Below are 124,400 nucleotides of genomic sequence, written 5' to 3'. Positions count from 1 at the left end.
GTTTACTGCCTTAGATTTTATACTGGTAATTTGTGTTAACTCTAGATTATTCTGAAAAGAGATCAGATGAATTGCCCAAAATTGCAAACTCAGTTCTTACTATGCAAAATTAAATTAATCGCAAAAAACTCATTTCAAATAAATTTCAGTTTCCCAAAAATGACCTGCTTGTATGATTTCCGTGGTCTCATCAGCACAGCAGAAGGTGTTTATGAGGACAAGGCAGCTGATAACACTCTGTTCTTATCTTTAAACCTATTTTTTACTTTTAAGCAAACAATTGTCCATGTTTTGCATTAATGACATAAAATTGATACCAAAAAGCCATGCAAACATTTCATCAAACTATGGATGGACTGGAGAATGCTTGCACCAAAGTTGCATTTTTTAAAGTTATAGTTGACAAATCAGCCAAAAATATCTAGAAACTCCAAATCCCGACATTAGAGATCATCAAGAAATATCTTGCAATCACATAAAATAAGAATTTTAGAAAGGTTCAAATTCAAGAAAGAATATGGTCTACTGAAAACAGGTAACAGAACACCAAACACTAGACCAAAAATATGCAAAAATATCTGTTATCCATTGGGTCAATGAGCCTTCAGTGGCTGAATTGCATAGTTCAATTTTAAATATAACATCTAATTTGCTCTAAACGTTATTAACATTTTTCGTCTTTTCAAGATCAACCGAAATAAAGTATTGATGTCTCAAAATACGACTCTGGTGCGCCAAAGAACCACAAGCCTTTTTGTTAAAGTAGGTGTTTTGTCAAATCTAGACAATATTTTCCTGATGATTAAATAACAGAAAGATTCCTGTTTTCTTTGTAACTTTGCTTTCGCCTTCTTATATGTAAAAGTAAAAATGGTTAGCAGGAAAATACCTATGTTGTAGAAAAGAAAGATCTATTTTATATTAAAACTCCTTACATGCACTTTTTAGTCTTACATGCCAGCAGTTCATTTTAAATTACTAACAAAGGTACCTGTTGGTAAAGTGTCACATAGAAATTCATGCAAGATAACAAAAGGGGTAGCTTTTGTTGGTTTCCAAATCTCAAGCTTTGATCTTTTTCACTTTCTACAGATTCAATGCAGTAGCCACTGACCCTCAGGAACTTAAGCTGAGAAAAACGGATTGGAACATTAGTTTCGTTGTACGCTAATGGGCCACTTGTTTGGTAAGGAAATTAGTCAAAACAAAAGAAATAATTTTATCCATGTGAAAAAACTATCAGAGAAGATTTGTTTTAGTCCAAATAAATGCTGGGAAATTTCCTGGAGTCTCCTACTAGATATCCTGATTTTAGCAGTCAGCTATACTTTTCTTTAGATGATTTTCCATTATTCATTTTTTCCTTTTGCAGTTTTTCTAAGAATATCTAGGACTGTACAATAGTGGTGAAAAGTTTTCAGACTGATACCAAATTTGGCTTTCACAGTTTACTGCCTTAGATTTTATACTGGTAATTTGTGTTAACTCTAGATTATTCTGAAAAGAGATCAGATGAATTGCCCAAAATTGCAAACTCAGTTCTTACCATGAAAATTAAATTAATCGCAAAAAACTCATTTCCACTAAATTTCAGTTTCCCAAAAATGACCTGCTTGTATGATTTCCGTGGTCTCATCAGCACAGCAGAAGGTGTTTATGAGGACAAGGCAGCTGATAACACTCTGTTCTTATCTTTAAACCTATTTTTTACTTTTAAGCAAACAATTGTCCATGTTTTGCATTAATGACATAAAATTGATACCAAAAAGCCATGCAAACATTTCATCAAACTATGGATGGACTGGAGAATGCTTGCACCAAAGTTGCATTTTTTAAAGTTATAGTTGACAAATCAGCCAAAAATATCTAGAAACTCCAAATCCCGACATTAGAGATCATCAAGAAATATCTTGCAATCACATACAAATAAGAATTTTAGAAAGGTTCAAATTCAAGAAAGAATATGGTCTACTGAAAACAGGTAACAGAACACCAAACACTAGACCAAAAATATGCAATAATGAATTGTGCCCTATCTGTTATCCATTGGGTCAATAAGCCTTCAGTGGCTGAATTGCATAGTTCAATTTTAAATATAACATCTAATTTGCTCTAAACGTTATTAACATTTTTCATCTTTTCAAGATCAACCGAGTTAAAGAATTAATGTCTCAAAATACGACTCTGGTGGAACTCGAACCCACAACCTTTGAATCACATCAGCTCCCTAGAAGCTGATGATGAAGTAGGTGTTTTGTCAAATCTAGACAATATTTTCCTGATGATTAAATAACAGAAAGATTCCTGTTTTCTTTGTAACTTTGTTTTCGCCTTCTTATATGTAAAAGTAAAACTGGTCAGCAGGAAAATGCCTATGTTGTAGAAAAGAAAGATCTATTTTATATTAAAACTCCTTACATGCACTTTTTAGTCTTACATGCCAGCAGTTCATTTTAAATTACTAACAAAGGTACCTGTTGGTAAAGTGTCACATAGAAATTCATGCAAGATAACACAAGGGGTAGCTTTTGTTGGTTTCTAAATCTCAAGCTTTGATCTTTTTCACTTTCTACAGATTCAATGCAGTAGCCACTGACCCTCAGGAACTTAAGCTGAGAAAAACGGATTGGAACATTAGTTTCGTTGTACGCTAATGGGCCACTGGTTTGGTAAGGAAATTAGTCAAAACAAAATAAATAATTTTATCCATGTGAAAAAACTATCAGAGAAGATTTGTTTTAGTCCAAATAAATGCTGGGAAATTTCCTGGAGTCTCCTACTAGATATCCTGATTTTAGCAGTCAGCTATACTTTTCTTTAGATGTTTTTCCATTCCTCATTTTTTCCTTTTGCAGTTTTTCTAAGAATATCTAGGACTGTACAATAGTGGTGAAAAGTTTTCAGACTGATACCAAATTTGGCTTTCACAGTTTACTGCCTTAGATTTTATACTGGTAATTTGTGTTAACTCTAGATTATTCTGAAAAGAGATCAGATGAATTGCCCAAAATTGCAAACTCAGTTCTCACCATGAAAATTAAATTAATCGCAAAAAACTCATTTCCACTAAATTTCAGTTTCCCAAAAATGACCTGCTTTTATGATTTCCGTGGTCTCATCAGCACAGCAGAAGGTGTTTATGAGGACAAGGCAGCTGATAACACTCTGTTCTTATCTTTAAACCTATTTTTTACTTTTAAGCAAACAATTGTCCATGTTTTGCATTAATGACATAAAATTGATACCAAAAAGCCATGCAAACATTTCATCAAACTATGGATGGACTGGAGAATGCTTGCACCAAAGTTGCATTTTTTAAAGTTATAGTTGACAAATCAGCCAAAAATATCTAGAAACTCCAAATCCCGACATTAGAGATCATCAAGAAATATCTTGCAATCACATACAAATAAGAATTTTAGAAAGGTTCAAATTCAAGAAAGAATATGGTCTACTGAAAACAGGTAACAGAACACCAAACACTAGACAAAAAATATGCAAAAATATCTGTTATCCATTTGGTCAATGAGCCTTCAGTGGCTGAATTGCATAGTTCAATTTTAAATATAACATCTAATTTGCTCTAAACGTTATTAACATTTTTCATCTTTTCAAGATCAACCGATATAAAGTATTGATGTCTCAAAATACGACTCTGGTGCGCCACAGAGCCACAAGCCTTCTTGTTGAAGTAGGTGTTTTGTCAAATCTAGACAATATTTTCCTGATGATTAAATAACAGAAAGATTCCTGTTTTCTTTGTAACTTTGTTTTCGCCTTCTTATATGTAAAAGTAAAACTGGTCAGCAGGAAAATGCCTATGTTGTAGAAAAGAAAGATCTATTTTATATTAAAACTCCTTACATGCACTTTTTAGTCTTACATGCCAGCAGTTCATTTTAAATTACTAACAAAGGTCCCTGTTGGTAAAGTGTCACATAGAAATTCATGCAAGATAACAAAAGGGGTAGCTTTTGTTGGTTTCTAAATCTCAAGCTTTGATCTTTTTCACTTTCTACAGATTCAATGCAGTAGCCACTGACCCTCAGGAACTTAAGCTGAGAAAAACGGATTGGAACATCAGTTTCGTTGTACGCTAATGGGCCACTGGTTTGGGAAGGAAATTAGTCAAAACAAAATAAATAATTTTATCCATGTGAAAAAACTATCAGATAAGATTTGTTTTAGTCCAAATAAATGCTGGGAAATTTCCTGGAGTCTCCTACTAGATATCCTGATTTTAGCAGTCAGCTATACTTTTCTTTAGATGTTTTTCCATTCCTCATTTTTTCCTTTTGCAGTTTTTCTAAGAATATCTAGGACTGTACAATAGTGGTGAAAAGTTTTCAGACTGATACCAAATTTGGCTTTCACAGTTTACTGCCTTAGATTTTATACTGGTAATTTGTGTTAACTCTAGATTATTCTGAAAAGAGATCAGATGAATTGCCCAAAATTGCAAACTCAGTTCTTACCATGAAAATTAAATTAATCGCAAAAAACTCATTTCCACTAAATTTCAGTTTCCCAAAAATGACCTGCTTGTATGATTTCCGTGGTCTAATCAGCACAGCAGAAGGTGTTTATGAGGACAAGGCAGCTGATAACACTCTGTTCTTATCTTTAAACCTATTTTTTACTTTTAAGCAAACAATTGTCCATGTTTTGCATTAATGACATAAAATTGATACCAAAAAGCCATGCAAACATTTCATCAAACTATGGATGGACTGGAGAATGCTTGCACCAAAGTTGCATTTTTTAAAGTTATAGTTGACAAATCAGCCAAAAATATCTAGAAACTCCAAATCCCGACATTAGAGATCATCAAGAAATATCTTGCAATCACATACAAATAAGAATTTTAGAAAGGTTCAAATTCAAGAAAGAATATGGTCTACTGAAAACAGGTAACAGAACACCAAACACTAGACCAAAAGTATGCAAAAATATCTGTTATCCATTGGGTCAATAAGCCTTCAGTGGCTGAATTGCATAGTTCAATTTTAAATATAACATCTAATTTGCTCTAAACGTTATTAACATTTTTCATCTTTTCAAGATCAACTGAGATAAAGTATTGATGTCTCAAAATACGACTCTGGTGCGCCACAGAACCACAAGCCTTCTTGTTGAAGTAGGTGTTTTGTCAAATCTAGACAATATTTTCCTGATGATTAAATAACAGAAAGATTCCTGTTTTCTTTGTAACTTTGTTTTCGCCTTCTTATATGTAAAAGTAAAACTGGTCAGCAGGAAAATGCCTATGTTGTAGAAAAGAAAGATCTATTTTATATTAAAACTCCTTACATGCACTTTTTAGTCTTACATGCCTGCAGTTCATTTTAAATTACTAACAAAGGTACCTGTTGGTAAAGTGTCACATAGAAATTCATGCAAGATAACACAAGGGGTAGCTTTTGTTGGTTTCTAAATCTCAAGCTTTGATCTTTTTCACTTTCTACAGATTCAATGCAGTAGCCACTGACCCTCAGGAACTTAAGCTGAGAAAAACGGATTGGAACATTAGTTTCGTTGTACGCTAATGGGCCACTGGTTTGGTAAGGAAATTAGTCAAAACAAAATAAATAATTTTATCCATGTGAAAAAACTATCAGAGAAGATTTGTTTTAGTCCAAATAAATGCTGGGAAATTTCCTGGAGTCTCCTACTAGATATCCTGATTTTAGCAGTCAGCTATACTTTTCTTTAGATGTTTTTCCATTCCTCATTTTTTCCTTTTGCAGTTTTTCTAAGAATATCTAGGACTGTACAATAGTGGTGAAAAGTTTTCAGACTGATACCAAATTTGGCTTTCACAGTTTACTGCCTTAGATTTTATACTGGTAATTTGTGTTAACTCTAGATTATTCTGAAAAGAGATCAGATGAATTGCCCAAAATTGCAAACTCAGTTCTCACCATGAAAATTAAATTAATCGCAAAAAACTCATTTCCACTAAATTTCAGTTTCCCAAAAATGACCTGCTTTTATGATTTCCGTGGTCTCATCAGCACAGCAGAAGGTGTTTATGAGGACAAGGCAGCTGATAACACTCTGTTCTTATCTTTAAACCTATTTTTTACTTTTAAGCAAACAATTGTCCATGTTTTGCATTAATGACATAAAATTGATACCAAAAAGCCATGCAAACATTTCATCAAACTATGGATGGACTGGAGAATGCTTGCACCAAAGTTGCATTTTTTAAAGTTATAGTTGACAAATCAGCCAAAAATATCTAGAAACTCCAAATCCCGACATTAGAGATCATCAAGAAATATCTTGCAATCACATACAAATAAGAATTTTAGAAAGGTTCAAATTCAAGAAAGAATATGGTCTACTGAAAACAGGTAACAGAAGACCAAACACTAGACCAAAAATATGCAAAAATATCTGTTATCCATTGGGTCAATGAGCCTTCAGTGGCTGAATTGCATAGTTCAATTTTAAATATAACATCTAATTTGCTCTAAACGTTATTAACATTTTTCATCTTTTCAAGATCAACCGATATAAAGTATTGATGTCTCAAAATACGACTCTGGTGCGCCACAGAGCCACAAGCCTTCTTGTTGAAGTAGGTGTTTTGTCAAATCTAGACAATATTTTTCTGATGATTAAATAACAGAAAGATTCCTGTTTTCTTTGTAACTTTGTTTTCGCCTTCTTATATGTAAAAGTAAAACTGGTCAGCAGGAAAATGCCTATGTTGTAGAAAAGAAAGATCTATTTTATATTAAAACTCCTTACATGCACTTTTTAGTCTTACATGCCAGCAGTTCATTTTAAATTACTAACAAAGGTACCTGTTGGTAAAGTGTCACATAGAAATTCATGCAAGATAACAAAAGGGGTAGCTTTTGTTGGTTTCTAAATCTCAAGCTTTGATCTTTTTCACTTTCTACAGATTCAATGCAGTAGCCACTGACCCTCAGGAACTTAAGCTGAGAAAAACGGATTGGAACATTAGTTTCGTTGTACGCTAATGGGCCACTGGTTTGGGAAGGAAATTAGTCAAAACAAAATAAATAATTTTATCCATGTGAAAAAACTATCAGAGAAGATTTGTTTTAGTCCAAATAAATGCTGGGAAATTTCCTGGAGTCTCCTACTAGATATCCTGATTTTAGCAGTCAGCTATACTTTTCTTTAGATGTTTTTCCATTCCTCATTTTTTCCTTTTGCAGTTTTTCTAAGAATATCTAGGACTGTACAATAGTGGTGAAAAGTTTTCAGACTGATACCAAATTTGGCTTTCACAGTTTACTGCCTTAGATTTTATACTGGTAATTTGTGTTAACTCTAGATTATTCTGAAAAGAGATCAGTTGAATTGCCCAAAATTGCAAACTCAGTTCTTACCATGAAAATTAAATTAATCGCAAAAAACTCATTTCCACTAAATTTCAGTTTCCCAAAAATGACCTGCTTGTATGATTTCCGTGGTCTCATCAGCACAGCAGAAGGTGTTTATGAGGACAAGGCAGCTGATAACACTCTGTTCTTATCTTTAAACCTATTTTTTACTTTTAAGCAAACAATTGTCCATGTTTTGCATTAATGACATAAAATTGATACCAAAAAGCCATGCAAACATTTCATCAAACTATGGATGGACTGGAGAATGCTTGCACCAAAGTTGCATTTTTTAAAGTTATAGTTGACAAATCAGCCAAAAATATCTAGAAACTCCAAATCCCGACATTAGAGATCATCAAGAAATATCTTGCAATCACATAAAATAAGAATTTTAGAAAGGTTCAAATTCAAGAAAGAATATGGTCTACTGAAAACAGGTAACAGAACACCAAACACTAGACCAAAAATATGCAAAAATATCTGTTATCCATTGGGTCAATGAGCCTTCAGTGGCTGAATTGCATAGTTCAATTTTAAATATAACATCTAATTTGCTCTAAACGTTATTAACATTTTTCGTCTTTTCAAGATCAACCGAAATAAAGTATTGATGTCTCAAAATACGACTCTGGTGCGCCACAGAACCACAAGCCTTCTTGTTGAAGTAGGTGTTTTGTCAAATCTAGACAATATTTTCCTGCTGATTAAATAACAGAAAGATTCCTGTTTTCTTTGTAACTTTGTTTTCGCCTTCTTATATGTAAAAGTAAAACTGGTCAGCAGGAAAATGCCTATGTTGTAGAAAAGAAAGATCTATTTTATATTAAAACTGCTTACATGCACTTTTTAGTCTTGCATGCCAGCAGTTCATTTTAAATTACTAACAAAGGTACCTGTTGGTAAAGTGTCACATAGAAATTCATGCAAGATAACAAAAGGGGTAGCTTTTGTTGGTTTCTAAATCTCAAGCTTTGATCTTTTTCACTTTCTACAGATTCAATGCAGTAGCCACTGACCCTCAGGAACTTAAGCTGAGAAAAACAAATTGGAACATCAGTTTCGTTGTACGCTAATGGGCCACTGGTTTGGGAAGGAAATTAGTCAAAACAAAAGAAATAATTTTATCCATGTGAAAAAACTATCAGAGAAGATTTGTTTTAGTCCAAGTAAATGCTGGGAAATTTCCTGGAGTCTCCTACTAGATATCCTGATTTTAGCAGTCAGCTATACTTTTCTTTAGATGTTTTTCCATTCCTCATTTTTTCCTTTTGCAGTTTTTTCTAAGAATATCTAGGACTGTACAATAGTGGTGAAAAGTTTTCAGACTGATACCAAATTTGGCTTTCACAGTTTACTGCCTTAGATTTTATACTGGTAATTTGTGTTAACTCTAGATTATTCTGAAAAGAGATCAGATGAATTGCCCAAAATTACAAACTCAGTTCTTACCATGAAAATTAAATTAATAGCAAAAAACTCATTTCCACTAAATTTCAGTTTCCCAAAAATGACCTGCTTGTATGATTTCCGTGGTCTCATCAGCACAGCAGAAGGTGTTTATGAGGACAAGGCAGCTGATAACACTCTGTTCTTATCTTTAAACCTATTTTTTACTTTTAAGCAAACAATTGTCCATGTTTTGCATTAATGACATAAAATTGATACCAAAAAGCCATGCAAACATTTCATCAAACTATGGATGGACTGGAGAATGCTTGCACCAAAGTTGCATTTTTTAAAGTTATAGTTGACATATCAGCCAAAAATATCTAGAAACTCCAAATCCCGACATTAGAGATCATCAAGAAATATCTTGCAATCACATAAAATAAGAATTTTAGAAAGGTTCAAATTCAAGAAAGAATATGGTCTACTGAATACAGGTAACAGAACACCAAACACTAGACCAAAAATATGCAATAATGAATTGTGCCCTATCTGTTATCCATTGGGTCAGTGAGCCTTCAGTGGCTGAATTGCATAGTTCAATTTTAAATGTAACATCTAATTTGCTCTAAACGTTATTAACATTTTTCATCTTTTCAAGATCAACCGAGTTAAAGAATTAATGTCTCAAAATACGACTCTGGTGGAACTCGAACCCACAACCTTTGAATCACATCAGCTCCCTAGAAGCTGATGATGAAGTAGGTGTTTTGTCAAATCTTGACAATATTTTCCTGATGATTAAATAACAGAAAGATTCCTGTTTTCTTTGTAACTTTGTTTTCGCCTTCTCATATGTAAAAGTAAAACTGGTCAGCAGGAAAATGCCTATGTTGTAGAAAAGAAAGATCTATTTTATATTAAAACTCCTTACATGCACTTTTTAGTCTTACATGCCAGCAGTTCATTTTAAATTACTAACAAAGGTACCTGTTGGTAAAGTGTCACATAGAAATTCATGCAAGATAACAAAAGGGCTAGCTTTTGTTGGTTTCTAAATCTCAAGCTTTGATTTTTTTCACTTTCTACAGATTCAATGCAGTAGCCACTAACCCTCAGGAACTTAAGCTGAGAAAAACGGATTGGAACATCAGTTTCGTTTTACGCTAATGGGCCACTGGTTTGGGAAGGAAATTAGTCAAAACAAAAGAAATAATTTTATCCATGTGAAAAACTATCAGAGAAGATTTGTTTTAGTCCAAGTAAATGCTGGGAAATTTCCTGGAGTCTCCTACTAGATATCCTGATTTTAGCAGTCAGCTATACTTTTCTTTAGATGTTTTTCCATTCCTCATTTTTTCCTTTTGCAGTTTTTTCTAAGAATATCTAGGACTGTACAATAGTGGTGAAAAGTTTTCAGACTGATACCAAATTTGGCTTTCACAGTTTACTGCCTTAGATTTTATACTGGTAATTTGTGTTAACTCTAGATTATTCTGAAAAGACATCAGATGAATTGCCCAAAATTGCAAACTCAGTTCTTACCATGAAAACTAAATTAATCGCAAAAAACTCATTTCAAATAAATTTCAGTTTCCCAAAAATGACCTGCTTGTATGATTTCCGTGGTCTCATCAGCACAGCAGAAGGTGTTTATGAGGACAAGGCAGCTGATAACACTCTGTTCTTATCTTTAAACCTATTTTTTACTTTTAAGCAAACAATTGTCCATGTTTTGCATTAATGACATAAAATTGATACCAAAAAGCCATGCAAACATTTCATCAAACTATGGATGGACTGGAGAATGCTTGCACCAAAGTTGCATTTTTTAAAGTTATAGTTGACAAATCAGCCAAAAATATCTAGAAACTCCAAATCCCGACATTAGAGATCATCAAGAAATATCTTGCAATCACATAAAATAAGAATTTTAGAAAGGTTCAAATTCAAGAAAGAATATGGTCTACTGAAAACAGGTAACAGAACACCAAACACTAGACCAAAAATATGCAAAAATATCTGTTATCCATTGGGTCAATGAGCCTTCAGTGGCTGAATTGCATAGTTCAATTTTAAATATAACATCTAATTTGCTCTAAACGTTATTAACATTTTTCGTCTTTTCAAGATCAACCGAAATAAAGTATTGATGTCTCAAAATACGACTCTGGTGCGCCACAGAACCACAAGCCTTTTTGTTAAAGTAGGTGTTTTGTCAAATCTAGACAATATTTTCCTGATGATTAAATAACAGAAAGATTCCTGTTTTCTTTGTAACTTTGCTTTCGCCTTCTTATATGTAAAAGTAAAAATGGTCAGCAGGAAAATACCTATGTTGTAGAAAAGAAAGATCTATTTTATATTAAAACTCCTTACATGCACTTTTTAGTCTTACATGCCAGCAGTTCATTTTAAATTACTAACAAAGGTACCTGTTGGTAAAGTGTCACATAGAAATTCATGCAAGATAACAAAAGGGGTAGCTTTTGTTGGTTTCCAAATCTCAAGCTTTGATCTTTTTCACTTTCTACAGATTCAATGCAGTAGCCACTGACCCTCAGGAACTTAAGCTGAGAAAAACGGATTGGAACATTAGTTTCGTTGTACGCTAATGGGCCACTTGTTTGGTAAGGAAATTAGTCAAAACAAAAGAAATAATTTTATCCATGTGAAAAAACTATCAGAGAAGATTTGTTTTAGTCCAAATAAATGCTGGGAAATTTCCTGGAGTCTCCTACTAGATATCCTGATTTTAGCAGTCAGCTATACTTTTCTTTAGATGATTTTCCATTCCTCATTTTTTCCTTTTGCAGTTTTTCTAAGAATATCTAGGACTGTACAATAGTGGTGAAAAGTTTTCAGACTGATACCAAATTTGGCTTTCACAGTTTACTGCCTTAGATTTTATACTGGTAATTTGTGTTAACTCTAGATTATTCTGAAAAGAGATCAGATGAATTGCCCAAAATTGCAAACTCAGTTCTTACTATGCAAAATTAAATTAATCGCAAAAAACTCATTTCCACTAAATTTCAGTTTCCCAAAAATGACCTGCTTGTATGATTTCTGTGGTCTCATCAGCACAGCAGAAGGTGTTTATGAGGACAAGGCAGCTGATAACACTCTGTTCTTATCTTTAAACCTATTTTTTACTTTTAAGCAAACAATTGTCCATGTTTTGCATTAATGACATAAAATTGATACCAAAAAGCCATGCAAACATTTCATCAAACTATGGATGGACTGGAGAATGCTTGCACCAAAGTTGCATTTTTTAAAGTTATAGTTGACAAATCAGCCAAAAATATCTAGAAACTCCAAATCCCGACATTAGAGATCATCAAGAAATATCTTGCAATCACATAAAATAAGAATTTTAGAAAGGTTCAAATTCAAGAAAGAATATGGTCTACTGAAAAGAGGTAACAGAACACCAAACACTAGACCAAAAATATGCAATAATGAATTGTGCCCTATCTGTTATGCATTGTGTCAATGAGCCTTCAGTGGCTGAATTGCATAGTTCAATTTTAAATGTAACATGTAATTTGCTCTAAAAGTTATTAACATTTTTCATCTTTTCAAGATGAACCGAGTTAAAGTATTAATTTCTCAAAATACGACTCTGGTGGGACTCGAACCCACAACCTTTGAATCACATCAGTTCCCTAGAAGTCCAATGCGCTATCCATTGCACCACAGAGTCACAAGCCTTTTTGTTGAAGTAGGTGTTTTGTCAAATCTAGACAATATTTTCCTGATGATTAAATAACAGAAAGATTCCTGTTTTCTTTGTAACTTTGTTTTCGCCTTCTTATATGTAAAAGTAAAACTGGTCAGCAGGAAAATGCCTATGTTGTAGAAAAGAAAGATCTATTTTATATTAAAACTCCTTACATGCACTTTTTAGTCTTACATGCCAGCAGTTCATTTTAAATTACTAACAAAGGTACCTGTTGGTAAAGTGTCACATAGAAATTCATGCAAGATAACAAAAGGGGTAGCTTTTGTTGGTTTCTAAATCTCAAGCTTTGATCTTTTTCACTTTCTACAGATTCAATGCAGTAGCCACTGACCCTCAGGAACTTAAGCTGAGAAAAACAAATTGGAACATCAGTTTTGTTGTACGCTAATGGGCCACTGGTTTGGGAAGGAAATTAGTCAAAACAAAAGAAATAATTTTATCCATGTGAAAAAACTATCAGAGAAGATTTGTTTTAGTCCAAGTAAATGCTGGGAAATTTCCTGGAGTCTCCTACTAGATATCCTGATTTTAGCAGTCAGCTATACTTTTCTTTAGATGTTTTTCCATTCCTCATTTTTTCCTTTTGCAGTTTTTTCTAAGAATATCTAGGACTGTACAATAGTGGTGAAAAGTTTTCAGACTGATACCAAATTTGGCTTTCACAGTTTACTGCCTTAGATTTTATACTGGTAATTTGTGTTAACTCTAGATTATTCTGAAAAGAGATCAGATGAATTGCCCAAAATTACAAACTCAGTTCTTACCATGAAAATTAAATTAATAGCAAAAAACTCATTTCCACTAAATTTCAGTTTCCAAAAATGACCTGCTTGTATGATTTCCGTGGTCTCATCAGCACAGCAGAAGGTGTTTATGAGGACAAGGCAGCTGATAACACTCTGTTCTTATCTTTAAACCTATTTTTTACTTTTAAGCAAACAATTGTCCATGTTTTGCATTAATGACATAAAATTGATACCAAAAAGCCATGCAAACATTTCATCAAACTATGGATGGACTGGAGAATGCTTGCACCAAAGTTGCATTTTTTAAAGTTATAGTTGACATATCAGCCAAAAATATCTAGAAACTCCAAATCCCGACATTAGAGATCATCAAGAAATATCTTGCAATCACATAAAATAAGAATTTTAGAAAGGTTCAAATTCAAGAAAGAATATGGTCTACTGAATACAGGTAACAGAACACCAAACACTAGACCAAAAATATGCAATAATGAATTGTGCCCTATCTGTTATCCATTGGGTCAGTGAGCCTTCAGTGGCTGAATTGCATAGTTCAATTTTAAATGTAACATCTAATTTGCTCTAAACGTTATTAACATTTTTCATCTTTTCAAGATCAACCGAGTTAAAGAATTAATGTCTCAAAATACGACTCTGGTGGAACTCGAACCCACAACCTTTGAATCACATCAGCTCCCTAGAAGCTGATGATGAAGTAGGTGTTTTGTCAAATCTTGACAATATTTTCCTGATGATTAAATAACAGAAAGATTCCTGTTTTCTTTGTAACTTTGTTTTCGCCTTCTTATATGTAAAAGTAAAACTGGTCAGCAGGAAAATGCCTATGTTGTAGAAAAGAAAGATCTATTTTATATTAAAACTCCTTACATGCACTTTTTAGTCTTACATGCCAGCAGTTCATTTTAAATTACTAACAAAGGTACCTGTTGGTAAAGTGTCACATAGAAATTCATGCAAGATAACAAAAGGGGTAGCTTTTGTTGGTTTCTAAATCTCAAGCTTTGATCTTTTTCACTTTCTACAGATTCAATGCAGTAGCCACTGACCCTCAGGAACTTAAGCTGAGAAAAACAAATTGGAACATCAGTTTTGTTGTATGCTAATGGGCCACTGGTTTGGGAAGGAAATTAGTCAAAACAAAAGAAATAATTTTATCCATGTGAAAAAACTATCAGAGAAGATTTGTTTTAGTCCAAGTAAATGCTGGGAAATTTCCTGGAGTCTCCTACTAGATATCCTGATTTTAGCAGTCAGCTATACTTTTCTTTAGATGTTTTTCCATTCCTCATTTTTTCCTTTTGCAGTTTTTTCTAAGAATATCTAGGACTGTACAATAGTGGTGAAAAGTTTTCAGACTGATACCAAATTTGGCTTTCACAGTTTACTGCCTTAGATTTTATACTGGTAATTTGTGTTAACTCTAGATTATTCTGAAAAGAGATCAGATGAATTGCCCAAAATTACAAACTCAGTTCTTACCATGAAAATTAAATTAATAGCAAAAAACTCATTTCCACTAAATTTCAGTTTCCCAAAAATGACCTGCTTGTATGATTTCCGTGGTCTCATCAGCACAGCAGAAGGTGTTTATGAGGACAAGGCAGCTGATAACACTCTGTTCTTATCTTTAAACCTATTTTTTACTTTTAAGCAAACAATTGTCCATGTTTTGCATTAATGACATAAAATTGATACCAAAAAGCCATGCAAACATTTCATCAAACTATGGATGGACTGGAGAATGCTTGCACCAAAGTTGCATTTTTTAAAGTTATAGTTGACATATCAGCCAAAAATATCTAGAAACTCCAAATCCCGACATTAGAGATCATCAAGAAATATCTTGCAATCACATACAAATAAGAATTTTAGAAAGGTTCAAATTCAAGAAAGAATATGGTCTACTGAATACAGGTAACAGAACACCAAACACTAGACCAAAAATATGCAATAATGAATTGTGCCCTATCTGTTATCCATTGGGTCAGTGAGCCTTCAGTGGCTGAATTGTATAGTTCAATTTTAAATGTAACATCTAATTTGCTCTAAACGTTATTAACATTTCTCATCTTTTCAAGATCAACCGAGTTAAAGTATTAATGTCTCAAAATACGACTCTGGTGGGACTCGAACCCACAACCTTTGAATCACATCAGCTCCCCAATGCGCTATCCATTGCGCCACAGAGTCACAAGGATTTTTGTTGAAGTAGGTGTTTTGTCAAATCTAGACAATATTTTCCTGATGATTAAATAACAGAAAGATTCCTGTTTTCTTTGTAACTTTGTTTTCGCCTTCTTATATGTAAAAGTAAAACTGGTCAGCAGGAAAATGCCTATGTTGTAGAAAAGAAAGATCTATTTTATATTAAAACTCCTTACATGCACTTTTTAGTCTTACATGCCAGCAGTTCATTTTAAATTACTAACAAAGGTCCCTGTTGGTAAAGTGTCACATAGAAATTCATGCAAGATAACAAAAGGGGTAGCTTTTGTTGGTTTCTAAATCTCAAGCTTTGATCTTTTTCACTTTCTACAGATTCAATGCAGTAGCCACTGACCCTCAGGAACTTAAGCTGAGAAAAACGGATTGGAACATTAGTTTCGTTGTACGCTAATGGGCCACTGGTTTGGGAAGGAAAGTAGTCAAAACAAAATAAATAATTTTATCCATGTGAAAAAACTATCAGAGAAGATTTGTTTTAGTCCAAGTAAATGCTGGGAAATTTCCTGGAGTCTCCTACTAGATATCCTGATTTTAGCAGTCAGCTATACTTTTCTTTAGATGTTTTTCCATTCCTCATTTTTTCCTTTTGCAGTTTTTTCTAAGAATATCTAGGACTGTACAATAGTGGTGAAAAGTTTTCAGACTGATACCAAATTTGGCTTTCACAGTTTACTGCCTTAGATTTTATACTGGTAATTTGTGTTAACTCTAGATTATTCTGAAAAGACATCAGATGAATTGCCCAAAATTGCAAACTCAGTTCTTACCATGAAAACTAAATTAATCGCAAAAAACTCATTTCAAATAAATTTCAGTTTCCCAAAAATGACCTGCTTGTATGATTTCCGTGGTCTCATCAGCACAGCAGAAGGTGTTTATGAGGACAAGGCAGCTGATAACACTCTGTTCTTATCTTTAAACCTATTTTTTACTTTTAAGCAAACAATTGTCCATGTTTTGCATTAATGACATAAAATTGATACCAAAAAGCCATGCAAACATTTCATCAAACTATGGATGGACTGGAGAATGCTTGCACCAAAGTTGCATTTTTTAAAGTTATAGTTGACAAATCAGCCAAAAATATCTAGAAACTCCAAATCCCGACATTAGAGATCATCAAGAAATATCTTGCAATCACATAAAATAAGAATTTTAGAAAGGTTCAAATTCAAGAAAGAATATGGTCTACTGAAAACAGGTAACAGAACACCAAACACTAGACCAAAAATATGCAAAAATATCTGTTATCCATTGGGTCAATGAGCCTTCAGTGGCTGAATTGCATAGTTCAATTTTAAATATAACATCTAATTTGCTCTAAACGTTATTAACATTTTTCGTCTTTTCAAGATCAACCGAAATAAAGTATTGATGTCTCAAAATACGACTCTGGTGCGCCACAGAACCACAAGCCTTCTTGTTGAAGTAGGTGTTTTGTCAAATCTAGACAATATTTTCCTGATGATTAAATAACAGAAAGATTCCTGTTTTCTTTGTAACTTTGTTTTCGCCTTCTTATATGTAAAAGTAAAACTGGTCAGCAGGAAAATGCCTATGTTGTAGAAAAGAAAGATCTATTTTATATTAAAACTCCTTACATGCACTTTTTAGTCTTACATGCCAGCAGTTCATTTTAAATTACTAACAAAGGTACCTGTTGGTAAAGTGTCACATAGAAATTCATGTAAGATAACAAAAGGGGTAGCTTTTGTTGGTTTCTAAATCTCAAGCTTTGATCTTTTTCACTTTCTACAGATTCAATGCAGTAGCCACTGACCCTCAGGAACTTAAGCTGAGAAAAACAAATTGGAACATCAGTTTCGTTGTACGCTAATGGGCCACTGGTTTGGGAAGGAAAGTAGTCAAAACAAAATAAATAATTTTATCCATGTGAAAAAACTATGAGAGAAGATTTGTTTTAGTCCAAATAAATGCTGGGAAAATTCCTGGAGTCTCCTACTAGATATCCTGATTTTAGCAGTCAGCTATACTTTTCTTTAGATGATTTTCCATTCCTCATTTTTTCCTTTTGCAGTTTTTCTAAGAATATCTAGGACTGTACAATAGTGGTGAAAAGTTTTCAGACTGATACCAAATTTGGCTTTCACAGTTTACTGCCTTAGATTTTATACTGGTAATTTGTGTTAACTCTAGATTATTCTGAAAAGAGATCAGATGAATTGCCCAAAATTGCAAACTCAGTTCTGACCATGAAAATTAAATTAATCGCAAAAAACTCATTTCCACTAAATTTCAGTTTCCCAAAAATGACCTGCTTGTATGATTTCCGTGGTCTCATCAGCACAGCAGAAGGTGTTTATGAGGACAAGGCAGCTGATAACACTCTGTTCTTATCTTTAAACCTATTTTTTACTTTTAAGCAAACAATTGTCCATGTTTTGCATTAATGACATAAAATTGATACCAAAAAGCCATGCAAACATTTCATCAAACTATGGATGGACTGGAGAATGCTTGCACCAAAGTTGCATTTTTTAAAGTTATAGTTGACAAATCAGCCAAAAATATCTAGAAACTCCAAATCCCGACATTAGAGATCATCAAGAAATATCTTGCAATCACATAAAATAAGAATTTTAGAAAGGTTCAAATTCAAGAAAGAATATGGTCTACTGAAAACAGGTAACAGAACACCAAACACTAGACCAAAAATATGCAAAAATATCTGTTATCCATTGGGTCAATGAGCCTTCAGTGGCTGAATTGCATAGTTCAATTTTAAATATAACATCTAATTTGCTCTAAACGTTATTAACATTTTTCGTCTTTTCAAGATCAACCGAAATAAAGTATTGATGTCTCAAAATACGACTCTGGTGCGCCACAGAACCACAAGCCTTCTTGTTGAAGTAGGTGTCTTGTCAAATCTAGACAATATTTTCCTGATGATTAAATAACAGAAAGATTCCTGTTTTCTTTGTAACTTTGTTTTCGCCTTCTTATATGTAAAAGTAAAACTGGTCAGCAGGAAAATGCCTATGTTGTAGAAAAGAAAGATCTATTTTATATTAAAACTCCTTACATGCACTTTTTAGTCTTACATGCCAGCAGTTCATTTTAAATTACTAACAAAGGTACCTGTTGGTAAAGTGTCACATAGAAATTCATGCAAGATAACAAAAGAGGTAGCTTTTGTTGGTTTCTAAATCTCAAGCTTTGATCTTTTTCACTTTCTACAGATTCAATGCAGTAGCCACTGACCCTCAGGAACTTAAGCTGAGAAAAACAAATTGGAACATCAGTTTCGTTGTACGCTAATGGGCCACTGGTTTGGGAAGGAAATTAGTCAAAACAAAAGAAATAATTTTATCCATGTGAAAAAACTATCAGAGAAGATTTGTTTTAGTCCAAGTAAATGCTGGGAAATTTCCTGGAGTCTCCTACTAGATATCCTGATTTTAGCAGTCAGCTATACTTTTCTTTAGATGTTTTTCCATTCCTCATTTTTTCCTTTTGCAGTTTTTTCTAAGAATATCTAGGACTGTACAATAGTGGTGAAAAGTTTTCAGACTGATACCAAATTTGGCTTTCACAGTTTACTGCCTTAGATTTTATACTGGTAATTTGTGTTAACTCTAGATTATTCTGAAAAGAGATCAGATGAATTGCCCAAAATTACAAACTCAGTTCTTACCATGAAAATTAAATTAATAGCAAAAAACTCATTTACACTAAATTTCAGTTTCCCAAAAATGACCTGCTTGTATGATTTCCGTGGTCTCATCAGCACAGCAGAAGGTGTTTATGAGGACAAGGCAGCTGATAACACTCTGTTCTTATCTTTAAACCTATTTTTTACTTTTAAGCAAACAATTGTCCATGTTTTGCATTAATGACATAAAATTGATACCAAAAAGCCATGCAAACATTTCATCAAACTATGGATGGACTGGAGAATGCTTGCACCAAAGTTGCATTTTTTAAAGTTATAGTTGACATATCAGCCAAAAATATCTAGAAACTCCAAATCCCGACATTAGAGATCATCAAGAAATATCTTGCAATCACATACAAATAAGAATTTTAGAAAGGTTCAAATTCAAGAAAGAATATGGTCTACTGAATACAGGTAACAGAACACCAAACACTAGACCAAAAATATGCAATAATGAATTGTGCCCTATCTGTTATCCATTGGGTCAGTGAGCCTTGAGTGGCTGAATTGCATAGTTCAATTTTAAATGTAACATCTAATTTGCTCTAAACGTTATTAACATTTTTCATCTTTTCAAGATGAACCGAGTTAAAGTATTAATGTCTCAAAATACGACTCTGGTGGGACTTGAACCCACAACCTTTGAATCACATCAGCTCCCTAGAAGTCCAATGCGCTATCCATTGCGCCACAGAGTCAAAAGCCTTTTTGTTGAAGTAGGTGTTTTGTCAAATCTAGACAATATTTTCCTGATGATTAAATAACAGAAAGATTCCTGTTTTCTTTGTAACTTTGTTTTCGCCTTCTTATATGTAAAAGTAAAACTGGTCAGCAGGAAAATGCCTATGTTGTAGAAAAGAAAGATCTATTTTATATTAAAACTCCTTACATGCACTTTTTAGTCTTACATGCCAGCAGTTCATTTTAAATTACTAACAAAGGTACCTGTTGGTAAAGTGTCACATAGAAATTCATGCAAGATAAGAAAAGGGGTAGCTTTTGTTGGTTTCTAAATCTCAAGCTTTGATCTTTTTCACTTTCTACAGATTCAATGCAGTAGCCACTGACCCTCAGGAACTTAAGCTGAGAAAAACAAATTGGAACATCAGTTTCGTTGTACGCTAATGGGCCACTGGTTTGGGAAGGAAATTAGTCAAAACAAAAGAAATAATTTTATCCATGTGAAAAAACTATCAGAGAAGATTTGTTTTAGTCCAAGTAAATGCTGGGAAATTTCCTGGAGACTCCTACTAGATATCCTGATTTTAGCAGTCAGCTATACTTTTCTTTAGATGTTTTTCCATTCCTCATTTTTTCCTTTTGCAGTTTTTTCTAAGAATATCTAGGACTGTACAATAGTGGTGAAAAGTTTTCAGACTGATACCAAATTTGGCTTTCACAGTTTACTGCCTTAGATTTTATACTGGTAATTTGTGTTAACTCTAAATTATTCTGAAAAGAGATCAGATGAATTGCCCAAAATTACAAACTCAGTTCTTACCATGAAAATTAAATTAATAGCAAAAAACTCATTTACACTAAATTTTAGTTTCCCAAAAATGACCTGCTTGTATGATTTCCGTGGTCTCATCAGCACAGCAGAAGGTGTTTATGAGGACAAGGCAGCTGATAACACTCTGTTCTTATCTTTAAACCTATTTTTTACTTTTAAGCAAACAATTGTCCATGTTTTGCATTAATGACATAAAATTGATACCAAAAAGCCATGCAAACATTTCATCAAACTATGGATGGACTGGAGAATGCTTGCACCAAAGTTGCATTTTTTAAAGTTATAGTTGACATATCAGCCAAAAATATCTAGAAACTCCAAATCCCGATATTACAGATCATCAAGAAATATCTTGCAATCACATACAAATAAGAATTTTAGAAAGGTTCAAATTCAAGAAAGAATATGGTCTACTGAATACAGGTAACAGAACACCAAACACTAGACCAAAAATATGCAATAATGAATTGTGCCCTATCTGTTTTCCATTGGGTCAGTGAGCCTTGAGTGGCTGAATTGCATAGTTCAATTTTAAATGTAACATCTAATTTGCTCTAAACGTTATTAACATTTTTCATCTTTTCAAGATGAACCGAGTTAAAGTATTAATGTCTCAAAATACGACTCTGGCGGGACTCGAACCCACAACCTTTGAATCACATCAGCTCCCTAGAAGTCCAATGCGCTATCCATTGCGCCACAGAGTCACAAGCCTTTTTGTTGAAGTAGGTGTTTTGTCAAATCTAGACAATATTTTCCTGATGATTAAATAACAGAAAGATTCCTGTTTTCTTTGTAACTTTGTTTTCGCCTTCTTATATGTAAAAGTAAAACTGGTCAGCAGGAAAATGCCTATGTTGTAGAAAAGAAAGATCTATTTTATATTAAAACTCCTTACATGCACTTTTTAGTCTTACATGCCAGCAGTTCATTTTAAATTACTAACAAAGGTACCTGTTGGTAAAGTGTCACATAGAAATTCATGCAAGATAACAAAAGGGGTAGCTTTTGTTGGTTTCTAAATCTCAAGCTTTGATCTTTTTCACTTTCTACAGATTCAATGCAGTAGCCACTGACCCTCAGGAACTTAAGCTGAGAAAAACAAATTGGAACATCAGTTTCGTTGTACGCTAATGGGCCACTGGTTTGGGAAGGAAAGTAGTCAAAACAAAATAAATAATTTTATCCATGTGAAAAAACTATGAGAGAAGATTTGTTTTAGTCCAAATAAATGCTGGGAAATTTCCTGGAGTCTCCTACTAGATATCCTGATTTTAGCAGTCAGCTATACTTTTCTTTAGATGATTTTCCATTCCTCATTTTTTCCTTTTGCAGTTTTTCTAAGAATATCTAGGACTGTACAATAGTGGTGAAAAGTTTTCAGACTGATACCAAATTTGGCTTTCACAGTTTACTGCCTTAGATTTTATACTGGTAATTTGTGTTAACTCTAGATTATTCTGAAAAGAGATCAGATGAATTGCCCAAAATTGCAAACTCAGTTCTTACCATGAAAATTAAATTAATCGCAAAAAACTCATTTCCACTAAATTTCAGTTTCCCAAAAATGACCTGCTTGTATGATTTCCGTGGTCTCATCAGCACAGCAGAAGGTGTTTATGAGGACAAGGCAGCTGATAACACTCTGTTCTTATCTTTAAACCTATTTTTTACTTTTAAGCAAACAATTGTCCATGTTTTGCATTAATGACATAAAATTGATACCAAAAAGCCATGCAAACATTTCATCAAACTATGGATGGACTGGAGAATGCTTGCACCAAAGTTGCATTTTTTAAAGTTATAGTTGACAAATCAGCCAAAAATATCTAGAAACTCCAAATCCCGACATTAGAGATCATCAAGAAATATCTTGCAATCACATAAAATAAGAATTTTAGAAAGGTTCAAATTCAAGAAAGAATATGGTCTACTGAAAACAGGTAACAGAACACCAAACACTAGACCAAAAATATGCAAAAATATCTGTTATCCATTGGGTCAATGAGCCTTCAGTGGCTGAATTGCATAGTTCAATTTTAAATATAACATCTAATTTGCTCTAAACGTTATTAACATTTTTCGTCTTTTCAAGATCAACCGAAATAAAGTATTGATGTCTCAAAATACGACTCTGGTGCGCCACAGAACCACAAGCCTTCTTGTTGAAGTAGGTGTTTTGTCAAATCTAGACAATATTTTCCTGATGATTAAATAACAGAAAGATTCCTGTTTTCTTTGTAACTTTGTTTTCGCCTTCTTATATGTAAAAGTAAAACTGGTCAGCAGGAAAATGCCTATGTTGCAGAAAAGAAAGATCTATTTTATATTAAAACTCCTTACATGCACTTTTTAGTCTTACATGCCAGCAGTTCATTTTAAATTACTAACAAAGGTACCTGTTGGTAAAGTGTCACATAGAAATTCATGCAAGATAACAAAAGGGGTAGCTTTTGTTGGTTTCTAAATCTCAAGCTTTGATCTTTTTCACTTTCTACAGATTCAATGCAGTAGCCACTGACCCTCAGGAACTTAAGCTGAGAAAAACAAATTGGAACATCAGTTTCGTTGTACGCTAATGGGCCACTGGTTTGGGAAGGAAAGTAGTCAAAACAAAATAAATAATTTTATCCATGTGAAAAAACTATGAGAGAAGATTTGTTTTAGTCCAAATAAATGCTGGGAAATTTCCTGGAGTCTCCTACTAGATATCCTGATTTTAGCAGTCAGCTATACTTTTCTTTAGATGATTTTCCATTCCTCATTTTTTCCTTTTGCAGTTTTTCTAAGAATATCTAGGACTGTACAATAGTGGTGAAAAGTTTTCAGACTGATACCAAATTTGGCTTTCACAGTTTACTGCCTTAGATTTTATACTGGTAATTTGTGTTAACTCTAGATTATTCTGAAAAGAGATCAGATGAATTGCCCAAAATTGCAAACTCAGTTCTTACCATGAAAATTAAATTAATCGCAAAAAACTCATTTCCACTAAATTTCAGTTTCCCAAAAATGACCTGCTTGTATGATTTCCGTGGTCTCATCAGCTCAGCAGAAGGTGTTTATGAGGACAAGGCAGCTGATAACACTCTGTTCTTATCTTTAAACCTATTTTTTACTTTTAAGCAAACAATTGTCCATGTTTTGCATTAATGACATAAAATTGATACCAAAAAGCCATGCAAACATTTCATCAAACTATGGATGGACTGGAGAATGCTTGCACCAAAGTTGCATTTTTTAAAGTTATAGTTGACAAATCAGCCAAAAATATCTAGAAACTCCAAATCCCGACATTAGAGATCATCAAGAAATATCTTGCAATCACATAAAATAAGAATTTTAGAAAGGTTCAAATTCAAGAAAGAATATGGTCTACTGAAAACAGGTAACAGAACACCAAACACTAGACCAAAAATATGCAAAAATATCTGTTATCCATTGGGTCAATGAGCCTTCAGTGGCTGAATTGCATAGTTCAATTTTAAATATAACATCTAATTTGCTCTAAACGTTATTAACATTTTTCGTCTTTTCAAGATCAACCGAAATAAAGTATTGATGTCTCAAAATACGACTCTGGTGCGCCACAGAACCACAAGCCTTCTTGTTGAAGTAGGTGTTTTGTCAAATCTAGACAATATTTTCCTGATGATTAAATAACAGAAAGATTCCTGTTTTCTTTGTAACTTTGTTTTCGCCTTCTTATATGTAAAAGTAAAACTGGTCAGCAGGAAAATGCCTATGTTGTAGAAAAGAAAGATCTATTTTATATTAAAACTCCTTACATGCACTTTTTAGTCTTACATGCCAGCAGTTCATTTTAAATTACTAACAAAGGTACCTGTTGGTAAAGTGTCACATAGAAATTCATGCAAGATAACAAAAGGGGTAGCTTTTGTTGGTTTCTAAATCTCAAGCTTTGATCTTTTTCACTTTCTACAGATTCAATGCAGTAGCCACTGACCCTCAGGAACTTAAGCTGAGAAAAACAAATTGGAACATCAGTTTCGTTGTACGCTAATGGGCCACTGGTTTGGGAAGGAAATTAGTCAAAACAAAAGAAATAATTTTATCCATGTGAAAAAACTATCAGAGAAGATTTGTTTTAGTCCAAGTAAATGCTGGGAAATTTCCTGGAGTCTCCTACTAGATATCCTGATTTTAGCAGTCAGCTATACTTTTCTTTAGATGTTTTTCCATTCCTCATTTTTTCCTTTTGCAGTTTTTTCTAAGAATATCTAGGACTGTACAATAGTGGTGAAAAGTTTTCAGACTGATACCAAATTTGGCTTTCACAGTTTACTGCCTTAGATTTTATACTGGTAATTTGTGTTAACTCTAGATTATTCTGAAAAGAGATCAGATGAATTGCCCAAAATTACAAACTCAGTTCTTACCATGAAAATTAAATTAATCGCAAAAAACTCATTTCCACTAAATTTCAGTTTCCCAAAAATGACCTGCTTGTATGATTTCCGTGGTCTCATCAGCACAGCAGAAGGTGTTTATGAGGACAAGGCAGCTGATAACACTCTGTTCTTATCTTTAAACCTATTTTTTACTTTTAAGCAAACAATTGTCCATGTTTTGCATTAATGACATAAAATTGATACCAAAAAGCCATGCAAACATTTCATCAAACTATGGATGGACTGGAGAATGCTTGCACCAAAGATGCATTTTTTAAAGTTATAGTTGACATATCAGCCAAAAATATCTAGAAACTCCAAATCCCGACATTAGAGATCATCAAGAAATATCTTGCAATCACATACAAATAAGAATTTTAGAAAGGTTCAAATTCAAGAAAGAATATGGTCTACTGAATACAGGTAACAGAACACCAAACACTAGACCAAAAATATGCAATAATGAATTGTGCCCTATCTGTTATCCATTGGGTCAGTGAGCCTTGAGTGGCTGAATTGCATAGTTCAATTTTAAATGTAACATGTAATTTGCTCTAAACGTTATTAACATTTTTCATCTTTTCAAGATGAACCGAGTTAAAGTATTAATGTCTCAAAATACGACTCTGGTGGGACTCGAACCCACAACCTTTGAATCACATCAGCTCCCTAGAAGTCCAATGGGCTATCCATTGCGCCACAGAGTCACACGCCTTTTTGTTGAAGTAGGTGTTTTGTCAAATCTAGACAATATTTTCCTGATGATTAAATAACAGAAAGATTCCTGTTTTCTTTGTAACTTTGTTTTCGCCTTCTTATATGTAAAAGTAAAACTGGTCAGCAGGAAAATGCCTATGTTGTAGAAAAGAAAGATCTATTTTATATTAAAACTCCTTACATGCACTTTTTAGTCTTACATGCCAGCAGTTCATTTTAAATTACTAACAAAGGTACCTGTTGGTAAAGTGTCACATAGAAATTCATGCAAGATAACAAAAGGGGTAGCTTTTGTTGGTTTCTAAATCTCAAGCTTTGATCTTTTTCACTTTCTACAGATTCAATGCAGTAGCCACTGACCCTCAGGAACTTAAGCTGAGAAAAACAAATTGGAACATCAGTTTCGTTGTACGCTAATGGGCCACTGGTTTGGGAAGGAAAGTAGTCAAAACAAAAGAAATAATTTTATCCATGTGAAAAAACTATGAGAGAAGATTTGTTTTAGTCCAAATAAATGCTGGGAAATTTCCTGGAGTCTCCTACTAGATATCCTGATTTTAGCAGTCAGCTATACTTTTCTTTAGATGATTTTCCATTCCTCATTTTTTCCTTTTGCAGTTTTTCTAAGAATATCTAGGACTGTACAATAGTGGTGAAAAGTTTTCAGACTGATACCAAATTTGGCTTTCACAGTTTACTGCCTTAGATTTTATACTGGTAATTTGTGTTAACTCTAGATTATTCTGAAAAGAGATCAGATGAATTGCCCAAAATTGCAAACTCAGTTCTTACCATGAAAATTAAATTAATCGCAAAAAACTCATTTCCACTAAATTTCAGTTTCCCAAAAATGACCTGCTTGTATGATTTCCGTGGTCTCATCAGCTCAGCAGAAGGTGTTTATGAGGACAAGGCAGCTGATAACACTCTGTTCTTATCTTTAAACCTATTTTTTACTTTTAAGCAAACAATTGTCCATGTTTTGCATTAATGACATAAAATTGATACCAAAAAGCCATGCAAACATTTCATCAAACTATGGATGGACTGGAGAATGCTTGCACCAAAGTTGCATTTTTTAAAGTTATAGTTGACAAATCAGCCAAAAATATCTAGAAACTCCAAATCCCGACATTAGAGATCATCAAGAAATATCTTGCAATCACATAAAATAAGAATTTTAGAAAGGTTCAAATTCAAGAAAGAATATGGTCTACTGAAAACAGGTAACAGAACACCAAACACTAGACCAAAAATATGCAAAAATATCTGTTATCCATTGGGTCAATGAGCCTTCAGTGGCTGAATTGCATAGTTCAATTTTAAATATAACATCTAATTTGCTCTAAACGTTATTAACATTTTTCGTCTTTTCAAGATCAACCGAAATAAAGTATTGATGTCTCAAAATACGACTCTGGTGCGCCACAGAACCACAAGCCTTCTTGTTGAAGTAGGTGTTTTGTCAAATCTAGACAATATTTTCCTGATGATTAAATAACAGAAAGATTCCTGTTTTCTTTGTAACTTTGTTTTCGCCTTCTTATATGTAAAAGTAAAACTGGTCAGCAGGAAAATGCCTATGTTGTAGAAAAGAAAGATCTATTTTATATTAAAACTCCTTACATGCACTTTTTAGTCTTACATGCCAGCAGTTCATTTTAAATTACTAACAAAGGTACCTGTTGGTAAAGTGTCACATAGAAATTCATGCAAGATAACAAAAGGGGTAGCTTTTGTTGGTTTCTAAATCTCAAGCTTTGATCTTTTTCACTTTCTACAGATTCAATGCAGTAGCCACTGACCCTCAGGAACTTAAGCTGAGAAAAACAAATTGGAACATCAGTTTCGTTGTACGCTAATGGGCCACTGGTTTGGGAAGGAAATTAGTCAAAACAAAAGAAATAATTTTATCCATGTGAAAAAACTATCAGAGAAGATTTGTTTTAGTCCAAGTAAATGCTGGGAAATTTCCTGGAGTCTCCTACTAGATATCCTGATTTTAGCAGTCAGCTATACTTTTCTTTAGATGTTTTTCCATTCCTCATTTTTTCCTTTTGCAGTTTTTTCTAAGAATATCTAGGACTGTACAATAGTGGTGAAAAGTTTTCAGACTGATACCAAATTTGGCTTTCACAGTTTACTGCCTTAGATTTTATACTGGTAATTTGTGTTAACTCTAGATTATTCTGAAAAGAGATCAGATGAATTGCCCAAAATTACAAACTCAGTTCTTACCATGAAAATTAAATTAATAGCAAAAAACTCATTTCCACTAAATTTCAGTTTCCCAAAAATGACCTGCTTGTATGATTTCCGTGGTCTCATCAGCACAGCAGAAGGTGTTTATGAGGACAAGGCAGCTGATAACACTCTGTTCTTATCTTTAAACCTATTTTTTACTTTTAAGCAAACAATTGTCCATGTTTTGCATTAATGACATAAAATTGATACCAAAAAGCCATGCAAACATTTCATCAAACTATGGATGGACTGGAGAATGCTTGCACCAAAGTTGCATTTTTTAAAGTTATAGTTGACATATCAGCCAAAAATATCTAGAAACTCCAAATCCCGACATTAGAGATCATCAAGAAATATCTTGCAATCACATACAAATAAGAATTTTAGAAAGGTTCAAATTCAAGAAAGAATATGGTCTACTGAATACAGGTAACAGAACACCAAACACTAGACCAAAAATATGCAATAATGAATTGTGCCCTATCTGTTATCCATTGGGTCAGTGAGCCTTGAGTGGCTGAATTGCATAGTTCAATTTTAAATGTAACATGTAATTTGCTCTAAACGTTATTAACATTTTTCATCTTTTCAAGATGAACCGAGTTAAAGTATTAATGTCTCAAAATACGACTCTGGTGGGACTCGAACCCACAACCTTTGAATCACATCAGCTCCCTAGAAGTCCAATGCGCTATCCATTGCGCCACAGAGTCACACGCCTTTTTGTTGAAGTAGGTGTTTTGTCAAATCTAGACAATATTTTCCTGATGATTAAATAACAGAAAGATTCCTGTTTTCTTTGTAACTTTGTTTTCGCCTTCTTATATGTAAAAGTAAAACTGGTCAGCAGGAAAATGCCTATGTTGTAGAAAAGAAAGATCTATTTTATATTAAAACTCCTTACATGCACTTTTTAGTCTTACATGCCAGCAGTTCATTTTAAATTACTAACAAAGGTACCTGTTGGTAAAGTGTCACATAGAAATTCATGCAAGATAACAAAAGGGGTAGCTTTTGTTGGTTTCTAAATCTCAAGCTTTGATCTTTTTCACTTTCTACAGATTCAATGCAGTAGCCACTGACCCTCAGGAACTTAAGCTGAGAAAAACAAATTGGAACATCAGTTTCGTTGTACGCTAATGGGCCACTGGTTTGGGAAGGAAAGTAGTCAAAACAAAAGAAATAATTTTATCCATGTGAAAAAACTATGAGAGAAGATTTGTTTTAGTCCAAATAAATGCTGGGAAATTTCCTGGAGTCTCCTACTAGATATCCTGATTTTAGCAGTCAGCTATACTTTTCTTTAGATGATTTTCCATTCCTCATTTTTTCCTTTTGCAGTTTTTCTAAGAATATCTAGGACTGTACAATAGTGGTGAAAAGTTTTCAGACTGATACCAAATTTGGCTTTCACAGTTTACTGCCTTAGATTTTATACTGGTAATTTGTGTTAACTCTAGATTATTCTGAAAAGAGATCAGATGAATTGCCCAAAATTGCAAACTCAGTTCTTACCATGAAAATTAAATTAATCGCAAAAAACTCATTTCCACTAAATTTCAGTTTCCCAAAAATGACCTGCTTGTATGATTTCCGTGGTCTCATCAGCACAGCAGAAGGTGTTTATGAGGACAAGGCAGCTGATAACACTCTGTTCTTATCTTTAAACCTATTTTTTACTTTTAAGCAAACAATTGTCCATGTTTTGCATTAATGACATAAAATTGATACCAAAAAGCCATGCAAACATTTCATCAAACTATGGATGGACTGGAGAATGCTTGCACCAAAGTTGCATTTTTTAAAGTTATAGTTGACAAATCAGCCAAAAATATCTAGAAACTCCAAATCCCGACATTAGAGATCATCAAGAAATATCTTGCAATCACATAAAATAAGAATTTTAGAAAGGTTCAAATTCAAGAAAGAATATGGTCTACTGAAAACAGGTAACAGAACACCAAACACTAGACCAAAAATATGCAATAATGAATTGTGCCCTATCTGTTATCCATTGTGTCAATGAGCCTTGAGTGGCTGAATTGCATAGTTCAATTTTAAAATAAACATCTAATTTGCTCTAAACGTTATTAACATTTTTCATCTTTTCAAGATCAACCGAGTTAAAGTATTAATGTCTCAAAATTCGACTCTGGTGGGACTTGAACCCACAACCTTTGAATCACATCAGCTCCCTAGAAGTCCAATGCGCTATCCATTGCGCCACAGAGTCACAAGCCTTTTTGTTGAAGTATGTGTTTTGTCAAATCTAGACAATATTTTCCTGATGATTAAATAACAGAAAGATTCCTGTTTTCTTTGTAACTTTGTTTTCGCCTTCTTATATGTAAAAGTAAAACTGGTCAGCAGGAAAATGCCTATGTTGTAGAAAAGAAAGATCTATTTTATATTAAAACTCCTTACATGCACTTTTTAGTCTTACATGCCAGCAGTTCATTTTAAATTACTAACAAAGGTACCTGTTGGTAAAGTGTCACATAGAAATTCATGCAAGATAAGAAAAGGGGTAGCTTTTGTTGGTTTCTCAATCTCAAGCTTTGATATTTTTCACTTTCTACAGATTCAATGCAGTAGCCACTGACCCTCAGGAACTTAAGCTGAGAAAAACAAATAGGAACATCAGTTTCGTTGTACGCTAATGGGCCACTGGTTTGGGAAGGAAATTAGTCAAAACAAAAGAAATAATTTTATCCATGTGAAAAAACTATCAGAGAATATTTGTTTTAGTCCAAGTAAATGCTGGGAAATTTCCTGGAGTCTCCTACTAGATATCCTGATTTTAGCAGTCAGCTATACTTTTCTTTAGATGTTTTTCCATTCCTCATTTTTTCCTTTTGCAGTTTTTTCTAAGAATATCTAGGACTGTACAATAGTGGTGAAAAGTTTTCAGACTGATACCAAATTTGGCTTTCACAGTTTACTGCCTTAGATTTTATACTGGTAATTTGTGTTAACTCTAGATTATTCTGAAAAGAGATCAGATGAATTGCCCAAAATTACAAACTCAGTTCTTACCATGAAAATTAAATTAATAGCAAAAAACTCATTTCCACTAAATTTCAGTTTCCCAAAAATGACCTGCTTGTATGATTTCCGTGGTCTCATCAGCACAGCAGAAGGTGTTTATGAGGACAAGGCAGCTGATAACACTCTGTTCTTATCTTTAAACCTATTTTTTACTTTTAAGCAAACAATTGTCCATGTTTTGCATTAATGACATAAAATTGATACCAAAAAGCCATGCAAACATTTCATCAAACTATGGATGGACTGGAGAATGCTTGCACCAAAGTTGCATTTTTTAAAGTTATAGTTGACATATCAGCCAAAAATATCTAGAAACTCCAAATCCCGACATTAGAGATCATCAAGAAATATCTTGCAATCACATACAAATAAGAATTTTAGAAAGGTTCAAATTCAAGAAAGAATATGGTCTACTGAATACAGGTAACAGAACACCAAACACTAGACCAAAAATATGCAATAATGAATTGTGCCCTATCTGTTATCCATTGGGTCAGTGAGCCTTGAGTGGCTGAATTGCATAGTTCAATTTTAAATGTAACATCTAATTTGCTCTAAACGTTATTAACATTTTTCATCTTTTCAAGATGAACCGAGTTAAAGTATTAATGTCTCAAAATACGACTCTGGTGGGACTCGAACCCACAACCTTTGAATCACATCAGCTCCCTAGAAGTCCAATGCGCTATCCATTGCGCCACAGAGTCACAAGCCTTTTTGTTGAAGTAGGTGTTTTGTCAAATCTAGACAATATTTTCCTGATGATTAAATAACAGAAAGATTCCTGTTTTCTTTGTAACTTTGTTTTCGCCTTCTTATATGTAAAAGTAAAACTGGTCAGCAGGAAAATGCCTATGTTGTAGAAAAGAAAGATCTATTTTATATTAAAACTCCTTACATGCACTTTTTAGTCTTACATGCCAGCAGTTCATTTTAAATTACTAACAAAGGTACCTGTTGGTAAAGTGTCACATAGAAATTCATGCAAGATAACAAAAGGGGTAGCTTTTGTTGGTTTCTAAATCTCAAGCTTTGATCTTTTTCACTTTCTACAGATTCAATGCAGTAGCCACTGACCCTCAGGAACTTAAGCTGAGAAAAACAAATTGGAACATCAGTTTCGTTGTACGCTAATGGGCCACTGGTTTGGGAAGGAAAGTAGTCAAAACAAAATAAATAATTTTATCCATGTGAAAAAACTATGAGAGAAGATTTGTTTTAGTCCAAATAAATGCTGGGAAATTTCCTGGAGTCTCCTACTAGATATCCTGATTTTAGCAGTCAGCTATACTTTTCTTTAGATGATTTTCCATTCCTCATTTTTTCCTTTTGCAGTTTTTCTAAGAATATCTAGGACTGTACAATAGTGGTGAAAAGTTTTCAGACTGATACCAAATTTGGCTTTCACAGTTTACTGCCTTAGATTTTATACTGGTAATTTGTGTTAACTCTAGATTATTCTGAAAAGAGATCAGATGAATTGCCCAAAATTGCAAACTCAGTTCTTACCATGAAAATTAAATTAATCGCAAAAAACTCATTTCCACTAAATTTCAGTTTCCCAAAAATGACCTGCTTGTATGATTTCCGTGGTCTCATCAGCACAGCAGAAGGTGTTTATGAGGACAAGGCAGCTGATAACACTCTGTTCTTATCTTTAAACCTATTTTTTACTTTTAAGCAAACAATTGTCCATGTTTTGCATTAATGACATAAAATTGATACCAAAAAGCCATGCAAACATTTCATCAAACTATGGATGGACTGGAGAATGCTTGCACCAAAGTTGCATTTTTTAAAGTTATAGTTGACAAATCAGCCAAAAATATCTAGAAACTCCAAATCCCGACATTAGAGATCATCAAGAAATATCTTGCAATCACATAAAATAAGAATTTTAGAAAGGTTCAAATTCAAGAAAGAATATGGTCTACTGAAAACAGGTAACAGAACACCAAACATTAGACCAAAAATATGCAATAATGAATTGTGCCCTATCTGTTATCCATTGTGTCAATGAGCCTTGAGTGGCTGAATTGCATAGTTCAATTTTAAAATAAACATCTAATTTGCTCTAAACGTTATTAACATTTTTCATCTTTTCAAGATCAACCGAGTTAAAGTATTAATGTCTCAAAATTCGACTCTGGTGGGACTTGAACCCACAACCTTTGAATCACATCAGCTCCCTAGAAGTCCAATGCGCTATCCATTGCGCCACAGAGTCACAAGCCTTTTTGTTGAAGTATGTGTTTTGTCAAATCTAGACAATATTTTCCTGATGATTAAATAACAGAAAGATTCCTGTTTTCTTTGTAACTTTGTTTTCGCCTTCTTATATGTAAAAGTAAAACTGGTCAGCAGGAAAATGCCTATGTTGTAGAAAAGAAAGATCTATTTTATATTAAAACTCCTTACATGCACTTTTTAGTCTTACATGCCAGCAGTTCATTTTAAATTACTAACAAAGGTACCTGTTGGTAAAGTGTCACATAGAAATTCATGCAAGATAAGAAAAGGGGTAGCTTTTGTTGGTTTCTCAATCTCAAGCTTTGATATTTTTCACTTTCTACAGATTCAATGCAGTAGCCACTGACCCTCAGGAACTTAAGCTGAGAAAAACAAATAGGAACATCAGTTTCGTTGTACGCTAATGGGCCACTGGTTTGGGAAGGAAATTAGTCAAAACAAAAGAAATAATTTTATCCATGTGAAAAAACTATCAGAGAAGATTTGTTTTAGTCCAAGTAAATGCTGGGAAATTTCCTGGAGTCTCCTACTAGATATCCTGATTTTAGCAGTCAGCTATACTTTTCTTTAGATGTTTTTCCATTCCTCATTTTTTCCTTTTGCAGTTTTTCTAAGAATATCTAGGACTGTACAATAGTGGTGAAAAGTTTTCAGACTGATACCAAATTTGGCTTTCACAGTTTACTGCCTTAGATTTTATACTGGTAATTTGTGTTAACTCTAGATTATTCTGAAAAGAGATCAGATGAATTGCCCAAAATTGCAAACTCAGTTCTTACCATGAAAATTAAATTAATAGCAAAAAACTCATTTCCACTAAGTTTCAGTTTCCCAAAAATGACCTGCTTGTATGATTTCCGTGGTCTCATCAGCACAGCAGAAGGTGTTTATGAGGACAAGGCAGCTGATAACACTCTGTTCTTATCTTTAAACCTATTTTTTACTTTTAAGCAAACAATTGTCCATGTTTTGCATTAATGACATAAAATTGATACCAAAAAGCCATGCAAACATTTCATCAAACTATGGATGGACTGGAGAATGCTTGCACCAAAGTTGCATTTTTTAAAGTTATAGTTGACAAATCAGCCAAAAATATCTAGAAACTCCAAATCCCGACATTAGAGATCATCAAGAAATATCTTGCAATCACATAAAATAAGAATTTTAGAAAGGTTCAAATTCAAGAAAGAATATGGTCTACTGAAAACAGGTAACAGAACACCAAACACTAGACCAAAAATATGCAATAATGAATTGTGCCCTATCTGTTATCCATTGGGTCAGTGAGCCTTCAGTGGCTGAATTGCATAGTTCAATTTTAAATGTAACATCTAATTTGCTCTAAACGTTATTAACATTTTTCATGATCAACCGAGTTAAAGTATTAATGTCTCAAAATATGACTCAGGTGGGACTCGAACCCACAACCTTTGAATCACATCAGCTCCCTAGAAGTCCAATGCGCTATCCATTGCGCCACAGAGTCACAAGCCTTTTTGTGGAAGTAGGTGTTTTGTCAAATCTAGACAATATTTTCCTGATGATTAAATAACAGAAAGATTCCTGTTTTCTTTGTAACTTTGTTTTCGCCTTCTTATATGTAAAAGTAAAACTGGTCAGCAGGAAAATGCCTATGTTGTAGAAAAGAAAGATCTATTTTATATTAAAACTCCTTACATGCACTTTTTAGTCTTACATGCCAGCAGTTCATTTTAAATTACTAACAAAGGTACCTGTTGGTAAAGTGTCTCATAGAAATTCATGCAAGATAAGAAAAGGGGTAGCTTTTGTTGGTTTCTAAATCTCAAGCTTTGATCTTTTTCACTTTCTACAGATTCAATGCTGTAGCCACTGACCCTCAGGAACTTAAGCTGAGAAAAACGGATTGGAACATTAGTTTCGTTGTACGCTAATGGGCCACTGGTTTGGGAAGGAAAGTAGTCAAAACAAAATAAATAATTTTATCCATGTGAAAAAACTATCAGAGAAGATTTGTTTTAGTCCAAGTAAATGCTGGGAAATTTCCTGGAGTCTCCTACTAGATATCCTGATTTTAGCAGTCAGCTATACTTTTCTTTAGATGTTTTTCCATTCCTCATTTTTTCCTTTTGCAGTTTTTTCTAAGAATATCTAGGACTGTACAATAGTGGTGAAAAGTTTCCAGACTGATACCAAATTTGGCTTTCACAGTTTACTGCCTTAGATTTTATACTGGTAATTTGTGTTAACTCTAGATTATTCTGAAAAGAGATCAGATGAATTGCCCAAAATTACAAACTCAGTTCTTACCATGAAAATTAAATTAATAGCAAAAAACTCATTTCCACTAAATTTCAGTTTCCCAAAAATGACCTGCTTGTATGATTTCCGTGGTCTCATCAGCACAGCAGAAGGTGTTTATGAGGACAAGGCAGCTGATAACACTCTGTTCTTATCTTTAAACCTATTTTTTACTTTTAAGCAAACAATTGTCCATGTTTTGCATTAATGACATAAAATTGATACCAAAAAGCCATGCAAACATTTCATCAAACTATGGATGGACTGGAGAATGCTTGCACCAAAGTTGCATTTTTTAAAGTTATAGTTGACATATCAGCCAAAAATATCTAGAAACTCCAAATCCCGACATTAGAGATCATCAAGAAATATCTTGCAATCACATACAAATAAGAATTTTAGAAAGGTTCAAATTCAAGAAAGAATATGGTCTACTGAATACAGGTAACAGAACACCAAACACTAGACCAAAAATATGCAATAATGAATTGTGCCCTATCTGTTATCCATTGGGTCAGTGAGCCTTCAGTGGCTGAATTGCATAGTTCAATTTTAAATGTAACATCTAATTTGCTCTAAACGTTATTAACATTTTTCATCTTTTCAAGATCAACCGAGTTAAAGTATTAATGTCTCAAAATACGACTCTGGTGGGACTCGAACCCACAACCTTTGAATCACATCAGCTCCCTAGAAGTCCAATGCGCTATCCACAAGCCTTTTTGTGGAAGTAGGTGTTTTGTCAAATCTAGACAATATTTTCCTGATGATTAAATAACAGAAAGATTCCTGTTTTCTTTGTAACTTTGTTTTCGCCTTCTTATATGTAAAAGTAAAACTGGTCAGCAGGAAAATGCCTATGTTGTAGAAAAGAAAGATCTATTTTATATTAAAACTCCTTACATGCACTTTTTAGTCTTACATGCCAGCAGTTCATTTTAAATTACTAACAAAGGTACCTGTTGGTAAAGTGTCTCATAGAAATTCATGCAAGATAAGAAAAGGGGTAGCTTTTGTTGGTTTCTAAATCTCAAGCTTTGATCTTTTTCACTTTCTACAGATTCAATGCTGTAGCCACTGACCCTCAGGAACTTAAGCTGAGAAAAACGGATTGGAACATTAGTTTCGTTGTACGCTAATGGGCCACTGGTTTGGGAAGGAAAGTAGTCAAAACAAAATAAATAATTTTATCCATGTGAAAAAACTATCAGAGAAGATTTGTTTTAGTCCAAGTAAATGCTGGGAAATTTCCTGGAGTCTCCTACTAGATATCCTGATTTTAGCAGTCAGCTATACTTTTCTTTAGATGTTTTTCCATTCCTCATTTTTTCCTTTTGCAGTTTTTTCTAAGAATATCTAGGACTGTACAATAGTGGTGAAAAGTTTCCAGACTGATACCAAATTTGGCTTTCACAGTTTACTGCCTTAGATTTTATACTGGTAATTTGTGTTAACTCTAGATTATTCTGAAAAGAGATCAGATGAATTGCCCAAAATTACAAACTCAGTTCTTACCATGAAAATTAAATTAATAGCAAAAAACTCATTTCCACTAAATTTCAGTTTCCCAAAAATGACCTGCTTGTATGATTTCCGTGGTCTCATCAGCACAGCAGAAGGTGTTTATGAGGACAAGGCAGCTGATAACACTCTGTTCTTATCTTTAAACCTATTTTTTACTTTTAAGCAAACAATTGTCCATGTTTTGCATTAATGACATAAAATTGATACCAAAAAGCCATGCAAACATTTCATCAAACTATGGATGGACTGGAGAATGCTTGCACCAAAGTTGCATTTTTTAAAGTTATAGTTGACATATCAGCCAAAAATATCTAGAAACTCCAAATCCCGACATTAGAGATCATCAAGAAATATCTTGCAATCACATACAAATAAGAATTTTAGAAAGGTTCAAATTCAAGAAAGAATATGGTCTACTGAATACAGGTAACAGAACACCAAACACTAGATATTTTTATATGCAATAATGAATTGTGCCCTATCTGTTATCCATTGGGTCAGTGAGCCTTGAGTGGCTGAATTGCATAGTTAAATTTTAAATGTAACATCTAATTTGCTCTAAACGTTATTAACATTTTTCGTCTTTTCAAGATCAACCGAGTTAAAGTATTAATGTCTCAAAATACGACTCTGGTGGGACTCGAACCCTCAACCTTTGAATCACATCAGCTCCCTATAAGTCCAATGCGCTATCCATTGCACCACAGAGTCACAAGCCTTTTTGTTGAAGTAGGTGTTTTGTCAAATCTAGACAATATTTTCCTGATGATTAAATAACAGAAAGATTCCTGTTTTCTTTGTAACTTTGTTTTCGCCTTCTTATATGTAAAAGTAAAACTGGTCAGCAGGAAAATGCCTATGTTGTAGAAAAGAAAGATCTATTTTATATTAAAACTCCTTACATGCACTTTTTAGTCTTACATGCCAGCAGTTCATTTTAAATTACTAACAAAGGTACCTGTTGGTAAAGTGTCACATAGAAATTCATGCAAGATAAGAAAAGGGGTAGCTTTTGTTGGTTTCTAAATCTCAAGCTTTGATATTTTTCACTTTCTACAGATTCAATGCAGTAGCCACTGACCCTCAGGAACTTAAGCTGAGAAAAACAAATAGGAACATCAGTTTCGTTGTACGCTAATGGGCCACTGGTTTGGGAAGGAAATTAGTCAAAACAAAAGAAATAATTTTATCCATGTGAAAAAACTATCAGAGAAGATTTGTTTTAGTCCAAGTAAATGCTGGGAAATTTCCTGGAGTCTCCTACTAGATATCCTGATTTTAGCAGTCAGCTATACTTTTCTTTAGATGTTTTTCCATTCCTCATTTTTTCCTTTTGCAGTTTTTCTAAGAATATCTAGGACTGTACAATAGTGGTGAAAAGTTTTCAGACTGATACCAAATTTGGCTTTCACAGTTTACTGCCTTAGATTTTATACTGGTAATTTGTGTTAACTCTAGATTATTCTGAAAAGAGATCAGATGAATTGCCCAAAATTGCAAACTCAGTTCTTACCATGAAAATTAAATTAATAGCAAAAAACTCATTTCCACTAAATTTCAGTTTCCCAAAAATGACCTGCTTGTATGATTTCCGTGGTCTCATCAGCACAGCAGAAGGTGTTTATGAGGACAAGGCAGCTGATAACACTCTGTTCTTATCTTTAAACCTATTTTTTACTTTTAAGCAAACAATTGTCCATGTTTTGCATTAATGACATAAAATTGATACCAAAAAGCCATGCAAACATTTCATCAAACTATGGATGGACTGGAGAATGCTTGCACCAAAGTTGCATTTTTTAAAGTTATAGTTGACAAATCAGCCAAAAATATCTAGAAACTCCAAATCCCGACATTAGAGATCATCAAGAAATATCTTGCAATCACATAAAATAAGAATTTTAGAAAGGTTCAAATTCAAGAAAGAATATGGTCTACTGAAAACAGGTAACAGAACACCAAACACTAGACCAAAAATATGCAATAATGAATTGTGCCCTATCTGTTATCCATTGTGTCATTGAGCCTTGAGTGGCTGAATTGCATAGTTCAATTTTAAAAGTAACATCTAATTTGCTCTAAATGTTATTAACATTTTTCATCTTTTCAAGATCAACCGAGTTAAAGTATTAATGTCTCAAAATAAGACTGTGGTGGGACTCGAACCCACAACCTTTGAATCTCATCAGCTCCCTAGAAGTCCAATGCGCTATCCATTGCGCCATCCATTGCGCCACAGAGTCACAAGCCTTTTTGTTGATGAAGGTGTTTTGTCAAATCTAGACAATATTTTCCTGATGATTAAATAACAGAAAGATTCCTGTTTTCTTTGTAACTTTGTTTTCGCCTTCTTATATGTAAAAGTAAAACTGGTCAGCAGGAAAATGCCTATGTTGTAGAAAAGAAAGATCTATTTTATATTAAAACTCCTTACATGCACTTTTTAGTCTTACATGCCAGCAGTTCATTTTAAATTACTAACAAAGGTCCCTGTTGGTAAAGTGTCACATAGAAATTCATGCAAGATAACAAAAGGGGTAGCTTTTGTTGGTTTCTAAATCTCAAGCTTTGATCTTTTTCACTTTCTACAGATTTAATGCAGTAGCCACTGACCCTCAGGAACTTAAGCTGAGAAAAACGGATTGGAACATTAGTTTCGTTGTACGCTAATGGGCCACTGGTTTGGGAAGGAAAGTAGACAAAACAAAATAAATAATTTTATCCATGTGAAAAAACTATCAGAGAAGATTTGTTTTAGTCCAAATAAATGCTGGGAAATTTCCTGGAGTCTCCTACTAGATATCCTGATTTAAGCAGTCAGCTATACTTTTCTTTAGATGTTTTTCCATTCCTCATTTTTTCCTTTTGCAGTTTTTCTAAGAATATCTAGGACTGTACAATAGTGGTGAAAAGTTTTCAGACTGATACCAAATTTGGCTTTCACAGTTTACTGCCTTAGATTTTATACTGGTAATTTGTGTTAACTCTAGATTATTCTGAAAAGAGATCAGATGAATTGCCCAAAATTGCAAACTCAGTTCTTACCATGAAAATTAAATTAATAGCAAAAAACTCATTTCCACTAAATTTCAGTTTCCCAAAAATGACCTGCTTGTATGATTTCCGTGGTCTCATCATCACAGCAGAAGGTGTTTATGAGGACAAGGCAGCTGATAACACTCTGTTCTTATCTTTAAACCTATTTTTTACTTTTAAGCAAACAATTGTCCATGTTTTGCATTAATGACATAAAATTGATACCAAAAAGCCATGCAAACATTTCATCAAACTATGGATGGACTGGAGAATGCTTGCACCAAAGTTGCATTTTTTAAAGTTATAGTTGACATATCAGCCAAAAATATCTAGAAACTCCAAATCCCGACATTAGAGATCATCAAGAAATATCTTGCAATCACACACAAATAAGAATTTTAGAAAGGTTCAAATTCAAGAAAGAATATGGTCTACTGAATACAGGTAACAGAACACCAAACACTAGACCAAAAATATGCAATAATGAATTGTGCCCTATCTGTTATCCATTGGGTCAGTGAGCCTTCAGTGGCTGAATTGCATAGTTCAATTTTAAATGTAACATCTAATTTGCTCTAAACGTTATTAACATTTTTCCTCTTTTCAAGATCAACCGAGTTAAAGTATTAATGTCTCAAAATACGACTCTGGTGGGACTCGAACCCACAACCTAGAAGTCCAATGCGCTATCCATTGCGCCACAGAGCCACAAGCCTTTTTGTTGAAGTAGGTGTTTTGTCAAATCTAGACAATATTTTCCTGATGATTAAATAACAGAAAGATTCCTGTTTTCTTTGTAACTTTGTTTTCGCCTTCTTATATGTAAAAGTAAAACTGGTCAGCAGGAAAATGCCTATGTTGTAGAAAAGAAAGATCTATTTTATATTAAAACTCCTTACATGCACTTTTTAGTCTTACATGCCAGCAGTTCATTTTAAATTACTAACAAAGGTACCTGTTGGTAAAGTGTCACATAGAAATTCATGCAAGATAAGAAAAGGGGTAGCTTTTGTTGGTTTCTCAATCTCAAGCTTTGATATTTTTCACTTTCTACAGATTCAATGCAGTAGCCACTGACCCTCAGGAACTTAAGCTGAGAAAAACAAATAGGAACATCAGTTTCGTTGTACGCTAATGGGCCACTGGTTTGGGAAGGAAATTAGTCAAAACAAAAGAAATAATTTTATCCATGTGAAAAAACTATCAGAGAATATTTGTTTTAGTCCAAGTAAATGCTGGGAAATTTCCTGGAGTCTCCTACTAGATATCCTGATTTTAGCAGTCAGCTATACTTTTCTTTAGATGTTTTTCCATTCCTCATTTTTTCCTTTTGCAGTTTTTCTAAGAATATCTAGGACTGTACAATAGTGGTGAAAAGTTTTCAGACTGATACCAAATTTGGCTTTCACAGTTTACTGCCTTAGATTTTATACTGGTAATTTGTGTTAACTCTAGATTATTCTGAAAAGAGATCAGATGAATTGCCCAAAATTGCAAACTCAGTTCTTACCATGAAAATTAAATTAATAGCAAAAAACTCATTTCCACTAAATTTCAGTTTCCCAAAAATGACCTGCTTGTATGATTTCCGTGGTCTCATCAGCACAGCAGAAGGTGTTTATGAGGACAAGGCAGCTGATAACACTCTGTTCTTATCTTTAAACCTATTTTTTACTTTTAAGCAAACAATTGTCCATGTTTTGCATTAATGACATAAAATTGATACCAAAAAGCCATGCAAACATTTCATCAAACTATGGATGGACTGGAGAATGCTTGCACCAAAGTTGCATTTTTTAAAGTTATAGTTGACAAATCAGCCAAAAATATCTAGAAACTCCAAATCCCGACATTAGAGATCATCAAGAAATATCTTGCAATCACATAAAATAAGAATTTTAGAAAGGTTCAAATTCAAGAAAGAATATGGTCTACTGAAAACAGGTAACAGAACACCAAACACTAGACCAAAAATATGCAATAATGAATTGTGCCCTATCTGTTATCCATTGTGTCAATGAGCCTTGAGTGGCTGAATTGCATAGTTCAATTTTAAAAGAAACATCTAATTTGCTCTAAACGTTATTAACATTTTTCATCTTTTCAAGATCAACCGAGTTAAAGTATTAATGTCTCAAAATACGACTCTGGTGGGACTCGAACCCACAACCTTTGAATCACATCAGCTCCCTAGAAGTCCAATGCGCTATCCATTGCGCCACAGAGTCACAAGCTTTTTTGTGGAAGTAGGTGTTTTGTCAAATCTAGACAATATTTTCCTGATGATTAAATAACAGAAAGATTCCTGTTTTCTTTGTAACTTTGTTTTCGCCTTCTTATATGTAAAAGTAAAACTGGTCAGCAGGAAAATGCCTATGTTGTAGAAAAGAAAGATCTATTTTATATTAAAACTCCTTACATGCACTTTTTAGTCTTACATGCCAGCAGTTCATTTTAAATTACTAACAAAGGTACCTGTTGGTAAAGTGTCTCATAGAAATTCATGCAAGATAAGAAAAGGGGTAGCTTTTGTTGGTTTCTAAATCTCAAGCTTTGATCTTTTTCACTTTCTACAGATTCAATGCTGTAGCCACTGACCCTCAGGAACTTAAGCTGAGAAAAACGGATTGGAACATTAGTTTCGTTGTACGCTAATGGGCCACTGGTTTGGGAAGGAAAGTAGTCAAAACAAAATAAATAATTTTATCCATGTGAAAAAACTATCAGAGAAGATTTGTTTTAGTCCAAGTAAATGCTGGGAAATTTCCTGGAGTCTCCTACTAGATATCCTGATTTTAGCAGTCAGCTATACTTTTCTTTAGATGTTTTTCCATTCCTCATTTTTTCCTTTTGCAGTTTTTTCTAAGAATATCTAGGACTGTACAATAGTGGTGAAAAGTTTCCAGACTGATACCAAATTTGGATTTCACAGTTTACTGCCTTAGATTTTATACTGGTAATTTGTGTTAACTCTAGATTATTCTGAAAAGAGATCAGATGAATTGCCCAAAATTACAAACTCAGTTCTTACCATGAAAATTAAATTAATAGCAAAAAACTCATTTCCACTAAATTTCAGTTTCCCAAAAATGACCTGCTTGTATGATTTCCGTGGTCTCATCAGCACAGCAGAAGGTGTTTATGAGGACAAGGCAGCTGATAACACTCTGTTCTTATCTTTAAACCTATTTTTTACTTTTAAGCAAACAATTGTCCATGTTTTGCATTAATGACATAAAATTGATACCAAAAAGCCATGCAAACATTTCATCAAACTATGGATGGACTGGAGAATGCTTGCACCAAAGTTGCATTTTTTAAAGTTATAGTTGACATATCAGCCAAAAATATCTAGAAACTCCAAATCCCGACATTAGAGATCATCAAGAAATATCTTGCAATCACATACAAATAAGAATTTTAGAAAGGTTCAAATTCAAGAAAGAATATGGTCTACTGAATACAGGTAACAGAACACCAAACACTAGATATTTTTATATGCAATAATGAATTGTGCCCTATCTGTTATCCATTGGGTCAGTGAGCCTTGAGTGGCTGAATTGCATAGTTAAATTTTAAATGTAACATCTAATTTGCTCTAAACGTTATTAACATTTTTCGTCTTTTCAAGATCAACCGAGTTAAAGTATTAATGTCTCAAAATACGACTCTGGTGGGACTCGAACCCTCAACCTTTGAATCACATCAGCTCCCTATAAGTCCAATGCGCTATCCATTGCACCACAGAGTCACAAGCCTTTTTGTTGAAGTAGGTGTTTTGTCAAATCTAGACAATATTTTCCTGATGATTAAATAACAGAAAGATTCCTGTTTTCTTTGTAACTTTGTTTTCGCCTTCTTATATGTAAAAGTAAAACTGGTCAGCAGGAAAATGCCTATGTTGTAGAAAAGAAAGATCTATTTTATATTAAAACTCCTTACATGCACTTTTTAGTCTTACATGCCAGCAGTTCATTTTAAATTACTAACAAAGGTACCTGTTGGTAAAGTGTCACATAGAAATTCATGCAAGATAAGAAAAGGGGTAGCTTTTGTTGGTTTCTAAATCTCAAGCTTTGATATTTTTCACTTTCTACAGATTCAATGCAGTAGCCACTGACCCTCAGGAACTTAAGCTGAGAAAAACAAATAGGAACATCAGTTTCGTTGTACGCTAATGGGCCACTGGTTTGGGAAGGAAATTAGTCAAAACAAAAGAAATAATTTTATCCATGTGAAAAAACTATCAGAGAAGATTTGTTTTAGTCCAAGTAAATGCTGGGAAATTTCCTGGAGTCTCCTACTAGATATCCTGATTTTAGCAGTCAGCTATACTTTTCTTTAGATGTTTTTCCATTCCTCATTTTTTCCTTTTGCAGTTTTTCTAAGAATATCTAGGACTGTACAATAGTGGTGAAAAGTTTTCAGACTGATACCAAATTTGGCTTTCACAGTTTACTGCCTTAGATTTTATACTGGTAATTTGTGTTAACTCTAGATTATTCTGAAAAGAGATCAGATGAATTGCCCAAAATTGCAAACTCAGTTCTTACCATGAAAATTAAATTAATAGCAAAAAACTCATTTCCACTAAATTTCAGTTTCCCAAAAATGACCTGCTTGTATGATTTCCGTGGTCTCATCAGCACAGCAGAAGGTGTTTATGAGGACAAGGCAGCTGATAACACTCTGTTCTTATCTTTAAACCTATTTTTTACTTTTAAGCAAACAATTGTCCATGTTTTGCATTAATGACATAAAATTGATACCAAAAAGCCATGCAAACATTTCATCAAACTATGGATGGACTGGAGAATGCTTGCACCAAAGTTGCATTTTTTAAAGTTATAGTTGACAAATCAGCCAAAAATATCTAGAAACTCCAAATCCCGACATTAGAGATCATCAAGAAATATCTTGCAATCACATAAAATAAGAATTTTAGAAAGGTTCAAATTCAAGAAAGAATATGGTCTACTGAAAACAGGTAACAGAACACCAAACACTAGACCAAAAATATGCAATAATGAATTGTGCCCTATCTGTTATCCATTGTGTCATTGAGCCTTGAGTGGCTGAATTGCATAGTTCAATTTTAAAAGTAACATCTAATTTGCTCTAAATGTTATTAACATTTTTCATCTTTTCAAGATCAACCGAGTTAAAGTATTAATGTCTCAAAATAAGACTGTGGTGGGACTCGAACCCACAACCTTTGAATCTCATCAGCTCCCTAGAAGTCCAATGCGCTATCCATTGCGCCACAGAGTCACAAGCCTTTATGTTGATGAAGGTGTTTTGTCAAATCTAGACAATATTTTCCTGATGATTAAATAACAGAAAGATTCCTGTTTTCTTTGTAACTTTGTTTTCGCCTTCTTATATGTAAAAGTAAAACTGGTCAGCAGGAAAATGCCTATGTTGTAGAAAAGAAAGATCTATTTTATATTAAAACTCCTTACATGCACTTTTTAGTCTTACATGCCAGCAGTTCATTTTAAATTACTAACAAAGGTCCCTGTTGGTAAAGTGTCACATAGAAATTCATGCAAGATAACAAAAGGGGTAGCTTTTGTTGGTTTCTAAATCTCAAGCTTTGATCTTTTTCACTTTCTACAGATTTAATGCAGTAGCCACTGACCCTCAGGAACTTAAGCTGAGAAAAACGGATTGGAACATTAGTTTCGTTGTACGCTAATGGGCCACTGGTTTGGGAAGGAAAGTAGACAAAACAAAATAAATAATTTTATCCATGTGAAAAAACTATCAGAGAAGATTTGTTTTAGTCCAAATAAATGCTGGGAAATTTCCTGGAGTCTCCTACTAGATATCCTGATTTTAGCAGTCAGCTATACTTTTCTTTAGATGTTTTTCCATTCCTCATTTTTTCCTTTTGCAGTTTTTCTAAGAATATCTAGGACTGTACAATAGTGGTGAAAAGTTTTCAGACTGATACCAAATTTGGCTTTCACAGTTTACTGCCTTAGATTTTATACTGGTAATTTGTGTTAACTCTAGATTATTCTGAAAAGAGATCAGATGAATTGCCCAAAATTGCAAACTCAGTTCTTACCATGAAAATTAAATTAATAGCAAAAAACTCATTTCCACTAAATTTCAGTTTCCCAAAAATGACCTGCTTGTATGATTTCCGTGGTCTCATCATCACAGCAGAAGGTGTTTATGAGGACAAGGCAGCTGATAACACTCTGTTCTTATCTTTAAACCTATTTTTTACTTTTAAGCAAACAATTGTCCATGTTTTGCATTAATGACATAAAATTGATACCAAAAAGCCATGCAAACATTTCATCAAACTATGGATGGACTGGAGAATGCTTGCACCAAAGTTGCATTTTTTAAAGTTATAGTTGACATATCAGCCAAAAATATCTAGAAACTCCAAATCCCGACATTAGAGATCATCAAGAAATATCTTGCAATCACACACAAATAAGAATTTTAGAAAGGTTCAAATTCAAGAAAGAATATGGTCTACTGAATACAGGTAACAGAACACCAAACACTAGACCAAAAATATGCAATAATGAATTGTGCCCTATCTGTTATCCATTGGGTCAGTGAGCCTTCAGTGGCTGAATTGCATAGTTCAATTTTAAATGTAACATCTAATTTGCTCTAAACGTTATTAACATTTTTCCTCTTTTCAAGATCAACCGAGTTAAAGTATTAATGTCTCAAAATACGACTCTGGTGGGACTCGAACCCACAACCTAGAAGTCCAATGCGCTATCCATTGCGCCACAGAGCCACAAGCCTTTTTGTTGAAGTAGGTGTTTTGTCAAATCTAGACAATATTTTCCTGATGATTAAATAACAGAAAGATTCCTGTTTTCTTTGTAACTTTGTTTTCGCCTTCTTATATGTAAAAGTAAAACTGGTCAGCAGGAAAATGCCTATGTTGTAGAAAAGAAAGATCTATTTTATATTAAAACTCCTTACATGCACTTTTTAGTCTTACATGCCAGCAGTTCATTTTAAATTACTAACAAAGGTCCCTGTTGGTAAAGTGTCACATAGAAATTCATGCAAGATAACAAAAGGGGTAGCTTTTGTTGGTTTCTAAATCTCAAGCTTTGATCTTTTTCACTTTCTCCAGATTCAATGCAGTAGCCACTGACCCTCAGGAACTTAAGCTGAGAAAAACGGATTGGAACATTAGTTTCGTTGTACGCTAATGGGCCACTGGTTTGGGAAGGAAATTAGTCAAAACAAAATAAATAATTTTATCCATGTGAAAAAACTATCAGAGAAGATTTGTTTTAGTCCAAATAAATGCTGGGAAATTTCCTGGAGTCTCCTACTAGATTTCCTGATTTTAGCAGTCAGCTATACTTTTCTTTAGATGTTTTTCCATTCCTCATTTTTTCCTTTTGCAGTTTTTCTAAGAATATCTAGGACTGTACAATAGTGGTGAAAAGTTTTCAGACTGATACCAAATTTGGCTTTCACAGTTTACTGCCTTAGATTTTATACTGGTAATTTGTGTTAACTCTAGATTATTCTGAAAAGAGATCAGATGAATTGCCCAAAATTGCAAACTCAGTTCTTACCATGAAAATTAAATTAATCGCAAAAAACTCATTTCCACTAAATTTCAGTTTCCCAAAAATGACCTGCTTGTATGATTTCCGTGGTCTCATCAGCACAGCAGAAGGTGTTTATGAGGACAAGGCAGCTGATAACACTCTGTTCTTATCTTTAAACCTATTTTTTACTTTTAAGCAAACAATTGTCCATGTTTTGCATTAATGATATAAAATTGATACCAAAAAGCCATGCAAACATTTCATCAAACTATGGATGGACTGGAGAATGCTTGCACCAAAGTTGCATTTTTTAAAGTTATAGTTGACAAATCAGCCAAAAATATCTAGAAACTCCAAATCCCGACATTAGAGATCATCAAGAAATATCTTGCAATCACATACAAATAAGAATTTTAGAAAGGTTCAAATTCAAGAAAGAATATGGTCTACTGAATACAGGTAACAGAACACCAAACACTAGACCAAAAACATCTAATTTGCTCTAAACGTTATTAACATTTTTCATCTTTTCAAGATGAACCGAGTTAAAGTATTAATGTCTCAAAATACGACTCTGGTGGGACTCGAACCCACAACCTAGAAGTCCAATGCGCTATCCATTGCGCCACAGAGCCACAAGCCTTTTTGTTGAAGTAGGTGTTTTGTCAAATCTAGACAATATTTTCCTGATGATTAAATAACAGAAAGATTCCTGTTTTCTTTGTAACTTTGTTTTCGCCTTCTTATATGTAAAAGTAAAACTGGTCAGCAGGAAAATGCCTATGTTGTAGAAAAGAAAGATCTATTTTATATTAAAACTCCTTACATGCACTTTTTAGTCTTACATGCCAGCAGTTCATTTTAAATTACTAACAAAGGTCCCTGTTGGTAAAGTGTCACATAGAAATTCATGCAAGATAACAAAAGGGGTAGCTTTTGTTGGTTTCTAAATCTCAAGCTTTGATCTTTTTCACTTTCTCCAGATTCAATGCAGTAGCCACTGACCCTCAGGAACTTAAGCTGAGAAAAACGGATTGGAACATTAGTTTCGTTGTACGCTAATGGGCCACTGGTTTGGGAAGGAAATTAGTCAAAACAAAATAAATAATTTTATCCATGTGAAAAAACTATCAGAGAAGCTTTGTTTTAGTCCAAATAAATGCTGGGAAATTTCCTGGAGTCTCCTACTAGATATCCTGATTTTAGCAGTCAGCTATACTTTTCTTTAGATGTTTTTCCATTCCTCATTTTTTCCTTTTGCAGTTTTTCTAAGAATATCTAGGACTGTACAATAGTGGTGAAAAGTTTTCAGACTGATACCAAATTTGGCTTTCACAGTTTACTGCCTTAGATTTTATACTGGTAATTTGTGTTAACTCTAGATTATTCTGAAAAGAGATCAGATGAATTGCCCAAAATTGCAAACTCAGTTCTTACCATGAAAATTAAATTAATCGCAAAAAACTCATTTCCACTAAATTTCAGTTTCCCAAAAATGACCTGCTTGTATGATTTCCGTGGTCTCATCAGCACAGCAGAAGGTGTTTATGAGGACAAGGCAGCTGATAACACTCTGTTCTTATCTTTAAACCTATTTTTTACTTTTAAGCAAACAATTGTCCATGTTTTGCATTAATGACATAAAATGGATACCAAAAAGCCATGCAAACATTTCATCAAACTATGGATGGACTGGAGAATGCTTGCACCAAAGTTGCATTTTTTAAAGTTATAGTTGACATATCAGCCAAAAATATCTAGAAACTCCAAATCCCGACATTAGAGATCATCAAGAAATATCTTGCAATCACATACAAATAAGAATTTTAGAAAGGTTCAAATTCAAGAAAGAATATGGTCTACTGAATACAGGTAACAGAACACCAAACACTAGACACTAGACCAAAAATATGCAATAATGAATTGTGCCCTATCTGTTATCCATTGGGTCAGTGAGCCTTCAGTGGCTGAATTGCATAGTTCAATTTTAAATGTAACATCTAATTTGCTCTAAACGTTATTAACATTTTTCCTCTTTTCAAGATCAACCGAGTTAAAGTATTAATGTCTCAAAATACGACTCTGGTGGGACTCGAACCCACAACCTAGAAGTCCAATGCGCTATCCATTGCGCCACAGAGCCACAAGCCTTTTTGTTGAAGTAGGTGTTTTGTCAAATCTAGACAATATTTTCCTGATGATTAAATAACAGAAAGATTCCTGTTTTCTTTGTAACTTTGTTTTCGCCTTCTTATATGTAAAAGTAAAACTGGTCAGCAGGAAAATGCCTATGTTGTAGAAAAGAAAGATCTATTTTATATTAAAACTCCTTACATGCACTTTTTAGTCTTACATGCCAGCAGTTCATTTTAAATTACTAACAAAGGTCCCTGTTGGTAAAGTGTCACATAGAAATTCATGCAAGATAACAAAAGGGGTAGCTTTTGTTGGTTTCTAAATCTCAAGCTTTGATCTTTTTCACTTTCTCCAGATTCAATGCAGTAGCCACTGACCCTCAGGAACTTAAGCTGAGAAAAACGGATTGGAACATTAGTTTCGTTGTACGCTAATGGGCCACTGGTTTGGGAAGGAAATTAGTCAAAACAAAATAAATAATTTTATCCATGTGAAAAAACTATCAGAGAAGCTTTGTTTTAGTCCAAATAAATGCTGGGAAATTTCCTGGAGTCTCCTACTAGATATCCTGATTTTAGCAGTCAGCTATACTTTTCTTTAGATGTTTTTCCATTCCTCATTTTTTCCTTTTGCAGTTTTTCTAAGAATATCTAGGACTGTACAATAGTGGTGAAAAGTTTTCAGACTGATACCAAATTTGGCTTTCACAGTTTACTGCCTTAGATTTTATACTGGTAATTTGTGTTAACTCTAGATTATTCTGAAAAGAGATCAGATGAATTGCCCAAAATTGCAAACTCAGTTCTTACCATGAAAATTAAATTAATCGCAAAAAACTCATTTCCACTAAATTTCAGTTTCCCAAAAATGACCTGCTTGTATGATTTCCGTGGTCTCATCAGCACAGCAGAAGGTGTTTATGAGGACAAGGCAGCTGATAACACTCTGTTCTTATCTTTAAACCTATTTTTTACTTTTAAGCAAACAATTGTCCATGTTTTGCATTAATGACATAAAATGGATACCAAAAAGCCATGCAAACATTTCATCAAACTATGGATGGACTGGAGAATGCTTGCACCAAAGTTGCATTTTTTAAAGTTATAGTTGACATATCAGCCAAAAATATCTAGAAACTCCAAATCCCGACATTAGAGATCATCAAGAAATATCTTGCAATCACATACAAATAAGAATTTTAGAAAGGTTCAAATTCAAGAAAGAATATGGTCTACTGAATACAGGTAACAGAACACCAAACACTAGACACTAGACCAAAAATATGCAATAATGAATTGTGCCCTATCTGTTATCCATTGGGTCAGTGAGCCTTCAGTGGCTGAATTGCATAGTTCAATTTTAAATGTAACATCTAATTTGCTCTAAACGTTATTAACATTTTTCCTCTTTTCAAGATCAACCGAGTTAAAGTATTAATGTCTCAAAATACAACTCTGGTGGGACTCGAACCCACAACCTAGAAGTCCAATGCGCTATCCATTGCGCCACAGAGCCACAAGCCTTTTTGTTTAAGTAGGTGTTTTGTCAAATCTAGACAATATTTTCCTGATGATTAAATAACAGAAAGATTCCTGTTTTCTTTGTAACTTTGTTTTCGCCTTCTTATATGTAAAAGTAAAACTGGTCAGCAGGAAAATGCCTATGTTGTAGAAAAGAAAGATCTATTTTATATTAAAACTCCTTACATGCACTTTTTAGTCTTACATGCCAGCAGTTCATTTTAAATTACTAACAAAGGTCCCTGTTGGTAAAGTGTCACATAGAAATTCATGCAAGATAACAAAAGGGGTAGCTTTTGTTGGTTTCTAAATCTCAAGCTTTGATCTTTTTCACTTTCTCCAGATTCAATGCAGTAGCCACTGACCCTCAGGAACTTAAGCTGAGAAAAACGGATTGGAACATTAGTTTCGTTGTACGCTAATGGGCCACTGGTTTGGGAAGGAAATTAGTCAAAACAAAATAAATAATTTTATCCATGTGAAAAAACTATCAGAGAAGCTTTGTTTTAGTCCAAATAAATGCTGGGAAATTTCCTGGAGTCTCCTACTAGATATCCTGATTTTAGCAGTCAGCTAAACTTTTCTTTAGATGTTTTTCCATTCCTCATTTTTTCCTTTTGCAGTTTTTCTAAGAATATCTAGGACTGTACAATAGTGGTGAAAAGTTTTCAGACTGATACCAAATTTGGCTTTCACAGTTTACTGCCTTAGATTTTATACTGGTAATTTGTGTTAACTCTAGATTATTCTGAAAAGAGATCAGATGAATTGCCCAAAATTGCAAACTCAGTTCTTACCATGAAAATTAAATTAATCGCAAAAAACTCATTTCCACTAAATTTCAGTTTCCCAAAAATGACCTGCTTGTATGATTTCCGTGGTCTCATCAGCACAGCAGAAGGTGTTTATGAGGACAAGGCAGCTGATAACACTCTGTTCTTATCTTTAAACCTATTTTTTACTTTTAAGCAAACAATTGTCCATGTTTTGCATTAATGACATAAAATTGATACCAAAAAGCCATGCAAACATTTCATCAAACTATGGATGGACTGGAGAATGCTTGCACCAAAGTTGCATTTTTTAAAGTTATAGTTGACATATCAGCCAAAAATATCTAGAAACTCCAAATCCCGACATTAGAGATCATCAAGAAATATCTTGCAATCACATACAAATAAGAATTTTAGAAAGGTTCAAATTCAAGAAAGAATATGGTCTACTGAATACAGGTAACAGAACACCAAACACTAGACACTAGACCAAAAATATGCAATAATGAATTGTGCCCTATCTGTTATCCATTGGGTCAGTGAGCCTTCAGTGGCTGAATTGCATAGTTCAATTTTAAATGTAACATCTAATTTGCTCTAAACGTTATTAACATTTTTCCTCTTTTCAAGATCAACCGAGTTAAAGTATTAATGTCTCGAAATACGACTCTGGTGGGATTCGAACCCACAACCTAGAAGTCCAATGCGCTATCCATTGCGCCACAGAGCCACAAGCCTTTTTGTTGAAGTAGGTGTTTTGTCAAATCTAGACAATATTTTCCTGATGATTAAATAACAGAAAGATTCCTGTTTTCTTTGTAACTTTGTTTTCGCCTTCTTATATGTAAAAGTAAAACTGGTCAGCAGGAAAATGCCTATGTTGTAGAAAGGAAAGATCTATTTTATATTAAAACTCCTTACATGCACTTTTTAGTCTTACATGCCAGCAGTTCATTTTAAATTACTAACAAAGGTCCCTGTTGGTAAAGTGTCACATAGAAATTCATGCAAGATAACAAAAGGGGTAGCTTTTGTTGGTTTCTAAATCTAAAGCTTTGATCTTTTTCACTTTCTCCAGATTCAATGCAGTAGCCACTGACCCTCAGGAACTTAAGCTGAGAAAAACGGATTGGAACATTAGTTTCGTTGTACGCTAATGGGCCACTGGTTTGGGAAGGAAATTAGTCAAAACAAAATAAATAATTTTATCCATGTGAAAAAACTATCAGAGAAGATTTGTTTTAGTCCAAATAAATGCTGGGAAATTTCCTGGAGTCTCCTACTAGATATCCTGATTTTAGCAGTCAGCTATACTTTTCTTTAGATGTTTTTCCATTCCTCATTTTTTCCTTTTGCAGTTTTTCTAAGAATATCTAGGACTGTACAATAGTGGTGAAAAGTTTTCAGACTGATACCAAATTTGGCTTTCACAGTTTACTGCCTTAGATTTTATACTGGTAATTTGTGTTAACTCTAGATTATTCTGAAAAGAGATCAGATGAATTGCCCAAAATTGCAAACTCAGTTCTTACCATGAAAATTAAATTAATCGCAAAAAACTCATTTCCACTAAATTTCAGTTTCCCAAAAATGACCTGCTTGTATGATTTCCATGGTCTCATCAGCACAGCAGAAGGTGTTTATGAGGACAAGGCAGCTGATAACACTCTGTTCTTATCTTTAAACCTATTTTTTACTTTTAAGCAAACAATTGTCCATGTTTTGCATTAATGACATAAAATGGATACCAAAAAGCCATGCAAACATTTCATCAAACTATGGATGGACTGGAGAATGCTTGCACCAAAGTTGCATTTTTTAAAGTTATAGTTGACATATCAGCCAAAAATATCTAGAAACTCCAAATCCCGACATTAGAGATCATCAAGAAATATCTTGCAATCACATACAAATAAGAATTTTAGAAAGGTTCAAATTCAAGAAAGAATATGGTCTACTGAATACAGGTAACAGAACACCAAACACTAGACACTAGACCAAAAATATGCAATAATGAATTGTGCCCTATCTGTTATCCATTGGGTCAGTGAGCCTTCAGTGGCTGAATTGCATAGTTCAATTTTAAATGTAACATCTAATTTGCTCTAAACGTTATTAACATTTTTCCTCTTTTCAAGATCAACCGAGTTAAAGTATTAATGTCTCAAAATACGACTCTGGTGGGACTCGAACCCACAACCTAGAAGTCCAATGCGCTATCCATTGCGCCACAGAGCCACAAGCCTTTTTGTTGAAGTAGGTGTTTTGTCAAATCTAGACAATATTTTCCTGATGATTAAATAACAGAAAGATTCCTGTTTTCTTTGTAACTTTGTTTTCGCCTTCTTATATGTAAAAGTAAAACTGGTCAGCAGGAAAATGCCTATGTTGTAGAAAAGAAAGATCTATTTTATATTAAAACTCCTTACATGCACTTTTTAGTCTTACATGCCAGCAGTTCATTTTAAATTACTAACAAAGGTCCCTGTTGGTAAAGTGTCACATAGAAATTCATGCAAGATAACAAAAGGGGTAGCTTTTGTTGGTTTCTAAATCTCAAGCTTTGATCTTTTTCACTTTCTACAGATTCAATGCAGTAGCCACTGACCCTCAGGAACTTAAGCTGAGAAAAACGGATTGGAACATTAGTTTCGTTGTACGCTAATGGGCCACTGGTTTGGGAAGGAAATTAGTCAAAACAAAATAAATAATTTTATCCATGTGAAAAAACTATCAGAGAAGCTTTGTTTTAGTCCAAATAAATGCTGGGAAATTTCCTGGAGTCTCCTACTAGATATCCTGATTTTAGCAGTCAGCTATACTTTTCTTTAGATGTTTTTCCATTCCTCATTTTTTCCTTTTGCAGTTTTTCTAAGAATATCTAGGACTGTACAATAGTGGTGAAAAGTTTTCAGACTGATACCAAATTTGGCTTTCACAGTTTACTGCCTTAGATTTTATACTGGTAATTTGTGTTAACTCTAGATTATTCTGAAAAGAGATCAGATGAATTGCCCAAAATTGCAAACTCAGTTCTTACCATGAAAATTAAATTAATCGCAAAAAACTCATTTCCACTAAATTTCAGTTTCCCAAAAATGACCTGCTTGTATGATTTCCGTGGTCTCATCAGCACAGCAGAAGGTGTTTATGAGGACAAGGCAGCTGATAACACTCTGTTCTTATCTTTAAACCTATTTTTTACTTTTAAGCAAACAATTGTCCATGTTTTGCATTAATGACATAAAATGGATACCAAAAAGCCATGCAAACATTTCATCAAACTATGGATGGACTGGAGAATGCTTGCACCAAAGTTGCATTTTTTAAAGTTATAGTTGACATATCAGCCAAAAATATCTAGAAACTCCAAATCCCGACATTAGAGATCATCAAGAAATATCTTGCAATCACATACAAATAAGAATTTTAGAAAGGTTCAAATTCAAGAAAGAATATGGTCTACTGAATACAGGTAACAGAACACCAAACACTAGACACTAGACCAAAAATATGCAATAATGAATTGTGCCCTATCTGTTATCCATTGGGTCAGTGAGCCTTCAGTGGCTGAATTGCATAGTTCAATTTTAAATGTAACATCTAATTTGCTCTAAACGTTATTAACATTTTTCCTCTTTTCAAGATCAACCGAGTTAAAGTATTAATGTCTCAAAATACGACTCTGGTGGGACTCGAACCCACAACCTAGAAGTCCAATGCGCTATCCATTGCGCCACAGAGCCACAAGCCTTTTTGTTGAAGTAGGTGTTTTGTCAAATCTAGACAATATTTTCCTGATGATTAAATAACAGAAAGATTCCTGTTTTCTTTGTAACTTTGTTTTCGCCTTCTTATATGTAAAAGTAAAACTGGTCAGCAGGAAAATGCCTATGTTGTAGAAAAGAAAGATCTATTTTATATTAAAACTCCTTACATGCACTTTTTAGTCTTACATGCCAGCAGTTCATTTTAAATTACTAACAAAGGTCCCTGTTGGTAAAGTGTCACATAGAAATTCATGCAAGATAACAAAAGGGGTAGCTTTTGTTGGTTTCTAAATCTCAAGCTTTGATCTTTTTCACTTTCTCCAGATTCAATGCAGTAGCCACTGACCCTCAGGAACTTAAGCTGAGAAAAACGGATTGGAACATTAGTTTCGTTGTACGCTAATGGGCCACTGGTTTGGGAAGGAAATTAGTCAAAACAAAATAAATAATTTTATGCATGTGAAAAAACTATCAGAGAAGCTTTGTTTTAGTCCAAATAAATGCTGGGAAATTTCCTGGAGTCTCCTACTAGATATCCTGATTTTAGCAGTCAGCTATACTTTTCTTTAGATGTTTTTCCATTCCTCATTTTTTCCTTTTGCAGTTTTTCTAAGAATATCTAGGACTGTACAATAGTGGTGAAAAGTTTTCAGACTGATACCAAATTTGGCTTTCACAGTTTACTGCCTTAGATTTTATACTGGTAATTTGTGTTAACTCTAGATTATTCTGAAAAGAGATCAGATGAATTGCCCAAAATTGCAAACTCAGTTCTTACCATGAAAATTAAATTAATCGCAAAAAACTCATTTCCACTAAATTTCAGTTTCCCAAAAATGACCTGCTTGTATGATTTCCGTGGTCTCATCAGCACAGCAGAAGGTGTTTATGAGGACAAGGCAGCTGATAACACTCTGTTCTTATCTTTAAACCTATTTTTTACTTTTAAGCAAACAATTGTCCATGTTTTGCATTAATGACATAAAATTGATACCAAAAAGCCATGCAAACATTTCATCAAACTATGGATGGACTGGAGAATGCTTGCACCAAAGTTGCATTTTTTAAAGTTATAGTTGACATATCAGCCAAAAATATCTAGAAACTCCAAATCCCGACATTAGAGATCATCAAGAAATATCTTGCAATCACATACAAATAAGAATTTTAGAAAGGTTCAAATTCAAGAAAGAATATGGTCTACTGAATACAGGTAACAGAACACCAAACACTAGACACTAGACCAAAAATATGCAATAATGAATTGTGCCCTATCTGTTATCCATTGGGTCAGTGAGCCTTCAGTGGCTGAATTGCATAGTTCAATTTTAAATGTAACATCTAATTTGCTCTAAACGTTATTAACATTTTTCCTCTTTTCAAGATCAACCGAGTTAAAGTATTAATGTCTCAAAATACGACTCTGGTGGGACTCGAACCCACAACCTAGAAGTCCAATGCGCTATCCATTGCGCCACAGAGCCACAAGCCTTTTTGTTTAAGTAGGTGTTTTGTCAAATCTAGACAATATTTTCCTGATGATTAAATAACAGAAAGATTCCTGTTTTCTTTGTAACTTTGTTTTCGCCTTCTTATATGTAAAAGTAAAACTGGTCAGCAGGAAAATGCCTATGTTGTAGAAAAGAAAGATCTATTTTATATTAAAACTCCTTACATGCACTTTTTAGTCTTACATGCCAGCAGTTCATTTTAAATTACTAACAAAGGTCCCTGTTGGTAAAGTGTCACATAGAAATTCATGCAAGATAACAAAAGGGGTAGCTTTTGTTGGTTTCTAAATCTCAAGCTTTGATCTTTTTCACTTTCTCCAGATTCAATGCAGTAGCCACTGACCCTCAGGAACTTAAGCTGAGAAAAACGGATTGGAACATTAGTTTCGTTGTACGCTAATGGGCCACTGGTTTGGGAAGGAAATTAGTCAAAACAAAATAAATAATTTTATCCATGTGAAAAAACTATCAGAGAAGCTTTGTTTTAGTCCAAATAAATGCTGGGAAATTTCCTGGAGTCTCCTACTAGATATCCTGATTTTAGCAGTCAGCTATACTTTTCTTTAGATGTTTTTCCATTCCTCATTTTTTCCTTTTGCAGTTTTTCTAAGAATATCTAGGACTGTACAATAGTGGTGAAAAGTTTTCAGACTGATACCAAATTTGGCTTTCACAGTTTACTGCCTTAGATTTTATACTGGTAATTTGTGTTAACTCTAGATTATTCTGAAAAGAGATCAGATGAATTGCCCAAAATTGCAAACTCAGTTCTTACCATGAAAATTAAATTAATCGCAAAAAACTCATTTCCACTAAATTTCAGTTTCCCAAAAATGACCTGCTTGTATGATTTCCGTGGTCTCATCAGCACAGCAGAAGGTGTTTATGAGGACAAGGCAGCTGATAACACTCTGTTCTTATCTTTAAACCTATTTTTTACTTTTAAGCAAACAATTGTCCATGTTTTGCATTAATGACATAAAATTGATACCAAAAAGCCATGCAAACATTTCATCAAACTATGGATGGACTGGAGAATGCTTGCACCAAAGTTGCATTTTTTAAAGTTATAGTTGACATATCAGCCAAAAATATCTAGAAACTCCAAATCCCGACATTAGAGATCATCAAGAAATATCTTGCAATCACATACAAATAAGAATTTTAGAAAGGTTCAAATTCAAGAAAGAATATGGTCTACTGAATACAGGTAACAGAACACCAAACACTAGACACTAGACCAAAAATATGCAATAATGAATTGTGCCCTATCTGTTATCCATTGGGTCAGTGAGCCTTCAGTGGCTGAATTGCATAGTTCAATTTTAAATGTAACATCTAATTTGCTCTAAACGTAATTAACATTTTTCCTCTTTTCAAGATCAACCGAGTTAAAGTATTAATGTCTCAAAATACGACTGTGGTGGGACTCGAACCCACAACCTAGAAGTCCAATGCGCTATCCATTGCGCCACAGAGCCACAAGCCTTTTTGTTGAAGTAGGTGTTTTGTCAAATCTAGACAATATTTTCCTGATGATTAAATAACAGAAAGATTCCTGTTTTCTTTGTAACTTTGTTTTCGCCTTCTTATATGTAAAAGTAAAACTGGTCAGCAGGAAAATGCCTATGTTGTAGAAAAGAAAGATCTATTTTATATTAAAACTCCTTACATGCACTTTTTAGTCTTACATGCCAGCAGTTCATTTTAAATTACTAACAAAGGTCCCTGTTGGTAAAGTGTCACATAGAAATTCATGCAAGATAACAAAAGGGGTAGCTTTTGTTGGTTTCTAAATCTCAAGCTTTGATCTTTTTCACTTTCTCCAGATTCAATGCAGTAGCCACTGACCCTCAGGAACTTAAGCTGAGAAAAACGGATTGGAACATTAGTTTCGTTGTACGCTAATGGGCCACTGGTTTGGGAAGGAAATTAGTCAAAACAAAATAAATAATTTTATGCATGTGAAAAAAATATCAGAGAAGCTTTGTTTTAGTCCAAATAAATGCTGGGAAATTTCCTGGAGTCTCCTACTAGATATCCTGATTTTAGCAGTCAGCTATACTTTTCTTTAGATGTTTTTCCATTCCTCATTTTTTCCTTTTGCAGTTTTTCTAAGAATATCTAGGACTGTACAATAGTGGTGAAAAGTTTTCAGACTGATACCAAATTTGGCTTTCACAGTTTACTGCCTTAGATTTTATACTGGTAATTTGTGTTAACTCTAGATTATTCTGAAAAGAGATCAGATGAATTGCCCAAAATTGCAAACTCAGTTCTTACCATGAAAATTAAATTAATCGCAAAAAACTCATTTCCACTAAATTTCAGTTTCCCAAAAATGACCTGCTTGTATGATTTCCGTGGTCTCATCAGCACAGCAGAAGGTGTTTATGAGGACAAGGCAGCTGATAACACTCTGTTCTTATCTTTAAACCTATTTTTTACTTTTAAGCAAACAATTGTCCATGTTTTGCATTAATGACATAAAATTGATACCAAAAAGCCATGCAAACATTTCATCAAACTATGGATGGACTGGAGAATGCTTGCACCAAAGTTGCATTTTTTAAAGTTATAGTTGACATATCAGCCAAAAATATCTAGAAACTCCAAATCCCGACATTAGAGATCATCAAGAAATATCTTGCAATCACATACAAATAAGAATTTTAGAAAGGTTCAAATTCAAGAAAGAATATGGTCTACTGAATACAGGTAACAGAACACCAAACACTAGACACTAGACCAAAAATATGCAATAATGAATTGTGCCCTATCTGTTATCCATTGGGTCAGTGAGCCTTCAGTGGCTGAATTGCATAGTTCAATTTTAAATGTAACATCTAATTTGCTCTAAACGTTATTAACATTTTTCCTCTTTTCAAGATCAACCGAGTTAAAGTATTAATGTCTCAAAATACGACTCTGGTGGGACTCGAACCCACAACCTAGAAGTCCAATGCGCTATCCATTGCGCCACAGAGCCACAAGCCTTTTTGTTGAAGTAGGTGTTTTGTCAAATCTAGACAATATTTTCCTGATGATTAAATAACAGAAAGATTCCTGTTTTCTTTGTAACTTTGTTTTCGCCTTCTTATATGTAAAAGTAAAACTGGTCAGCAGGAAAATGCCTATGTTGTAGAAAAGAAAGATCTATTTTATATTAAAACTCCTTACATGCACTTTTTAGTCTTACATGCCAGCAGTTCATTTTAAATTACTAACAAAGGTCCCTGTTGGTAAAGTGTCACATAGAAATTCATGCAAGATAACAAAAGGGGTAGCTTTTGTTGGTTTCTAAATCTCAAGCTTTGATCTTTTTCACTTTCTCCAGATTCAATGCAGTAGCCACTGACCCTCAGGAACTTAAGCTGAGAAAAACGGATTGGAACATTAGTTTCGTTGTACGCTAATGGGCCACTGGTTTGGGAAGGAAATTAGTCAAAACAAAATAAATAATTTTATCCATGTGAAAAAACTATCAGAGAAGATTTGTTTTAGTCCAAATAAATGCTGGGAAATTTCCTGGAGTCTCCTACTAGATATCCTGATTTTAGCAGTCAGCTATACTTTTCTTTAGATGTTTTTCCATTCCTCATTTTTTCCTTTTGCAGTTTTTCTAAGAATATCTAGGACTGTACAATAGTGGTGAAAAGTTTTCAGACTGATACCAAATTTGGCTTTCACAGTTTACTGCCTTAGATTTTATACTGGTAATTTGTGTTAACTCTAGATTATTCTGAAAAGAGATCAGATGAATTGCCCAAAATTGCAAACTCAGTTCTTACCATGAAAATTAAATTAATCGCAAAAAACTCATTTCCACTAAATTTCAGTTTCCCAAAAATGACCTGCTTGTATGATTTCCGTGGTCTCATCAGCACAGCAGAAGGTGTTTATGAGGACAAGGCAGCTGATAACACTCTGTTCTTATCTTTAAACCTATTTTTTACTTTTAAGCAAACAATTGTCCATGTTTTGCATTAATGACATAAAATTGATACCAAAAAGCCATGCAAACATTTCATCAAACTATGGATGGACTGGAGAATGCTTGCACCAAAGTTGCATTTTTTAAAGTTATAGTTGACATATCAGCCAAAAATATCTAGAAACTCCAAATCCCGACATTAGAGATCATCAAGAAATATCTTGCAATCACATACAAATAAGAATTTTAGAAAGGTTCAAATTCAAGAAAGAATATGGTCTACTGAATACAGGTAACAGAACACCAAACACTAGACCAAAAATATGCAATAATGAATTGTGCCCTATCTGTTATCCATTGGGTCAGTGAGCCTTCAGTGGCTGAATTGCATAGTTCAATTTTAAATGTAACATCTAATTTGCTCTAAACGTTATTAACATTTTTCCTCTTTTCAAGATCAACCGAGTTAAAGTATTAATGTCTCAAAATACGACTGTGGTGGGACTCGAACCCACAACCTAGAAGTCCAATGCGCTATCCATTGCGCCACAGAGCCACAAGCCTTTTTGTTGAAGTAGGTGTTTTGTCAAATCTAGACAATATTTTCCTGATGATTAAATAACAGAAAGATTCCTGTTTTCTTTGTAACTTTGTTTTCGCCTTCTTATATGTAAAAGTAAAACTGGTCAGCAGGAAAATGCCTATGTTGTAGAAAAGAAAGATCTATTTTATATTAAAACTCCTTACATGCACTTTTTAGTCTTACATGCCAGCAGTTCATTTTAAATTACTAACAAAGGTCCCTGTTGGTAAAGTGTCACATAGAAATTCATGCAAGATAACAAAAGGGGTAGCTTTTGTTGGTTTCTAAATCTCAAGCTTTGATCTTTTTCACTTTCTCCAGATTCAATGCAGTAGCCACTGACCCTCAGGAACTTAAGCTGAGAAAAACGGATTGGAACATTAGTTTCGTTGTACGCTAATGGGCCACTGGTTTGGGAAGGAAATTAGTCAAAACAAAATAAATAATTTTATGCATGTGAAAAAACTATCAGAGAAGCTTTGTTTTAGTCCAAATAAATGCTGGGAAATTTCCTGGAGTCTCCTACTAGATATCCTGATTTTAGCAGTCAGCTATACTTTTCTTTAGATGTTTTTCCATTCCTCATTTTTTCCTTTTGCAGTTTTTCTAAGAATATCTAGGACTGTACAATAGTGGTGAAAAGTTTTCAGACTGATACCAAATTTGGCTTTCACAGTTTACTGCCTTAGATTTTATACTGGTAATTTGTGTTAACTCTAGATTATTCTGAAAAGAGATCAGATGAATTGCCCAAAATTGCAAACTCAGTTCTTACCATGAAAATTAAATTAATCGCAAAAAACTCATTTCCACTAAATTTCAGTTTCCCAAAAATGACCTGCTTGTATGATTTCCGTGGTCTCATCAGCACAGCAGAAGGTGTTTATGAGGACAAGGCAGCTGATAACACTCTGTTCTTATCTTTAAACCTATTTTTTACTTTTAAGCAAACAATTGTCCATGTTTTGCATTAATGACATAAAATTGATACCAAAAAGCCATGCAAACATTTCATCAAACTATGGATGGACTGGAGAATGCTTGCACCAAAGTTGCATTTTTTAAAGTTATAGTTGACATATCAGCCAAAAATATCTAGAAACTCCAAATCCCGACATTAGAGATCATCAAGAAATATCTTGCAATCACATACAAATAAGAATTTTAGAAAGGTTCAAATTCAAGAAAGAATATGGTCTACTGAATACAGGTAACAGAACACCAAACACTAGACACTAGACCAAAAATATGCAATAATGAATTGTGCCCTATCTGTTATCCATTGGGTCAGTGAGCCTTCAGTGGCTGAATTGCATAGTTCAATTTTAAATGTAACATCTAATTTGCTCTAAACGTTATTAACATTTTTCCTCTTTTCAAGATCAACCGAGTTAAAGTATTAATGTCTCAAAATACGACTCTGGTGGGACTCGAACCCACAACCTAGAAGTCCAATGCGCTATCCATTGCGCCACAGAGCCACAAGCCTTTTTGTTGAAGTAGGTGTTTTGTCAAATCTAGACAATATTTTCCTGATGATTAAATAACAGAAAGATTCCTGTTTTCTTTGTAACTTTGTTTTCGCCTTCTTATATGTAAAAGTAAAACTGGTCAGCAGGAAAATGCCTATGTTGTAGAAAAGAAAGATCTATTTTATATTAAAACTCCTTACATGCACTTTTTAGTCTTACATGCCAGCAGTTCATTTTAAATTACTAACAAAGGTCCCTGTTGGTAAAGTGTCACATAGAAATTCATGCAAGATAACAAAAGGGGTAGCTTTTGTTGGTTTCTAAATCTCAAGCTTTGATCTTTTTCACTTTCTCCAGATTCAATGCAGTAGCCACTGACCCTCAGGAACTTAAGCTGAGAAAAACGGATTGGAACATTAGTTTCGTTGTACGCTAATGGGCCACTGGTTTGGGAAGGAAATTAGTCAAAACAAAATAAATAATTTTATGCATGTGAAAAAACTATCAGAGAAGCTTTGTTTTAGTCCAAATAAATGCTGGGAAATTTCCTGGAGTCTCCTACTAGATATCCTGATTTTAGCAGTCAGCTATACTTTTCTTTAGATGTTTTTCCATTCCTCATTTTTTCCTTTTGCAGTTTTTCTAAGAATATCTAGGACTGTACAATAGTGGTGAAAAGTTTTCAGACTGATACCAAATTTGGCTTTCACAGTTTACTGCCTTAGATTTTATACTGGTAATTTGTGTTAACTCTAGATTATTCTGAAAAGAGATCAGATGAATTGCCCAAAATTGCAAACTCAGTTCTTACCATGAAAATTAAATTAATCGCAAAAAACTCATTTCCACTAAATTTCAGTTTCCCAAAAATGACCTGCTTGTATGATTTCCGTGGTCTCATCAGCACAGCAGAAGGTGTTTATGAGGACAAGGCAGCTGATAACACTCTGTTCTTATCTTTAAACCTATTTTTTACTTTTAAGCAAACAATTGTCCATGTTTTGCATTAATGACATAAAATTGATACCAAAAAGCCATGCAAACATTTCATCAAACTATGGATGGACTGGAGAATGCTTGCACCAAAGTTGCATTTTTTAAAGTTATAGTTGACATATCAGCCAAAAATATCTAGAAACTCCAAATCCCGACATTAGTGATCATCAAGAAATATCTTGCAATCACATACAAATAAGAATTTTAGAAAGGTTCAAATTCAAGAAAGAATATGGTCTACTGAATACAGGTAACAGAACACCAAACACTAGACACTAGACCAAAAATATGCAATAATGAATTGTGCCCTATCTGTTATCCATTGGGTCAGTGAGCCTTCAGTGGCTGAATTGCATAGTTCAATTTTAAATGTAACATCTAATTTGCTCTAAACGTTATTAACATTTTTCCTCTTTTCAAGATCAACCGAGTTAAAGTATTAATGTCTCAAAATACGACTCTGGTGGGACTCGAACCCACAACCTAGAAGTCCAATGCGCTATCCATTGCGCCACAGAGCCACAAGCCTTTTTGTTGAAGTAGGTGTTTTGTCAAATCTAGACAATATTTTCCTGATGATTAAATAACAGAAAGATTCCTGTTTTCTTTGTAACTTTGTTTTCGCCTTCTTATATGTAAAAGTAAAACTGGTCAGCAGGAAAATGCCTATGTTGTAGAAAAGAAAGATCTATTTTATATTAAAACTCCTTACATGCACTTTTTAGTCTTACATGCCAGCAGTTCATTTTAAATTACTAACAAAGGTCCCTGTTGGTAAAGTGTCACATAGAAATTCATGCAAGATAACAAAAGGGGTAGCTTTTGTTGGTTTCTAAATCTCAAGCTTTGATCTTTTTCACTTTCTCCAGATTCAATGCAGTAGCCACTGACCCTCAGGAACTTAAGCTGAGAAAAACGGATTGGAACATTAGTTTCGTTGTACGCTAATGGGCCACTGGTTTGGGAAGGAAATTAGTCAAAACAAAATAAATAATTTTATGCATGTGAAAAAAATATCAGAGAAGCTTTGTTTTAGTCCAAATAAATGCTGGGAAATTTCCTGGAGTCTCCTACTAGATATCCTGATTTTAGCAGTCAGCTATACTTTTCTTTAGATGTTTTTCCATTCCTCATTTTTTCCTTTTGCAGTTTTTCTAAGAATATCTAGGACTGTACAATAGTGGTGAAAAGTTTTCAGACTGATACCAAATTTGGCTTTCACAGTTTACTGCCTTAGATTTTATACTGGTAATTTGTGTTAACTCTAGATTATTCTGAAAAGAGATCAGATGAATTGCCCAAAATTGCAAACTCAGTTCTTACCATGAAAATTAAATTAATCGCAAAAAACTCATTTCCACTAAATTTCAGTTTCCCAAAAATGACCTGCTTGTATGATTTCCGTGGTCTCATCAGCACAGCAGAAGGTGTTTATGAGGACAAGGCAGCTGATAACACTCTGTTCTTATCTTTAAACCTATTTTTTACTTTTAAGCAAACAATTGTCCATGTTTTGCATTAATGACATAAAATTGATACCAAAAAGCCATGCAAACATTTCATCAAACTATGGATGGACTGGAGAATGCTTGCACCAAAGTTGCATTTTTTAAAGTTATAGTTGACATATCAGCCAAAAATATCTAGAAACTCCAAATCCCGACATTAGAGATCATCAAGAAATATCTTGCAATCACATACAAATAAGAATTTTAGAAAGGTTCAAATTCAAGAAAGAATATGGTCTACTGAATACAGGTAACAGAACACCAAACACTAGACACTAGACCAAAAATATGCAATAATGAATTGTGCCCTATCTGTTATCCATTGGGTCAGTGAGCCTTCAGTGGCTGAATTGCATAGTTCAATTTTAAATGTAACATCTAATTTGCTCTAAACGTTATTAACATTTTTCCTCTTTTCAAGATCAACCGAGTTAAAGTATTAATGTCTCAAAATACGACTCTGGTGGGACTCGAACCCACAACCTAGAAGTCCAATGCGCTATCCATTGCGCCACAGAGCCACAAGCCTTTTTGTTGAAGTAGGTGTTTTGTCAAATCTAGACAATATTTTCCTGATGATTAAATAACAGAAAGATTCCTGTTTTCTTTGTAACTTTGTTTTCGCCTTCTTATATGTAAAAGTAAAACTGGTCAGCAGGAAAATGCCTATGTTGTAGAAAAGAAAGATCTATTTTATATTAAAACTCCTTACATGCACTTTTTAGTCTTACATGCCAGCAGTTCATTTTAAATTACTAACAAAGGTCCCTGTTGGTAAAGTGTCACATAGAAATTCATGCAAGATAACAAAAGGGGTAGCTTTTGTTGGTTTCTAAATCTCAAGCTTTGATCTTTTTCACTTTCTCCAGATTCAATGCAGTAGCCACTGACCCTCAGGAACTTAAGCTGAGAAAAACGGATTGGAACATTAGTTTCGTTGTACGCTAATGGGCCACTGGTTTGGGAAGGAAATTAGTCAAAACAAAATAAATAATTTTATCCATGTGAAAAAACTATCAGAGAAGATTTGTTTTAGTCCAAATAAATGCTGGGAAATTTCCTGGAGTCTCCTACTAGATATCCTGATTTTAGCAGTCAGCTATACTTTTCTTTAGATGTTTTTCCATTCCTCATTTTTTCCTTTTGCAGTTTTTCTAAGAATATCTAGGACTGTACAATAGTGGTGAAAAGTTTTCAGACTGATACCAAATTTGGCTTTCACAGTTTACTGCCTTAGATTTTATACTGGTAATTTGTGTTAACTCTAGATTATTCTGAAAAGAGATCAGATGAATTGCCCAAAATTGCAAACTCAGTTCTTACCATGAAAATTAAATTAATCGCAAAAAACTCATTTCCACTAAATTTCAGTTTCCCAAAAATGACCTGCTTGTATGATTTCCGTGGTCTCATCAGCACAGCAGAAGGTGTTTATGAGGACAAGGCAGCTGATAACACTCTGTTCTTATCTTTAAACCTATTTTTTACTTTTAAGCAAACAATTGTCCATGTTTTGCATTAATGACATAAAATTGATACCAAAAAGCCATGCAAACATTTCATCAAACTATGGATGGACTGGAGAATGCTTGCACCAAAGTTGCATTTTTTAAAGTTATAGTTGACAAATCAGCCAAAAATATCTAGAAACTCCAAATCCCGACATTAGAGATCATCAAGAAATATCTTGCAATCACATACAAATAAGAATTTTAGAAAGGTTCAAATTCAAGAAAGAATATGGTCTACTGAATACAGGTAACAGAACACCAAACACTAGACCAAAAATATGCAATAATGAATTGTGCCCTATCTGTTATCCATTGTGTCAATGAGCCTTCAGTGGCTGAATTGCATAGTTCAATTTTAAATGTAACATCTAATTTGCTCTAAACGTTATTAACATTTTTCATCTTTTCAAGATGAACCGAGTTAAAGTATTAATGTCTCAAAATACGACTCTGGTGGGACTCGCTATCCATTGCGCCACAGAGCCACAAGCCTTTTTGTTGAAGTAGGTGTTTTGTCAAATCTAGACAATATTTTCCTGATGATTAAATAACAGAAAGATTCCTGTTTTCTTTGTAACTTTGTTTTCGCCTTCTTATATGTAAAAGTAAAACTGGTCAGCAGGAAAATGCCTATGTTGTAGAAAAGAAAGATCTATTTTATATTAAAACTCCTTACATGCACTTTTTAGTCTTACATGCCAGCAGTTCATTTTAAATTACTAACAAAGGTCCCTGTTGGTAAAATGTCACATAGAAATTCATGCAAGATAACAAAAGGGGTAGCTTTTGTTGGTTTCTAAATCTCAAGCTTTGATCTTTTTCACTTTCTCCAGATTCAATGCAGTAGCCACTGACCCTCAGGAACTTAAGCTGAGAAAAACGGATTGGAATATTAGTTTCGTTGTACGCTAATGGGCCACTGGTTTGGGAAGGAAATTAGTCAAAACAAAATAAATAATTTTATCCATGTGAAAAAACTATCAGAGAAGATTTGTTTTAGTCCAAATAAATGCTGGGAAATTTCCTGGAGTCTCCTACTAGATATCCTGATTTTAGCAGTCAGCTATACTTTTCTTTAGATGTTTTTCCATTCCTCATTTTTTCCTTTTGCAGTTTTTCTAAGAATATCTAGGACTGTACAATAGTGGTGAAAAGTTTTCAGACTGATACCAAATTTGGCTTTCACAGTTTACTGCCTTAGATTTTATACTGGTAATTTGTGTTAACTCTAGATTATTCTGAAAAGAGATCAGATGAATTGCCCAAAATTGCAAACTCAGTTCTTACCATGAAAATTAAATTAATCGCAAAAAACTCATTTCCACTAAATTTCAGTTTCCCAAAAATGACCTGCTTGTATGATTTCCGTGGTCTCATCAGCACAGCAGAAGGTGTTTATGAGGACAAGGCAGCTGATAACACTCTGTTCTTATCTTTAAACCTATTTTTTACTTTTAAGCAAACAATTGTCCATGTTTTGCATTAATGACATAAAATTGATACCAAAAAGCCATGCAAACATTTCATCAAACTATGGATGGACTGGAGAATGCTTGCACCAAAGTTGCATTTTTTAAAGTTATAGTTGACAAATCAGCCAAAAATATCTAGAAACTCCAAATCCCGACATTAGAGATCATCAAGAAATATCTTGCAATCACATACAAATAAGAATTTTAGAAAGGTTCAAATTCAAGAAAGAATATGGTCTACTGAATACAGGTAACAGAACACCAAACACTAGACACTAGACCAAAAATATGCAATAATGAATTGTGCCCTATCTGTTATCCATTGGGTCAGTGAGCCTTCAGCGGCTGAATTGCATAGTTTAAATGTAACTTCTAATTTGCTCTAAACGTTATTAACATTTTTCATCTTTTCAAGATGAACCGAGTTAAAGTATTAATGTCTCAAAATACGACTGTGGTGGGACTCGAACCCACAACCTTTGAATCACATCAGCTCCCTAGAAGTCCATTGCGCCACAGAGCCACAAGCCTTTTTGTTGAAGTAGGTGTTTTGTCAAATCTAGACAATATTTTCCTGATGATTAAATAACAGAAAGATTCCTGTTTTCTTTGTAACTTTGTTTTCGCCTTCTTATATGTAAAAGTAAAACTGGTCAGCAGGAAAATTCTTATGTTGTAGAAAAGAAAGATCTATTTTATATTAAAACTCCTTACATGCACTTTTTAGTCTTACATGCCAGCAGTTCATTTTAAATTACTAACAAAGGTCCCTGTTGGTAAAGTGTCACATAGAAATTCATGCAAGATAACAAAAGGGGTAGCTTTTGTTGGTTTCTAAATCTCAAGCTTTGATCTTTTTCACTTTCTCCAGATTCAATGCAGTAGCCACTGACCCTCAGGAACTTAAGCTGAGAAAAACGGATTGGAACATTAGTTTAGTTGTACGCTAATGGGCCACTGGTTTGGGAAGGAAATTAGTCAAAACAAAATAAATAATTTTATCCATGTGAAAAAACTATCAGAGAAGATTTGTTTTAGTCCAAATAAATGCTGGGAAATTTCCTGGAGTCTCCTACTAGATATCCTGATTTTAGCAGTCAGCTATACTTTTCTTTAGATGTTTTTCCATTCCTCATTTTTTCCTTTTGCAGTTTTTCTAAGAATATCTAGGACTGTACAATAGTGGTGAAAAGTTTTCAGACTGATACCAAATTTGGCTTTCACAGTTTACTGCCTTAGATTTTATACTGGTAATTTGTGTTAACTCTAGATTATTCTGAAAAGAGATCAGATGAATTGCCCAAAATTGCAAACTCAGTTCTTACCATGAAAATTAAATTAATCGCAAAAAACTCATTTCCACTAAATTTCAGTTTCCCAAAAATGACCTGCTTGTATGATTTCCGTGGTCTCATCAGCACAGCAGAAGGTGTTTATGAGGACAAGGCAGCTGATAACACTCTGTTCTTATCTTTAAACCTATTTTTTACTTTTAAGCAAACAATTGTCCATGTTTTGCATTAATGACATAAAATTGATACCAAAAAGCCATGCAAACATTTCATCAAACTATGGATGGACTGGAGAATGCTTGCACCAAAGTTGCATTTTTTAAAGTTATAGTTGACATATCAGCCAAAAATATCTAGAAACTCCAAATCCCGACATTAGAGATCATCAAGAAATATCTTGCAATCACATACAAATAAGAATTTTAGAAAGGTTCAAATTCAAGAAAGAATATGGTCTACTGAATACAGGTAACAGAACACCAAACACTAGACCAAAAATATGCAATAATGAATTGTGCCCTATCTGTTATCCATTGGGTCAGTGAGCCTTCAGTGGCTGAATTGCATAGTTCAATTTTAAATGTAACATCTAATTTGCTCTAAACGTTATTAACATTTTTCATCTTTTCAAGATCAACCGAGTTAAAGTATTAATCAAAATACGACTGTGGTGGGACTCGAACCCACAACCTTTGAATCACATCAGCTCCCTAGAAGTCCATTGCGCCACAGAGCCACAAGCCTTTTTGTTGAAGTAGGTGTTTTGTCAAATCTAGACAATATTTTCCTGATGATTAAATAACAGAAAGATTCCTGTTTTCTTTGTAACTTTGTTTTCGCCTTCTTATATGTAAAAGTAAAACTGGTCAGCAGGAAAATGCCTATGTTGTAGAAAAGAAAGATCTATTTTATATTAAAACTCCTTACATGCACTTTTTAGTCTTACATGCCAGCAGTTCATTTTAAATTACTAACAAAGGTCCCTGTTGGTAAAGTGTCACATAGAAATTCATGCAAGATAACAAAAGGGGTAGCTTTTGTTGGTTTCTAAATCTCAAGCTTTGATCTTTTTCACTTTCTCCAGATTCAATGCAGTAGCCACTGACCCTCAGGAACTTAAGCTGAGAAAAACGGATTGGAACATTAGTTTAGTTGTACGCTAATGGGCCACTGGTTTGGGAAGGAAATTAGTCAAAACAAAATAAATAATTTTATCCATGTGAAAAAACTATCAGAGAAGATTTGTTTTAATCCAAATAAATGCTGGGAAATTTCCTGGAGTCTCCTACTAGATATCCTGATTTTAGCAGTCAGCTATACTTTTCTTTAGATGTTTTTCCATTCCTCATTTTTTCCTTTTGCAGTTTTTCTAAGAATATCTAGGACTGTACAATAGTGGTGAAAAGTTTTCAGACTGATACCAAATTTGGCTTTCACAGTTTACTGCCTTAGATTTTATACTGGTAATTTGTGTTAACTCTAGATTATTCTGAAAAGAGATCAGATGAATTGCCCAAAATTGCAAACTCAGTTCTTACCATGAAAATTAAATTAATCGCAAAAAACTCATTTCCACTAAATTTCAGTTTCCCAAAAATGACCTGCTTGTATGATTTCCGTGGTCTCATCAGCACAGCAGAAGGTGTTTATGAGGACAAGGCAGCTGATAACACTCTGTTCTTATCTTTAAACCTATTTTTTACTTTTAAGCAAACAATTGTCCATGTTTTGCATTAATGACATAAAATTGATACCAAAAAGCCATGCAAACATTTCATCAAACTATGGATGGACTGGAGAATGCTTGCACCAAAGTTGCATTTTTTAAAGTTATAGTTGACATATCAGCCAAAAATATCTAGAAACTCCAAATCCCGACATTAGAGATCATCAAGAAATATCTTGCAATCACATACAAATAAGAATTTTAGAAAGGTTCAAATTCAAGAAAGAATATGGTCTACTGAATACAGGTAACAGAACACCAAACACTAGACCAAAAATATGCAATAATGAATTGTGCCCTATCTGTTATCCATTGGGTCAGTGAGCCTTCAGTGGCTGAATTGCATAGTTCAATTTTAAATGTAACATCTAATTTGCTCTAAACGTTATTAACATTTTTCATCTTTTCAAGATCAACCGAGTTAAAGTATTAATCAAAATACGACTGTGGTGGGACTCGAACCCACAACCTTTGAATCACATCAGCTCCCTAGAAGTCCATTGCGCCACAGAGCCACAAGCCTTTTTGTTGAAGTAGGTGTTTTGTCAAATCTAGACAATATTTTCCTGATGATTAAATAACAGAAAGATTCCTGTTTTCTTTGTAACTTTGTTTTCGCCTTCTTATATGTAAAAGTAAAACTGGTCAGCAGGAAAATGCCTATGTTGTAGAAAAGAAAGATCTATTTTATATTAAAACTCCTTACATGCACTTTTTAGTCTTACATGCCAGCAGTTCATTTTAAATTACTAACAAAGGTCCCTGTTGGTAAAGTGTCACATAGAAATTCATGCAAGATAACAAAAGGGGTAGCTTTTGTTGGTTTCTAAATCTCAAGCTTTGATCTTTTTCACTTTCTCCAGATTCAATGCAGTAGCCACTGACCCTCAGGAACTTAAGCTGAGAAAAACGGATTGGAACATTAGTTTCGTTGTACGCTAATGGGTCACTGGTTTGGGAAGGAAATTAGTCAAAACAAAATAAATAATTTTATCCATGTGAAAAAACTATCAGAGAAGCTTTGTTTTAGTCCAAATAAATGCTGGGAAATTTCCTGGAGTCTCCTACTAGATATCCTGATTTTAGCAGTCAGCTATACTTTTCTTTAGATGTTTTTCCATTCCTCATTTTTTCCTTTTGCAGTTTTTCTAAGAATATCTAGGACTGTACAATAGTGGTGAAAAGTTTTCAGACTGATACCAAATTTGGCTTTCACAGTTTACTGCCTTAGATTTTATACTGGTAATTTGTGTTAACTCTAGATTATTCTGAAAAGAGATCAGATGAATTGCCCAAAATTGCAAACTCAGTTCTTACCATGAAAATTAAATTAATCGCAAAAAACTCATTTCCACTAAATTTCAGTTTCCCAAAAATGACCTGCTTGTATGATTTCCGTGGTCTCATCAGCACAGCAGAAGGTGTTTATGAGGACAAGGCAGCTGATAACACTCTGTTCTTATCTTTAAACCTATTTTTTACTTTTAAGCAAACAATTGTCCATGTTTTGCATTAATGACATAAAATTGATACCAAAAAGCCATGCAAACATTTCATCAAACTATGGATGGACTGGAGAATGCTTGCACCAAAGTTGCATTTTTTAAAGTTATAGTTGACATATCAGCCAAAAATATCTAGAAACTCCAAATCCCGACATTAGAGATCATCAAGAAATATCTTGCAATCACATACAAATAAGAATTTTAGAAAGGTTCAAATTCAAGAAAGAATATGGTCTACTGAATACAGGTAACAGAACACCAAACACTAGACCAAAAATATGCAATAATGAATTGTGCCCTATCTGTTATCCATTGGGTCAGTGAGCCTTCAGTGGCTGAATTGCATAGTTCAATTTTAAATGTAACATCTAATTTGCTCTAAACGTTATTAACATTTTTCATCTTTTCAAGATCAACCGAGTTAAAGTATTAATCAAAATACGACTGTGGTGGGACTCGAACCCACAACCTTTGAATCACATCAGCTCCCTAGAAGTCCATTGCGCCACAGAGCCACAAGCCTTTTTGTTGAAGTAGGTGTTTTGTCAAATCTAGACAATATTTTCCTGATGATTAAATAACAGAAAGATTCCTGTTTTCTTTGTAACTTTGTTTTCGCCTTCTTATATGTAAAAGTAAAACTGGTCAGCAGGAAAATGCCTATGTTGTAGAAAAGAAAGATCTATTTTATATTAAAACTCCTTACATGCACTTTTTAGTCTTACATGCCAGCAGTTCATTTTAAATTACTAACAAAGGTCCCTGTTGGTAAAGTGTCACATAGAAATTCATGCAAGATAACAAAAGGGGTAGCTTTTGTTGGTTTCTAAATCTCAAGCTTTGATCTTTTTCACTTTCTCCAGATTCAATGCAGTAGCCACTGACCCTCAGGAACTTAAGCTGAGAAAAACGGATTGGAACATTAGTTTCGTTGTACGCTAATGGGTCACTGGTTTGGGAAGGAAATTAGTCAAAACAAAATAAATAATTTTATCCATGTGAAAAAACTATCAGAGAAGCTTTGTTTTAGTCCAAATAAATGCTGGGAAATTTCCTGGAGTCTCCTACTAGATATCCTGATTTTAGCAGTCAGCTATACTTTTCTTTAGATGTTTTTCCATTCCTCATTTTTTCCTTTTGCAGTTTTTCTAAGAATATCTAGGACTGTACAATAGTGGTGAAAAGTTTTCAGACTGATACCAAATTTGGCTTTCACAGTTTACTGCCTTAGATTTTATACTGGTAATTTGTGTTAACTCTAGATTATTCTGAAAAGAGATCAGATCAGATGAATTGCCCAAAATTGCAAACTCAGTTCTTACCATGAAAATTAAATTAATCGCAAAAAACTCATTTCCACTAAATTTCAGTTTCCCAAAAATGACCTGCTTGTATGATTTCCGTGGTCTCATCAGCACAGCAGAAGGTGTTTATGAGGACAAGGCAGCTGATAACACTCTGTTCTTATCTTTAAACCTATTTTTTACTTTTAAGCAAACAATTGTCCATGTTTTGCATTAATGACATAAAGTTGATACCAAAAAGCCATGCAAACATTTCATCAAACTATGGATGGACTGGAGAATGCTTGCACCAAAGTTGCATTTTTTAAAGTTATAGTTGACAAATCAGCCAAAAATATCTAGAAACTCCAAATCCCGACATTAGAGATCATCAAGAAATATCTTGCAATCACATACAAATAAGAATTTTAGAAAGGTTCAAATTCAAGAAAGAATATGGTCTACTGAATACAGGTAACAGAACACCAAACACTAGACCAAAAATATGCAATAATGAATTGTGCCCTATCTGTTATCCATTGGGTCAGTGAGCCTTCAGTGGCTGAATTGCATAGTTCAATTTTAAATGTAACATCTAATTTGCTCTAATCGTTATTAACATTTTTCATCTTTTCAAGATCAACCGAGTTAAAGTATTAATCAAAATACGACTCTGGTGGGACTCGAACCCACAACCTTTGAATCACATCAGCTCCCTAGAAGTCCAATGCGCTATCCATTGCGCCACAGAGCCACAAGCCTTTTTGTTGAAGTAGGTGTTTTGTCAAATCTAGACAATATTTTCCTGATGATTAAATAACAGAAAGATTCCTGTTTTCTTTGTAACTTTGTTTTCGCCTTCTTATATGTAAAAGTAAAACTGGTCAGCAGGAAAATGCCTATGTTGTAGAAAAGAAAGATCTATTTTATATTAAAACTCCTTACATGCACTTTTTAGTCTTACATGCCAGCAGTTCATTTTAAATTACTAACAAAGGTCCCTGTTGGTAAAGTGTCACATAGAAATTCATGCAAGATAACAAAAGGGGTAGCTTTTGTTGGTTTCTAAATCTCAAGCTTTGATCTTTTTCACTTTCTACAGATTCAATGCAGTAGCCACTGACCCTCAGGAACTTAAGCTGAGAAAAACGGATTGGAACATTAGTTTCGTTGTACGCTAATGGGCCACTGGTTTGGGAAGGAAATTAGTCAAAACAAAATAAATAATTTTATCCATGTGAAAAAACTATCAGAGAAGATTTGTTTTAGTCCAAATAAATGCTAGGAAATTTCCTGGAGTCTCCTACTAGATATCCTGATTTTAGCAGTCAGCTATACTTTTCTTTAGATGTTTTTCCATTCCTCATTTTTTCCTTTTGCAGTTTTTCTAAGAATATCTAGGACTGTACAATAGTGGTGAAAAGTTTTCAGACTGATACCAAATTTGGCTTTCACAGTTTACTGCCTTAGATTTTATACTGGTAATTTGTGTTAACTCTAGATTATTCTGAAAAGAGATCAGATGAATTGCCCAAAATTGCAAACTCAGTTCTTACCATGAAAATTAAATTAATCGCAAAAAACTCATTTCCACTAAATTTCAGTTTCCCAAAAATGACCTGCTTGTATGATTTCCGTGGTCTCATCAGCACAGCAGAAGGTGTTTATGAGGACAAGGCAGCTGATAACACTCTGTTCTTATCTTTAAACCTATTTTTTACTTTTAAGCAAACAATTGCCCATGTTTTGCATTAATGACATAAAATTGATACCAAAAAGCCATGCAAACATTTCATCAAACTATGGATGGACTGGAGAATGCTTGCACCAAAGTTGCATTTTTTAAAGTTATAGTTGACATATCAGCCAAAAATATCTAGAAACTCCAAATCCCGACATTAGAGATCATCAAGAAATATCTTGCAATCACATACAAATAAGAATTTTAGAAAGGTTCAAATTCAAGAAAGAATATGGTCTACTGAATACAGGTAACAGAACACCAAACACTAGACCAAAAATATGCAATAATGAATTGTGCCCTATCTGTTATCCATTGGGTCAGTGAGCCTTCAGTGGCTGAATTGCATAGTTCAATTTTAAATGTAACATCTAATTTGCTCTAAACGTTATTAACATTTTTCATCTTTTCAAGATCAACCGAGTTAAAGTATTAATGTCTCAAAATACGACTCTGGTGGGACTCGAACCCACAACCTTTGAATCACATCAGCTCACTAGAAGTCCAATGCACTATCCATTGCGCCACAGAGCCACGATCATTTTTGTTGAAGTAGGTGTTTTGTCAAATCTAGACAATATTTTCCTGATGATTAAATAACAGAAAGATTCCTGTTTTCTTTGTAACTTTGTTTTCGCCTTCTTATATGTAAAAGTAAAACTGGTCAGCAGGAAAATGCCTATTTTGTAGAAAAGAAAGATCTATTTTATATTAAAACTCCTTACATGCACTTTTTAGTCTTACATGCCAGCAGTTCATTTTAAATTACTAACAAAGGTCCCTGTTGGTAAAGTGTCACATAGAAATTCATGCAAGATAACAAAAGGGGTAGCTTTTGTTGGTTTCTAAATCTCAAGCTTTGATCTTTTTCACTTTCTACAGATTCAATGCAGTAGCCACTGACCCTCAGGAACTTAAGCTGAGAAAAACGGATTGGAACATTAGTTTCGTTGTACGCTAATGGGCCACTGGTTTGGGAAGGAAATTAGTCAAAACAAAATAAATAATTTTATCCATGTGAAAAAACTATCAGAGAAGCTTTGTTTTAGTCCAAATAAATGCTAGGAAATTTCCTGGAGTCTCCTACTAGATATCCTGATTTTAGCAGTCAGCTATACTTTTCTTTAGATGTTTTTCCATTCCTCATTTTTTCCTTTTGCAGTTTTTCTAAGAATATCTATGACTGTACAATAGTGGTGAAAAGTTTTCAGACTGATACCAAATTTGGCTTTCACAGTTTACTGCCTTAGATTTTATACTGGTAATTTGTGTTAACTCTAGATTATTCTGAAAAGAGATCAGATGAATTGCCCAAAATTGCAAACTCAGTTCTTACCATGAAAATTAAATTAATCGCAAAAAACTCATTTCCACTAAATTTCAGTTTCCCAAAAATGACCTGCTTGCATGATTTCCGTGGTCTCATCAGCACAGCAGAAGGTGTTTATGAGGACAAGGCAGCTGATAACACTCTGTTCTTATCTTTAAACCTATTTTTTACTTTTAAGCAAACAATTGTCCATGTTTTGCATTAATGACATAAAATTGATACCAAAAAGCCATGCAAACATTTCATCAAACTATGGATGGACTGGAGAATGCTTGCACCAAAGTTGCATTTTTTAAAGTTATAGTTGACATATCAGCCAAAAATATCTAGAAACTCCAAATCCCGACATTAGAGATCATCAAGAAATATCTTGCAATCACATACAAATAAGAATTTTAGAAAGGTTCAAATTCAAGAAAGAATATGGTCTACTGAATACAGGTAACAGAACACCAAACACTAGACCAAAAATATGCAATAATGAATTGTGCCCTATCTGTTATCCATTGGGTCAGTGAGCCTTCAGTGGCTGAATTGCATAGTTCAATTTTAAATGTAACATCTAATTTGCTCTAAACGTTATTAACATTTTTCATCTTTTCAAGATCAACCGAGTTAAAGTATTAATGTCTCAAAATACGACTCTGGTGGGACTCGAACCCACAACCTTTGAATCACATCAGCTCACTAGAAGTCCAATGCACTATCCATTGCGCCACAGAGCCACCATCATTTTTGTTGAAGTAGGTGTTTTGTCAAATCTAGACAATATTTTCCTGATGATTAAATAACAGAAAGATTCCTGTTTTCTTTGTAACTTTGTTTTCGCCTTCTTATATGTAAAAGTAAAACTGGTCAGCAGGAAAATGCCTATGTTGTAGAAAAGAAAGATCTATTTTATATTAAAACTCCTTACATGCACTTTTTAGTCTTACATGCCAGCAGTTCATTTTAAATTACTAACAAAGGTACCTGTTGGTAAAGTGTCACATAGAAATTCATGCAAGATAAGAAAAGGGGTAGCTTTTGTTGGTTTCTAAATCTCAAGCTTTGATCTTTTTCACTTTCTACAGATTCAATGCAGTAGCCACTGACCCTCAGGAACTTAAGCTGAGAAAAACGGATTGGAACATCAGTTTCGTTGTACGCTAATGTGCCACTGGTTTGGGAAGGAAATTAGTCAAAACAAAAGAAATAATTTTATCCATGTGAAAAAAACTATCAGAGAAGATTTGTTTTAGTCCAAGTAAATGCTGGGAAATTTCCTGGAGTCTCCTACTAGATATCCTGATTTTAGCAGTCAGCTATACTTTTCTTTAGATGTTTTTCCATTCCTCATTTTTTCCTTTTGCAGTTTTTCTAAGAATATCTAGGACTGTACAATAGTGGTGAAAAGTTTTCAGACTGATACCAAATTTGGCTTTCACAGTTTACTGCCTTAGATTTTATACTGGTAATTTGTGTTAACTCTAGATTATTCTGAAAAGAGATCAGATGAATTGCCCAAAATTGCAAACTCAGTTCTTACCATGAAAATTAAATTAATCGCAAAAAACTCATTTCCACTAAATTTCAGATTCCCAAAAATGACCTGCTTGTATGATTTCCGTGGTCTCATCAGCACAGCAGAAGGTGTTTATGAGGACAAGGCAGCTGATAACACTCTGTTCTTATCTTTAAACCTATTTTTTACTTTTAAGCAAACAATTGTCCATGTTTTGCATTAATGACATAAAATTGATACCAAAAAGCCATGCAAACATTTCATCAAACTATGGATGGACTGGAGAATGCTTGCACCAAAGTTGCATTTTTTAAAGTTATAGTTGACATATCAGCCAAAAATATCTAGAAACTCCAAATCCCGACATTAGAGATCATCAAGAAATATCTTGCAATCACATACAAATAAGAATTTTAGAAAGGTTCAAATTCAAGAAAGAATATGGTCTACTGAATACAGGTAACAGAACACCAAACACTAGACCAAAAATATGCAATAATGAATTGTGCCCTATCTGTTATCCATTGGGTCAGTGAGCCTTCAGTGGCTGAATTGCATAGTTCAATTTTAAATGTAACATCTAATTTGCTCTAAACGTTATTAACATTTTTCATCTTTTCAAGATGAACCGAGTTAAAGTATTAATGTCTCAAAATACGACTCTGGTGGGACTCGAACCCACAACCTTTGAATCACATCAGCTCCCTAGAAGTCCAATGCCCTATCCATTGCGCCACAGAGCCACGATCATTTTTGTTGAAGTAGCTGTTTTGTCAAATCTAGACAATATTTTCCAGATGATTAAATAACAGAAAGATTCCTGTTTTCTTTGTAACTTTGTTTTCGCCTTCTTATATGTAAAAGTAAAACTGGTCAGCAGGAAAATGCCTATGTTGTAGAAAAGAAAGATCTATTTTATATTAAAACTCCTTACATGCACTTTTTAGTCTTACATGCCAGCAGTTCATTTTAAATTACTAACAAAGGTACCTGTTGGTAAAGTGTCACATAGAAATTCATGCAAGATAAGAAAAGGGGTAGCTTTTGTTGGTTTCTAAATCTCAAGCTTTGATCTTTTTCACTTTCTACAGATTCAATGCAGTAGCCACTGACCCTCAGGAACTTAAGCTGAGAAAAACGGATTGGAACATCAGTTTCGTTGTACGCTAATGTGCCACTGGTTTGGGAAGGAAATTAGTCAAAACAAAAGAAATAATTTTATCCATGTGAAAAAAACTATCAGAGAAGATTTGTTTTAGTCCAAGTAAATGCTGGGAAATTTCCTGGAGTCTCCTACTAGATATTCTGAATTTAGCAGTCAGCTATACTTTTCTTTAGATGTTTTTCCATTCCTCATTTTTTCCTTTTGCAGTTTTTCTAAGAATATCTAGGACTGTACAATAGTGGTGAAAAGTTTTCACACTGATACCAAATTTGGCTTTCACAGTTTACTGCCTTAGATTTTATACTGGTAATTTGTGTTAACTCTAGATTATTCTGAAAAGAGATCAGATGAATTGCCCAAAATTGCAAACTCAGTTCTTACCATGAAAATTAAATTAATCGCAAAAAACTCATTTCCACTTAATTTCAGTTTCCCAAAAATGACCTGCTTGTATGATTTCTGTGGTCTCATCAGCACAGCAGAAGGTGTTTATGAGGACAAGGCAGCTGATAACACTCTGTTCTTATCTTTAAACCTATTTTTTACTTTTAAGCAAACAATTGTCCATGTTTTGCATTAATGACATAAAATTGATACCAAAAAGCCATGCAAACATTTCATCAAACTATGGATGGACTGGAGAATGCTTGCACCAAAGTTGCATTTTTTAAAGTTATAGTTGACAAATCAGCCAAAAATATCTAGAAACTCCAAATCCCGACATTAGAGATCATCAAGAAATATCTTGCAATCACATACAAATAAGAATTTTAGAAAGGTTCAAATTCAAGAAAGAATATGGTCTACTGAATACAGGTAACAGAACACCAAACACTAGACCAAAAATATGCAATAATGAATTGTGCCCTATCTGTTATCCATTGGGTCAGTGAGCCTTCAGTGGCTGAATTGCATAGTTCAATTTTAAATGTAACATCTAATTTGCTCTAATCGTTATTAACATTTTTCATCTTTTCAAGATCAACCGAGTTAAAGTATTAATGTCTCAAAATACGACTCTGGTGGGACTCGAACCCACAACCTTTGAATCACATCAGCTCCCTAGAAGTCCAATGCACTATCCATTGCGCCACAGAGCCACAATCATTTTTGTTGAAGTAGGTGTTTTGTCAAATCTAGACAATATTTTCCTGATGATTAAATAACAGAAAGATTCCTGTTTTCTTTGTAACTTTGTTTTCGCCTTCTTATATGTAAAAGTAAAACTGGTCAGCAGGAAAATGCCTATGTTGTAGAAAAGAAAGATCTATTTTATATTAAAACTCCTTACATGCACTTTTTAGTCTTACATGCCAGCAGTTCATTTTAAATTACTAACAAAGGTACCTGTTGGTAAAGTGTCACATAGAAATTCATGCAAGATAAGAAAAGGGGTAGCTTTTGTTGGTTTCTAAATCTCAAGCTTTGATCTTTTTCACTTTCTACAGATTCAATGCAGTAGCCACTGACCCTCAGGAACTTAAGCTGAGAAAAACGGATTGGAACATCAGTTTCGTTGTACGCTAATGTGCCACTGGTTTGGGAAGGAAATTAGTCAAAACAAAATAAATAATTTTATCCATGTGAAAAAAACTATCAGAGAAGATTTGTTTTAGTCCAAGTAAATGCTGGGAAATTTCCTGGAGTCTCCTACTAGATATTCTGAATTTAGCAGTCAGCTATACTTTTCTTTAGATGTTTTTCCATTCCTCATTTTTTCCTTTTGCAGTTTTTCTAAGAATATCTAGGACTGTACAATAGTGGTGAAAAGTTTTCAGACTGATACCAAATTTGGCTTTCACAGTTTACTGCCTTAGATTTTATACTGGTAATTTGTGTTAACTCTAGATTATTCTGAAAAGAGATCAGATGAATTGCCCAAAATTGCAAACTCAGTTCTTACCATGAAAATTAAATTAATCGCAAAAAACTCATCTCCACTAAATTTCAGATTCCCAAAAATGACCTGCTTGTATGATTTCCGTGGTCTCATCAGCACAGCAGAAGGTGTTTATGAGGACAAGGCAGCTGATAACACTCTGTTCTTATCTTTAAACCTATTTTTTACTTTTAAGCAAACAATTGTCCATGTTTTGCATTAATGACATAAAATTGATACCAAAAAGCCATGCAAACATTTCATCAAACTATGGATGGACTGGAGAATGCTTGCACCAAAGTTGCATTTTTTAAAGTTATAGTTGACATATCAGCCAAAAATATCTAGAAACTCCAAATCCCGACATTAGAGATCATCAAGAAATATCTTGCAATCACATACAAATAAGAATTTTAGAAAGGTTCAAATTCAAGAAAGAATATGGTCTACTGAATACAGGTAACAGAACACCAAACACTAGACCAAAAATATGCAATAATGAATTGTGCCCTATCTGTTATCCATTGGGTCAGTGAGCCTTCAGTGGCTGAATTGCATAGTTCAATTTTAAATGTAACATCTAATTTGCTCTAAACGTTATTAACATTTTTCATCTTTTCAAGATCAACCGAGTTAAAGTATTAATGTCTCAAAATACGACTCTGGTGGGACTCGAACCCACAACCTTTGAATCACATCAGCTCACTAGAAGTCCAATGCACTATCCATTGCGCCACAGAGCCACCATCATTTTTGTTGAAGTAGGTGTTTTGTCAAATCTAGACAATATTTTCCTGATGATTAAATAACAGAAAGATTCCTGTTTTCTTTGTAACTTTGTTTTCGCCTTCTTATATGTAAAAGTAAAACTGGTCAGCAGGAAAATGCCTATGTTGTAGAAAAGAAAGATCTATTTTATATTAAAACTCCTTACATGCACTTTTTAGTCTTACATGCCAGCAGTTCATTTTAAATTACTAACAAAGGTACCTGTTGGTAAAGTGTCACATAGAAATTCATGCAAGATAAGAAAAGGGGTAGCTTTTGTTGGTTTCTAAATCTCAAGCTTTGATCTTTTTCACTTTCTACAGATTCAATGCAGTAGCCACTGACCCTCAGGAACTTAAGCTGAGAAAAACGGATTGGAACATCAGTTTCGTTGTACGCTAATGTGCCACTGGTTTGGGAAGGAAATTAGTCAAAACAAAAGAAATAATTTTATCCATGTGAAAAAAACTATCAGAGAAGATTTGTTTTAGTCCAAGTAAATGCTGGGAAATTTCCTGGAGTCTCCTACTAGATATCCTGATTTTAGCAGTCAGCTATACTTTTCTTTAGATGTTTTTCCATTCCTCATTTTTTCCTTTTGCAGTTTTTCTAAGAATATCTAGGACTGTACAATAGTGGTGAAAAGTTTTCAGACTGATACCAAATTTGGCTTTCACAGTTTACTGCCTTAGATTTTATACTGGTAATTTGTGTTAACTCTAGATTATTCTGAAAAGAGATCAGATGAATTGCCCAAAATTGCAAACTCAGTTCTTACCATGAAAATTAAATTAATCGCAAAAAACTCATTTCCACTAAATTTCAGATTCCCAAAAATGACCTGCTTGTATGATTTCCGTGGTCTCATCAGCACAGCAGAAGGTGTTTATGAGGACAAGGCAGCTGATAACACTCTGTTCTTATCTTTAAACCTATTTTTTACTTTTAAGCAAACAATTGTCCATGTTTTGCATTAATGACATAAAATTGATACCAAAAAGCCATGCAAACATTTCATCAAACTATGGATGGACTGGAGAATGCTTGCACCAAAGTTGCATTTTTTAAAGTTATAGTTGACATATCAGCCAAAAATATCTAGAAACTCCAAATCCCGACATTAGAGATCATCAAGAAATATCTTGCAATCACATACAAATAAGAATTTTAGAAAGGTTCAAATTCAAGAAAGAATATGGTCTACTGAATACAGGTAACAGAACACCAAACACTAGACCAAAAATATGCAATAATGAATTGTGCCCTATCTGTTATCCATTGGGTCAGTGAGCCTTCAGTGGCTGAATTGCATAGTTCAATTTTAAATGTAACATCTAATTTGCTCTAAACGTTATTAACATTTTTCATCTTTTCAAGATGAACCGAGTTAAAGTATTAATGTCTCAAAATACGACTCTGGTGGGACTCGAACCCACAACCTTTGAATCACATCAGCTCCCTAGAAGTCCAATGCCCTATCCATTGCGCCACAGAGCCACGATCATTTTTGTTGAAGTAGCTGTTTTGTCAAATCTAGACAATATTTTCCAGATGATTAAATAACAGAAAGATTCCTGTTTTCTTTGTAACTTTGTTTTCGCCTTCTTATATGTAAAAGTAAAACTGGTCAGCAGGAAAATGCCTATGTTGTAGAAAAGAAAGATCTATTTTATATTAAAACTCCTTACATGCACTTTTTAGTCTTACATGCCAGCAGTTCATTTTAAATTACTAACAAAGGTACCTGTTGGTAAAGTGTCACATAGAAATTCATGCAAGATAAGAAAAGGGGTAGCTTTTGTTGGTTTCTAAATCTCAAGCTTTGATCTTTTTCACTTTCTACAGATTCAATGCAGTAGCCACTGACCCTCAGGAACTTAAGCTGAGAAAAACGGATTGGAACATCAGTTTCGTTGTACGCTAATGTGCCACTGGTTTGGGAAGGAAATTAGTCAAAACAAAAGAAATAATTTTATCCATGTGAAAAAAACTATCAGAGAAGATTTGTTTTAGTCCAAGTAAATGCTGGGAAATTTCCTGGAGTCTCCTACTAGATATTCTGAATTTAGCAGTCAGCTATACTTTTCTTTAGATGTTTTTCCATTCCTCATTTTTTCCTTTTGCAGTTTTTCTAAGAATATCTAGGACTGTACAATAGTGGTGAAAAGTTTTCACACTGATACCAAATTTGGCTTTCACAGTTTACTGCCTTAGATTTTATACTGGTAATTTGTGTTAACTCTAGATTATTCTGAAAAGAGATCAGATGAATTGCCCAAAATTGCAAACTCAGTTCTTACCATGAAAATTAAATTAATCGCAAAAAACTCATTTCCACTTAATTTCAGTTTCCCAAAAATGACCTGCTTGTATGATTTCTGTGGTCTCATCAGCACAGCAGAAGGTGTTTATGAGGACAAGGCAGCTGATAACACTCTGTTCTTATCTTTAAACCTATTTTTTACTTTTAAGCAAACAATTGTCCATGTTTTGCATTAATGACATAAAATTGATACCAAAAAGCCATGCAAACATTTCATCAAACTATGGATGGACTGGAGAATGCTTGCACCAAAGTTGCATTTTTTAAAGTTATAGTTGACAAATCAGCCAAAAATATCTAGAAACTCCAAATCCCGACATTAGAGATCATCAAGAAATATCTTGCAATCACATACAAATAAGAATTTTAGAAAGGTTCAAATTCAAGAAAGAATATGGTCTACTGAATACAGGTAACAGAACACCAAACACTAGACCAAAAATATGCAATAATGAATTGTGCCCTATCTGTTATCCATTGGGTCAGTGAGCCTTCAGTGGCTGAATTGCATAGTTCAATTTTAAATGTAACATCTAATTTGCTCTAAACGTTATTAACATTTTTCATCTTTTCAAGATCAACCGAGTTAAAGTATTAATGTCTCAAAATACGACTCTGGTGGGACTCGAACCCACAACCTTTGAATCACATCAGCTCCCTAGAAGTCCAATGCACTATCCATTGCGCCACAGAGCCACAATCATTTTTGTTGAAGTAGGTGTTTTGTCAAATCTAGACAATATTTTCCTGATGATTAAATAACAGAAAGATTCCTGTTTTCTTTGTAACTTTGTTTTCGCCTTCTTATATGTAAAAGTAAAACTGTTCAGCAGGAAAATGCCTATGTTGTAGAAAAGAAAGATCTATTTTATATTAAAACTCCTTACATGCACTTTTTAGTCTTACATGCCAGCAGTTCATTTAAATTACTAACAAAGGTCCCTGTTGGTAAAGTGTCACATAGAAATTCATGCAAGATAACAAAAGGGGTAGCTTTTGTTGGTTTCTAAATCTCAAGCTTTGATCTTTTTCACTTTCTACAGATTCAATGCAGTAGCCACTGACCCTCAGGAACTTAAGCTGAGAAAAACGGATTGGAACATTAGTTTCGTTGTACGCTAATGGGCCACTGGTTTGGGAAGGAAATTAGTCAAAACAAAATAAATAATTTTATCCATGTGAAAAAACTATCAGAGAAGCTTTGTTTTAGTCCAAATAAATGCTGGGAAATTTCCTGGAGTCTCCTACTAGATATCCTGATTTTAGCAGTCAGCTATACTTTTCTTTAGATGTTTTTCCATTCCTCATTTTTTCCTTTTGCAGTTTTTCTAAGAATATCTAGGACTGTACAATAGTGGTGAAAAGTTTTCAGACTGATACCAAATTTGGCTTTCACAGTTTACTGCCTTAGATTTTATACTGGTAATTTGTGTTAACTCTAGATTATTCTGAAAAGAGATCAGATGAATTGCCCAAAATTGCAAACTCAGTTCTTACCATGAAAATTAAATTAATCGCAAAAAACTCATTTCCACTAAATTTCAGTTTCCCAAAAATGACCTGCTTGTATGATTTCCGTGGTCTCATCAGCACAGCAGAAGGTGTTTATGAGGACAAGGCAGCTGATAACACTCTGTTCTTATCTTTAAACCTATTTTTTACTTTTAAGCAAACAATTGTCCATGTTTTGCATTAATGACATAAAATTGATACCAAAAAGCCATGCAAACATTTCATCAAACTATGGATGGACTGGAGAATGCTTGCACCAAAGTTGCATTTTTTAAAGTTATAGTTGACATATCAGCCAAAAATATCTAGAAACTCCAAATCCCGACATTAGAGATCATCAAGAAATATCTTGCAATCACATACAAATAAGAATTTTAGAAAGGTTCAAATTCAAGAAAGAATATGGTCTACTGAATACAGGTAACAGAACACCAAACATTAGACCAAAAATATGCAATAATGAATTGTGCCCTATCTGTTATCCATTGGGTCAGTGAGCCTTCAGTGGCTGAATTGCATAGTTCAATTTTAAATGTAACATCTAATTTGCTCTAAACGTTATTAACATTTTTCATCTTTTCAAGATCAACCGAGTTAAAGTATTAATGTCTCAAAATACGACTCTGGTGGGACTCGAACCCACAACCTTTGAATCACATCAGCTCCCTAGAAGTCCAATGCACTATCCATTGCGCCACAGAGCCACAATCATTTTTGTTGAAGTAGGTGTTTTGTCAAATCTAGACAATATTTTCCTGATGATTAAATAACAGAAAGATTCCTGTTTTCTTTGTAACTTTGTTTTCGCCTTCTTATATGTAAAAGTAAAACTGGTCAGCAGGAAAATGCCTATGTTGTAGAAAAGAAAGATCTATTTTATATTAAAACTCCTTACATGCACTTTTTAGTCTTACATGCCAGCAGTTCATTTTAAATTACTAACAAAGGTACCTGTTGGTAAAGTGTCACATAGAAATTCATGCAAGATAAGAAAAGGGGTAGCTTTTGTTGGTTTCTAAATCTCAAGCTTTGATCTTTTTCACTTTCTACAGATTCAATGCAGTAGCCACTGACCCTCAGGAACTTAAGCTGAGAAAAACGGATTGGAACATCAGTTTCGTTGTACGCTAATGTGCCACTGGTTTGGGAAGGAAATTAGTCAAAACAAAATAAATAATTTTATCCATGTGAAAAAAACTATCAGAGAAGATTTGTTTTAGTCCAAGTAAATGCTGGGAAATTTCCTGGAGTCTCCTACTAGATATTCTGAATTTAGCAGTCAGCTATACTTTTCTTTAGATGTTTTTCCATTCCTCATTTTTTCCTTTTGCAGTTTTTCTAAGAATATCTAGGACTGTACAATAGTGGTGAAAAGTTTTCAGACTGATACCAAATTTGGCTTTCACAGTTTACTGCCTTAGATTTTATACTGGTAATTTGTGTTAACTCTAGATTATTCTGAAAAGAGATCAGATGAATTGCCCAAAATTGCAAACTCAGTTCTTACCATGAAAATTAAATTAATCGCAAAAAACTCATTTCCACTTAATTTCAGTTTCCCAAAAATGACCTGCTTGTATGATTTCCGTGGTCTCATCAGCACAGCAGAAGGTGTTTATGAGGACAAGGCAGCTGATAACACTCTGTTCTTATCTTTAAACCTATTTTTTACTTTTAAGCAAACAATTGTCCATGTTTTGCATTAATGACATAAAATTGATACCAAAAAGCCATGCAAACATTTCATCAAACTATGGATGGACTGGAGAATGCTTGCACCAAAGTTGCATTTTTTAAAGTTATAGTTGACAAATCAGCCAAAAATATCTAGAAACTCCAAATCCCGACATTAGAGATCATCAAGAAATATCTTGCAATCACATACAAATAAGAATTTTAGAAAGGTTCAAATTCAAGAAAGTATATGGTCTACTGAATACAGGTAACAGAACACCAAACACTAGACACTAGACCAAAAATATGCAATAATGAATTGTGCCCTATCTGTTATCCATTGAGTCAGTGAGCCTTCAGTGGCTGAATTGCATAGTTCAATTTTAAATGTAACATCTAATTTGCTCTAAACGTTATTAACATTTTTCATCTTTTCAAGATGAACCGAGTTAAAGTATTAATGTCTCAAAATACGACTCTGGTGGGACTCGAACCCACAACCTTTGAATCACATCAGCTCCCGAGAAGTCCAATGCGCTATCCATTGCGCCACAGAGCCACAAGCCTTTTTGTTGAAGTAGGTGTTTTGTCAAATCTAGACAATATTTTCCTGATGATTAAATAACAGAAAGATTCCTGTTTTCTTTGTAACTTTGTTTTCGCCTTCTTATATGTAAAAGTAAAACTGTTCAGCAGGAAAATGCCTATGTTGTAGAAAAGAAAGATCTATTTTATATTAAAACTCCTTACATGCACTTTTTAGTCTTACATGCCAGCAGTTCATTTAAATTACTAACAAAGGTCCCTGTTGGTAAAGTGTCACATAGAAATTCATGCAAGATAACAAAAGGGGTAGCTTTTGTTGGTTTCTAAATCTCAAGCTTTGATCTTTTTCACTTTCTACAGATTCAATGCAGTAGCCACTGACCCTCAGGAACTTAAGCTGAGAAAAACGGATTGGAACATTAGTTTCGTTGTACGCTAATGGGCCACTGGTTTGGGAAGGAAATTAGTCAAAACAAAATAAATAATTTTATCCATGTGAAAAAACTATCAGAGAAGCTTTGTTTTAGTCCAAATAAATGCTGGGAAATTTCCTGGAGTCTCCTACTAGATATCCTGATTTTAGCAGTCAGCTATACTTTTCTTTAGATGTTTTTCCATTCCTCATTTTTTCCTTTTGCAGTTTTTCTAAGAATATCTAGGACTGTACAATAGTGGTGAAAAGTTTTCAGACTGATACCAAATTTGGCTTTCACAGTTTACTGCCTTAGATTTTATACTGGTAATTTGTGTTAACTCTAGATTATTCTGAAAAGAGATCAGATGAATTGCCCAAAATTGCAAACTCAGTTCTTACCATGAAAATTAAATTAATCGCAAAAAACTCATTTCCACTAAATTTCAGTTTCCCAAAAATGACCTGCTTGTATGATTTCCGTGGTCTCATCAGCACAGCAGAAGGTGTTTTTGAGGACAAGGCAGCTGATAACACTCTGTTCTTATCTTTAAACCTATTTTTTACTTTTAAGCAAACAATTGTCCATGTTTTGCATTAATGACATAAAATTGATACCAAAAAGCCATGCAAACATTTCATCAAACTATGGATGGACTGGAGAATGCTTGCACCAAAGTTGCATTTTTTAAAGTTATAGTTGACATATCAGCCAAAAATATCTAGAAACTCCAAATCCCGACATTAGAGATCATCAAGAAATATCTTGCAATCACATACAAATAAGAATTTTAGAAAGGTTCAAATTCAAGAAAGAATATGGTCTACTGAATACAGGTAACAGAACACCAAACATTAGACCAAAAATATGCAATAATGAATTGTGCCCTATCTGTTATCCATGGGTCAGTGAGCCTTCAGTGGCTGAATTGCATAGTTCAATTATAAATGTAACATCTAATTTGCTCTAAACGTTATTAACATTTTTCATCTTTTCAAGATAAACCGAGTTAAAGTATTAATGTCTCAAAATACGACTCTGGTGGGACTCGAACCCACAACCTTTGAATCACATCAGCTCATTAGAAGTCCAATGCACTATCCATTGCGCCACAGAGCCACGACCATTTTTGTTGAAGTAGGTGTTTTGTCAAATCTAGACAATATTTTCCTGATGATTAAATAACAGAAAGATTCCTGTTTTCTTTGTAACTTTGTTTTCGCCTTCTTATATGTAAAAGTAAAACTGGTCAGCAGGAAAATGCCTATGTTGTAGAAAAGAAAGATCTATTTTATATTAAAACTCCTTACATGCACTTTTTAGTCTTACATGCCAGCAGTTCATTTTAAATTACTAACAAAGGTACCTGTTGGTAAAGTGTCACATAGAAATTCATGCAAGATAAGAAAAGGGGTAGCTTTTGTTGGTTTCTAAATCTCAAGCTTTGATCTTTTTCACTTTCTACAGATTCAATGCAGTAGCCACTGACCCTCAGGAACTTAAGCTGAGAAAAACGGATTGGAACATCAGTTTCGTTGTACGCTAATGTGCCACTGGTTTGGGAAGGAAATTAGTCAAAACAAAAGAAATAATTTTATCCATGTGAAAAAAACTATCAGAGAAGATTTGTTTTAGTCCAAGTAAATGCTGGGAAATTTCCTGGAGTCTCCTACTAGATATTCTGAATTTAGCAGTCAGCTATACTTTTCTTTAGATGTTTTTCCATTCCTCATTTTTTCCTTTTGCAGTTTTTCTAAGAATATCTAGGACTGTACAATAGTGGTGAAAAGTTTTCAGACTGATACCAAATTTGGCTTTCACAGTTTACTGCCTTAGATTTTATACTGGTAATTTGTGTTAACTCTAGATTATTCTGAAAAGAGATCAGATGAATTGCCCAAAATTGCAAACTCAGTTCTTACCATGAAAATTAAATTAATCGCAAAAAACTCATTTCCACTTAATTTCAGTTTCCCAAAAATGACCTGCTTGTATGATTTCCGTGGTCTCATCAGCACAGCAGAAGGTGTTTATGAGGACAAGGCAGCTGATAACACTCTGTTCTTATCTTTAAACCTATTTTTTACTTTTAAGCAAACAATTGTCCATGTTTTGCATTAATGACATAAAATTGATACCAAAAAGCCATGCAAACATTTCATCAAACTATGGATGGACTGGAGAATGCTTGCACCAAAGTTGCATTTTTTAAAGTTATAGTTGACAAATCAGCCAAAAATATCTAGAAACTCCAAATCCCGACATTAGAGATCATCAAGAAATATCTTGCAATCACATACAAATAAGAATATTAGAAAGGTTCAAATTCAAGAAAGAATATGGTCTACTGAATACAGGTAACAGAACACCAAACACTAGACACTAGACCAAAAATATGCAATAATGAATTGTGCCCTATCTGTTATCCATTGGGTCAGTGAGCCTTCAGTGGCTGAATTGCATAGTTCAATTTTAAATGTAACATCTAATTTGCTCTAAACGTTATTAACATTTTTAAACCGAGTTAAAGTATTAATGTCTCAAAATACGACTCTGGTGGGACTCGAACCCACAACCTTTGAATCACATCAGCTCCCTAGAAGTCCAATGCGCTATCCATTGCGCCACAGAGCCACAAGGCTTTTTGTTGAAGTAGGTGTTTTGTCAAATCTAGACAATATTTTCCTGATGATTAAATAACAGAAAGATTCCTGTTTTCTTTGTAACTTTGTTTTCGCCTTCTTATATGTAAAAGTAAAACTGGTCAGCAGGAAAATGCCTATGTTGTAGAAAAGAAAGATCTATTTTATATTAAAACTCCTTACATGCACTTTTTAGTCTTACATGCCAGCAGTTCATTTAAATTACTAACAAAGGTCCCTGTTGGTAAAGTGTCACATAGAAATTCATGCAAGATAACAAAAGGGGTAGCTTTTGTTGGTTTCTAAATCTCAAGCTTTGATCTTTTTCACTTTCTACAGATTCAATGCAGTAGCCACTGACCCTCAGGAACTTAAGCTGAGAAAAACGGATTGGAACATTAGTTTCGTTGTACGCTAATGGGCCACTGGTTTGGGAAGGAAATTAGTCAAAACAAAATAAATAATTTTATCCATGTGAAAAAACTATCAGAGAAGCTTTGTTTTAGTCCAAATAAATGCTGGGAAATTTCCTGGAGTCTCCTACTAGATATCCTGATTTTAGCAGTCAGCTATACTTTTCTTTAGATGTTTTTCCATTCCTCATTTTTTCCTTTTGCAGTTTTTCTAAGAATATCTAGGACTGTACAATAGTGGTGAAAAGTTTTCAGACTGATACCAAATTTGGCTTTCACAGTTTACTGCCTTAGATTTTATACTGGTAATTTGTGTTAACTCTAGATTATTCTGAAAAGAGATCAGATGAATTGCCCAAAATTGCAAACTCAGTTCTTACCATGAAAATTAAATTAATCGCAAAAAACTCATTTCCACTTAATTTCAGTTTCCCAAAAATGACCTGCTTGTATGATTTCCGTGGTCTCATCAGCACAGCAGAAGGTGTTTATGAGGACAAGGCAGCTGATAACACTCTGTTCTTATCTTTAAACCTATTTTTTACTTTTAAGCAAACAATTGTCCATGTTTTGCATTAATGACATAAAATTGATACCAAAAAGCCATGCAAACATTTCATCAAACTATGGATGGACTGGAGAATGCTTGCACCAAAGTTGCATTTTTTAAAGTTATAGTTGACATATCAGCCAAAAATATCTAGAAACTCCAAATCCCGACATTAGAGATCATCAAGAAATATCTTGCAATCACATACAAATAAGAATTTTAGAAAGGTTCAAATTCAAGAAAGAATATGGTCTACTGAATACAGGTAACAGAACACCAAACACTAGACCAAAAATATGCAATAATGAATTGTGCCCTATCTGTTATCCATTGGGTCAGTGAGCCTTCAGTGGCTGAATTGCATAGTTCAATTTTAAATGTAACATCTAATTTGCTCTAAACGTTATTAACATTTTTCATCTTTTCAAGATCAACCGAGTTAAAGTATTAATGTCTCAAAATACGACTCTGGTGGGACTCGAACCCACAACCTTTGAATCACATCAGCTCACTAGAAGTCCAATGCACTATCCATTGCGCCACAGAGCCACGACCATTTTTGTTGAAGTAGGTGTTTTGTCAAATCTAGACAATATTTTCCTGATGATTAAATAACAGAAAGATTCCTGTTTTCTTTGTAACTTTGTTTTCGCCTTCTTATATGTAAAAGTAAAACTGGTCAGCAGGAAAATGCCTATGTTGTAGAAAAGAAAGATCTATTTTATATTAAAACTCCTTACATGCACTTTTTAGTCTTACATGCCAGCAGTTCATTTAAATTACTAACAAAGGTCCCTGTTGGTAAAGTGTCACATAGAAATTCATGCAAGATAACAAAAGGGGTAGCTTTTGTTGGTTTCTAAATCTCAAGCTTTGATCTTTTTCACTTTCTACAGATTCAATGCAGTAGCCACTGACCCTCAGGAACTTAAGCTGAGAAAAACGGATTGGAACATTAGTTTCGTTGTACGCTAATGGGCCACTGGTTTGGGAAGGAAATTAGTCAAAACAAAATAAATAATTTTATCCATGTGAAAAAACTATCAGAGAAGCTTTGTTTTAGTCCAAATAAATGCTGGGAAATTTCCTGGAGTCTCCTACTAGATATCCTGATTTTAGCAGTCAGCTATACTTTTCTTTAGATGTTTTTCCATTCCTCATTTTTTCCTTTTGCAGTTTTTCTAAGAATATCTAGGACTGTACAATAGTGGTGAAAAGTTTTCAGACTGATACCAAATTTGGCTTTCACAGTTTACTGCCTTAGATTTTATACTGGTAATTTGTGTTAACTCTAGATTATTCTGAAAAGAGATCAGATGAATTGCCCAAAATTGCAAACTCAGTTCTTACCATGAAAATTAAATTAATCGCAAAAAACTCATTTCCACTTAATTTCAGTTTCCCAAAAATGACCTGCTTGTATGATTTCCGTGGTCTCATCAGCACAGCAGAAGGTGTTTATGAGGACAAGGCAGCTGATAACACTCTGTTCTTATCTTTAAACCTATTTTTTACTTTTAAGCAAACAATTGTCCATGTTTTGCATTAATGACATAAAATTGATACCAAAAAGCCATGCAAACATTTCATCAAACTATGGATGGACTGGAGAATGCTTGCACCAAAGTTGCATTTTTTAAAGTTATAGTTGACATATCAGCCAAAAATATCTAGAAACTCCAAATCCCGACATTAGAGATCATCAAGAAATATCTTGCAATCACATACAAATAAGAATTTTAGAAAGGTTCAAATTCAAGAAAGAATATGGTCTACTGAATACAGGTAACAGAACACCAAACACTAGACCAAAAATATGCAATAATGAATTGTGCCCTATCTGTTATCCATTGGGTCAGTGAGCCTTCAGTGGCTGAATTGCATAGTTCAATTTTAAATGTAACATCTAATTTGCTCTAAACGTTATTAACATTTTTCATCTTTTCAAGATCAACCGAGTTAAAGTATTAATGTCTCAAAATACGACTCTGGTGGGACTCGAACCCACAACCTTTGAATCACATCAGCTCACTAGAAGTCCAATGCACTATCCATTGCGCCACAGAGCCACGACCATTTTTGTTGAAGTAGGTGTTTTGTCAAATCTAGACAATATTTTCCTGATGATTAAATAACAGAAAGATTCCTGTTTTCTTTGTAACTTTGTTTTCGCCTTCTTATATGTAAAAGTAAAACTGGTCAGCAGGAAAATGCCTATGTTGTAGAAAAGAAAGATCTATTTTATATTAAAACTCCTTACATGCACTTTTTAGTCTTACATGCCAGCAGTTCATTTAAATTACTAACAAAGGTCCCTGTTGGTAAAGTGTCACATAGAAATTCATGCAAGATAACAAAAGGGGTAGCTTTTGTTGGTTTCTAAATCTCAAGCTTTGATCTTTTTCACTTTCTACAGATTCAATGCAGTAGCCACTGACCCTCAGGAACTTAAGCTGAGAAAAACGGATTGGAACATTAGTTTCGTTGTACGCTAATGGGCCACTGGTTTGGGAAGGAAATTAGTCAAAACAAAATAAATAATTTTATCCATGTGAAAAAACTATCAGAGAAGCTTTGTTTTAGTCCAAATAAATGCTGGGAAATTTCCTGGAGTCTCCTACTAGATATCCTGATTTTAGCAGTCAGCTATACTTTTCTTTAGATGTTTTTCCATTCCTCATTTTTTCCTTTTGCAGTTTTTCTAAGAATATCTAGGACTGTACAATAGTGGTGAAAAGTTTTCAGACTGATACCAAATTTGGCTTTCACAGTTTACTGCCTTAGATTTTATACTGGTAATTTGTGTTAACTCTAGATTATTCTGAAAAGAGATCAGATGAATTGCCCAAAATTGCAAACTCAGTTCTTACCATGAAAATTAAATTAATCGCAAAAAACTCATTTCCACTTAATTTCAGTTTCCCAAAAATGACCTGCTTGTATGATTTCCGTGGTCTCATCAGCACAGCAGAAGGTGTTTATGAGGACAAGGCAGCTGATAACACTCTGTTCTTATCTTTAAACCTATTTTTTACTTTTAAGCAAACAATTGTCCATGTTTTGCATTAATGACATAAAATTGATACCAAAAAGCCATGCAAACATTTCATCAAACTATGGATGGACTGGAGAATGCTTGCACCAAAGTTGCATTTTTTAAAGTTATAGTTGACATATCAGCCAAAAATATCTAGAAACTCCAAATCCCGACATTAGAGATCATCAAGAAATATCTTGCAATCACATACAAATAAGAATTTTAGAAAGGTTCAAATTCAAGAAAGAATATGGTCTACTGAATACAGGTAACAGAACACCAAACACTAGACCAAAAATATGCAATAATGAATTGTGCCCTATCTGTTATCCATTGGGTCAGTGAGCCTTCAGTGGCTGAATTGCATAGTTCAATTTTAAATGTAACATCTAATTTGCTCTAAACGTTATTAACATTTTTCATCTTTTCAAGATCAACCGAGTTAAAGTATTAATGTCTCAAAATACGACTCTGGTGGGACTCGAACCCACAACCTTTGAATCACATCAGCTCACTAGAAGTCCAATGCACTATCCATTGCGCCACAGAGCCACGCTCATTTTTGTTGAAGTAGGTGTTTTGTCAAATCTAGACAATATTTTCCTGATGATTAAATAACAGAAAGATTCCTGTTTTCTTTGTAACTTTGTTTTCGCCTTCTTATATGTAAAAGTAAAACTGGTCAGCAGGAAAATGCCTATGTTGTAGAAAAGAAAGATCTATTTTATATTAAAACTCCTTACATGCACTTTTTAGTCTTACATGCCAGCAGTTCATTTTAAATTACTAACAAAGGTACCTGTTGGTAAAGTGTCACATAGAAATTCATGCAAGATAAGAAAAGGGGTAGCTTTTGTTGGTTTCTAAATCTCAAGCTTTGATCTTTTTCACTTTCTACAGATTCAATGCAGTAGCCACTGACCCTCAGGAACTTAAGCTGAGAAAAACGGATTGGAACATCAGTTTTGTTGTACGCTAATGTGCCACTGGTTTGGGAAGGAAATTAGTCAAAACAAAAGAAATAATTTTATCCATGTGAAAAAAACTATCAGAGAAGATTTGTTTTAGTCCAAGTAAATGCTGGGAAATTTCCTGGAGTCTCCTACTAGATATCCTGATTTTAGCAGTCAGCTATACTTTTCTTTAGATGTTTTTCCATTCCTCATTTTTTCCTTTTGCAGTTTTTCTAAGAATATCTAGGACTGTACAATAGTGGTGAAAAGTTTTCAGACTGATACCAAATTTGGCTTTCACAGTTTACTGCCTTAGATTTTATACTGGTAATTTGTGTTAACTCTAGATTATTCTGAAAAGAGATCAGATGAATTGCCCAAAATTGCAAACTCAGTTCTTACCATGAAAATTAAATTAATCGCAAAAAACTCATTTCCACTAAATTTCAGATTCCCAAAAATGACCTGCTTGTATGATTTCCGTGGTCTCATCAGCACAGCAGAAGGTGTTTATGAGGACAAGGCAGCTGATAACACTCTGTTCTTATCTTTAAACCTATTTTTTACTTTTAAGCAAACAATTGTCCATGTTTTGCATTAATGACATAAAATTGATACCAAAAAGCCATGCAAACATTTCATCAAACTATGGATGGACTGGAGAATGCTTGCACCAAAGTTGCATTTTTTAAAGTTATAGTTGACATATCAGCCAAAAATATCTAGAAACTCCAAATCCCGACATTAGAGATCATCAAGAAATATCTTGCAATCACATACAAATAAGAATTTTAGAAAGGTTCAAATTCAAGAAAGAATATGGTCTACTGAATACAGGTAACAGAACACCAAACACTAGACCAAAAATATGCAATAATGAATTGTGCCCTATCTGTTATCCATTGGGTCAGTGAGCCTTCAGTGGCTGAATTGCATAGTTCAATTTTAAATGTAACATCTAATTTGCTCTAAACGTTATTAACATTTTTCATCTTTTCAAGATGAACCGAGTTAAAGTATTAATGTCTCAAAATACGACTCTGGTGGGACTCGAACCCACAACCTTTGAATCACATCAGCTCCCTAGAAGTCCAATGGCCTATCCATTGCGCCACAGAGCCACGATCATTTTTGTTGAAGTAGCTGTTTTGTCAAATCTAGACAATATTTTCCAGATGATTAAATAACAGAAAGATTCCTGTTTTCTTTGTAACTTTGTTTTCGCCTTCTTATATGTAAAAGTAAAACTGGTCAGCAGGAAAATGCCTATGTTGTAGAAAAGAAAGATCTATTTTATATTAAAACTCCTTACATGCACTTTTTAGTCTTACATGCCAGCAGTTCATTTTAAATTACTAACAAAGGTACCTGTTGGTAAAGTGTCACATAGAAATTCATGCAAGATAAGAAAAGGGGTAGCTTTTGTTGGTTTCTAAATCTCAAGCTTTGATCTTTTTCACTTTCTACAGATTCAATGCAGTAGCCACTGACCCTCAGGAACTTAAGCTGAGAAAAACGGATTGGAACATCAGTTTCGTTGTACGCTAATGTGCCACTGGTTTGGGAAGGAAATTAGTCAAAACAAAAGAAATAATTTTATCCATGTGAAAAAAACTATCAGAGAAGATTTGTTTTAGTCCAAGTAAATGCTGGGAAATTTCCTGGAGTCTCCTACTAGATATTCTGAATTTAGCAGTCAGCTATACTTTTCTTTAGATGTTTTTCCATTCCTCATTTTTTCCTTTTGCAGTTTTTCTAAGAATATCTAGGACTGTACAATAGTGGTGAAAAGTTTTCAGACTGATACCAAATTTGGCTTTCACAGTTTACTGCCTTAGATTTTATACTGGTAATTTGTGTTAACTCTAGATTATTCTGAAAAGAGATCAGATGAATTGCCCAAAATTGCAAACTCTGTTCTTACCATGAAAATTAAATTAATCGCAAAAAACTCATTTCCACTTAATTTCAGTTTCCCAAAAATGACCTGCTTGTATGATTTCCGTGGTCTCATCAGCACAGCAGAAGGTGTTTATGAGGACAAGGCAGCTGATAACACTCTGTTCTTATCTTTAAACCTATTTTTTACTTTTAAGCAAACAATTGTCCATGTTTTGCATTAATGACATAAAATTGATACCAAAAAGCCATGCAAACATTTCATCAAACTATGGATGGACTGGAGAATGCTTGCACCAAAGTTGCATTTTTTAAAGTTATAGTTGACAAATCAGCCAAAAATATCTAGAAACTCCAAATCCCGACATTAGAGATCATCAAGAAATATCTTGCAATCACATACAAATAAGAATTTTAGAAAGGTTCAAATTCAAGAAAGTATATGGTCTACTGAATACAGGTAACAGAACACCAAACACTAGACACTAGACCAAAAATATGCAATAATGAATTGTGCCCTATCTGTTATCCATTGAGTCAGTGAGCCTTCAGTGGCTGAATTGCATAGTTCAATTTTAAATGTAACATCTAATTTGCTCTAAACGTTATTAACATTTTTCATCTTTTCAAGATGAACCGAGTTAAAGTATTAATGTCTCAAAATACGACTCTGGTGGGACTCGAACCCACAACCTTTGAATCACATCAGCTCCCTAGAAGTCCAATGCGCTATCGATTGCGCCACAGAGCCACAAGCCTTTTTGTTGAAGTAGGTGTTTTGTCAAATCTAGACAATATTTTCCTGATGATTAAATAACAGAAAGATTCCTGTTTTCTTTGTAACTTTGTTTTCGCCTTCTTATATGTAAAAGTAAAACTGTTCAGCAGGAAAATGCCTATGTTGTAGAAAAGAAAGATCTATTTTATATTAAAACTCCTTACATGCACTTTTTAGTCTTACATGCCAGCAGTTCATTTAAATTACTAACAAAGGTCCCTGTTGGTAAAGTGTCACATAGAAATTCATGCAAGATAACAAAAGGGGTAGCTTTTGTTGGTTTCTAAATCTCAAGCTTTGATCTTTTTCACTTTCTACAGATTCAATGCAGTAGCCACTGACCCTCAGGAACTTAAGCTGAGAAAAACGGATTGGAACATTAGTTTCGTTGTACGCTAATGGGCCACTGGTTTGGGAAGGAAATTAGTCAAAACAAAATAAATAATTTTATCCATGTGAAAAAACTATCAGAGAAGCTTTGTTTTAGTCCAAATAAATGCTGGGAAATTTCCTGGAGTCTCCTACTAGATATCCTGATTTTAGCAGTCAGCTATACTTTTCTTTAGATGTTTTTCCATTCCTCATTTTTTCCTTTTGCAGTTTTTCTAAGAATATCTAGGACTGTACAATAGTGGTGAAAAGTTTTCAGACTGATACCAAATTTGGCTTTCACAGTTTACTGCCTTAGATTTTATACTGGTAATTTGTGTTAACTCTAGATTATTCTGAAAAGAGATCAGATGAATTGCCCAAAATTGCAAACTCAGTTCTTACCATGAAAATTAAATTAATCGCAAAAAACTCATTTCCACTAAATTTCAGTTTCCCAAAAATGACCTGCTTGTATGATTTCCGTGGTCTCATCAGCACAGCAGAAGGTGTTTATGAGGACAAGGCAGCTGATAACACTCTGTTCTTATCTTTAAACCTATTTTTTACTTTTAAGCAAACAATTGTCCATGTTTTGCATTAATGACATAAAATTGATACCAAAAAGCCATGCAAACATTTCATCAAACTATGGATGGACTGGAGAATGCTTGCACCAAAGTTGCATTTTTTAAAGTTATAGTTGACATATCAGCCAAAAATATCTAGAAACTCCAAATCCCGACATTAGAGATCATCAAGAAATATCTTGCAATCACATACAAATAAGAATTTTAGAAAGGTTCAAATTCAAGAAAGAATATGGTCTACTGAATACAGGTAACAGAACACCAAACATTAGACCAAAAATATGCAATAATGAATTGTGCCCTATCTGTTATCCATGGTCAGTGAGCCTTCAGTGGCTGAATTGCATAGTTCAATTATAAATGTAACATCTAATTTGCTCTAAACGTTATTAACATTTTTCATCTTTTCAAGATCAACCGAGTTAAAGTATTAACGTCTCAAAATACGACTCTGGTGGGACTCGAACCCACAACCTTTGAATCACATCAGCTCCCTAGAAGTCCAATGCACTATCCATTGCGCCACAGAGCCACAATCATTTTTGTTGAAGTAGGTGTTTTGTCAAATCTAGACAATATTTTCCTGATGATTAAATAACAGAAAGATTCCTGTTTTCTTTGTAACTTTGTTTTCGCCTTCTTATATGTAAAAGTAAAACTGGTCAGCAGGAAAATGCCTATGTTGTAGAAAAGAAAGATCTATTTTATATTAAAACTCCTTACATGCACTTTTTAGTCTTACATGCCAGCAGTTCATTTAAATTACTAACAAAGGTCCCTGTTGGTAAAGTGTCACATAGAAATTCATGCAAGATAACAAAAGGGGTAGCTTTTGTTGGTTTCTAAATCTCAAGCTTTGATCTTTTTCACTTTCTACAGATTCAATGCAGTAGCCACTGACCCTCAGGAACTTAAGCTGAGAAAAACGGATTGGAACATTAGTTTCGTTGTACGCTAATGGGCCACTGGTTTGGGAAGGAAATTAGTCAAAACAAAATAAATAATTTTATCCATGTGAAAAAACTATCAGAGAAGCTTTGTTTTAGTCCAAATAAATGCTGGGAAATTTCCTGGAGTCTCCTACTAGATATCCTGATTTTAGCAGTCAGCTATACTTTTCTTTAGATGTTTTTCCATTCCTCATTTTTTCCTTTTGCAGTTTTTCTAAGAATATCTAGGACTGTACAATAGTGGTGAAAAGTTTTCAGACTGATACCAAATTTGGCTTTCACAGTTTACTGCCTTAGATTTTATACTGGTAATTTGTGTTAACTCTAGATTATTCTGAAAAGAGATCAGATGAATTGCCCAAAATTGCAAACTCAGTTCTTACCATGAAAATTAAATTAATCGCAAAAAACTCATTTCCACTAAATTTCAGTTTCCCAAAAATGACCTGCTTGTATGATTTCCGTGGTCTCATCAGCACAGCAGAAGGTGTTTATGAGGACAAGGCAGCTGATAACACTCTGTTCTTATCTTTAAACCTATTTTTTACTTTTAAGCAAACAATTGTCCATGTTTTGCATTAATGACATAAAAATGATACCAAAAAGCCATGCAAACATTTCATCAAACTATGGATGGACTGGAGAATGCTTGCACCAAAGTTGCATTTTTTAAAGTTATAGTTGACATATCAGCCAAAAATATCTAGAAACTCCAAATCCCGACATTAGAGATCATCAAGAAATATCTTGCAATCACATACAAATAAGAATTTTAGAAAGGTTCAAATTCAAGAAAGAATATGGTCTACTGAATACAGGTAACAGAACACCAAACATTAGACCAAAAATATGCAATAATGAATTGTGCCCTATCTGTTATCCATGGGTCAGTGAGCCTTCAGTGGCTGAATTGCATAGTTCAATTATAAATGTAACATCTAATTTGCTCTAAACGTTATTAACATTTTTCATCTTTTCAAGATGAACCGAGTTAAAGTATTAATGTCTCAAAATACGACTCTGGTGGGACTCGAACCCACAACCTTTGAATCACATCAGCTCATTAGAAGTCCAATGCACTATCCATTGCGCCACAGAGCCACGACCATTTTTGTTGAAGTAGGTGTTTTGTCAAATCTAGACAATATTTTCCTGATGATTAAATAACAGAAAGATTCCTGTTTTCTTTGTAACTTTGTTTTCGCCTTCTTATATGTAAAAGTAAAACTGGTCAGCAGGAAAATGCCTATGTTGTAGAAAAGAAAGATCTATTTTATATTAAAACTCCTTACATGCACTTTTTAGTCTTACATGCCAGCAGTTCATTTTAAATTACTAACAAAGGTACCTGTTGGTAAAGTGTCACATAGAAATTCATGCAAGATAAGAAAAGGGGTAGCTTTTGTTGGTTTCTAAATCTCAAGCTTTGATCTTTTTCACTTTCTACAGATTCAATGCAGTAGCCACTGACCCTCAGGAACTTAAGCTGAGAAAAACGGATTGGAACATCAGTTTCGTTGTACGCTAATGTGCCACTGGTTTGGGAAGGAAATTAGTCAAAACAAAAGAAATAATTTTATCCATGTGAAAAAAACTATCAGAGAAGATTTGTTTTAGTCCAAGTAAATGCTGGGAAATTTCCTGGAGTCTCCTACTAGATATTCTGAATTTAGCAGTCAGCTATACTTTTCTTTAGATGTTTTTCCATTCCTCATTTTTTCCTTTTGCAGTTTTTCTAAGAATATCTAGGACTGTACAATAGTGGTGAAAAGTTTTCAGACTGATACCAAATTTGGCTTTCACAGTTTACTGCCTTAGATTTTATACTGGTAATTTGTGTTAACTCTAGATTATTCTGAAAAGAGATCAGATGAATTGCCCAAAATTGCAAACTCAGTTCTTACCATGAAAATTAAATTAATCGCAAAAAACTCATTTCCACTTAATTTCAGTTTCCCAAAAATGACCTGCTTGTATGATTTCCGTGGTCTCATCAGCACAGCAGAAGGTGTTTATGAGGACAAGGCAGCTGATAACACTCTGTTCTTATCTTTAAACCTATTTTTTACTTTTAAGCAAACAATTGTCCATGTTTTGCATTAATGACATAAAATTGATACCAAAAAGCCATGCAAACATTTCATCAAACTATGGATGGACTGGAGAATGCTTGCACCAAAGTTGCATTTTTTAAAGTTATAGTTGACAAATCAGCCAAAAATATCTAGAAACTCCAAATCCCGACATTAGAGATCATCAAGAAATATCTTGCAATCACATACAAATAAGAATATTAGAAAGGTTCAAATTCAAGAAAGAATATGGTCTACTGAATACAGGTAACAGAACACCAAACACTAGACACTAGACCAAAAATATGCAATAATGAATTGTGCCCTATCTGTTATCCATTGGGTCAGTGAGCCTTCAGTGGCTGAATTGCATAGTTCAATTTTAAATGTAACATCTAATTTGCTCTAAACGTTATTAACATTTTTCATCTTTTCAAGATGAACCGAGTTAAAGTATTAATGTCTCAAAATACGACTCTGGTGGGACTCGAACCCACAACCTTTGAATCACATCAGCTCCCTAGAAGTCCAATGCGCTATCCATTGCGCCACAGAGCCACAAGGCTTTTTGTTGAAGTAGGTGTTTTGTCAAATCTAGACAATATTTTCCTGATGATTAAATAACAGAAAGATTCCTGTTTTCTTTGTAACTTTGTTTTCGCCTTCTTATATGTAAAAGTAAAACTGTTCAGCAGGAAAATGCCTATGTTGTAGAAAAGAAAGATCTATTTTATATTAAAACTCCTTACATGCACTTTTTAGTCTTACATGCCAGCAGTTCATTTAAATTACTAACAAAGGTCCCTGTTGGTAAAGTGTCACATAGAAATTCATGCAAGATAACAAAAGGGGTAGCTTTTGTTGGTTTCTAAATCTCAAGCTTTGATCTTTTTCACTTTCTACAGATTCAATGCAGTAGCCACTGACCCTCAGGAACTTAAGCTGAGAAAAACGGATTGGAACATTAGTTTCGTTGTACGCTAATGGGCCACTGGTTTGGGAAGGAAATTAGTCAAAACAAAATAAATAATTTTATCCATGTGAAAAAACTATCAGAGAAGCTTTGTTTTAGTCCAAATAAATGCTGGGAAATTTCCTGGAGTCTCCTACTAGATATCCTGATTTTAGCAGTCAGCTATACTTTTCTTTAGATGTTTTTCCATTCCTCATTTTTTCCTTTTGCAGTTTTTCTAAGAATATCTAGGACTGTACAATAGTGGTGAAAAGTTTTCAGACTGATACCAAATTTGGCTTTCACAGTTTACTGCCTTAGATTTTATACTGGTAATTTGTGTTAACTCTAGATTATTCTGAAAAGAGATCAGATGAATTGCCCAAAATTGCAAACTCAGTTCTTACCATGAAAATTAAATTAATCGCAAAAAACTCATTTCCACTTAATTTCAGTTTCCCAAAAATGACCTGCTTGTATGATTTCCGTGGTCTCATCAGCACAGCAGAAGGTGTTTATGAGGACAAGGCAGCTGATAACACTCTGTTCTTATCTTTAAACCTATTTTTTACTTTTAAGCAAACAATTGTCCATGTTTTGCATTAATGACATAAAATTGATACCAAAAAGCCATGCAAACATTTCATCAAACTATGGATGGACTGGAGAATGCTTGCACCAAAGTTGCATTTTTTAAAGTTATAGTTGACATATCAGCCAAAAATATCTAGAAACTCCAAATCCCGACATTAGAGATCATCAAGAAATATCTTGCAATCACATACAAATAAGAATTTTAGAAAGGTTCAAATTCAAGAAAGAATATGGTCTACTGAATACAGGTAACAGAACACCAAACACTAGACCAAAAATATGCAATAATGAATTGTGCCCTATCTGTTATCCATTGGGTCAGTGAGCCTTCAGTGGCTGAATTGCATAGTTCAATTTTAAATGTAACATCTAATTTGCTCTAAACGTTATTAACATTTTTCATCTTTTCAAGATCAACCGAGTTAAAGTATTAATGTCTCAAAATACGACTCTGGTGGGACTCGAACCCACAACCTTTGAATCACATCAGCTCCCTAGAAGTCCAATGCGCTATCCATTGCGCCACAGAGCCACAAGCCTTTATGTTGAAGTAGGTGTTTTGTCAAATCTAGACAATATTTTCCTGATGATTAAATAACAGAAAGATTCCTGTTTTCTTTGTAACTTTGTTTTCGCCTTCTTATATGTAAAAGTAAAACTGGTCAGCAGGAAAATGCCTATGTTGTAGAAAAGAAAGATCTATTTTATATTAAAACTCCTTACATGCACTTTTTAGTCTTACATGCCAGCAGTTCATTTTAAATTACTAACAAAGGTACCTGTTGGTAAAGTGTCACATAGAAATTCATGCAAGATAAGAAAAGGGGTAGCTTTTGTTGGTTTCTAAATCTCAAGCTTTGATCTTTTTCACTTTCTACAGATTCAATGCAGTAGCCACTGACCCTCAGGAACTTAAGCTGAGAAAAACGGATTGGAACATCAGTTTCGTTGTACGCTAATGTGCCACTGGTTTGGGAAGGAAATTAGTCAAAACAAAAGAAATAATTTTATCCATGTGAAAAAAACTATCAGAGAAGATTTGTTTTAGTCCAAGTAAATGCTGGGAAATTTCCTGGAGTCTCCTACTAGATATCCTGATTTTAGCAGTCAGCTATACTTTTCTTTAGATGTTTTTCCATTCCTCATTTTTTCCTTTTGCAGTTTTTCTAAGAATATCTAGGACTGTACAATAGTGGTGAAAAGTTTTCAGACTGATACCAAATTTGGCTTTCACAGTTTACTGCCTTAGATTTTATACTGGTAATTTGTGTTAACTCTAGATTATTCTGAAAAGAGATCAGATGAATTGCCCAAAATTGCAAACTCAGTTCTTACCATGAAAATTAAATTAATCGCAAAAAACTCATTTCCACTAAATTTCAGATTCCCAAAAATGACCTGCTTGTATGATTTCCGTGGTCTCATCAGCACAGCAGAAGGTGTTTATGAGGACAAGGCAGCTGATAACACTCTGTTCTTATCTTTAAACCTATTTTTTACTTTTAAGCAAACAATTGTCCATGTTTTGCATTAATGACATAAAATTGATACCAAAAAGCCATGCAAACATTTCATCAAACTATGGATGGACTGGAGAATGCTTGCACCAAAGTTGCATTTTTTAAAGTTATAGTTGACATATCAGCCAAAAATATCTAGAAACTCCAAATCCCGACATTAGAGATCATCAAGAAATATCTTGCAATCACATACAAATAAGAATTTTAGAAAGGTTCAAATTCAAGAAAGAATATGGTCTACTGAATACAGGTAACAGAACACCAAACACTAGACCAAAAATATGCAATAATGAATTGTGCCCTATCTGTTATCCATTGGGTCAGTGAGCCTTCAGTGGCTGAATTGCATAGTTCAATTTTAAATGTAACATCTAATTTGCTCTAAACGTTATTAACATTTTTCATCTTTTCAAGATGAACCGAGTTAAAGTATTAATGTCTCAAAATACGACTCTGGTGGGACTCGAACCCACAACCTTTGAATCACATCAGCTCCCTAGAAGTCCAATGCGCTATCCATTGCGCCACAGAGCCACAAGGCTTTTTGTTGAAGTAGGTGTTTTGTCAAATCTAGACAATATTTTCCTGATGATTAAATAACAGAAAGATTCCTGTTTTCTTTGTAACTTTGTTTTCGCCTTCTTATATGTAAAAGTAAAACTGGTCAGCAGGAAAATGCCTATGTTGTAGAAAAGAAAGATCTATTTTATATTAAAACTCCTTACATGCACTTTTTAGTCTTACATGCCAGCAGTTCATTTAAATTACTAACAAAGGTCCCTGTTGGTAAAGTGTCACATAGAAATTCATGCAAGATAACAAAAGGGGTAGCTTTTGTTGGTTTCTAAATCTCAAGCTTTGATCTTTTTCACTTTCTACAGATTCAATGCAGTAGCCACTGACCCTCAGGAACTTAAGCTGAGAAAAACGGATTGGAACATTAGTTTCGTTGTACGCTAATGGGCCACTGGTTTGGGAAGGAAATTAGTCAAAACAAAATAAATAATTTTATCCATGTGAAAAAACTATCAGAGAAGCTTTGTTTTAGTCCAAATAAATGCTGGGAAATTTCCTGGAGTCTCCTACTAGATATCCTGATTTTAGCAGTCAGCTATACTTTTCTTTAGATGTTTTTCCATTCCTCATTTTTTCCTTTTGCAGTTTTTCTAAGAATATCTAGGACTGTACAATAGTGGTGAAAAGTTTTCAGACTGATACCAAATTTGGCTTTCACAGTTTACTGCCTTAGATTTTATACTGGTAATTTGTGTTAACTCTAGATTATTCTGAAAAGAGATCAGATGAATTGCCCAAAATTGCAAACTCAGTTCTTACCATGAAAATTAAATTAATCGCAAAAAACTCATTTCCACTTAATTTCAGTTTCCCAAAAATGACCTGCTTGTATGATTTCCGTGGTCTCATCAGCACAGCAGAAGGTGTTTATGAGGACAAGGCAGCTGATAACACTCTGTTCTTATCTTTAAACCTATTTTTTACTTTTAAGCAAACAATTGTCCATGTTTTGCATTAATGACATAAAATTGATACCAAAAAGCCATGCAAACATTTCATCAAACTATGGATGGACTGGAGAATGCTTGCACCAAAGTTGCATTTTTTAAAGTTATAGTTGACATATCAGCCAAAAATATCTAGAAACTCCAAATCCCGACATTAGAGATCATCAAGAAATATCTTGCAATCACATACAAATAAGAATTTTAGAAAGGTTCAAATTCAAGAAAGAATATGGTCTACTGAATACAGGTAACAGAACACCAAACACTAGACCAAAAATATGCAATAATGAATTGTGCCCTATCTGTTATCCATTGGGTCAGTGAGCCTTCAGTGGCTGAATTGCATAGTTCAATTTTAAATGTAACATCTAATTTGCTCTAAACGTTATTAACATTTTTCATCTTTTCAAGATCAACCGAGTTAAAGTATTAATGTCTCAAAATACGACTCTGGTGGGACTCGCTATCCATTGCGCCACAGAGCCACGATCATTTTTGTTGAAGTAGGTGTTTTGTCAAATCTAGACAATATTTTCCTGATGATTAAATAACAGAAAGATTCCTGTTTTCTTTGTAACTTTGTTTTCGCCTTCTTATATGTAAAAGTAAAACTGGTCAGCAGGAAAATGCCTATGTTGTAGAAAAGAAAGATCTATTTTATATTAAAACTCCTTACATGCACTTTTTAGTCTTACATGCCAGCAGTTCATTTTAAATTACTAACAAAGGTACCTGTTGGTAAAGTGTCACATAGAAATTAATGCAAGATAAGAAAAGGGGTAGCTTTTGTTGGTTTCTAAATCTCAAGCTTTGATCTTTTTCACTTTCTACAGATTCAATGCAGTAGCCACTGACCCTCAGGAACTTAAGCTGAGAAAAACGGATTGGAACATCAGTTTCGTTGTACGCTAATGGGCCACTGGTTTGGGAAGGAAATTAGTCAAAACAAAAGAAATAATTTTATCCATGTGAAAAAAACTATCAGAGAAGCTTTGTTTTAGTCCAAGTAAATGCTGGGAAATTTCCTGGAGTCTCCTACTAGATATTCTGAATTTAGCAGTCAGCTATACTTTTCTTTAGATGTTTTTCCATTCCTCATTTTTTCCTTTTGCAGTTTTTCTAAGAATATCTAGGACTGTACAATAGTGGTGAAAAGTTTTCAGACTGATACCAAATTTGGCTTTCACAGTTTACTGCCTTAGATTTTATACTGGTAATTTGTGATAACTCTAGATTATTCTGAAAAGAGATCAGATGAATTGCCCAAAATTGCAAACTCAGTTCTTACCATGAAAATTAAATTAATCGCAAAAAACTCATTTCCACTAAATTTCAGTTTCCCAAAAATGACCTGCTTGTATGATTTCCGTGGTCTCATCAGCACAGCAGAAGGTGTTTATGAGGACAAGGCAGCTGATAACACTCTGTTCTTATCTTTAAACCTATTTTTTACTTTTAAGCAAACAATTGTCCATGTTTTGCATTAATGACATAAAATTGATACCAAAAAGCCATGCAAACATTTCATCAAACTATGGATGGACTGGAGAATGCTTGCACCAAAGTTGCATTTTTTAAAGTTATAGTTGACAAATCAGCCAAAAATATCTAGAAACTCCAAATCCCGACATTAGAGATCATCAAGAAATATCTTGCAATCACATACAAATAAGAATTTTAGAAAGGTTCAAATTCAAGAAAGAATATGGTCTACTGAATACAGGTAACAGAACACCAAACACTAGACCAAAAATATGCAATAATGAATTGTGCCCTATCTGTTATCCATTGGGTCAGTGAGCCTTCAGTGGCTGAATTGCATAGTTCAATTTTAAATGTAACATCTAATTTGCTCTAAACGTTATTAACATTTTTCATCTTTTCAAGATCAACCGAGTTAAAGTATTAATGTCTCAAAATACGACTCTGGTGGGACTCGAACCCACAACCTTTGAATCACATCAGCTCCCTAGAAGTCCAATGCACTATCCATTGCGCCACAGAGCCACGATCATTTTTGTAGAAGTAGGTGTTTTGTCAAATCTAGACAATATTTTCCTGATGATTAAATAACAGAAAGATTCCTGTTTTCTTTGTAACTTTGTTTTCGCCTTCTTATATGTAAAAGTAAAACTGGTCAGCAGGAAAATGCCTATGTTGTAGAAAAGAAAGATCTATTTTATATTAAAACTCCTTACATGCACTTTTTAGTCTTACATGCCAGCAGTTCATTTTAAATTACTAACAAAGGTACCTGTTGGTAAAGTGTCACATAGAAATTCATGCAAGATAAGAAAAGGGGTAGCTTTTGTTGGTTTCTAAATCTCAAGCTTTGATCTTTTTCACTTTCTACAGATTCAATGCAGTAGCCACTGACCCTCAGGAACTTAAGCTGAGAAAAACGGATTGGAACATCAGTTTCGTTGTACGCTAATGTGCCACTGGTTTGGGAAGGAAATTAGTCAAAACAAAAGAAATAATTTTATCCATGTGAAAAAACTATCAGAGAAGATTTGTTTTAGTCCAAGTAAATGCTGGGAAATTTCCTGGAGTCTCCTACTAGATATTCTGAATTTAGCAGTCAGCTATACTTTTCTTTAGATGTTTTTCCATTCCTCATTTTTTCCTTTTGCAGTTTTTCTAAGAATATCTAGGACTGTACAATAGTGGTGAAAAGTTTTCAGACTGATACCAAATTTGGCTTTCACAGTTTACTGCCTTAGATTTTATACTGGTAATTTGTGTTAACTCTAGATTATTCTGAAAAGAGATCAGATGAATTGCCCAAAATTGCAAACTCAGTTCTTACCATGAAAATTAAATTAATCGCAAAAAACTCATTTCCACTTAATTTCAGTTTCCCAAAAATGACCTGCTTGTATGATTTCCGTGGTCTCATCAGCACAGCAGAAGGTGTTTATGAGGACAAGGCAGCTGATAACACTCTGTTCTTATCTTTAAACCTATTTTTTACTTTTAAGCAAACAATTGTCCATGTTTTGCATTAATGACATAAAATTGATACCAAAAAGCCATGCAAACATTTCATCAAACTATGGATGGACTGGAGAATGCTTGCACCAAAGTTGCATTTTTTAAAGTTATAGTTGACAAATCAGCCAAAAATATCTAGAAACTCCAAATCCCGACATTAGAGATCATCAAGAAATATCTTGCAATCACATACAAATAAGAATTTTAGAAAGGTTCAAATTCAAGAAAGAATATGGTCTACTGAATACAGGTAACAGAACACCAAACACTAGACCAAAAATATGCAATAATGAATTGTGCCCTATCTGTTATCCATTGGGTCAGTGAGCCTTCAGTGGCTGAATTGCATAGTTCAATTTTAAATATAACATCTAATTTGCTCTAAACGTTATTAACATTTTTCATCTTTTCAAGATCAACCGAGTTAAAGTATTAATGTCTCAAAATACGACTCTGGTGGGACTCGAACCCACAACCTTTGAATCACATCAGCTCCCTAGAAGTCCAATGCGCTATCCATTGCGCCACAGAGCCACAAGCCTTTTTGTTGAAGTAGGTGTTTTGTCAAATCTAGACAATATTTTCCTGATGATTAAATAACAGAAAGATTCCTGTTTTCTTTGTAACTTTGTTTTCGCCTTCTTATATGTAAAAGTAAAACTGGTCAGCAGGAAAATGCCTATGTTGTAGAAAAGAAAGATCTATTTTATATTAAAACTCCTTACATGCACTTTTTAGTCTTACATGCCAGCAGTTCATTTTAAATTACTAACAAAGGTCCCTGTTGGTAAAGTGTCACATAGAAATTCATGCAAGATAACAAAAGGGGTAGCTTTTGTTGGTTTCTAAATCTCAAGCTTTGATCTTTTTCACTTTCTCCAGATTCAATGCAGTAGCCACTGACCCTCAGGAACTTAAGCTGAGAAAAACGGATTGGAACATTAGTTTCGTTGTACGCTAATGGGCCACTGGTTTGGGAAGGAAATTAGTCAAAACAAAATAAATAATTTTATCCATGTGAAAAAACTATCAGAGAAGCTTTGTTTTAGTCCAAATAAATGCTGGGAAATTTCCTGGAGTCTCCTACTAGATATCCTGATTTTAGCAGTCAGCTATACTTTTCTTTAGATGTTTTTCCATTCCTCATTTTTTCCTTTAGCAGTTTTTCTAAGAATATCTAGGACTGTACAATAGTGGTGAAAAGTTTTCAGACTGATACCAAATTTGGCTTTCACAGTTTACTGCCTTAGATTTTATACTGGTAATTTGTGTTAACTCTAGATTATTCTGAAAAGAGATCAGATGAATTGCCCAAAATTGCAAACTCAGTTCTTACCATGAAAATTAAATTAATCGCAAAAAACTCATTTCCACTAAATTTCAGTTTCCCAAAAATGACCTGCTTGTATGATTTCCGTGGTCTCATCAGCACAGCAGAAGGTGTTTATGAGGACAAGGCAGCTGATAACACTCTGTTCTTATCCTTAAACCTATTTTTTACTTTTAAGCAAACAATTGTCCATGTTTTGCATTAATGACATAAAATTGATACCAAAAAGCCATGCAAACATTTCATCAAACTATGGATGGACTGGAATGCTTGCACCAAAGTTGCATTTTTAAAGTTATAGTTGACAAATCAGCCAAAAATATCTAGAAACTCCAAATCCCGACATTAGAGATCATCAAGAAATATCTTGCAATCACATACAAATAAGAATTTTAGAAAGGTTCAAATTCAAGAAAGAATATGGTCTACTGAATACAGGTAACAGAACACCAAACACTAGTGTGTATAGTTCAATTTTAATTGCATAGTTCAATTTTAAATGTAACATCTAATTTGCTCTAAACGTTATTAACATTTTTCATCTTTTCAAGATCAACCGAGTTAAAGTATTAATGTCTCAAAATACGACGAACCCACAACCTTTGAATCACATCAGCTCCCTAGAAGTCCAATGCGCTATCCATTGCGCCACAGAGCCACAAGCCTGTTTGTTGAAGTAGGTGTTTTGTCAAATCTAGACAATATTTTCCTGATGATTAAATAACAGAAAGATTCCTGTTTTCTTTGTAACTTTGTTTTCGCCTTCTTATATGTAAAAGTAAAACTGGTCAGCAGGAAAATGCCTATGTTGTAGAAAAGAAAGATCTATTTTATATTAAAACTCCTTACATGCACTTTTTAGTCTTACATGCCAGCAGTTCATTTTAAATTACTAACAAAGGTCCCTGTTGGTAAAGTGTCACATAGAAATTCATGCAAGATAACAAAAGGGGTAGCTTTTGTTGGTTTCTAAATCTCAAGCTTTGATCTTTTTCACTTTCTCCAGATTCAATGCAGTAGCCACTGACCCTCAGGAACTTAAGCTGAGAAAAACGGATTGGAACATTAGTTTCGTTGTACGCTAATGGGCCACTGGTTTGGGAAGGAAATTAGTCAAAACAAAATAAATAATTTTATCCATGTGAAAAAACTATCAGAGAAGCTTTGTTTTAGTCCAAATAAATGCTGGGAAATTTCCTGGAGTCTCCTACTAGATATCCTGATTTTAGCAGTCAGCTATACTTTTCTTTAGATGTTTTTCCATTCCTCATTTTTTCCTTTTGCAGTTTTTCTAAGAATATCTAGGACTGTACAATAGTGGTGAAAAGTTTTCAGACTGATACCAAATTTGGCTTTCACAGTTTACTGCCTTAGATTTTATACTGGTAATTTGTGTTAACTCTAGATTATTCTGAAAAGAGATCAGATGAATTGCCCAAAATTGCAAACTCAGTTCTTACCATGAAAATTAAATTAATCGCAAAAAACTCATTTCCACTAAATTTCAGGTTCCCAAAAATGACCTGCTTGTATGATTTCCGTGGTCTCATCAGCACAGCAGAAGGTGTTTATGAGGACAAGGCAGCTGATAACACTCTGTTCTTATCTTTAAACCTATTTTTTACTTTTAAGCAAACAATTGTCCATGTTTTGCATTAATGACATAAAATTGATACCAAAAAGCCATGCAAACATTTCATCAAACTATGGATGGACTGGAGAATGCTTGCACCAAAGTTGCATTTTTTAAAGTTATAGTTGACAAATCAGCCAAAAATATCTAGAAACTCCAAATCCCGACATTAGAGATCATCAAGAAATATCTTGCAATCACATACAAATAAGAATTTTAGAAAGGTTCAAATTCAAGAAAGAATATGGTCTACTGAATACAGGTAACAGAACACCAAACACTAGACCAAAAATATGCAATAATGAATTGTGCCCTATCTGTTATCCATTGTGTCAATGAGCCTTCAGTGGCTGAATTGCATAGTTCAATTTTAAATGTAACATCTAATTTGCTCTAAACGTTATTAACATTTTTCATCTTTTCAAGATGAACCGAGTTAAAGTATTAATGTCTCAAAATACGACTCTGGTGGGACTCGCTATCCATTGCGCCACAGAGCCACAAGCCTTTTTGTTGAAGTAGGTGTTTTGTCAAATCTAGACAATATTTTCCTGATGATTAAATAACAGAAAGATTCCTGTTTTCTTTGTAACTTTGTTTTCGCCTTCTTATATGTAAAAGTAAAACTGGTCAGCAGGAAAATGCCTATGTTGTAGAAAAGAAAGATCTATTTTATATTAAAACTCCTTACATGCACTTTTTAGTCTTACATGCCAGCAGTTCATTTTAAATTACTAACAAAGGTCCCTGTTGGTAAAGTGTCACATAGAAATTCATGCAAGATAACAAAAGGGGTAGCTTTTGTTGGTTTCTAAATCTCAAGCTTTGATCTTTTTCACTTTCTCCAGATTCAATGCAGTAGCCACTGACCCTCAGGAACTTAAGCTGAGAAAAACGGATTGGAACATTAGTTTCGTTGTACGCTAATGGGCCACTGGTTTGGGAAGGAAATTAGTCAAAACAAAATAAATAATTTTATCCATGTGAAAAAACTATCAGAGAAGCTTTGTTTTAGTCCAAATAAATGCTGGGAAATTTCCTGGAGTCTCCTACTAGATATCCTGATTTTAGCAGTCAGCTATACTTTTCTTTAGATGTTTTTCCATTCCTCATTTTTTCCTTTTGCAGTTTTTCTAAGAATATCTAGGACTGTACAATAGTGGTGAAAAGTTTTCAGACTGATACCAAATTTGGCTTTCACAGTTTACTGCCTTAGATTTTATACTGGTAATTTGTGTTAACTCTAGATTATTCTGAAAAGAGATCAGATGAATTGCCCAAAATTGCAAACTCAGTTCTTACCATGAAAATTAAATTAATCGCAAAAAACTCATTTCCACTAAATTTCAGTTTCCCAAAAATGACCTGCTTGTATGATTTCCGTGGTCTCATCAGCACAGCAGAAGGTGTTTATGAGGACAAGGCAGCTGATAACACTCTGTTCTTATCTTTAAACCTATTTTTTACTTTTAAGCAAACAATTGTCCATGTTTTGCATTAATGACATAAAATTGATACCAAAAAGCCATGCAAACATTTCATCAAACTATGGATGGACTGGAGAATGCTTGCACCAAAGTTGCATTTTTTAAAGTTATAGTTGACAAATCAGCCAAAAATATCTAGAAACTCCAAATCCCGACATTAGAGATCATCAAGAAATATCTTGCAATCACATACAAATAAGAATTTTAGAAAGGTTCAAATTCAAGAAAGAATATGGTCTACTGAATACAGGTAACAGAACACCAAACACTAGACCAAAAATATGCAATAATGAATTGTGCCCTATCTGTTATCCATTGTGTCAATGAGCCTTCAGTGGCTGAATTGCATAGTTCAATTTTAAATGTAACATCTAATTTGCTCTAAACGTTATTAACATTTTTCATCTTTTCAAGATGAACCGAGTTAAAGTATTAATGTCTCAAAATACGACTCTGGTGGGACTCGCTATCCATTGCGCCACAGAGCCACAAGCCTTTTTGTTGAAGTAGGTGTTTTGTCAAATCTAGACAATATTTTCCTGATGATTAAATAACAGAAAGATTCCTGTTTTCTTTGTAACTTTGTTTTCGCCTTCTTATATGTAAAAGTAAAACTGGTCAGCAGGAAAATGCCTATGTTGTAGAAAAGAAAGATCTATTTTATATTAAAACTCCTTACATGCACTTTTTAGTCTTACATGCCAGCAGTTCATTTTAAATTACTAACAAAGGTCCCTGTTGGTAAAATGTCACATAGAAATTCATGCAAGATAACAAAAGGGGTAGCTTTTGTTGGTTTCTAAATCTCAAGCTTTGATCTTTTTCACTTTCTCCAGATTCAATGCAGTAGCCACTGACCCTCAGGAACTTAAGCTGAGAAAAACGGATTGGAATATTAGTTTCGTTGTACGCTAATGGGCCACTGGTTTGGGAAGGAAATTAGTCAAAACAAAATAAATAATTTTATCCATGTGAAAAAACTATCAGAGAAGATTTGTTTTAGTCCAAATAAATGCTGGGAAATTTCCTGGAGTCTCCTACTAGATATCCTGATTTTAGCAGTCAGCTATACTTTTCTTTAGATGTTTTTCCATTCCTCATTTTTTCCTTTTGCAGTTTTTCTAAGAATATCTAGGACTGTACAATAGTGGTGAAAAGTTTTCAGACTGATACCAAATTTGGCTTTCACAGTTTACTGCCTTAGATTTTATACTGGTAATTTGTGTTAACTCTAGATTATTCTGAAAAGAGATCAGATGAATTGCCCAAAATTGCAAACTCAGTTCTTACCATGAAAATTAAATTAATCGCAAAAAACTCATTTCCACTAAATTTCAGTTTCCCAAAAATGACCTGCTTGTATGATTTCCGTGGTCTCATCAGCACAGCAGAAGGTGTTTATGAGGACAAGGCAGCTGATAACACTCTGTTCTTATCTTTAAACCTATTTTTTACTTTTAAGCAAACAATTGTCCATGTTTTGCATTAATGACATAAAATTGATACCAAAAAGCCATGCAAACATTTCATCAAACTATGGATGGACTGGAGAATGCTTGCACCAAAGTTGCATTTTTTAAAGTTATAGTTGACAAATCAGCCAAAAATATCTAGAAACTCCAAATCCCGACATTAGAGATCATCAAGAAATATCTTGCAATCACATACAAATAAGAATTTTAGAAAGGTTCAAATTCAAGAAAGAATATGGTCTACTGAATACAGGTAACAGAACACCAAACACTAGACCAAAAATATGCAATAATGAATTGTGCCCTATCTGTTATCCATTGTGTCAATGAGCCTTCAGTGGCTGAATTGCATAGTTCAATTTTAAATGTAACATCTAATTTGCTCTAAACGTTATTAACATTTTTCATCTTTTCAAGATGAACCGAGTTAAAGTATTAATGTCTCAAAATACGACTCTGGTGGGACTCGCTATCCATTGCGCCACAGAGCCACAAGCCTTTTTGTTGAAGTAGGTGTTTTGTCAAATCTAGACAATATTTTCCTGATGATTAAATAACAGAAAGATTCCTGTTTTCTTTGTAACTTTGTTTTCGCCTTCTTATATGTAAAAGTAAAACTGGTCAGCAGGAAAATGCCTATGTTGTAGAAAAGAAAGATCTATTTTATATTAAAACTCCTTACATGCACTTTTTAGTCTTACATGCCAGCAGTTCATTTTAAATTACTAACAAAGGTCCCTGTTGGTAAAGTGTCACATAGAAATTCATGCAAGATAACAAAAGGGGTAGCTTTTGTTGGTTTCTAAATCTCAAGCTTTGATCTTTTTCACTTTCTCCAGATTCAATGCAGTAGCCACTGACCCTCAGGAACTTAAGCTGAGAAAAACGGATTGGAACATTAGTTTCGTTGTACGCTAATGGGCCACTGGTTTGGGAAGGAAATTAGTCAAAACAAAATAAATAATTTTATCCATGTGAAAAAACTATCAGAGAAGCTTTGTTTTAGTCCAAATAAATGCTGGGAAATTTCCTGGAGTCTCCTACTAGATATCCTGATTTTAGCAGTCAGCTATACTTTTCTTTAGATGTTTTTCCATTCCTCATTTTTTCCTTTTGCAGTTTTTCTAAGAATATCTAGGACTGTACAATAGTGGTGAAAAGTTTTCAGACTGATACCAAATTTGGCTTTCACAGTTTACTGCCTTAGATTTTATACTGGTAATTTGTGTTAACTCTAGATTATTCTGAAAAGAGATCAGATGAATTGCCCAAAATTGCAAACTCAGTTCTTACCATGAAAATTAAATTAATCGCAAAAAACTCATTTCCACTAAATTTCAGTTTCCCAAAAATGACCTGCTTGTATGATTTCCGTGGTCTCATCAGCACAGCAGAAGGTGTTTATGAGGACAAGGCAGCTGATAACACTCTGTTCTTATCTTTAAACCTATTTTTTACTTTTAAGCAAACAATTGTCCATGTTTTGCATTAATGACATAAAATTGATACCAAAAAGCCATGCAAACATTTCATCAAACTATGGATGGACTGGAGAATGCTTGCACCAAAGTTGCATTTTTTAAAGTTATAGTTGACAAATCAGCCAAAAATATCTAGAAACTCCAAATCCCGACATTAGAGATCATCAAGAAATATCTTGCAATCACATACAAATAAGAATTTTAGAAAGGTTCAAATTCAAGAAAGAATATGGTCTACTGAATACAGGTAACAGAACACCAAACACTAGACCAAAAATATGCAATAATGAATTGTGCCCTATCTGTTATCCATTGTGTCAATGAGCCTTCAGTGGCTGAATTGCATAGTTCAATTTTAAATGTAACATCTAATTTGCTCTAAACGTTATTAACATTTTTCATCTTTTCAAGATGAACCGAGTTAAAGTATTAATGTCTCAAAATACGACTCTGGTGGGACTCGCTATCCATTGCGCCACAGAGCCACAAGCCTTTTTGTTGAAGTAGGTGTTTTGTCAAATCTAGACAATATTTTCCTGATGATTAAATAACAGAAAGATTCCTGTTTTCTTTGTAACTTTGTTTTCGCCTTCTTATATGTAAAAGTAAAACTGGTCAGCAGGAAAATGCCTATGTTGTAGAAAAGAAAGATCTATTTTATATTAAAACTCCTTACATGCACTTTTTAGTCTTACATGCCAGCAGTTCATTTTAAATTACTAACAAAGGTCCCTGTTGGTAAAATGTCACATAGAAATTCATGCAAGATAACAAAAGGGGTAGCTTTTGTTGGTTTCTAAATCTCAAGCTTTGATCTTTTTCACTTTCTCCAGATTCAATGCAGTAGCCACTGACCCTCAGGAACTTAAGCTGAGAAAAACGGATTGGAATATTAGTTTCGTTGTACGCTAATGGGCCACTGGTTTGGGAAGGAAATTAGTCAAAACAAAATAAATAATTTTATCCATGTGAAAAAACTATCAGAGAAGATTTGTTTTAGTCCAAATAAATGCTGGGAAATTTCCTGGAGTCTCCTACTAGATATCCTGATTTTAGCAGTCAGCTATACTTTTCTTTAGATGTTTTTCCATTCCTCATTTTTTCCTTTTGCAGTTTTTCTAAGAATATCTAGGACTGTACAATAGTGGTGAAAAGTTTTCAGACTGATACCAAATTTGGCTTTCACAGTTTACTGCCTTAGATTTTATACTGGTAATTTGTGTTAACTCTAGATTATTCTGAAAAGAGATCAGATGAATTGCCCAAAATTGCAAACTCAGTTCTTACCATGAAAATTAAATTAATCGCAAAAAACTCATTTCCACTAAATTTCAGTTTCCCAAAAATGACCTGCTTGTATGATTTCCGTGGTCTCATCAGCACAGCAGAAGGTGTTTATGAGGACAAGGCAGCTGATAACACTCTGTTCTTATCTTTAAACCTATTTTTTACTTTTAAGCAAACAATTGTCCATGTTTTGCATTAATGACATAAAATTGATACCAAAAAGCCATGCAAACATTTCATCAAACTATGGATGGACTGGAGAATGCTTGCACCAAAGTTGCATTTTTTAAAGTTATAGTTGACAAATCAGCCAAAAATATCTAGAAACTCCAAATCCCGACATTAGAGATCATCAAGAAATATCTTGCAATCACATACAAATAAGAATTTTAGAAAGGTTCAAATTCAAGAAAGAATATGGTCTACTGAATACAGGTAACAGAACACCAAACACTAGACCAAAAATATGCAATAATGAATTGTGCCCTATCTGTTATCCATTGTGTCAATGAGCCTTCAGTGGCTGAATTGCATAGTTCAATTTTAAATGTAACATCTAATTTGCTCTAAACGTTATTAACATTTTTCATCTTTTCAAGATGAACCGAGTTAAAGTATTAATGTCTCAAAATACGACTCTGGTGGGACTCGCTATCCATTGCGCCACAGAGCCACAAGCCTTTTTGTTGAAGTAGGTGTTTTGTCAAATCTAGACAATATTTTCCTGATGATTAAATAACAGAAAGATTCCTGTTTTCTTTGTAACTTTGTTTTCGCCTTCTTATATGTAAAAGTAAAACTGGTCAGCAGGAAAATGCCTATGTTGTAGAAAAGAAAGATCTATTTTATATTAAAACTCCTTACATGCACTTTTTAGTCTTACATGCCAGCAGTTCATTTTAAATTACTAACAAAGGTCCCTGTTGGTAAAATGTCACATAGAAATTCATGCAAGATAACAAAAGGGGTAGCTTTTGTTGGTTTCTAAATCTCAAGCTTTGATCTTTTTCACTTTCTCCAGATTCAATGCAGTAGCCACTGACCCTCAGGAACTTAAGCTGAGAAAAACGGATTGGAATATTAGTTTCGTTGTACGCTAATGGGCCACTGGTTTGGGAAGGAAATTAGTCAAAACAAAATAAATAATTTTATCCATGTGAAAAAACTATCAGAGAAGATTTGTTTTAGTCCAAATAAATGCTGGGAAATTTCCTGGAGTCTCCTACTAGATATCCTGATTTTAGCAGTCAGCTATACTTTTCTTTAGATGTTTTTCCATTCCTCATTTTTTCCTTTTGCAGTTTTTCTAAGAATATCTAGGACTGTACAATAGTGGTGAAAAGTTTTCAGACTGATACCAAATTTGGCTTTCACAGTTTACTGCCTTAGATTTTATACTGGTAATTTGTGTTAACTCTAGATTATTCTGAAAAGAGATCAGATGAATTGCCCAAAATTGCAAACTCAGTTCTTACCATGAAAATTAAATTAATCGCAAAAAACTCATTTCCACTAAATTTCAGTTTCCCAAAAATGACCTGCTTGTATGATTTCCGTGGTCTCATCAGCACAGCAGAAGGTGTTTATGAGGACAAGGCAGCTGATAACACTCTGTTCTTATCTTTAAACCTATTTTTTACTTTTAAGCAAACAATTGTCCATGTTTTGCATTAATGACATAAAATTGATACCAAAAAGCCATGCAAACATTTCATCAAACTATGGATGGACTGGAGAATGCTTGCACCAAAGTTGCATTTTTTAAAGTTATAGTTGACAAATCAGCCAAAAATATCTAGAAACTCCAAATCCCGACATTAGAGATCATCAAGAAATATCTTGCAATCACATACAAATAAGAATTTTAGAAAGGTTCAAATTCAAGAAAGAATATGGTCTACTGAATACAGGTAACAGAACACCAAACACTAGACACTAGACCAAAAATATGCAATAATGAATTGTGCCCTATCTGTTATCCATTGGGTCAGTGAGCCTTCAGTGGCTGAATTGCATAGTTCAATTTTAAATGTAACTTCTAATTTGCTCTAAACGTTATTAACATTTTTCATCTTTTCAAGATGAACCGAGTTAAAGTATTAATGTCTCAAAATACGACTCTGGTGGGACTCGCTATCCATTGCGCCACAGAGCCACAAGCCTTTTTGTTGAAGTAGGTGTTTTGTCAAATCTAGACAATATTTTCCTGATGATTAAATAACAGAAAGATTCCTGTTTTCTTTGTAACTTTGTTTTCGCCTTCTTATATGTAAAAGTAAAACTGGTCAGCAGGAAAATGCCTATGTTGTAGAAAAGAAAGATCTATTTTATATTAAAACTCCTTACATGCACTTTTTAGTCTTACATGCCAGCAGTTCATTTTAAATTACTAACAAAGGTCCCTGTTGGTAAAATGTCACATAGAAATTCATGCAAGATAACAAAAGGGGTAGCTTTTGTTGGTTTCTAAATCTCAAGCTTTGATCTTTTTCACTTTCTCCAGATTCAATGCAGTAGCCACTGACCCTCAGGAACTTAAGCTGAGAAAAACGGATTGGAATATTAGTTTCGTTGTACGCTAATGGGCCACTGGTTTGGGAAGGAAATTAGTCAAAACAAAATAAATAATTTTATCCATGTGAAAAAACTATCAGAGAAGATTTGTTTTAGTCCAAATAAATGCTGGGAAATTTCCTGGAGTCTCCTACTAGATATCCTGATTTTAGCAGTCAGCTATACTTTTCTTTAGATGTTTTTCCATTCCTCATTTTTTCCTTTTGCAGTTTTTCTAAGAATATCTAGGACTGTACAATAGTGGTGAAAAGTTTTCAGACTGATACCAAATTTGGCTTTCACAGTTTACTGCCTTAGATTTTATACTGGTAATTTGTGTTAACTCTAGATTATTCTGAAAAGAGATCAGATGAATTGCCCAAAATTGCAAACTCAGTTCTTACCATGAAAATTAAATTAATCGCAAAAAACTCATTTCCACTAAATTTCAGTTTCCCAAAAATGACCTGCTTGTATGATTTCCGTGGTCTCATCAGCACAGCAGAAGGTGTTTATGAGGACAAGGCAGCTGATAACACTCTGTTCTTATCTTTAAACCTATTTTTTACTTTTAAGCAAACAATTGTCCATGTTTTGCATTAATGACATAAAATTGATACCAAAAAGCCATGCAAACATTTCATCAAACTATGGATGGACTGGAGAATGCTTGCACCAAAGTTGCATTTTTTAAAGTTATAGTTGACAAATCAGCCAAAAATATCTAGAAACTCCAAATCCCGACATTAGAGATCATCAAGAAATATCTTGCAATCACATACAAATAAGAATTTTAGAAAGGTTCAAATTCAAGAAAGAATATGGTCTACTGAATACAGGTAACAGAACACCAAACACTAGACACTAGACCAAAAATATGCAATAATGAATTGTGCCCTATCTGTTATCCATTGGGTCAGTGAGCCTTCAGTGGCTGAATTGCATAGTTCAATTTTAAATGTAACTTCTAATTTGCTCTAAACGTTATTAACATTTTTCATCTTTTCAAGATGAACCGAGTTAAAGTATTAATGTCTCAAAATACGACTCTGGTGGGACTCGAACCCACAACCTTTGAATCACATCAGCTCCCTAGAAGTCCAATGCGCTATCCACAAGCCTTTTTGTTGAAGTAGGTGTTTTGTCAAATCTAGACAATATTTTCCTGATGATTAAATAACAGAAAGATTCCTGTTTTCTTTGTAACTTTGTTTTCGCCTTCTTATATGTAAAAGTAAAACTGGTCAGCAGGAAAATGCCTATGTTGTAGAAAAGAAAGATCTATTTTATATTAAAACTCCTTACATGCACTTTTTAGTCTTACATGCCAGCAGTTCATTTTAAATTACTAACAAAGGTCCCTGTTGGTAAAGTGTCACATAGAAATTCATGCAAGATAACAAAAGGGGTAGCTTTTGTTGGTTTCTAAATCTCAAGCTTTGATCTTTTTCACTTTCTCCAGATTCAATGCAGTAGCCACTGACCCTCAGGAACTTAAGCTGAGAAAAACGGATTGGAACATTAGTTTCGTTGTACGCTAATGGGCCACTGGTTTGGGAAGGAAATTAGTCAAAACAAAATAAATAATTTTATCCATGTGAAAAAACTATCAGAGAAGCTTTGTTTTAGTCCAAATAAATGCTGGGAAATTTCCTGGAGTCTCCTACTAGATATCCTGATTTTAGCAGTCAGCTATACTTTTCTTTAGATGTTTTTCCATTCCTCAT

The 124,400-nt window shown here is 33.9% G+C and overlaps 34 non-coding genes across 34 annotated transcripts; all 34 read right to left on the bottom strand.

Moving 5' to 3' along the window:
• Positions 1 to 12,373: 12,373 nt before the first annotated feature.
• TRNAR-UCU (transfer RNA arginine (anticodon UCU)) lies at positions 12,374 to 12,459 on the bottom strand. Its single transcript is given in 2 exon segments — positions 12,374 to 12,409; positions 12,423 to 12,459. It is a non-coding gene; the product is annotated as a tRNA-Arg (tRNA).
• Positions 12,460 to 19,782: 7,323 nt separating this feature from the next.
• Positions 19,783 to 19,868, bottom strand: TRNAR-UCU (transfer RNA arginine (anticodon UCU)). Its single transcript is given in 2 exon segments — positions 19,783 to 19,818; positions 19,832 to 19,868. It is a non-coding gene; the product is annotated as a tRNA-Arg (tRNA).
• A 1,436-nt stretch (positions 19,869 to 21,304) lies between these two features.
• TRNAR-UCU (transfer RNA arginine (anticodon UCU)) lies at positions 21,305 to 21,390 on the bottom strand. Its single transcript is given in 2 exon segments — positions 21,305 to 21,340; positions 21,354 to 21,390. It is a non-coding gene; the product is annotated as a tRNA-Arg (tRNA).
• Positions 21,391 to 25,716: 4,326 nt separating this feature from the next.
• Positions 25,717 to 25,802, bottom strand: TRNAR-UCU (transfer RNA arginine (anticodon UCU)). Its single transcript is given in 2 exon segments — positions 25,717 to 25,752; positions 25,766 to 25,802. It is a non-coding gene; the product is annotated as a tRNA-Arg (tRNA).
• Positions 25,803 to 28,683: 2,881 nt separating this feature from the next.
• TRNAR-UCU (transfer RNA arginine (anticodon UCU)) lies at positions 28,684 to 28,769 on the bottom strand. Its single transcript is given in 2 exon segments — positions 28,684 to 28,719; positions 28,733 to 28,769. It is a non-coding gene; the product is annotated as a tRNA-Arg (tRNA).
• Positions 28,770 to 30,203: 1,434 nt separating this feature from the next.
• On the bottom strand, positions 30,204 to 30,289 carry TRNAR-UCU (transfer RNA arginine (anticodon UCU)). Its single transcript is given in 2 exon segments — positions 30,204 to 30,239; positions 30,253 to 30,289. It is a non-coding gene; the product is annotated as a tRNA-Arg (tRNA).
• Positions 30,290 to 31,725: 1,436 nt separating this feature from the next.
• Positions 31,726 to 31,811, bottom strand: TRNAR-UCU (transfer RNA arginine (anticodon UCU)). The gene is given in 2 exon segments: positions 31,726 to 31,761; positions 31,775 to 31,811. It is a non-coding gene; the product is annotated as a tRNA-Arg (tRNA).
• Positions 31,812 to 33,245: 1,434 nt separating this feature from the next.
• Positions 33,246 to 33,331, bottom strand: TRNAR-UCU (transfer RNA arginine (anticodon UCU)). The gene is given in 2 exon segments: positions 33,246 to 33,281; positions 33,295 to 33,331. It is a non-coding gene; the product is annotated as a tRNA-Arg (tRNA).
• Positions 33,332 to 34,757: 1,426 nt separating this feature from the next.
• On the bottom strand, positions 34,758 to 34,843 carry TRNAR-UCU (transfer RNA arginine (anticodon UCU)). The gene is given in 2 exon segments: positions 34,758 to 34,793; positions 34,807 to 34,843. It is a non-coding gene; the product is annotated as a tRNA-Arg (tRNA).
• Positions 34,844 to 42,339: 7,496 nt separating this feature from the next.
• On the bottom strand, positions 42,340 to 42,425 carry TRNAR-UCU (transfer RNA arginine (anticodon UCU)). The gene is given in 2 exon segments: positions 42,340 to 42,375; positions 42,389 to 42,425. It is a non-coding gene; the product is annotated as a tRNA-Arg (tRNA).
• Positions 42,426 to 45,382: 2,957 nt separating this feature from the next.
• TRNAR-UCU (transfer RNA arginine (anticodon UCU)) lies at positions 45,383 to 45,468 on the bottom strand. The gene is given in 2 exon segments: positions 45,383 to 45,418; positions 45,432 to 45,468. It is a non-coding gene; the product is annotated as a tRNA-Arg (tRNA).
• A 29,939-nt stretch (positions 45,469 to 75,407) lies between these two features.
• Positions 75,408 to 75,493, bottom strand: TRNAR-UCU (transfer RNA arginine (anticodon UCU)). The gene is given in 2 exon segments: positions 75,408 to 75,443; positions 75,457 to 75,493. It is a non-coding gene; the product is annotated as a tRNA-Arg (tRNA).
• A 1,435-nt stretch (positions 75,494 to 76,928) lies between these two features.
• Positions 76,929 to 77,014, bottom strand: TRNAR-UCU (transfer RNA arginine (anticodon UCU)). The gene is given in 2 exon segments: positions 76,929 to 76,964; positions 76,978 to 77,014. It is a non-coding gene; the product is annotated as a tRNA-Arg (tRNA).
• Positions 77,015 to 78,449: 1,435 nt separating this feature from the next.
• Positions 78,450 to 78,535, bottom strand: TRNAR-UCU (transfer RNA arginine (anticodon UCU)). Its single transcript is given in 2 exon segments — positions 78,450 to 78,485; positions 78,499 to 78,535. It is a non-coding gene; the product is annotated as a tRNA-Arg (tRNA).
• A 1,436-nt stretch (positions 78,536 to 79,971) lies between these two features.
• TRNAR-UCU (transfer RNA arginine (anticodon UCU)) lies at positions 79,972 to 80,057 on the bottom strand. Its single transcript is given in 2 exon segments — positions 79,972 to 80,007; positions 80,021 to 80,057. It is a non-coding gene; the product is annotated as a tRNA-Arg (tRNA).
• Positions 80,058 to 81,493: 1,436 nt separating this feature from the next.
• Positions 81,494 to 81,579, bottom strand: TRNAR-UCU (transfer RNA arginine (anticodon UCU)). The gene is given in 2 exon segments: positions 81,494 to 81,529; positions 81,543 to 81,579. It is a non-coding gene; the product is annotated as a tRNA-Arg (tRNA).
• A 1,436-nt stretch (positions 81,580 to 83,015) lies between these two features.
• Positions 83,016 to 83,101, bottom strand: TRNAR-UCU (transfer RNA arginine (anticodon UCU)). Its single transcript is given in 2 exon segments — positions 83,016 to 83,051; positions 83,065 to 83,101. It is a non-coding gene; the product is annotated as a tRNA-Arg (tRNA).
• Positions 83,102 to 84,537: 1,436 nt separating this feature from the next.
• TRNAR-UCU (transfer RNA arginine (anticodon UCU)) lies at positions 84,538 to 84,623 on the bottom strand. Its single transcript is given in 2 exon segments — positions 84,538 to 84,573; positions 84,587 to 84,623. It is a non-coding gene; the product is annotated as a tRNA-Arg (tRNA).
• Positions 84,624 to 86,059: 1,436 nt separating this feature from the next.
• On the bottom strand, positions 86,060 to 86,145 carry TRNAR-UCU (transfer RNA arginine (anticodon UCU)). The gene is given in 2 exon segments: positions 86,060 to 86,095; positions 86,109 to 86,145. It is a non-coding gene; the product is annotated as a tRNA-Arg (tRNA).
• A 1,434-nt stretch (positions 86,146 to 87,579) lies between these two features.
• On the bottom strand, positions 87,580 to 87,665 carry TRNAR-UCU (transfer RNA arginine (anticodon UCU)). The gene is given in 2 exon segments: positions 87,580 to 87,615; positions 87,629 to 87,665. It is a non-coding gene; the product is annotated as a tRNA-Arg (tRNA).
• Positions 87,666 to 89,108: 1,443 nt separating this feature from the next.
• TRNAR-UCU (transfer RNA arginine (anticodon UCU)) lies at positions 89,109 to 89,194 on the bottom strand. The gene is given in 2 exon segments: positions 89,109 to 89,144; positions 89,158 to 89,194. It is a non-coding gene; the product is annotated as a tRNA-Arg (tRNA).
• A 1,433-nt stretch (positions 89,195 to 90,627) lies between these two features.
• On the bottom strand, positions 90,628 to 90,713 carry TRNAR-UCU (transfer RNA arginine (anticodon UCU)). The gene is given in 2 exon segments: positions 90,628 to 90,663; positions 90,677 to 90,713. It is a non-coding gene; the product is annotated as a tRNA-Arg (tRNA).
• Positions 90,714 to 92,142: 1,429 nt separating this feature from the next.
• Positions 92,143 to 92,228, bottom strand: TRNAR-UCU (transfer RNA arginine (anticodon UCU)). The gene is given in 2 exon segments: positions 92,143 to 92,178; positions 92,192 to 92,228. It is a non-coding gene; the product is annotated as a tRNA-Arg (tRNA).
• Positions 92,229 to 93,662: 1,434 nt separating this feature from the next.
• TRNAR-UCU (transfer RNA arginine (anticodon UCU)) lies at positions 93,663 to 93,748 on the bottom strand. Its single transcript is given in 2 exon segments — positions 93,663 to 93,698; positions 93,712 to 93,748. It is a non-coding gene; the product is annotated as a tRNA-Arg (tRNA).
• Positions 93,749 to 95,182: 1,434 nt separating this feature from the next.
• On the bottom strand, positions 95,183 to 95,268 carry TRNAR-UCU (transfer RNA arginine (anticodon UCU)). The gene is given in 2 exon segments: positions 95,183 to 95,218; positions 95,232 to 95,268. It is a non-coding gene; the product is annotated as a tRNA-Arg (tRNA).
• A 1,434-nt stretch (positions 95,269 to 96,702) lies between these two features.
• On the bottom strand, positions 96,703 to 96,788 carry TRNAR-UCU (transfer RNA arginine (anticodon UCU)). The gene is given in 2 exon segments: positions 96,703 to 96,738; positions 96,752 to 96,788. It is a non-coding gene; the product is annotated as a tRNA-Arg (tRNA).
• Positions 96,789 to 99,753: 2,965 nt separating this feature from the next.
• On the bottom strand, positions 99,754 to 99,839 carry TRNAR-UCU (transfer RNA arginine (anticodon UCU)). The gene is given in 2 exon segments: positions 99,754 to 99,789; positions 99,803 to 99,839. It is a non-coding gene; the product is annotated as a tRNA-Arg (tRNA).
• A 1,432-nt stretch (positions 99,840 to 101,271) lies between these two features.
• TRNAR-UCU (transfer RNA arginine (anticodon UCU)) lies at positions 101,272 to 101,357 on the bottom strand. Its single transcript is given in 2 exon segments — positions 101,272 to 101,307; positions 101,321 to 101,357. It is a non-coding gene; the product is annotated as a tRNA-Arg (tRNA).
• A 1,433-nt stretch (positions 101,358 to 102,790) lies between these two features.
• On the bottom strand, positions 102,791 to 102,876 carry TRNAR-UCU (transfer RNA arginine (anticodon UCU)). The gene is given in 2 exon segments: positions 102,791 to 102,826; positions 102,840 to 102,876. It is a non-coding gene; the product is annotated as a tRNA-Arg (tRNA).
• A 1,443-nt stretch (positions 102,877 to 104,319) lies between these two features.
• TRNAR-UCU (transfer RNA arginine (anticodon UCU)) lies at positions 104,320 to 104,405 on the bottom strand. The gene is given in 2 exon segments: positions 104,320 to 104,355; positions 104,369 to 104,405. It is a non-coding gene; the product is annotated as a tRNA-Arg (tRNA).
• Positions 104,406 to 105,839: 1,434 nt separating this feature from the next.
• On the bottom strand, positions 105,840 to 105,925 carry TRNAR-UCU (transfer RNA arginine (anticodon UCU)). The gene is given in 2 exon segments: positions 105,840 to 105,875; positions 105,889 to 105,925. It is a non-coding gene; the product is annotated as a tRNA-Arg (tRNA).
• A 1,436-nt stretch (positions 105,926 to 107,361) lies between these two features.
• TRNAR-UCU (transfer RNA arginine (anticodon UCU)) lies at positions 107,362 to 107,447 on the bottom strand. Its single transcript is given in 2 exon segments — positions 107,362 to 107,397; positions 107,411 to 107,447. It is a non-coding gene; the product is annotated as a tRNA-Arg (tRNA).
• A 2,910-nt stretch (positions 107,448 to 110,357) lies between these two features.
• Positions 110,358 to 110,443, bottom strand: TRNAR-UCU (transfer RNA arginine (anticodon UCU)). Its single transcript is given in 2 exon segments — positions 110,358 to 110,393; positions 110,407 to 110,443. It is a non-coding gene; the product is annotated as a tRNA-Arg (tRNA).
• A 1,435-nt stretch (positions 110,444 to 111,878) lies between these two features.
• TRNAR-UCU (transfer RNA arginine (anticodon UCU)) lies at positions 111,879 to 111,964 on the bottom strand. The gene is given in 2 exon segments: positions 111,879 to 111,914; positions 111,928 to 111,964. It is a non-coding gene; the product is annotated as a tRNA-Arg (tRNA).
• Between the last annotated feature and the right edge of the window lie 12,436 nt (positions 111,965 to 124,400).

Source organism: Dendrobates tinctorius, unplaced genomic scaffold (assembly GCF_039654945.1).
Source record: "Dendrobates tinctorius isolate UK_male_01 unplaced genomic scaffold, ASM3965494v1 ptg000011l, whole genome shotgun sequence".
NCBI lineage: Eukaryota > Metazoa > Chordata > Amphibia > Anura > Dendrobatidae > Dendrobates > Dendrobates tinctorius.
This window is presented reverse-complemented; position numbering and strand designations above follow the sequence as displayed.